At 45.4% G+C, this 121,896-nt stretch overlaps 7 protein-coding genes across 24 annotated transcripts; 4 read left to right on the top strand and 3 right to left on the bottom strand.

The window, feature by feature from the left end:
- The first annotated feature begins 10,969 nt into the window (after nt 1-10,969).
- On the top strand, nt 10,970-15,182 carry LOC125715225 (inactive serine protease 35-like). Its single transcript, XM_048986540.1, has 3 exons — nt 10,970-11,154; nt 11,277-11,466; nt 12,877-15,182. The coding sequence occupies exon 3, from the start codon at nt 12,896-12,898 to the stop codon at nt 14,117-14,119; it is 1,224 nt and encodes a 407-aa protein (XP_048842497.1). The 5' UTR covers nt 10,970-11,154; nt 11,277-11,466; nt 12,877-12,895; the 3' UTR covers nt 14,120-15,182.
- Nucleotides 15,183-15,780: 598 nt separating this feature from the next.
- LOC125714780 (clathrin coat assembly protein AP180-like) lies at nt 15,781-45,875 on the bottom strand. Of its 9 annotated transcripts, none has more exons than XM_048985732.1 (26): nt 44,934-45,875; nt 37,939-38,081; nt 37,009-37,084; nt 36,271-36,373; nt 35,572-35,665; nt 35,335-35,446; nt 34,321-34,427; nt 34,194-34,235; nt 30,869-30,930; nt 30,108-30,120; nt 29,825-29,910; nt 29,595-29,689; nt 28,554-28,568; nt 28,244-28,411; nt 27,492-27,584; nt 25,808-25,957; nt 24,298-24,381; nt 23,262-23,333; nt 22,401-22,529; nt 21,083-21,232; nt 20,553-20,577; nt 20,041-20,092; nt 18,882-18,968; nt 17,842-17,949; nt 17,619-17,712; nt 15,781-16,741 (listed from the first exon to the last, which is right to left on the bottom strand). In XM_048985732.1, the coding sequence occupies exons 1-25, from the start codon at nt 45,061-45,063 to the stop codon at nt 17,626-17,628; spliced, it is 2,283 nt and encodes a 760-aa protein (XP_048841689.1). In that variant the 5' UTR covers nt 45,064-45,875; the 3' UTR covers nt 15,781-16,741; nt 17,619-17,625. The 9 variants fall into 9 exon arrangements, with proteins under 9 accessions (XP_048841689.1, XP_048841690.1, XP_048841693.1 ...); XM_048985733.1 differs by lacking the exon at nt 25,808-25,957 and adding an exon at nt 25,057-25,125 and having other exon boundaries at nt 20,002-20,092; nt 44,934-45,874; XM_048985736.1 differs by lacking the exons at nt 24,298-24,381; nt 25,808-25,957 and adding an exon at nt 25,057-25,125 and having other exon boundaries at nt 15,782-16,741; nt 20,002-20,092; nt 44,934-45,874.
- Nucleotides 45,876-46,478: 603 nt separating this feature from the next.
- Nucleotides 46,479-52,949, top strand: pgm3 (phosphoglucomutase 3). 9 transcript variants are annotated; one of them, XR_007383845.1, is made up of 14 exons: nt 46,479-46,565; nt 46,978-47,186; nt 47,388-47,572; nt 47,719-47,786; nt 47,883-48,016; nt 48,446-48,641; nt 49,634-49,791; nt 49,905-49,988; nt 50,653-50,751; nt 51,099-51,218; nt 51,362-51,484; nt 51,563-51,840; nt 51,945-52,184; nt 52,353-52,528. XR_007383845.1 is itself a non-coding variant. In XM_048985743.1 (13 exons), the coding sequence occupies exons 2-13, from the start codon at nt 46,980-46,982 to the stop codon at nt 52,655-52,657; spliced, it is 1,638 nt and encodes a 545-aa protein (XP_048841700.1). In that variant the 5' UTR covers nt 46,479-46,565; nt 46,978-46,979; the 3' UTR covers nt 52,658-52,949. The 9 variants fall into 9 exon arrangements, 2 of the variants coding, with proteins under 2 accessions (XP_048841700.1, XP_048841701.1); XR_007383844.1 differs by having other exon boundaries at nt 52,311-52,528; XR_007383843.1 differs by having other exon boundaries at nt 52,269-52,528.
- Nucleotides 52,950-53,200: 251 nt separating this feature from the next.
- Nucleotides 53,201-58,116, bottom strand: ngs (notochord granular surface). 2 transcript variants are annotated; one of them, XM_048985745.1, is made up of 11 exons: nt 57,848-58,116; nt 56,765-56,921; nt 56,204-56,353; nt 55,736-55,855; nt 55,545-55,640; nt 55,312-55,446; nt 55,095-55,205; nt 54,762-54,872; nt 54,206-54,330; nt 53,918-54,088; nt 53,201-53,790 (listed from the first exon to the last, which is right to left on the bottom strand). In XM_048985745.1, exons 1-11 carry the CDS (start codon nt 58,036-58,038, stop codon nt 53,697-53,699), a joined length of 1,461 nt encoding a protein of 486 aa, XP_048841702.1. In that variant the 5' UTR covers nt 58,039-58,116; the 3' UTR covers nt 53,201-53,696. The 2 variants fall into 2 exon arrangements, with proteins under 2 accessions (XP_048841702.1, XP_048841703.1); XM_048985746.1 differs by having other exon boundaries at nt 53,201-53,785.
- A 1,494-nt stretch (nt 58,117-59,610) lies between these two features.
- ccnc (cyclin C) lies at nt 59,611-65,663 on the top strand. The gene is made up of 12 exons (XM_048986001.1): nt 59,611-59,773; nt 60,569-60,675; nt 60,777-60,861; nt 60,948-61,017; nt 61,117-61,168; nt 62,105-62,160; nt 62,606-62,641; nt 63,040-63,131; nt 63,206-63,273; nt 63,396-63,475; nt 63,557-63,675; nt 63,968-65,663. The coding sequence occupies exons 1-12, from the start codon at nt 59,742-59,744 to the stop codon at nt 64,020-64,022; spliced, it is 852 nt and encodes a 283-aa protein (XP_048841958.1). The 5' UTR covers nt 59,611-59,741; the 3' UTR covers nt 64,023-65,663.
- A 1,161-nt stretch (nt 65,664-66,824) lies between these two features.
- On the top strand, nt 66,825-76,409 carry faxca (failed axon connections homolog, metaxin like GST domain containing a). Its single transcript, XM_048986535.1, has 6 exons — nt 66,825-67,341; nt 69,434-69,569; nt 70,232-70,428; nt 72,326-72,543; nt 73,491-73,607; nt 74,392-76,409. The coding sequence occupies exons 1-6, from the start codon at nt 67,082-67,084 to the stop codon at nt 74,679-74,681; spliced, it is 1,218 nt and encodes a 405-aa protein (XP_048842492.1). The 5' UTR covers nt 66,825-67,081; the 3' UTR covers nt 74,682-76,409.
- Nucleotides 76,410-86,921: 10,512 nt separating this feature from the next.
- Nucleotides 86,922-88,376, bottom strand: pou3f2a (POU class 3 homeobox 2a). The gene has a single exon (XM_048985668.1). The coding sequence runs from the start codon at nt 88,303-88,305 to the stop codon at nt 87,184-87,186; it is 1,122 nt and encodes a 373-aa protein (XP_048841625.1). The 5' UTR covers nt 88,306-88,376; the 3' UTR covers nt 86,922-87,183.
- Between the last annotated feature and the right edge of the window lie 33,520 nt (nt 88,377-121,896).

The following is a 121,896-nucleotide window of genomic DNA, read 5'->3' as shown; positions in this document are numbered from 1 at the left end:
CATTAGTAACAATAATACATGGATCCCCCCCTACCCTTGTCTCCTAAGTGGGTGGAGTATAAATGGTCATTATATGCAGGTTTCCTGAACCCCTACAATGGGGGTAAAAATGCAGCATTAACAGATCTGACAGACTACAAGCAAAGCATTTATTAATCAAAAAATTAGTGAGCAGAAGTTCAGAGAAGAAGAAAAATGTGAAGTGCAGCGCAGTCTGGAAATATCCAGTGTGGTGGAGAGTAAGGGAGCCTTTTTAGAATCCTATTAATTATGGGACACGTAATATAAAGTTAGACATGGGAATTACTGCCTTTGCGTGCTTTTGGAAAGAAAATATACAGCATCAGCAATGTATCTGAAACCACCCATAGCAGGGCTGTCTGTGATTTCTGAAAAGAACTTTTAACATCTGAAAATGGGTCCTTTGGTGAAGAGAGACTAAGACAACCTGATCTACTTCATCTTTAATTCTTCTAACAAGAATAAGGTCTGTTCTCAAAATTCCCAGGTTTATGCTACAAAACAATTCAGACATTTCAAAGAGATAATGTATCTTCAGTTTAGGAATGATTTCTGCTTCCCCCTCTACCCCCACTCGCTTCCCCCTCTGCATTCCCCAACCACCCCTCTCCCTGCTCACCCCACCTGCCTTCCCTACCCACTTTTCCCCTCTGCTTCCTCTGCCCGCTTCCCTGACCTGTTGGTCTTCCTTGGCCTTCCAGCTCCATGTCCCCCTCCCGGCTGCACACACTTCACTGTCATGTGAAGATATAGGACTCCGACTCTTTACGCCAGCTGCAGACAGAGGCTGCTCCCTAACTTAAAAGAATGTTGGTATTCATGCTGTGTGGAGACTGGGCTGCTTCTGAAAGCCACAGGACTTCAGAAGCAAAATACTATCAATTGATTTGATGAAGTGACTATGATGAGTCATTCAATCCAGCCTTAACAGCAACACCTCTATCTGCCTCTTTCACTTTCTGCTGTATTCCGCTCTCTTTGGACTTGTCAGTTTCCCGAAACATCACCATGTCACTCTTGATTTGTTGCAGTACTTATATATAGAAGGTAGTAGAAAAATACTAAGATTTTGACAGATTTATGACACTGCCTTGAAGTAATGAGAGAAATTTTCAGTTGTCTCTCAGCACTTAAAATTCTTGTCATATCTAAAAAGGTGTGCCGTTGGTAAAGTAATTAAGCAGCTGTTCACTGTGACCAGCCTCTGTGAGATTCCTCTGTGACCAGCTTCTATGGGCATTCTCTGTGACCAGCCTCAGCAAGCTTCCTTTCTGAGCTTCTTCCATGACCAGCCTCTGTGAGCATCCTCTGTGGCCAGCTTCTGTGAGCTTCCTCTGTGAGCTTCGTCCAAGGCCAGCCTCTGTGAGCTTCCCCTGTGATCTTCCCCTCTGACCAACCTCTGAGCTTCTTCTGTGAGCTTCCTCTTTGAACACTGAAGGTGTCCCTGCCTGTTCTTCCAAAAACTAGTTATAAACATGAGCACAGGGTGTTCCTGCTTTTATCATGGATATCGCACATTGCATGATATTCATAATTCATAATCATATTGGATGCACTGTGTATATCTGCACAACTAGAATTTTGGAGAATCAACAGAAAAAAGATCCTGCCAATGTGCCTCTATCACATTTCCAGCTACAGGAGACTCAGGGTGGAAGAGGGTGGGAATATGCTGGTTCTAAGGTCAAATCCAGAACAAGTGGAGTAAAAGCTCTGCATAAAAATGTATAAGACAGTCGGATGTAACACATCACACAGCAGCTAATGCTAAATATAACCCAGTAACCCCATTAGCTCAAGTCAGCGTAATTTCTTCAAAGTGAAATAAGTGCATTTTCCTGAAATTACTCAGGATGGGGTGCCAACTCCATCCTGAGTAATTTACATGGAGCTGGGATGGAGACTAGTATCCTGGTCTCCAAAAGGGTGAAGCACCCATGCTAGACACTGCACCATCCCTGTGAGCATTATTTGACCTATATTCCTTTTCTCACACAGAAACCAATCACAAACAAATAAACTTCCCAGTCAACATCTTTATTTAGAAGACACGGACAGAGAAAAGACTGAAAATATTGAGTTTTTATTCAGTTTCATTTGTACTACAAGCTAACTGTTATTTAGGCACAGATTAATTTGCTCTTCGGGCTGGAGCATGCATAGTCTTCTTCAAACGTCCCACCACCTCTCAGTATCAGTGTACCTAACCTACCAAACTGAAAAGATTCTTTTCTCATTAATTTTTATTTTTAATATTTGCATGGCAGCTTCTCAGCCAGGAAAAATAAGACCTTCACAAGCACGTGTGTCTTTTGAAAAGGGAAATATTTGGTTAAGGATGTTGGGCAGCAGTGCTGACTTATACCTCCACGGTGGGGGGTTTGCATGCAGTTCCCAGACGTTGTGTGTGGATTTTGTATGCTCTCCCTGTGTTTCTTCTGGGTCCTCCTGCAACCCAAAGACATGCAGGTAGGTGAATCGGTGTCTCTACATTGCCAAACTTGTGAGCCAGTTTGTGCAGCCTGGAATGGACTGGCATCCCATCCAGGGTGTTCCCCTGCCTGGTGCCCTACGCTGTCTGGGATCGGATCCAGACTGCCTACAACCCTGGACTGGATAAGCAGTTGGAAGGTGGATTCATGGAATATTTGATTAATGGAAAGTATTTTGATGAAGTGGGGGGGTTGTGTCCTTTCGGGGTCAGGCGGCACGGTGATGTGACATTCCCACCGCATTTTTTTACACGGAGGGTAAAGGTCAGTACGGGCACATAGTGAGGCAGGGTACTGTGTAGCGAGAATAAGATGGGCTCATATATGACACATGCTTCATGGAACATACCAGAACTTTGGGAGATCAAACAGCTGCTTCTGCAGCATTCTGTGTTTGGTTGCCTGTCTGACAATGCTGGTATCTTCTGGGTGTCAGGAAGCCCACGAAGATGCTCTGCAGGCCAAACAGGATGGGATTCCACACGATGCTGGAATTTTTTTTTCTCCTTACTTGGGAGTTTTTGGTTAAACTCCTCCATCGTCCTCCAGCATTCTTTCATTCTATTTCGTTCCGTTTTTTGTGGTTCTCATACCTTCTTGTACAAATGATGTAGAAAACGAAAACACTTCTGTCAAGTGCCTGGGGGCAACAGTATCGTGGAAGGTGTTGTACAAAAACCGAATTAAACTGAGCCTTGAGACATCATGAAGCTCCGGACGCCCTTGGAGTGGTTGGTGCCATTTCCTTGCACTTGACGTCTGATTGACGATGACCCTGAAAGTAGTGAATGCACTTCTGTCCAAACGGCCGTACTCCACCTCTGTTTGGCGAAATGCGGCCGCAGATGGAGTGTGAAGAGCATTTCTTCAATGGGGAGGAACAGCCACTTCATTAATGAGCGACAGTGGCTGGAGACAGAGGGGGCCTGTGAGCCAGTAGCTGCCCCATTTCCTCCGCCACTGCGGCTCTCTTCCATTCCACACTGGCTCCATTATCCACTCACCAATCGTATCCTGCTCACCACAGCTTCCGGGGGGAGACTGGAGGCTTGAACACAAAGCGAGTGGGAATTGAACCAGCTGCATCATACAGCTCAATCATCTTACGGCCATCTTGAAGGCCAAGGACCTACCTTCAGAGGCCATCAGGTCCTGTGAGCTCAGAATGCAGTAGTGATACTCTGTTGATCCCTATATATACAAGTGAGAGCAAGCTTGGAGGTCACAGCACAGGGAGAGCCAGTGTGCAGTGCCCCTGGAACTGGGGGTTAAGTGCCTTGTTCAAGGGCTCAACGGAACCATCAGTCTGCTGACCACAGGATTTGAACCGTAAATCTACCGATCACAGGCACAGAACCACTCAACATCATTCCCTTTCCCTGCATCTGTTGTTCTACAAAGTTTTACCTCAATCTCTGATGTGTGCATAAAATAAAAGCTTCTTTTTAAAATCTACTTTCAAACACTTCTGTATAATACTAAGACTTCCTTAGAAATACGAGCCATTTAGACCCTAGGCAAATGCACAGATCCCATGGTCTTAACAATGGTTTAAACCACAAGCTGTTTAAAACGGTCTCATCACATCAAAGGCAGTTTCACCAGAGCCGTTTCCCCGCATCCTGATTCCTTTGTCTTTCTTGGAAATGCTCCATCACTCTTTGCCTTAGAAATGCTTCCAGTTTCTTTGGGTCGAGATATTTGTAAATTATCAGGAGAAACTCTATGGCTGCATTGTGCTTCAAAATGAATGCAATTTTCATTTTTCTTACATCGCTAAATCCAGGTCATTATACAAACAAAGAACATTTATTTGGGATCATTACTATTGGTCAATCTAAACTGTACAGACAAAGAAACCTGCAACCCCCTGCCAGATAAGCAAATAATCATCAGCTCTGGATATTACACTATAACCCTTCTCTAGGGGAAGTAAACCTGACTTTTTAAATAATTACTTTGGGGAACGGATCACTTAAGTCATTGAAGAACTGCCGGTATACATTTTTGCCCACGGCCTTGACCAGGATAAGTGGTTGAACTATGGATGGAAAGATGGATGGAAATTTATATAACGGTCATGAATTTTGATATCTTGGCCTTTTTTGATGATTAAATATGACTGACATTGGTTTCCCAGAAATAGTCAGCTATTCCAGCTTCAACAACACCTACAGATACATACAGGCGGTATTTTTCTTGGGCAGACTTATGGCCTAGAGAGTTTTTTTGTCATCATAACTACCAAAGTAGTTTTTCTTTTCTCTTTCTCTTTCAATAATGATGGCACATTAGTAATTCTATGTTTTTCAGGACCTTACTGTTACTTATACTGAAATCATTTTTGAATGTAATTCTGCATATTCTAAGTCATACATCAATGGCTGTGCTACAATTAGTGGCTCATTGGGTAATCAGTCAGGATTGTGCTCATCTGCGTGCCTGCAGTTTGCATGTTCTCCTCATGCTGTGGGGGTGTTATCCCACGCTCCGAAAACATGTAAATAGGCCAGACTGTGTTTCTAAATCATTCAGTGTGAATATATTCCCTGCCAAGTACGGGGAGCTCAGCCAGGGCGTGTGCAGCCTTGTGTGCTGTGCAGCATTTTTTGCTGTGCAGCATTTTTTGCTGTGCTGCCTTGTGTGCTGTGTAGCCTTGTGTGCTGTGCAGCCTTCTGTGCTGTGCTACCTTGTGTGCTGTGCAGCCTTGTGTGCTGTGCAGTATTTTGTGCTGTGCAGCCTTGTGTGCTGTGCAGCCTTGTTCAGACCCCAGCTCAGCATGACAATGGCATATTCAGTCTTATTTGTATCTTCCTTCCTTCTTCTAACAAATAAAAGCCATCAGACATCAGGAATTCTTCATGTTGAGACTGAAGTGACTGGACACCCCGAAAACACTGGCTTGGGCAGCATCACAGAGATGCATCGACCTGTCCGATGAACAGGCAGCTTTCATTGCACCACAGTGCTGAAGGCGTTCTCCACACGTTCCCTGAAGCACTAATCACTGATTCTCTCCCTGTGTTATAGTGAACTTCATCTGAGACTTAATATTCGCATATTTGTCTGATGTGTGTCACTGCAAAAAAGTATTTATGGCATAAAACAGAGCATAATAATAAGCCATTCAGCAGCCATATCAGCTGCAGTTCAGGCCAGACAATCTGCCTGCAGTTACGCAGCTTTGGGCCTGGCCAGCACTAGGAAAGCTAAGTTGCTGCTGGAAGAGGTGTTGGTGTGGCCAACAAGTTAGCCGCTCTTGTGGTCTGTGTGGATCCCAGTGCAGTGATGGGGACACTGTGCTGTAAAAATGGTGCCGTCCTTTGGATGAGATGTAAAACTCAGGTCCTGACTCTCTGAGGTCATATAAGACCCCTGGGCATCTTTCAGAAGAGCAGGGGTGGTACCTTGTCATGGCTAAAACTACCCACTGTGGCCCTTTTAAATCTGACCTTTAATCATCCCCTATTTCTAAATACTGAATTCTCTCCAACCCCTTCACCACCTTACCTACTGTGTGGTGAACATACTGGTGCAGAATGTCTGCCGCCGCATCATCCAGGTGGGGGCAACACAATGGTGGTGGTTGAATTGGCTCCCATTGGTCCTGTAATGTGTTGGATACATGTAACATTTATTCAGATGACATCAGTATGGAGAATGATGCACATTTTTTCAGGGTGAGATTTCATTAGGTTATATTAGGTCCTGGTCCCTGTGACTGTTACCAGGTTATTAGAAGGTGGGCAGATGCAAGTATTGCTGCGGAATGGCAACACTGGAAAACTGCAGTTGCTACAGGCTGTAATTTTAAAGGATAAAAATGCATTTAGAGGATTAGGTAGATCCTGTGCCTGCGGATGTAGGAGACGCGGGATGTGAATCAGCCAGACTGTTATGCAGAATTCCAGCCTCACTCCCACCGCACACCTCGCAGAAGGTTGAGCTCGCCATCCGGGGAAAGCTAGACACCAATTCTGTTATTCCAAACACTGATAATCAGAGACATCTTTATTGGCCAAGTATGTGAAACATAACAAGAATGTGTGACAGTCCCAGTATAACATGTAACACACAGCACATTCAAGACAATGTACAAGTACAACAATGTACAACACTACAGTCAGAATAAGCATGGGATGGAGTAAAAGGGTGATGATAGACAGATAGATTGGAATTTGCATGTTCTCATGATATTTACATGGAACTTTTCCAAGCACTCTGGAGATGCACAGAATAACTCCAAAAACAACTGGCAACCCGTCCAGGCCACCCTTTGGCAGATAAGTTGTGTTTACACCAGGGGCGTGGGAATTGGGGGGGAGGGGGGTTGTACCCGCCAAAATTTAATTTAACTTCATGGACACCCAATAAACAGAACACTGCAATTAAATCATGTAGTTGTAGCCTCCCAATATCAAACCATATTCAAGGCATGTTTCTGTACTGTTCGCCATACTTTCATGGTATAAACATGACATGGGAGCCAATCCACATCTAAATGTGGCTCTGAACTGGTGTAAGTAACACGTTACACAAATGTTACCATTCAGACACTCTATAGCAAAAAACACATATACCAAAAGTATACAAGCAATGTGTATCAAAGAACACATCAAAAATAAGACAGAGTGTAAATTTACTTACAGGCATACTTCACTGTAGTGCGTTAGCATTTCCACAAACTCTGTGTATGTCAGATATGTTTTGCGTAAGGCTGGATTTACGCACGTCAGTTTTACGTGCCTGTAATTAAAGCGGGATTCTTTAATAGCTAAGGCCACGGCCGCCAGGTGCTCACAGCACCTTTCACATCCAGCTCGTGGCTCAGTCATCTCATTTCACCGTTTTATGTGGGCACTCTTCAGCTGTCAGATGGTGATATGAGATACCCCCGTCCCCCTAGACACCGTAATGAACGGCAGCGGTCACCTCGCCGGACAGGCGAGCGCGGGGCTCCTCTGAAACAATCACCTCAATGTTCTCCATGGTGACCTCTGTCACGAAGCTGAATCCTGCGCGCTTCGCTCACAATGGCGCCTTTCACAGGCCGGGCATGTAATTACCGTCAGTTTGCAGATGGGGGTTTCGCTGCACGCAAATGTGAAAAACAAATACAGTTTGGTGCGAAGAAACCTCTCAATAGTGTGCTTTGTTCTTTTATTGAACGGCTAAGAAAAAAAAATCAGAGAGTCTCACTGGAGGAAACAGAGCTTCAATCATACTGGAGAGGCTCATTCACAGCCGGACACGTTACTGCAGCCGGAAACAGCAGCTGATCGCACGCAGTCACACGCTATCAGGGGGCCAAATAGCGTTTCACTGCGATGCAACAGGGAACTGGGAATCAGTCCCACTACGGAACCAAATACCTGTGCACTAAGCATATATGTATCTTTCATCACAACAATCTTGTTTTTGCAGACATCAGACACTGTCAATGAAATGCCATGTGTCTGTTTTTAGGAATGCCTGATCTGCAGGCATGCATGAGGAATATGGAAATATCTCCCAGATTCCCACGGAAAGTAGCTGGAGCTCTTTGTTGCATCTTTTAAATGTAAAATTAGTGCTTTTCTAAGTTCTCCTACCCAGTATGATTCTTACCACAGAAGAGCTAATAAAGTCAAAAACCCACTTTTGGGGGCCCTTAATCCAGTTTTATGTATGCTAGTATTTTATTACTAGTTGGCCCACTCATATAATTGCAGTGCAGTGAGCACTGTACTAGGACCGTCACTGCGGACAGAGATTACCCATCCATCCGGCATCCAAAAGCTCAGCGGTTTTCACTGCATAGTCCTTCTGTAGTGTGGTTTGACTGAATCGTCTAACAGACGAGTCATTTGGACAGCATGTACTTTTAAAAACCATCTCTGGTGTGATTCTGATCGACTGGTAAGTATATACAGATGGATGACACATCATCACTGAACAGATCGAATATCAGTCCAACTATGAGTAATGAACTTTATAATGAGCATAAGTAATCTTGCAATAAAATGTCCAGTACTTTGCATCTAAATTGAGTCATGAACAGAATACTTTACGCCATCTCAGCTTGAATGAATTCCCATGTCTTAAAAAGATTTGGCCCATTTAATGCAATAACCCTGGATTCACAGCTATATCAGCACCTGTGTACATGTGTGTATATCAGACATATTTGTAGATTTCACTGTGTTGCTACATGTGTGTCAGTGTCTGATTGTGTTACTACCACACAGGGGAATTAGCTGAAACGGCAGAGTATTCACTTATCGTGCAAAAGGTAGTGGGATTGAGGCCCACGTTCTTCATGTCGTCCATGGACATGTGGGGGGGGGGGGGGGGGGGGGCGATCTTTGTCATCTGATTAGAATGTCACCAGTTCAAGGTCCTTAAGCCCCCCCCTTGAAATGCCCTACGGGTGCTGGATAAATGGCTGACCCTATTCCCAAGTTTAACTTTCGCGAGTATATAGTGTGACTCAAAGGAGCACGAGATGGAATATGTGGAAGGAACAAATACAGAATTCCAGTGTAGCCGTACTCGTGCAAATCGCAAATAAGGGACCGTTTCATAACCTGCATCTGCCCCCAGGTCAGTGACCTGCCTCTTTAGTCTAGATTTGCACTCTGTGCCTACAGACACAGGTGTCCTTTGACAGTATTCTTTGGAGACATGCTACGTAATGAACGTTTCAGAGATCACGTTAGCCTCACCGTATCAGGGCGGACAGAGGAGATGCTTTAGCTCCCGGCATCGACTCAGAGTCCTGTCAGCCGGGTCTGGCTATGTTTATTTTGGCTTCTTGCTAAAGCTGATTCTTCAAAGATTCAGTCTGCTACCATAACACATACACTCAGTCACAGAATATAAATATTTACAGTTCAGGGGTTGATTTGAGTGCAAAGAGCCAAACGGACCTCTCTCTGCATCATGCTGAGTGCATTTTGTGTGCAATGTAAGGGGCTGAGTAACATGCAACACCAAGCTATGTTATCTGAAGGCTGTTAGCTCCTCCAATTAGGTACTGAGACTGTTAGCTCCTAGGTTACGTTCTACTAGGCACAGTCCTTAGACTGTGAGTTCCTGCTGCTAGGTCCGAAGAATGTTAGCTCCTAGGTTAGGTTCTTAGGAAATTAGCATTTGTATTCAGGCCCTTAGACTGTTAACTCCTACAGCAGGGCTCGTCAAATCTGGACCTCGATTCCAAATCTGGGCCGTGTTTTCAATTCTTCCAAGTAGTTTGTTTAATAATGACTGATTCTGATTGGCCAGAGGCTTCACACCTCACAGGTAAAGGAAGGCTGGGAAATCAGCAGTGCTCAGACCTTGAGGACCATGATGTGAGCAGCCCTGTCCTACAGAATGATTCTTGGGCTGTTAGCACCAGAGGTTTGGTTGTCAGGCTATTAGGTACTGTGTTCAGGTTCTTGTTAGCTCCTGGGTTTAGATTTTAAGGTTGCTTTTCCACTGCACCAAGTACTTTCGATACTTCTCCTTTTCCATTGACTTCCAGTGGAGTACCAACACTGCAAGTACCAGTACATAACCACGGCTGTTATGTTTCAGGCAGTCAGTTACTGTGTTAAGATCCTTTGGTTTCACGTCTCAGCTTTAGGTTTTTGGGGTATGTGCCACCGTGTTTAGGGCCTTAGAGTGTTAGGTACTGTGGATGCCTAAAACGATGCAGAGAGAATTAATCTTCTTCACATGCTATCCAAACATAAATCAGACACAAGAAACTGCAGAAACACAGAGACCAGCACAAAGCGGAGCAACACTTTCATGAGGGCATGATATGGGATGCTGCAGTTCTTTGACTTTTTCAGCTGTGGGTTCCAAACACTACACTACACTGCACCAAGACAGTCACTGCACTAAAGCTGCAGCATACCAGTTATAAACTAACAGAATCCATTAACAAACACCACACTGTAGTAACACTGTAACGTGTCAATAATACAATAATTTTTCCATTCTTATGCAATAAACATTGATAGTGTAATAACATATGAATAATATAACATTTCTGAACCAAAAGTCGTAACTTTTTGTGAATAATGTAATATGCCAATTATGTAATAACTACCATTAAAAGTATTAAAAGTATTAAGTTATTGACAGTTACGTTATTGGCTGTTACATGCCAGTTATAAACACTGCATTCCACTAAAACTGCAACATGTGAGTTATAAAGGCCGCTCTGCACTAACACTGCAACATGCCAGTTACAAACACCGCACTAAAACCACAACATGCCAGTTACAAAAACAGCACTGCACTAACACTGAAACAGACCAGTAACAAACAATGTACTGCACTAGTACTGTAACGTGCCATTTATAAACACTGCATTAAAACTACATGTCAGTTACAAGCACTGCATTGCACTAACACTGCAACGTGCCAGTTAGAAACACTGCACTAACTGCAACATACTGTTACTAACACTTTACTGCAGCGCTTCTTCTAATCCACATGGATAGACAGTAGTACATAATTGTTTTGTGCAGACTGTTATATAGACTGCAGTAGCTATATATGTTTTCCGAGAAATTATCGGCCAGTTTGCTTGTTTGGGCTGATTTTATGGGATCACTCGCATTTAAACGTTATAACAGGTGCACATGAAGGTCCACGCCGCGCGATGCAGGTAGGCGCCTCACTGCTCCCCGCAGCCGGCAGAGAGCTTCCACCGGCTCCTGGTCCCTCCCTTACGCCAGTCACCGTCTGCACAATGAACAGCCTTTTCTTCCAGCTTTTTTTTCCCCACAGGCATCAAGTCGAGTCCATTCGGAGGGGTTCAGGTCCTGCTTCTTTGGTACAAAAGCTATGAAGAAAAGTGCACTATTCCCCGTACACAGGACCGCTCTTCGGTAAAGGAGCCCCCTTTTCAAAGAGGACCATAAGCATATATTCAAGCTCATTTACGGATCTGTATTACTTTCTAATCGAATGCTTACAGGTATGGTTTGAGTCATTATTCCAAGTTAACTTTATTTGATTGATAGCAGAGGGCGGTCTGTGGTTGTTAATGCCTTTATAAAAATATCAGTACATATTACATACACTGGGTTTGTATAAAAAGAATACCTTCGAGTCAGTATTAAATTTAGTTAATAAAGGTAAACCAAAACTATAATTGCGGTTATGTAATCCATATGCTAACCCTATAATTATTTGTTTTAACTTTATGTATATGAAATCAACTGTTTCACAGATACTGGCAAGTTGTAGTCAGTCTGATTTTAAATGACGCATGCGTTCAGAATTAATTTAGTGCTTACTGCACATTTGAACTTGCTGTGGCATTCTAAAACTAATTAAATATTTAGTTTGCGATTAATTTCTATGACGAACCAGAATGTGTGTGTTTTGTTTTTAATAATTAATGGTACCGTATAACTTATTTAGCAGTGTGCTTTGTAACATTATGAAAGGTATTTGGAGGTTACTTTATTGGGTTAAAAGTTACCTTTAATGTTAATTTAAAAAGAAATAACTAAATTACCTATTTGAATTCTTGGTCGCACTTTAATCACTGGCGCCACCTGATGGTTAAAGATCCAAATAACTTTATCCTTGAAATCTGGCGCTGCTCCACTAAAAACCCGCAACGAGTTATGAAAACCATTCACATATACAGTAATAATCCTAACTCTGACGTAAATTATTTCTTATAAAAGATATTCCATAGAAATACATCATCCCTGAATTAATCTGCCCAAACCATTTGTCAAACATTTAAAACACATGTGAGAGAAATATTTAGAGAAGTAAAAATGAATCCTAATAACGGAATTGAATTCTTATCGATACGAACTTTATTTTACATTGTGCTTATTATCAGAATACAAGCTAGCGATATTTCTCCAGTTCATCGCGTTCACAGTGCTCTTTGGTAATATGTGTGCCTTCATACCCTGCAAGCTGGTGCTCACTTGCCCAATCCCTCCCTTTTCCAAACTCTTATGAAGTACAGGTTATAGGGACACAAGGAACAAGAAATCCCTGGACGAGATGGTAAGCCCATCACAGGGTTACACGCTCACTTACGCTACGGGTTATACGAACTGTCACATTCAGTGAAGTGCGTGTCTTGTCGGAGTTGTGGGTTTGGGCGCCATCTGCTGACTTGGAAGAACATGCAGACTCCTCATGCAGGAAGGCAGGGCAGGCGATCTAACCCCAAACCTAAAGCTGTGACGTCACTGTATTACCCACAGAGCCATTGTGACTTTTGGAAATGCGTTGATGACCAATAAATTGACAGTGAACCACCACAGCCCAGGCAGGTTTACTTAAATAATGTCAGTACAACAATGTTTTTAATCATATGCCTGAAATTTCAGTCAGTCTTTTCTTCTCTTCCCAGACTCAGGACCAGCTGCACAATGGGCCCTGGACCCCTGATATTGTCAGTATTGATGCTGGGTGTGGCTGTGGGCATGGCCAAGTGTGAGGATGATGATGATGAGTACACCTGGCCACGGAACGCCATGCCAGTGCTGCGGGACAAGCAGACGGTGGTCCTGGCACGGCCCACGTTCACGGCGGAGGCCGGGAGAGACCCACGCAGCATGTGTGGGATCGAGTGCCAGAGTCGGATCCCTGAGCCTAGCATGGTGGATCTGGAGGAGCTGCTGTCCTACGAGACCGTGAATGAGAGTGGTGCCCGTACGCTAACCGAGGTGTCCCTGCAGGGCCTGGCAGGGGTACGTGCCAACCACGGCTACAACGCCTCCACCCCCGCTCCTCGCAGGAAGCGGCAGGTGTATGGCACCGACAGCCGCTTTGTGATCGCCGACAAGCAGTTCACCACCAACTACCCCTTCTCCACCACCGTCAAGGTCTCCACCGGCTGCTCCGGCATCCTGCTCTCCCCGAGGCACGTGCTCACGGCCGCCCACTGCATCCACGACGGCCGGGACTACCTGAAAGGGGCCCAGAGGCTGCGCGTGGGAATGCTCAAGCTGAGATCGAGGCGCGGGGCGGGCAGGCGAGGGGGGCGAGGGAGAGGAGGGAAGAGGAAGGGAGGAGACGGGGAAGATGGGGGAGGCGAGAGGCCGAGGGGGAAGAAGAGGCGCGGTCGGCGCAGCGCCGAAGCCATGCAGCCCTCGTTCCGATGGACGCGGGTGAAGCAGATGCGGATTCCCAAAGGCTGGTTCGGGAACGTATCCCAGGAGTTGGCCGTGGATTACGACTATGCCCTGCTGGATCTGAAGCGCCCACAGAAGCAGAAGTTCATGGATCTGGGCATCATCCCGTCCGTGAAGAACCTGCCCGCCAGACGCATCCATTTCTCCGGCTTCGACGACGACCGACCGGAGCAGCTGGTGTACCGGTTCTGCACGGTGTCGGACGAGTCCAGTGACCTGCTGTACCAGTACTGCGACGCCCGGCCCGGCTCTGCTGGCTCGGGAGTCTACGTCCGCCTGAAGGAGCCAGGAAAGAAGAAGTGGAAGAGGAAGATCATCGCGGTGTTCTCGGGTCACAAGTGGGTGGACGTGAAAGGAGAACAGCGGGATTACAATGTGGCAGTGAGGATCACGCCGGCAAAATACGCCCAGGTCTGCCACTGGATTCACGGTGACTCCAGCCTGTGCCGTGAGCTCTGATGAAGCCTCAGGCCCAAGCAGCTGCAGCCATACTGCGCGTTACCCCCCACGTTTGGCTTTAAAATGATGTTCAACAGTGTTTTTCAAACCCAGTCCTCAGGGGCCCCCAGACAGTTCATATTTTTGCTCCCTCCCAACTCCCACCCAACATACCTGAACCAAGCAATCAAGTTCACCAAATACCTAGTACAAGTGTGTTGAGAACTGGGAGGAAGCGAAAATGTGGACTGTCTGGGGGCCCCTGAGGACTGGGTTTGAAAAACACTGATGCAAAAAGATCATTTTCCCTTAACATTCATTGCACACAAGTGCTTTGGGAGATTTCTGTTGATTTAAAAATTGTACAAACGATATCAGAAGACTTTAAAATGCGTATATATGGTCAGCGTTTTAATTTATTTAAGTAAATGCAAATATATAATTAGAATAAATTTCTCAAAAGGCAATAGTCGGTGCTGATTGTAAACATTAGGATGGATTTAAAGATGTGTGAAATTAGCTAAATAGGAGACGTCACTGGAAGCTCCCCACTGCTTCAGAGGACAGTGATGTCCATGCATTTCCATAGAACTTATTTTATCTAGTTTTATTTACTACCAGAAAGTATTTAACTGGGTGTAACAGTAGGTAGATGCTTTCGTAAATGATTTTAAACCTTTATTTCAAATTGCCATAAAATTACGAACAACTGACAATCATCCTAAGAACAGTTAAGAACAGTTTGATTCATTTTGATGAGACTGAATGGATATTTTTTTCTCCATTAATGTTGCTTATGATCCATTTATATTTGAATGAAATGTCTTCTTTTCATTAAAGCCTACAGTTTGTTTTTGATACGTATATTCTTCATTTTACATTTAAACATAAAACGTTGTTCTACCTTTGGTCCGTACCTAGTGTTTCAGCTGCTGTATTAAGTGGCCATTTTGGTGCTAAATTTATTTGAAGTTCTAGGTGTTTTGTTTGTCTCTGTATTGAATGCTAATGTTGTTTTCCAGGATTTATATTATTTAATATACATCAAAAGTAGCTGCATTAAAAATAACTGTGTACTAAAGACTGTGGATTTCCTGTCATGACATTTCTAAGGCATCTAAGTGCATGAATGCAGCTTTACTGAGCTTCTCTTCAAGATACCCGCTGAAGTGTTCAGTCCCTAAGAACCACAACACACCCGTGAGAATGAGGCATTAAGAACCACAACACACCCATGAGAATAAGGCATTAAGAACCACAACACACAATGTTTGGCTAATCAATACCTCATAAAGTTTATTAACTGATTAAGTTGATTCGTTACGTAGCTGGTGGTGAAGTTTAACAAATACACGGAATGGCTGCCTGAGGATCGATTTGGGAATCAGCGTTTTCCTGGCCATCCAACAAGACATCGGTAACTATAAGAAATTCCTCTCCATTTCAATTGCATTACCATTGATTAGTATATATTGTAATATTCATGTTTTTTCCCCTTCTGAGCAAATATACACTTATTATCAAAGACTTCTGCACAGTATTGTATGTATATATACACACACACACACATACATACACACACACAAACATCACACACACATGTATATTCACACAATACACATATATATGTATGTATGTGTATATAAATATGTATTTTATATATATATATATATATATATATATATATATATATATATATATATATATAGACCTTAAAGATACACGTGTATGTGTATCCAGAAGGGGCTGAAATTATATTTGCATATGTGCAATAGAAGGAGAGTTACTTAGAGTTTAATAACCAGTTTAACAACAAAAGTACAGTGCTGGTAACCAGTTTGCTATGACAGCCGGAAGGCTGCAGGGCAGACGGGAACGTAAACGTGCTTTATTCCTTCTCAAAGACAGGCGCCTGTCTGTTTCTTGCTGTGCCTGGGCTTAGCTCACATGGCAGAACACCATCCCACTCAAATGAAGCGCATTTCATATTTGAAAATAGTTAAATTACAATCCATTTTAGAAGATACAGAGGATATGGTACAATTTGTCAGAATACCCGCTACTGACGATCAATGAAACAGATACGAGCAACCAGGTTAATTATACAAGACAGCTAAGGTGAAGCACACGGCACTACCAGAAAAGGGCAAAACACCCAACCCAGAGCATTTCAGAAGTGAGAAAATACTGATGCCACATCCAACACTATGGCTACAAATATGTTTAGGGTCATGTGACTATTTTTGCTTCACATCGATACGTTTTCGAAGAGGAACAGGAAAGCTACTGGTATCGGCGCATGGGAGCTGTGCACACAAACATTAACAGTTCACAACAGGAAGCTCACACTAGCGTCATCTTGGGGGCAGCGGGTCATGGAAACAGATCAACACACATCCCTTATGATAGCTACTTATCAACATGGTAAACATCAAAAGTACACCGCATTGCCAGTTACTGTGTTTAGGTAAAGGATAATGTCCAAAGGAGCGGAAATTTCCCCACAACTGATTTTCACAGTGCCTTGCAACATCGGGCCGAACTGCAAATGCTGTATTTGGACCAGACGGGAGACTGTGGAGTGCCAGCGCTGCATTGGGTACAGCCCGGACAGCTTGATGGGTCCCGTCACTCAGACAGCCACTAGGGGGAGGCAGAGGGGTTAAAGTGAGAGTCAGACAATGATCTTGGAAACGTACAGGATCATCAACAACCACTTTATATCTACCAAGGGCTATAAAAGCCTATCTTCAGCTGTAACACATCTAAAAGAAAGACATTAAACTGCTGGTATGATGGTTCCAATAGCAGGGATTTCCAGCTTCTCTTATATCAGGGAGCCTCTAAGCTATAAACTGATGACTAATTGAAAACTAAGGACCACCAAGGGGCAGATTCTCATGTTTCTTGCTCCTTATACTAACATTTAGTCAAATTGTCGATGTATCTACAAACCCCCTGCAGCTGCTCCCATAAAGATCCCCTGGGGGGGGGGGGGGGGGGTCACGGCCCACAGGTTGAAATTACTTGTTTTGCAGAACACATTTACAGATGCTTAATACATTTACCGCCTGATACCATTAAGCAATGAAGTTTTAGGTCCACAGTCTTCTCCAAGTACATGCAGTTCCTAACTGATGCAAGCAAGCTGTTCCCAAAACCCTTACGTAAGTCAGATTTTACATCAGTCAGATTAACCTTCCCATACCATTCAGGACACCTTATAGCAAAAAGCAAAAAGCCAAAAATATATTAGTAATACATACTATGGAATACATGATAAATAAATGAAAATAAATAAATAAAAAAATGTATCATAAATTTACTTGTGTTCCCATAGACTCTGTACTTTGGACATTTTCTGTATAAGTCTGGATTTACTTAAGTTGATTTTATGTAAGATGACAGCTGTGTATAGCTGATATTCTAGCCACTATTACAGTCCACTTTTACTCAATATTACTCGACATGTTAGGGAGTGACCCAGTGAATGATAACCAGAGACCATAGCTATACCTACCCAGCTTTTACATGAAATCTTTAAGGTCTAGGTCTGCCAAGGGGTCCTTGGGAGGGGGTGGCTTTCTGGGGCTCTGGGGAATCCCAGGGGACATCTGGGGGGGCAGGAAACAGCATGTGTGGTAGGATGGATATGTCTAATAGCACAGAGTAAATACAATGTGCGTATGACATTTATCCCAGTGTCCATGTGGGTCTGTGTGTTTGTGTGGTGAAGGATTTACCGCTGCTCCAGCTGGACCCATTCCAGGGGCACCCGGCCCAGCAAATGGTGGTCTCATCATTGGCTGCTGCTGGGGGAACATCTGAGGCATCATGGGTCCTGAAGGAGCCTGTGGGTTTAGGGAGGAGATACTGAGAACATCACACAACTTTGGGACAGGGTGCTCTGGAGCACAATCGGTTTAGAGACAGGACCATCTGAAGGAGCGATGTATTAACAGAACTTTCAGATGGGGCCATCTGGAGCAGAGTTGGATCAGCAGAACTCTGATACAGGGCCATCTGGAGCAGAGATGGATCAGCAGAACTTTCAGATGGGGCCATCAAAAGCAGAGATGGATCAGCAGAACTTTGAGATAGGGCATCAAAAGCAGAGATGGATCAGCAGAACTTTGAGATAGGGCATCAAAAGCAGAGATGGATCAGCAGAACTTTGAGATAGGACCATCTGGGGCAGAGATGGTTTAGCAGAACTTTGAGACAGGACCATTTGGAGCAGAGATGGCTTAGCAGAACTTTGAGATAGTACCATCTGGGGCAGAGATGGTTTAGCAGAACTTTGAGACAGGACCATTTGGAGCAGAGATGCTTTGGCAGAAATTTGAGACAGGGCCATCTAGAGCAGTGATGGATTTTGCAGAACTTTCAGAAAGAGCCATCTGGAATAGAGATGATTTAGCGGAACTTTAAGACATGGTTATCTGGAGCAGAGATGGTTTAGCAGAATTCTGAGACCAGTCCATCTGGAGCAGAGATGGCTTAGCAGAATTTTAAGACGGGGCCATCTGGGGCAGGGATGACTTCGGCAGAGGACCATTGGAAGAAGAGATGGTTTAGCAGAACTTTGATACAGGGTCTTCTGGGGCAAAGGTGGTTTAGTAGAACTTTGAGACAGGGCCAATGGAAGCAGAGATGATTTAGCAGAACTTGGAAACAGGGCCATCCAGGGCAAGGATGGTTTTTGCAGTTCTTGGAGGCAGGCCTATCCGCAGCAGTGAGTCCATACAACAAAAAGGTAAGGCTAGCTGAAGAAGGTTCTTACCATTCCAAATCCAGGCTGTACCCCCATGGGTGTGCCCATCATTCCCATTGGTGGAATGCCCCCTTGAACCCCGGGGGAGGGGCCAGGCTGGGAGGAGCCACAGGAAGCGTACAGGAACATTACTATCCTACATCTACAGGAACACTGGACTAACACTAGTCACAGATATTCTGAGCAGTGCACAGCAGGGAATCAGCATTGATACATCCAAGCTACCTATGGATGGCAGGGTAACACACGAATTACACTCATGCATAGCGTGTCTATAAACTCACATGTCACCACAGCACACTGGTCAACAGCGGGAAAAACTGCACAATGCTGTACACGATTGTCTCCAAGGTGACTTTGTATCAAGTAAGATATTTGTTTTGCTCTAGTTATTTTACTTATGGTTACTTGTTAAATATAGACAGACCAAATTGCTGCAGTTCTGCCTGGTTTAACACAGTATATTGGTGCATCTTTGTGACGAGACTGCTCCATTAAAACTCCCTTTCTGAGGGAGGAGGTGGCAGTGTGCAGTTCTCTGCTGCCCCAGAAGCACACACCCACATCTCCCCATCCACAAGCCCCCAAACCTGCCTCTCCTGACCTGCCCACCCCCATACCTGCCTCTCCTATCCTGCCCACCCCCAAACCTGCCTCTCCTGACCTGCCCACCCCCAAACCTGCCTCTCCCAACCTACCCACCCCAAACCTGCCTCTCCCAACCTACCAACCCCAAACCTGCCTCTCCTGACCTGCCCACCCCAAACCTGCCTCTCTCGACCTGCCCACCCCAAACCTGCCTCTCCTGACCTGCCCACCCCCAAACCTGCCTCTCCTGACCTGCCCACCCCAAACCTGCCACTCTCGACCTGCCCACCCCAAACTGGCCTCTCCCGACCTGCCCACCCCCAAACCTGCCTCTCCCGACCTGCCCACCCCCATACCTGCCTCTCCCGACCTGCCCACCCCCATACCTGCCTCTCCTGACCTGCTCACCCCCATACCTGCCCACCTCTATACCTCACTCTCCTAACCTGCCCACCCCCATTCCTGCCTCTCCCGACCTGCCCACCCCTATACGTACCTCTCCCGGCCTGCTCACACCCACAGCACTCCACACAACATTTACCATTGAGGGGCCTGGAGCAGCCCAGCCAGTGGGAGCTACCTGAGGTTGCCAGGCTGCCCCTCCTGTCATCTTCTTCTCATTCCACTGCATGCTGCACGGAGGAGAACAATCAGGTATTACTCTGAATGCAACATCAGGCAATATCATTCTGCATGCTGATCAATCATGTGTTCCATGCCAGCTAATTTGATTTTGCACACTGAACAGTCACATAAACAATGCAAGCCAGTGTCATTCCGCATGCTGACCAATCACTTGAGCAATGCACGCCAGTGTCAATCTGCATGCTGATCAATCACTTGAGCAATGCACGCCAGTGTCAATCTGCATGCTGATCAATCACTTGAGCAATGTCAGTCAAGCCCTAAGTTAACAGCACATATTGTCCTGTTTCTGTTGTTTAGTATTGTGAGTGGCCACAAGATCAAACAGGCTGAATTTAACAAACACAACATTGCTTTATGAAAAATCGACAAATGAACATTTGCATAAACTTCCACAGAGGTGAAAACATTTATTCATGTTCAAGTATATCTAAGTCTTGTTCTTACTTAGATTGAGACGTCATCCCCAGATCTGTAAGAGGAGAAACAGCATGGTTTACCCTGATAGTCTAGGCAGGTTTTCCAGTATCCCACTGAACAGGCTTCCCATTTTGACACTGGCATGGGAAAACTGGTACAGCGGGGTCATGTGATAGGGGTGTTTATCAGAGCAAGAATGTCAAAATATCAGAAACAACTAGAGTCTTAATGACTCATTTGGTGTGGAAGAAAATATAGAGATAAAGAACAGATATGAACAGTGTGTCAATACACCATTTCCTTACAAATGATTATAATACCTCCTCCCCAGAATAAAAGAAAATACAATTATGTATGTCTAAGGTGACTATTGGTTAAGTGGGACAAAGGGTTGGCTGGGACACTTTTTTGTTTAACACTCTATATCTTTATGCATCTGTAGTCTATTAAGCTTCTGTTCTTGGGCTTTCAATAATACTTTTTTATTTAATTTCGAATCACTCAATAATTTGGATATTATTCATATGTTAGTTAATTGCTAAATAATTAATACATACTGCCCACTAGGTTTGCCAAGGAAGAGTCCAGGTCACCACTGATGGGTTTTGCAGAAGTCGCAGCTGCCATCCCTCCTCCAGCCACTAGGGGAGCCCCGGAGCCCTGAGGGGTCAAGGCGGGAGCGAGCATGTTCCCTAATCCATCAAAGACTTCGGGAAGAAGTAGGAGAGATACAGAGGATTGAGGAAAGAACAACAAACAGAAGTTATATTCATAACCCTCAAAATCTTTTTTCACTGTGGTAACAATGAGGAGGATCACCATGACAACCATACGGTGTTACGACAGCCTGGACTATAACTGGACTGACTAACCTGTGGTGTCCCTTTATACGGGGGGCCCGAACTACCATAAAAACAGGTTTTTAAGGTTAAAAGGGCTGTAACCTTTGTAACACTAACCCTAGCTTCAGTTAGCTAACCATAATTTGGGGCATTAGGGCGACACAACAGCGTGTCAGAAAGTATGAAATATGCCATCAAATCAAGCTAAACTGTGGTTTCCCGTTGAAAGTGCAATTGGAGAGAAACAATTGGAGAAATCAGGGCCAGATGGTTCCCACAGAACTTGGATCAGCAACCTACTGATCACAAGCATAGCCTCCGAACCCATGGAGTCATACACCACCCCCATTAATCTCCTTAAGTTACCCTATCTTGCCCATGCTTGCCTGATACAGACATCTAGGGTAATAAGACAGATATCAAGTAGAACAAAATATTCACTGCATCTTGCAAATTCTGACACCAGCACAGCCCATACTACAGAGTACCATACTACAGAGTACCATACTACAGAGTACGGCGCTCAGAAAAGCTGGCACCAAAAGCCAGAACTCACCATCATGCAGTGGAAGCAAGCATGGCACACAGACAGGGGTTCGAGAGGAAAGGAGCCGGAATAAGGACAGAGGGACAGAGAGAGCAGTATGCATATTACAGGAGGAACATCACGGTGAAGACAGTAGAGTTAACAACAGCCACTAATATAAGGGAGATACTGGCTCATGCAGAGTCGCCAACCATAGTGCTCCTGGGGTCTGTGTGTCCATATCCTACTGTAGTGATAACAGATAGGGGCACAGAGGAGTCAACAGGGCTTAGAGTATCACTTATCCTGGAGGAAGAGTCATCTGGCCAAGCAATTAGAATGATTATATGGAATCATTCCAGCCATACATATTATTATTATTGTTGTTATACATAGGAAGACTACAGTTCCAACAAAACATTACAATATATCAGTTACATCATCATACAATGAATATGACACCGACAGTTTTCCTTGTTGTAAAATCCGTCCTTATAAATATCCAACCTGAGGCATCCAGGCCACCGGAGGGCGCTCCTGCGGCTGGAGCAGATCCAAAGCCCATGTTCAAAGCAGGTTGCGTGTTGGTTATTGCTGCTGTCACTGCAGCCGTAGCTGGGCTAGCGCTCATGAAACCTGCAGGATACAAATAATCACTAAATATCATCTTTTCACTGAGCGCACAAGTCAGTCAGCACCAATGTTTAGAGGGAATACAGGGATGTCCACCTGTGGATAAATAACCAAACACAGATCTTACTGAGATTTCATTAACTAGTCATCACACAGTGAGGATGATTTGAGACAGAATACACTAAATGCACATGAAAAGCCTTTTGTGTGTAGCTGGGTGTGGCTTGAGATGCCATGGGTGTGGTTTAAGATGCTGTGGCTGTAGTTTGAGGTTTGAGTGTTGTGTGTGTGGTGTGTGTGTGTGTGGTGTGTTGTGTGTGTGTGTGTGGTGTGTTGTGTGTGTGGTGTGTGTGTTGTGTGTGGTGTGTGTGGTGTGTTGTGTGTGTGGTGTGTTGTGCGTGTGGTGTGTTGTGCGTGTGTGTGTTGTGCGTGTGGTGTGTTGTGCGTGTGTGTGTTGTGCGTGTGGTGTGTTGTGCGTGTGGTGTGGTGTATTGTGCGTGTGGTGTGTTGTGCGTGTGGTGTGTTGTGCGTGTGTGTGTTGTGCGTGTGGTGTGTTGTGCGTGTGGTGTGGTGTATTGTGCGTGTGGTGTGGTGTGTTGTGTGTGGTGTGGTGTGTTGTGCGTGTGGTGTGTTGTGCGTGTGGTTTGGTGTGTTGTGCGTGTGGTGTGGTGTGTTGTGCGTGTGGTGTGTTGTGCGTTTGGTTCTGGACAATGTGTGTCAGACATGGACAGGTACCAGCCAGAAGGTCACTGCCAGCCGCAGGAGCAGCAGCTTGTTGGGACTCAGTGGTGGATCCACCAAAGGGATCTGAAGTTAGAGAATGATATGATGATCTGGACACAAAGAGCCATTTACTGAAAAAACATCACACACACACACCCACACACGCTCACACACACACACACGCACACACGCTCACACACACACACACACACACACGCTCACACACACACGCACACACACACACACACGCTCACACGCACACACGCTCACACACGCACACACACACGCTCACACACGCATACACACACGCTCACACACGCACACACACACACACGCTCACACACACACACACGCACACACACACACGCTCACACACGCACACACATGCTCACACACACACACACGCGTTCACACATGTCGGGTAAACATATCATTATGGGGACCGCTCATTCATTTCTATGGGAAAAATGCTAATGCTAACTATGACTAAACTATGAGTTTTTGCATTTTTTGTTTTTCCATTGCAATCATGGATTTTTACAAAACGGAGTTTTCCCATAAGGTAAAGAAAGACAGGTATTCATCACGTTATGGAGACATTTTGTCCCCACAAGGTAAGGTATATCTGGATCACACAAATGCTCACACACACTCAGGATCCCCATGTGCTATGACCTGCTACTCTAAATGACTACCGAAGAGGGTTCTACAGGTAAGAGGGTGCGTTACTTCAACTCTGATACTTACAGGAAGTGTACGATAATCAAAAAACAGAATACACACAATCTGCAAGAACTCCGGAAAGCAGACAGCAGATTTCAAAATGTTCTAGAAAAAGTCCTCAAAAGGGTCTGACTCTGTCAGGCATCCGGTGAGCACAGTTAGATCTACGACATGCTGATTCCTCACTGCAAATGACCAAAGCGAAGTTCCAGAAAAAGGTGTGGCATGAAGGTTAATCGGGTCAGAAAGATAAAGTCGGGAATGCTGAAAGGCTAAAGTGTCAAATCCAGGATCAAAGTAGCCAGGAAAAGGTGGAGGTACACACCACCAAACAGGTCTAAGATGGATTCTGCCTCAGTTTTGGCTGGAGTCACTGCAGCAGCTGCAGGTGCAGAGGCGGAGAAGGCATCTGCAGAGTGTAACACATGAAGACATGGAAACACACTCACAGACATGAAAACACACGCTAATACATGCAGGCATGCAAACACAGACACACTCAATGAAAGAGGCAGACATGAAAACACACGCTAATACATGCAGGCATGCAAACACAGACACACTCATGGACACAGGCAGACATGAAAACATGTACACATTTCAACATACATGCAAACACACAAACATACGTAAAAACACACAGATATGCAAACACATCTAGCCACATGCATACTTACAAAGACATACAGACACAGTCACACAAAGACATGCAAACACACGCACACACACACACACACACACACACACACACACACACACACAAACACACACATTACTTGATTCCTAAATCTGAATTATTAAAATGTTAAAAATTAATTCGCCTCTATATCGTGTCACATTTTCCAGTGAGTTAGTGATGGCTGGATGAAAGGATATATCATGCATGATATAACCGGCGTATGACCCGTCATGACTTATAGACTATTCTGATGTCCCAAAAACCACCATATAATTTCATCTTTTATTAATTCGTTGACACTCTTTCCACAGGAAGTATGAGCACATCCACAAAGGAGAGAAGGGAAGAATAAGACCTACAGCCCAGGAAGAGCATGACCAGTGAGAAAGGGAGAGTGACACTCACCCGACAAGAGACCAGCGGCCAGGTTGCCCTCTGGGAGAGGAGAAGCTCCCCGAGAGGAGGCGTGGGGGCCTTCCAAGCAAGGAAGAAGGACAGTGAGGGCAGACAGGAGGAGGGAGGCAGCCGTACTAAATCTGGATGAGCAAAGCAGCCTCCAAAAGGAGCACGCCGACACCAGCAGAACATTCGGGGTTGTGAATAAATGCAAATGCGTCAAAGGGAGAGGAAGTGCATTATGGGGAAATTTAAAAAAAGCGAAATGAAAGGTGTAGCTGCAGAAGACATTTTTTTATCTGCGAGAAATATCAGAGTAGGAGCTGGAGGTGTTGGAGGTAGAGCTTCAGCGAACAAAGACAAAAGAATCACACAGATAAAAGAACCATCTGTAAGCACCTGGTTTTCTTTAAAGTTACCACTGAAGAGAGGACAGGAAAAGCTCAGGTTTTCAGATACCTGATGATTAGGCAAGGAAAACTCATACATTTTCTGCGATTGGTGAAGCTGCTATCTGCCAGACTCCACTGGATCTGGGAGCTGAATTGAAGCCTGATACGAGATCTGAGCCCAGCCATTATAGATGATTCATCCAAGGTTCTCCCACGTCATTCAACCAGCTCTTGGCCTAACCTGATCAGCATTGCTGCTCCTTTAATCCAGCCTTTGACTGGTTCATTCAACCCGGCCTTTTGACTTAGCAAAAAGCCAACGGAACCAAGAGGAGCGGAGAAGGCATGTAGTGAGGCTGAAGATTTACCACCAAAGAGGTCAAGCCCAGGGGCTGCAGAGGCGGCTGCAGGGGCAGCAGGGGGTGCTACTGAAGTGGGGGCGGTCTCTGCGGGCTTCATAGCAAAGAGATCCACCTCAGGGGCAGCTTCTGCACTAACCATGGATGCTGCAAAGGGGTCTTCAAAGGAGATGAGGCGGTTACTCAACAGACACCGACAGAAGCCAGACAGGAAGCTCAGAATCATTATTCATGAAAAATAAAGGAAATGTTGTGAACTGGGCTGTTAATGCAGAACCTCTATTGCAAGGGGGAGGGGCCGTCTTCTACTAGTGCTCTCTCAGGATGAAGCCGCCGTGCCCCAACCAGGGCTCCCCTGAGGTTCTCCTGAACAAAATCCATTCATACATGCCCTAAATGTATTCCCTCAACAGTCAGAAGTGTAGATTTCATTCAAGTACTTTGACAGCTGAGTGAGATGTAGCCATTTCAAGTTTTAGCCGGGCAACAGAACCTGTAGGTCGGACTGCACCCCCTAGTGGCTAGCCAGATGTGGCCCATTGCAGTTGAAGTTGACTGTAAAAAATGTGGATTTGAAGTTGAAGTTGACTGTAAAAAATATGGATTTAAGCGATTTTCTACTCAAAAATAATAAGGGAGGGCTGGAAGGAAAAGAGGATGGATGGATATGGAGGGAAAGGAGAAGAGTATATGGGTGAGGGACAGAAGGACCCAGGACACAGTCTGATGGGTAATGGAATAAGCATCCCCACGACACCATCAGCTACGGTGAGCTACAGTCACAGCAGGAGATCCACCGTCCATAGCATACAATGCACATACAGACTCAGGAGCACGCACAGGAGTACACACACTCAAAAGATATACATGGAGAACATACACTGAACACACACTCAAAGGATATACATGGAGAACATACACTGAACACACACTCAAAAGATATACATGGAGAACATACACTGAACACACACTCAAAGGATATACATGGAGAACATACACTGAACACATGCCCACAGAATATACATGGAGAACATACACTGAACACACACTCAAAAGATATACATGGAGAACATACACTGAACACACACTCAAAGGATATACATGGAGAACATACACTGAACACACACTCAAAGTATATACATGGAGAACATACACTGAACACACACTCAAAGGATATACATGGAGAACATACACTGAACACATGCCCACAGAATATACATGGAGAACATACACTGAACACATGCCCACAGAATATACATGGAGAACATACACTGAACACACACTCAAAGGATATACATGGAGAACATACACTGAACACACACTCAAAGGATATACATGGAGAACATACACTGAACACATGCCCACAGAATATACATGGAGAACATACACTGAACACACACTCAAAGGATATACATGGAGAACATACACTGAACACATGCCCACAGTATATGGAGAACATACACTGAACACACACTCAAAGGATATACATAGAGAGCATACACTGAACATATGCCAAAAAAATATACAGAGAACATACACACACATTCAAATAAGTGTGTATAAATGAATATACACTGAACAGAGAAAATGTTCACATACACTGAAAAACACACAGAACATACATGGAACGCATACAATCTTTGAAAGGACAGACGGAGACCTTGCACACTGAACACACAGTCTCGCCACCCACCAGATCCAGCAGCCGCGTCAGCTGCCGGCGTGGGCGGGGCTATCCCTGCCTCGCCAGCCACCACACCACCACCAGATGGGGCTGCAAATGCATCTACGACGTTGGGATATTCAGGCGGACACGGGTGCATGCAAGGGAGGAATAAAGGTAAATAGGACCAAGAATACAAAAAGAACATAAAGTGGAAAAGAGAAAAAAGATGGCCAATCAGAGGACAGAGAATAATGACTTATCATAGAACAAAGACAAAGAAATAACAGCCAAAAGAGGAGGGGCTAGGACAGCCTGAACTGATAGTCACAGCCATCTCACAGCCAGAGATGAAAATAGAATTTGATACCACAACACAAACATTTTATACAACAGGAATTGTACGTAAATGGTAATGACACATAGCTGATGATGACATTTTGAAAGAGAACTTTTCAGTATCTTCTGTGTTTATGCACCATTGTATGGCATTTAAACTCACAATAGAACCTGATATTTCTAACTATTTTACACACGAAAATATATGGAGCTATAAAACACAGGCCGGTGTCTAGGAAGAGGCTTTTCCTTTTTCTAGACTGGGGACTTCCGGGAGATATTCTGAAATACTAATTTGTCTCCAGCACATATAGGCAAATGATCCCAAACCAATAATTTTCTTTTCGGGAATCTTTTCCCAGCATCTGCGACACTTCTCAAGCACGCTTCCCAGCCTCTCCCTAAACTGTGAGTCTCAAAATGGCACAAGGAGATTTACTGACCTCCGAAGAGGTCCATTTCAGTGGAACCGGAGGCCGCAGCTCCAGGAGGGGGAGGGGCAGCGTCACCCGCCGTGGCCGTGGGGGTCGCCTCGGCAGCGGTGGGGGCAGAGTCTACGGTGGCAGAGGGTTCGGCAGAGCTAACGGCAACAGCTGGCGCAACTAAGCACTCTGCCGCACACCCCAAACATGGCAGCAAGGAGAGAGAAATAAAATGCAAAGCAAGAAAAAAGATGCAGGAGATGCTGTAAGACAGGAAAGAGGCATGAAGAAGAAAAAAGCATCTGTGTGGAAGGAGCTGCTCAGTACTCACCCTCCGCGAGCAGATCTGGGGCAGCAGTGCAGGGAATGAGGCAGAGGGGAGAGATAATAAGCAGGGGGAGAATGGATCAGAACCACAGACAAGGCATAAGGTCACATTTACATGTATAACAGATGCAATTGAGAAAAGTTTTGTGGGCTCAGAGAGTATAGTCAGCCTAGAGGATAAGTGAGATGCTCAAGGGCTCAATAGTGATATGATTACATTGCTAGCACAGGATTTGAACCCATAATGTTCTGGCTACTGGCACAGATCTACCAACCACACATTGCCAGGGCTGCCAACTTTGCTCAGCTGGCTAGAGTGAGATTTCCAATTTGAAACACGTCTGAACACATATTTACATATATTTACGAATTTTATTTCCTTGTAAATAGTCTGTAGGGCTTGCAAATGGCCCCAAAACTTTTCATGTTAGCTAATTTTAGGTTTATAATGGAATAATATAGATATACCATAAGACTTCTTGCCTGAGTGTGAGAGTCTGAAAGCGCATCACGCCAGATGTGGGAGAGTTACCAACCCTGCACACCCACAGACACGTGAGCAGGTCCTCACATGGTTATTCGGGCTAAGGAGGCTTCCTCATTATGGCTTATCCACTACGGTTAACAGGGCTTCCTCATTATGGCAAATGGACCTTACTCACTTTGGTTAATCGGGCTTCCTCGCTATGTCCAATGGGGCTTCCTTGCTATGGCTAACAGGACTTCCTTGTTATAGCTGATGGGGCTTACTTGCTATAGCTACTGGGGCGTCCTCGCTTTGACAAATGGGGCTTACTTGCTATGTCTAACAGGGCTTCCTTGTCTGGCTAACTGGGCTTACTTGCTATGGCTAATGGTGCTTCCTCGCAATTACTAAGGGGCCTTACTCGTTGTACCTAATGAGGCTTCCTCGATTTGACAAATGGGCTTACCTGCTATGGCTAACAGGGCACCCAGATAAATGTACAAAGCCAGGCGGACGAGTAGTGAAGGTAAAATGATAAAGGGGGGATACAGCCATTGTACAGGAGCACTGGCAGGTTACCTCCCCAGGATGATGCAGCTGTTGCAGATGCCGGAGCTGCCTCTGGTGGCTGGGAGGGCTCAGCGAGCAGGTCCAGACCTAGCAGGTCATTGGAACTACAGAGGGAGAAAGCTGCAGTGACCTTACCCTCCACAAAGGACATGACCCTAAACCTCCACCACTATCCCAACACAAACAGAGAGACGTCACCTACTAGGGCCATTTAAAGGAAGCGATGGTAGGAGACTCACCTTGCAGCAGGTTGGCTGGTGGCTGTATCGTCAGCAGCGGCGCTGTCGGCAGCTGAGGCTGGATGTCCATTGTTGGTAGGGGAATCCTGGAAGACGAACAAGGTTAAAGCAGGCAAATGGCGTGAAACAGTGCAGGAGACATTAACTCATGGTGTCATCAATTCCTAATGTGATACAACAATGAACAAACTCCTCTCCTGTCATAAATATGTAATGTAAGCCCGCAAAACAACAATATAATGAGGCACTGAGACAAAAGAAAGAGGTAATATATTATACTCACCTTGGTAGGTGATCTAAAAGAGAAATAGAAAAAAACTTGTAATCATGGTAATACAATAATAAATGGGTCATCAGCAATTAGAAACAGCTCCTCATTATGGTGTTTGAGAAATCAATGCTTCCACACATCTCACTACCAGGTGATATTGCTTCTGAGAATAACAGTGCGCTCTGAGAATGAGGGATGTGTGATAACACTCTGAATACTGCAAAATCCCCAGCCCAGTGAACACTCACCCATCACTGCAAAGTCCATGCAGACAAAAATAAAGGGGAAAGCTCAGATAAGTATGTGTAGAAAGAGCCTGTCTAGTGTGTTATTATTAAGGAAGTAACAGGAAGATTAGCACAGAGTCACTGCAATGAGTGTGAGATGCCTGTTATTATATCTTTACGGTATTACTATTTCAAATTTAAGCAAAAAAGTTGATTTAGCCAATGAAAACATGGATATAAGATGTTGTATCCCTTTAAGAAAGCACCAACTTCAACTACAATATCCACCTTTAATCAGTGTTACACTCAGTGCTGGGTATTTCAGGTCCAGAAGCTACAAATTCAGACCAATATTTTGTTTCTACCAACCAGCTGAGCATAAAGAGTCACAGTCACAGAGGACTCATCTGGTTGGTAGAAACAAAATCTTGGTCTGGATTTGAAATACCCAACACTGCCACGTACAGGAAGTAACAGCTGCAGCTAACCTTCAGATCCGTAAACAGAGCTACACTGCCACCTACAGGAACCAACAGCTGCACCTACCCTTTCTTTGCCTCCAGCGCATTCAGATGTGCCTCTAAGGACTCCAGGACGCTGCTGGGAGCCTGTGGGTGGTAAATGTGGGAGCCAAAACACACAAGGCTTAAGGTGAGCAGAACAGCTCAAAATAAGGGACAGTGATAATGTCAGTCACAGGGGTCAGAGGGCGGGATACCCAGGTATAGTATATATAGGAGTAAAAAGGAAAATTGAATGGAACTGGGCAGAACGCAATATAGAATAATTCCAAAAAAGACCTTTTTTTTCACAAACTCAGCCCATTGCACTGTAACAGTGAATGAATAGCGCAAGCTCGTGCCAATGGACATCCAGCCCCACAAAGCCCAGAATGCACTGCAGCATGCTAACCCATGCAGAACACAGCAGAGCAAGAAGCTCAAAGTACCAAGGTGGAAAGGGTTCAAAGGCTGCATTAGTCCAGCTTTAATTAGTCATGTCAAACTCACAAAAAGTTGCATTTGTTATGCAAGAAAGGCAAAACCAACAGGTCCACATTAGAAATCTTGGAGAGGAGGCACCACATCCATAGGCAAGACCTCATCCATAGGAGAAACTACACCCAAAGTAGACGTCACAACCATAGGAGACACCACACCCAAAAGAGATACCACATCCATAGAAGAGACCAAACCTGTGGCGACACCATATACTTAAGGGGCACCACATCCAGTGCAGACACCACATCCATAAGAGAGACCATCCTCAGGGGAGACACCACACCCAGAGGAGACACCACAGCCAGAGGAGACACCACATCCATAAGAGAGACCATCCTCAGGGGAGACACCACATCCATAAGAGAGACCATCCTCAGGGGAGACACCACAGCCAGAGGAGACACCACAGCCAGAGGAGACACCACATCCATAAGAGAGACCATCCTCAGGGGAGACACCACATCCATAAGAGAGACCATCCTCAGAGGAGACACCACAGCCAGAGGAGACACCACAGCCAGAGGAGACACCGCACCCAGAGGTAACACTATATCCATGAGAGAGACCACACTTAGACGACACACTGCAACCATAGGACAGACTACACCCAGAGGAGGCACCAAACCTAAAGGAGACACCACATTCACAGGAGATACCACAGACAGAGGAAACACCACACTCAGAGTAGAAACCATACCAAGAGGAGACACCACATTTATAGGCGATACCACATCTAAAGGAGACACCACATCCACAGGAGATACCATACAAGACATCAAACCCAGTGGGGACATCACGCGCAGGATTGAAAGCACCGTCCCAGACTTGGCTTCTTATAATGGAATTGCGTCAAGTTCATTTAGAAAAGCAGAGATACAAGAGAGGGGTAAAACCACACTTCACATTCCCCAGCAGGGCATTTCTGGGGTGGAGGTTACCGGCTCTTCCTGTCCACGCAGCTTAAAGGGACAGTCCTCATCGTCAGAGTCATGCAGGTCCACCACCACACCAGGGTGCAGGCACTGCGGGGAGGTACGCTCATGAAGAGTAATGCACCAGGGCGTGACCAGGAAACCTGTCTGTAAGCGACCTGAACCAAGAGGTTCTACTGGAACAACCTGGCTTTCAGTGTTTCCGCTGTAACAGGCCAAAAGAAACATACTACGCTGTAATTGGGGAACACCAATCAGGCTACTGCGCCTGAAACGCCAATTAAATAGAGCGTTAAAATGATAGATGTGGGCGAGAGCTAAACTGATATCCTTGGAGAATTAAACTGACCAAGAAGTGAAACTTGTCCCTGATCTTCCGTCACCTGAAGTTGTGACATAAATCATTCATCATTCTCTCTGTTATTCATTTTGTTTTAAGATCCCGCTTTTTATCTCTTGTTTAAACAGTGCAGCAAACCTGTACATAAAACCAGGAATCCAAATGGTAAAATCACCCTTTCTAAATATCGGAATACACTTCTCACACTTCTAAAATGCAGTTATAATCTCAAAAACGAAGAATAAACAAAGAACAAAATCAAACCACTACAAAACAACACTCCCCAATACGCCTACGTTCATCCGTCACTATATCTCTCAGAGATCATACCTGGGCATTCAATTAGAGTCACCTCTCTCCACATTCCCATTCATCCATCACTGGATCTCTCAGAGATCATACCTGGGAATTCAACTAGAGTCACCTCTCTCCACATTCCCATTCATCCATCACTGGATCTCTCTGAAATAATCTTGAAATAATCCTTTAATCTGAGACTGTTCAATCTGCCAAGACAGGGACAAATGGCCATCCACAGGTGGTCCCCAATGATCCCCCAGTCTAGTCCTTCCACAGTATGTATGGACAGCTCTGTACACACATCATACACATAACAGACAGGCAGAACAGGAGAGCATCGGGCACACACTTGATCTCTTTCCAGTGAATCCTCAGGCAGTGTGTAGGTGCAGTGTACGTATATGACCGCTTTGTGATCTCTAAAGCCAAATGCACTGGTCACTACTCACACTGCCAGCCTCCAAGATCAAGCTGCACCTCTAGAAGGTTACAAAGCAGAGGCAAAATGTCATACAAGTGAGAGACGTGGTTGACCAGCATGTGTATCAGTTTGTAGAATGGTAGAGATGATTGGTCAGAAGGCCTGTCAGTCACAAAAACGTTATTAGCCAGAGTGCCTGTCAGTGACAAAAGTAATACAGATTGTTTGGCAGGGTATATATCAGTTTATAGAATGCTAGAGATGACTGGCCAGAGTGCAGTGACAGATGTTATTGGCCAGAGTGCCTGTCATTGACAGAAGTAATAGAGATCGTTTACCAGAGTGTGTCAATTTATAGAAGGGTAGAAATGATTGGCCATAGCGCCTGTCGGTCAACAGAGTGACAGAATTTATTGGCCACAGTGCGTGTCAGTGACAAAAGTAATAGAGATGATTGGCCAGAATGTGTATCAGTTTACAGAGTGGTAGCGATGATTGCTCAAAGTGCCTGTCAGTCACCAGAGTGACAGATGTTATTGGCTAGAGTACCTGTCAGTGACAAAAGTAATCAAGATGGTTAGCTAGAGTGCATATCTGTGCTAAAGACAGATCGCCAGAGTGGATACTGATACTGGATAGTAAAAAATGGAAGAGGAGAAACCATGTTTAACTTTTGTGCTACTAAGTAGGAAGACAAGGAGGTAACTATGACGCTATAATCTGTAATATAATGATCCATAATTCATGCACGCTAGTCACCAATGAATGCTGACATTAGCGGAAGAAGACTTTCAGCAGAGCTTGGCTTGTGTATCATGTTATGTTGTAAAGAAAATAAAATGATTGAAATAGGAGCCTGTGATTATGGGGGACTTACATAACTGAGGTCAGGAACGTCGTTTTGGTCGACCCCAACTTGCTGTGTAAGGAAGAACAGAAAGGGACATTCTCAACATGAGAACATACAACGTGGATCTGATGCAACGCGAGACTGGGCTCTTTACCTCAGCCAGCTTGAAGAACTCTGAGATCCGGGTCATTCGGGTTAAGAACCTCTTGTATATTTCCAGTCCGTCCTTGCATTCTGCCTTCTTCATTTTAAAATATTTCTCTGCACAAATACAAATTAAATAGATACATGAATATGCGGACATGGCAGGGAGGCCCAGTGGGCGGCATGGCTGCCTCATACCTCCAGGGGGTGTAGTTTGAGTTCTGGTCCTCCCCAATATATGTGGAGTTCCCCATTTTGTGTTCATTTTCTCAGGGTACTTTGGTTTCCTCCAGCAACCCAAAGAAAGGTCCAGGGTGTGTGATCATGTGATCATGAGTGCGACATGGTCTAGCGTCCTGTCCAGGGTGTGTGATCATGTGATCATGAGTGCGACATGGTCTAGCATCCTGTCCAGGGTGTGTGATCATATGATCATGAGTGTGACATGGTCTAGCATCCTGTCCAGGGTGTGTGATCATGTGATCATGAGTGCGACATGGTCTAGCATCCTGTCCAGGGTGTGTGATCATGTGATCATGAGTGCGACATGGTCTAGCATCCTGTCCAGGGTGTGTGATCATGTGATCATGAGTGCGACATGGTCTAGCATCCTGTCCAGGGTGTACTGCTGACTTGTGCCCTGTGCTATCTAACATAGGGTCCAGCTTCCCCCCCAAAATCCGATACTGAATAAGGCGTTAAAATATGGATATATTTATTTTTAATTTTTTTAGATAGACTTTATTTGTCCCCATTGGGAAATTAGTTTGTGGTGTAATCGCAAGGCATTTCATCATAGCAGCACAAATTCACCAATTAGACATACTTATATATACAGCGTTACACCAATAGGCATACTCATACTCATACACATAACAGCAGCAGAGGCACCAACAGGCATACTTAAACACATGTACCGACATGACAACATCTGAGTGAATATGAATACACACATTAGCAATAACATTACACGTATTAAGCAGGATTACTGCCTTACAGCACTGAGCCAACATAAAACACTTACCCAATAAATTAATGATTCCATCATTGTAGCAAGCAAATAACTTAACCAGGTCCTTGAAGAGGAGGAGAAAGGCTGCTTTGATGACCCCATTAGACAGCTCTTTAGGGTGAACCTGCAGGAGGAGGAAGCCAGAGGCAGGAGTGAGAGAAGAATCATGAGGCAGGTATCACCGTATTGTAAATGTGTCGTGGATGTACAGCAACTTCTGGCAGATGCACATCGGCTGGCTCAACTCACGTCAAACTCCAGTAGAATATCGATCTGGCCCTGCAGGATCGGCATCCCTTTCAAGAGCTTGTCAGTAGCCAGTGTCCTCATCACGCCGTCCGTACTGAGATAAACACAAGAAGCAAAATGAAGCATAAGAGGCAGGATGTACGTAGTGTGTGTGTGCTCATGGCATGAATTTATCGTTGTACGTTTTGTTATCAAACGGGCCACAAATGCACTTGATCATACCGTGAAACGTGCATGTAAATAAGCAGTGAAACAAGCAGCCAGCCATACAGCTTCTTTTCTGATCAAGCTGGTCGGGTCAGAACTAACGAAGCAGGTGCAGTAAGACAGAGAGATGAATCACCACGGTAACACTGTATGTTACCACCCTCCTGCTCAAACTCTCTTTGGCCGTTCGATAAAACCTCGGCACCAGGGGCATATGCAGGGGCAGGGTCACAGGGACAGTGACCCCAGCTGAAAGCTGATTGGCCCCCAGGGCATCCCCCCTCCCCTGTCACCCACCGATTCAAAATATATTACTGGCTAATAATAACGTTGGCATTAAATGAAATAGGGCCTGCTTATGCCCCCCACCCCCGCACACCTTAAAAAAATCCTATAATCGCCCCAAGCTTAGCATAGACCACTCCTGTCATAGCTACTGATGTCGCTTGTGAATCGAGTGCTGTAGCCGTAGCAAGGGAGCCGTTGTCTCACCCCTTTTTCACTCTGGAAAAGTCGAAGGCCATCTGACGATATGCAAAGGCCTTCTCATTCAGGTATCTGCCGTAGCGTCTGATGAACGTGGACATATCATAACCTGGGGGGGTGCAGAGTAATCAGAGTGATCATCACAGACTAACAGGAGACTACTGATATTAAACCACACACACACACACACACACACACACACACACACACACACACATATATAAACAAAATGGAAAACAAGAAATTAGCAGATATAAACTACAGTCAGCTTGCTAATAACATAAGTGATCCTTTCCACGAACTCTTACATAAGTTACATTTTATGGTTTTAACTTCCCACACGGGGGACACCTTACAGCAGAAAGCACATGAGCCAAAAATAGAGGAAGACGTATTAATTCAATGAGAAGATAAAACTTAAATTTACTTATAGCCATTTATCACCTTTTTGCTTTAGCACTTTTGTAAACTCTGTGTATTTTAAATATTTTTTATGTCGTTTTTTACGTAAGGTGAAAGTTTATAATGAACTTATTCGTTTTTCAGTCAAAAAAATCAGCTGCTGTTTGCATAAGCAGATTACTGCATCCCTGGCCTGTTGCTGTTATTGTGTGGTGTTGTGTCCACTGGATTTAAAATAGATCACAGATTTTAAAATATAACATTTCTCGGTTCTGCCTCTTAGGGTGTGTTGCCTCAGATCCTCCAGATACTCTGAAGTTACTCTTTTTCAGGTACTCTTACCCTGAGCGCCTGTTTTATCAACAAAATTACTGACGTTGAAGAGAGCCCCTCTTGATGCCAGGTACTGGATGAACCTCTGTGGAGAAAGTAAAAGCCGACAAAAACAAGTCTTAATTTTGGAAGATGGAACCAAAAAACAAGTCAAAGAGCACAAGTTAGTGGGTAAAAACAGACTTTCTACTCAAAAGTAAGCAAAGTAAAATCCCTTAGTTGAAACAGAGAAACCTGGTCGCACATTCAGGGACGGGGTTTCCTGTGTGACCCTACGACCTTTATACAGTGCGTCTAACACCACTTATTCCGGCAACTCTTGATCTTCGCTGCTGGTTGATCTTTATACCAGGATGGTCCTCATATTTTAAAACCCAAGTCTGTTTTAACTAGCGGCTTCATAAAATGGTATCATTTAATTGATTGTTGAGGCACCATGACAGTAGATAGTGGTGAACCAATATGGAAATGTCTCTTGATAACTGATCAATTTTTGCGTAATATTGTTTAACCAATAACCAGCTAACCTCTGAGCTTCATAGCTCTGTAATCCATGACATTACTTCTTAAGATCTTGTTGTGAATTTGTGTAAAAATCTCATCATATTATCAAGGTAGCGAAACACCAACAAAGCAGCATCGAATTGGCAGACTGTAGCAGGTTATGCTAAATGGGGAATGAGCCAAAAGAATCCTACATCCCCTACTATAGCTGATCGTCCAATGCAATTATCTCCATTATTTTAGTAATTATGTCTTTTACATATTGATTAAACTCTAGAAATCAGCCAGTAACATCGACCAAGATTGACACAATGGACCAATATCGATGCCGTGATTTTTAGAGACCACCAGCCAATACTGATGGTTGTGCATTTCAAACAGTTTCAGTAGCCCTTCATGCGCTAGCGATCCAGTCAGCTCCCGGATCCTACCCACCTCATTGCCGTTCAGCATTATGTGATGCGTCGTAACTAGGGCCTTGAACACCACCACCCAGCTGGCGTTGCAGGCCCGCTCGAACAGTGTCTCTGCCATCTGGGGGATGTTGACGTTTGTCTCGTTGGTGGCATGGATCAGATCTGGATGGGGCAGCATTAACACCGTCAGTGTGAATATGGGCCCATTTTAGGGCCATTAGCAGTTTCAAGTTTTATTGTCACGTGTTCTGAGGAACACAGTGAAATTCTTATGCCATGGTTGCAAGGTAGGTGACGGGGCGGGGGGGGGGGGGGGGGGGGGGGATTGGACAGACAATAGTGCAACACAAGACAAAACAATATGAAAATAAGTAACAGTTATAAATATGTGCAATTGGGATAAGGAAGCAAGTAGGCCACAATACAGCAAGATAAATATTTATGAAGTGGAATATTAACAATGTGCAATACAATGCAATGGGGAACAGGGGCAGGTCACCAGTTGCTCAGCGACCTGACGGCTTGGGGAACTGAACCGTCTCTGAAACGGCCCCAGACACTGCTCTCAAACAGCACCACCCACGGCATAAGGAACACAACCAGCAGTGTCCAGTTAATCTGCCCATTCGGGTCACGCATTAGAAAGGCCACCGAGAGCTTCCAAGCGCTGGAGCAGCAGAAAGTAAGAAAGACTCGCAGGAGGACAGGAGGAGACAGACACAGGGTGGCACCACACATGGAAACCTCGCGAGTATGCCAAAAAACATTCATCTACAGTTACCTTTGCATCCAATTATAAAATGAACTTAAAATATTTCAGTACTGAAAGTACTTTAGGAATTGAAAATATTTATATGATAAAATATTTAAGTATTTGTATTTTAATTCTTCGAATGACACTATACCGCACAGTATAGACTGCGGTACACGCAGTTCTTGAGTGACGTAAGTAATCTGATCCACAAACCTTTACGCAAGTCAAATTTTATGTATGTCGGATTTACCTTCCCAAGCCGTTTAAGACACCTCACAACAAAAAAACACCAAGTCAAAAATGTACTAATAATAAATACCAAAGAACACATATTAAATAAATGAAAAAACAAAGTGTAAATTTACTTACAGCCGTAAGCACTTCCGCAAACTCTATGCATCTCGGTTTCTTTTGCGTAACTCTGGATTTACGCGAGTCAGATTAATGTCGCCTGTGTTGCTGTTTATTCCACTTTTGACAAATGTGACAGTTTGTATTTAAGGGTCTCGGGACACAGGACATTTAGCATAAGCTCTTCAATACATGGGTGGGCTTGATTTCCAGCCTCTCTTAGGCTCCTAGTGAATTGCACTAAATCTCAATAGGACTTCATACCTGCAGGCACCGCAGATGATTACTCCAAAATTGACTAAATTATATGTTAATTTATCAATAATCATTCATAATTAGGACTGCCATTATCAATTATATGAATAATCGAGAAATCTACTGATTAATTAGACAAATCACCAAGCAATCATCCATAATATAATATATTACAAAATAATATGATGTAATATAATATAATATATACGTTGCACTATGCACACCCCGTCACACATTCGACCAATTTAAGCACTTCAATTCACTTTTTTGTTGCATGTTTTTGGGCAGTGAAAGGAAGCCAAAGGATCCGCTGAAAGCCCAGGCACACACACAAATGCAAGCTCTCCACACACAAAGCAACAATATGTGGTTACAGCACTGCCCAGTGTCACTGCCCCACTCTCAATAACAGACGTGCACGATGTGTGACGTTAATAATGACATTGCATTTCATGCACATGCAATTGTCACATCGCAAAGACCGCAATAGTCTGCTGGGCTGAAAGGATCGATGAACTGCACTAAAACATTTTTACTGTGTCACAGGAAACAACGTTTAGCAAGCCTGGCAATCTTAAAGATGGTTTTATTTCAACATTATCTCGTATATGTTTAAAAAAAATCAGCTCACAGCCACTGCTTGTGCTCCCACACAAACCGCGTTCTCACTCTTTACTCGGCTTCTCTTCCTCTATGCGCTGCCGTGCTCCTGCAGTATTGCCGAGTGACTGAGAAGGAAAATTTTAATTCATGCTTTTTAACAATTGCATAATCGTGACTAAGTCTATTCATCCATACATTTCCTGTAACTGCTTGTCCTATTCAGGGTCCTGGGGGGGGACCAAGAGGCTATCCTGCAGGCTAGGGGCACAAGGCAGGGAACGACCTAGGACGGGGGGGCCTGCCCACTGTAATGAACACTGACAAACCATACACACCTACGGCCAATTTGGTAGCTCCAATTCACCTCAGCATGTTTTTGGACCATGGGAGGAAACCAGAGAACCCAGAGGAAACCCCACAATGGAACTGGGACAACATTAAAACTCCACACCAACATTCAAACTCCACACACATGGAGGGATGGTAGAGACTCAAACCCAGATCCTAGAGATGTGAAGCGACAGTGCTAACCACTGCAGCACCATGCCACCCAAGGCAATGTATAATAATTGCATTAAATTAAGCTAAATTTTTTACATTGTTATTTTACAAGCAGAGAACTCAGCTAAGAAGCAAAAAGAGACGTTTCTGTGGAAATACCACTCGTGCATTTTAAACAGAACATTCTCAATGGTACCTTCTTCCCTCATTTACTCATTTTTTTTATCCTTCCCTTCCCATCTCTCCCCCATTTCCCAGGATGCACTTGCTCCTCTAATCCCTAATTTAAGTGCTAATGGTCGCTCACCAGGGCTCAATTGCTAATCAGGATCAGCATCTTCTAAATAAAGAGCGTAATCCCAAGAGGGAGAGGTGTGTTTCTCAGCAGGATACGCGGGGGGCACTATGTAGACGAGCCCAGACCAGATCAGGTTAGCCGAGCCACGATGCAGCTCTGATGCCCACCACGGGCACTGTGGGCTGCTCAACTTCAGAAATGGCAGTGTTGAGGGGCTCCGCCTTCAAAAACCCCTCTGCTTTTACTTCTGAACACACCACCAAAACTGAACATCTCCCTGTAGTGAAAGATATTGTATGAGCCTCACAAAATGTTATTGGTCCAGATGACCTGGGATCAGAACCCAGCTCAGTTCACCAGAAAGTCCTTTCCAACACAGACCAGCCCAGAAGCCCAGTGCACTTCATGCTGGAATTATCAGCTGCCTGATTCCCAAATGACAAACATTTGGGTGTTTGCGCAGAAAGTCGCTGTTTCGAGGTCTAACAATCACAGTAACTCAACAAGTAAACAATTATGTGTCATATCATTATGGTAAGTACTAGCGAAGAGGCCGAAACCATGCATCGTAAGCTATTTTTGTCTGGATTGAACCATTTTTTGTTTCTGCAGCGCACAACCGTCCATTAAGCACACTGACACAGTACTCTGCCCCCAACAGTGGCGCTCTGCCTATGTACTACTAAGTCTGTAGTGTCATGTTGTCACACGAAGGACCCCCAGAGTGACCACAGTATGAACACGCTAAGCTGGGGCCACAAAACGCCAGATGGAGAGGGAGAAGGCACAGAGGACCCCCTCGACACTATGCACGAACGCCGATGCTTACCACCATTCAAGACACATATTTGTGTGTAGTGGCATACAATCGCTACACTAAATATTAAATAAACACATTTTTTATTTAGAAGATGCTGAAGCAGCATGTTGTGATAGCGAACTAACTAGCTACGATTCTCTGACTTTATTCCCCGACTATTTACTTCGTTTTTGAAACTTCTGGCGGAGGCAAAGCAATGATTTTCAGTGGCACCCCAGAAATAACAAACCTGCCCACATATACGTGTCACCCAAGGAGATCCGATAGCAGCCACAGAGAAGCCGGCTTCCACTGGGAATCTGTCGAGATGCCTGGGCATAGTGGGAACACAAAGAGCACCATCTGCGTGGATGCAACCCTGGAGTGCTGTGACAAGGCTGCATCACAGGCGTGCATGCATGCATCACGGCAGCACGTCATGCAGTTTAAACACCGAGCTACAGCAGCACTGATCCGCTTCCGCGCGGCTCCGTTCTGACCACACGAGGCGGCGCTGAGTCTCACTGTAACCACACACACTGTGGGGCCGAGTTACACTGTAAACACATCCACACCATATATGAGGACAAGCCACACTAAGCCTGAATGACCGATTTACTGCAGCTACTCAAATACAGCTTGGCACAGCACGGTCACACCCGGCAGTCCACCTTCACAAAACCGCTGCATGAAAGCCAAACATTACACTTTACATCTCATTTATTTACCAGATGCTTTTATCTCAAGTGATGTACAATTGAAGAAGCAGGGTCAGCCATTTGTGGTTAAGGGCCTTTGTGTGATTCAAACCAACAACCTCCAGATCACACACACTGCATCCTAACCCACTGAACCACAGCTGTTGCCACGACTAGTAAATTACTAAGTCAGAGTAGTGGTCTCACGCTGATGTTTGTTGGGTCTGACCCTAAACTGGGACGAAACACTCTGCTTTAAAATGACATTAAAACACAACCAAGCTCCCGCATGAAAAACACTCTCAACACTGTGTAAACCCATCCAACCATAAGGCAGCGGCAGAAACCCGTCAAGGACACGCCGGTGCCGGGAGAATGGAGTCCGTCTCAGCGCACACAGCAGCGCCTGCCGTGGATTAGTACTGGAGCCGTCCAGATGCAGGTGAACGGAAAAACAGGCTAAGCTTTTATGACCGTGACCGGTGCCTGACGAAAGACGGCACTCGTGTCACTGCGAGGCTGCCACATTCGTGATAGTGACACCATCTGTGCATGAATGAGACACAACATGAGAAAAACAGCCTAAATATTTCAAGTGCAATAGTACAGCTTTATCAGAAAGAACCCCCCCCCCCAGAAATGATTAAAACAGCAGTGTTATTATCCTCATTCCCAGCATACTGGGGAAACCACAAAGCTCTCCAACACCTCAGAATCCCTCAGCTGTGGTTCAATGAAGTTATCAAACATACTGACTGACATTCTGAGCCGCCTCAGCTGAACCCAGGCCAGACCGACTCCCCTAAGTCAGGACAGGCTCCAGCCTCTGTCCAGCCTATTCTTGCAGCAGCAACACCACCTTTGACCCTGTAAATTATGCAGAGGATGTTTTGGCTGAGAAATTCATTATTGATGTGGGGTGAACCTGAGAAGGGGAATGCTAGCAGGGGAAGGGTGGCTGGAATCGCTGGTGGCTCCTTAATCCGCTGTACGTTTCTGCTCACTTATTACAGCTAAATGACACTAATTTGTATTATCAGAGATGTGTACGGTCATGTGATCCAGTAAAAGTGTTTACTGAACTAGCGAAAGCCTGAAGGAATATTTAGATACGGTAAATAATGTGAGCACAGACTGACAGATACAATGGTCTAATCTACCCATAACATTCCTCATGGTTCTGTTGATTAGCTCTGTGTGTGTACACCCCCCCTCCCATTTCTGTTATCATTTTGTCTCAGAACAATATCCACCCATCATTCACCAATGAATAACCATACCATAGTGTTCAAAACTGACCCACCATACAGTAGAGCTCACGACTGATTAATCATACCATAGAATTCATCACTGATCCACCATACAGTACAGCTCACCACTGGCCAATTATATCATACAATTCACCACTGACCCAGCTGTCAGTACAGGTCACCACTGACCATCGGTACAACACAATGTACCACTGCCCCACCTGACAGTACAGCTCCCCAATGACCACCTTTACAGTACAGTTCACCACTGACTATGTTCAGTTTCCCACTAAACCAGATCACAGCATAGTCCACCACTGACCAACCAGATCGTACACCACTGGGAAACCTTACAGAACCAATCATCATTAACCCATCTTACAGTATAACTCACCACTGACCATTCATACCATCCAGTTCACCACTGACCTATCTAAAAGCACAGATCACTACTAACCAGTCATGCAATACAGTTCACCACTGACCCAGATCACAGTACAGCTCACCACTGGCCAACCACACTGTAGAGTTCACACTGGCCAACCTTAGAGAACCACTCATCACTAGCCCATCTTAAAGTACAATTCGCTACTGACTAAACATACCACAGAACCGCGATTTTCAACACATGGGTTACGACCTGATCAGATTTCCCAGCCTCAGTCCTAGAATTAACCTATATAAATGGGTCTTGGGTCTGCAAATGCCTAGCGCAAAACTAGTGAAAACTCAACCAATCCACAAATCGAAACCACAGACGCTTAATTAAAAATCCATTGGCACATCCAATCAGTTTTTGGCGATAGGCATTGATGGGCGTAAACTGCAAATTGCACTGTGTGCTTGATCATATCCTTGATATAGGGTCGCGACTGAGCTAGCATGGTAAAGATTGGGTTGCAGTGCAAAAAAGGTTGAGAACCACTGGCATAGAGTTCACCACTGGCCCACCTAAAAGTACAGATCACTACAGACCAATCATGAAATGCAATTAATTTCGATTCATGTAACAGCACAGTTCACCACTTACCAACCTTACCATACAGCTCAATACTGACTCACCATATAGCAAAGCTCATTACTGACCAACCACACAGCACAGCTCAGTACTGGCCCACCTTACAGTGCAGCTCACCACTGACAAACAATGCCTAACAGCTTAGAACTGACTCATCTTACAGTCCAGTTAACCACTGTTCCACCATACAACAGTTCAATGCTGACCCACATTAAAGCATCTTACTGCTGACTCTCCACCCATTTTCAGTCATATATTTTGCGACTGGGAATAACCTACTACTGTTGTGAGATTTGAGACGTGAGCAGAGTCCTGCCTTCTTCCCATGTCCATATTGCTCTGAATGCTTTTCCTAAACTTCCACCGTATAAGCAGGAAAAGCAAATGTCCGTGTCCAGATGTGACCTGTCACCTGAGCTTCTCGCTTGCTGCTTTTTCGATACCAAGGCATCTAGCCCTATTTGCCCTCTAAATGGGCATCACTTACATTCCAGGTGCTTCTTCTTGGGTCCCATCACTTCATGCGTGGTGGCCTTGCAGACAGCCCGGGCCACCTCCGATCCGGTCAGGCTGTACTGCGCTGCGGCGATGCGGTCGGTCAGCGTCTGCCCCGACATCTTTCTTCGGTAAAGCCAACCTCAAGAAATAAATCTCACCGAAATTTAAAAAAATAATAATGTGAAGCAGCGCAAAGTGTTATATCCAAACTGTCCTCCCAAAATAATCCAAGGGTACGACCTTAGAAGCGGCGACGGGCTGCGCTGGAGCCGCTATATGCTCGGTTGTGGCCGGTTGCGCAGAGCCTCTGCATGGGCTGGGATCAGGGAGGCTGCGCTCTTCTTATGTCGATCACCCCGGCGCCGGGCTCAGCGTGTGCCCTCTTATGTAACCGCTCAGGCTTGGTTAAAAAAAACAATAAATTATTAAAATAATAATTCTCTTTTAACAAATAAACGGAAGATGTAAATTGACGCGCCTTCTGATGTCAGACGTTTTGCTGCAGCAAAGTCTGTCATTTAAAAAAAACCCATATTCATTCATCTCCCATCTGTATTGTGATATCTGGGAAAAAAACAAGATATTTATCCGATGTATGCAGCCCAGGATGTTAAGAGCGTATATTTATGACTGCGGTCCAAAAAGGCGGCGTGAGATGAATCTTATTTCAAAGGCTGAATATTTTCCCTGGCGATGACAGGCGCTTTCCCCTCCTGTACGGAGAGGCCGGTGTTGCTGAATAGACAGAAGGCGGCTGCGTTTCTCTGCATGCGTTTCCCTTATTCACTCCCCCTCCCTCGGCACCTTTAGGGCGGTCAGGTGACAGGTCGCTCACGTCCCCAGTCCCCATCGGCGGCTGCTCAAAGGACACTGTCACGCTTCTGTCACACGGACATTTCAATGACCTTCTTTAATGTGGCCATAATGTGGGCACATCTCCATAAAGAAATGCACACAGGACACTTGGAGGTCACTGGACCTTTAATTGTCTTGCCGTCGTGTGGATTTATATCCCTTTAAATTAGGTGACAGTCTTGGTTACTAGTGACTGCTGTTGTCGCTGAATGCTAAGCACTGAGAGTGAATTACAGTGTTATTCTGCTAATGTAATACACAAACAAATAAATTCAAAATATATAAAAACTGAGTAAAAAAATATCATTTTACATACAGTGTTTTAATAACGATACCAACATCTGAGAATTCAAATATAATTAATTAAATTAATCTCCATGACTGAATGTGTCTCTACGTGCAATTTTGTCCTTTGTGGATGCGTATTTTAATATGATCTACAAATCCATAGACAATAATGTTTTTATTACACGGATGTTTGTCATATTTCTGAAATTTTCCAAGCAGGACACAACAATAGGGATTACGCACTTGTATATTTATTATCATATTGAAAAAGATTAAACTTCTCTTTTTTTTCGGACGGGTGACATGTGGCATTACGGTTGCTACGGTCTGCGTCGCGATGCTGGCCAGCGTCTCCTCAGGCTCATTTCAATGCGCTCATTTTATAAGAAATACGGTGATGGAAGCAAACCCGGAACTGCTGCCACGTCGAGGTGCAGTCTGTTTCTGAGTTTTTGATCACTTCATAAACCGGTCTGTGGTATGTAACACGCACTCTTCAAACTTTATTCGGTTATATGCGTGCGTCAAAACCAACATAATATCCTCTTTTACGTAGTTAAACCAGCTTAAGGCCGTGTTACTGTGATTGTTTAAATCATCCGTCTGTTGAAATGGGTTTGGAATGAATGAATGAATGAAACACTGTCAGATTTAAGCATGGCAACGATTTTTAGTGAACGCCGTTTTTGAAGGTTTTAGGGATGCATGTGTCTGTTTTCAGTGACAGATCGTGCTGCGTGTCCTACAGACAGCCTGACCAAATCTACGATATGAACTGATCCATCGAAAGTTAGCAAAGTGAACTTAAGAATTTATACAATACATTCTACAAACACTGCTGCCTTTAGGACAGGCTTGCAGCCATGCCTTGTTTCTTCCATTTTCCTCAGGAATGGCTCTATTTGAGGAGGTCTCCAAAAAATCCGCGCTTCACCCAAAGCCTGCCGGGCTGCTGCTGAACTATGGCACTTCCGGGTTTCGGACTGTCGCCGAGCAGCTGGATCACGTCATGTTTCGGATGGGCTTGCTAGCAGTTTTAAGGTCCAAGAAGACTAAAGCCACCATTGGTGTGATGGTTACGGCGTCTCACAACCCTGAGGTATCTATTTTTTTCTGCTTTCAAGACGTCTGCTGGGTGCTCCTTAATTTAAAAAGTAATTTTAAAGGGCCACTTTATAAGCCTTGAGCTTTCCTATGTTCCCCCCACCCCCCAAACATGTTCCCATTGCTGTCTCAGTGGTGACAGTCTCCAGTAACACAGTCTTCCCTGGGTGTTAACTTCAGCTCTTCTCTCCTGCAGGAAGACAACGGCATCAAGCTCGTGGATCCCATGGGTGAGATGGTGACCCCAACCTGGGAGGAGTATGCCATGCAGGTAGCTAATGCTGAACAGGAGGCCCTCCTCACAGTGCTTGGAGACATCATGAAGAGGGAGGCTATCGACATCAATCAGGGGGCTGCTGTCTTTATTGGCAGAGACACCAGGTACTGTGAGTGGAGGGCTCGGCTCAGTGCTTTACCGTGTTGTTGGGATTGCAGTGTGATGGGCTCTTGGTATGTTCCCAGCCTTCAGCCCTGTTGCTTTCAGGATGTTTCAGTCGCAGATCGTGCCTGTTTGTCTTCCCCGTCAGGCCCAGCAGTGAGAGTTTAAGCCAGGCAGTGCTGGATGGCATCCTCTCCTTCGCCGGTCACGCACATGGTCTGTTCAAACACCACACGCCTCTGCGTTCTGCTCACAGCCAGCTTTTCTTCCCCAGAACTTTCCACTCCTTCACACTCTGTCTTCTCTCTTAAGACTATGGTGTGCTGACGACCCCCCAGCTGCACTTCATGGTTCGCTGTGAGAATACGCAGAGTCGCTATGGCAACCCCACCACTGAGGGCTACTACCAGAAACTGTCGCAGGCTTTCGTCCAGCTCGTCAAGCATGTGAGAGCAGCCAGCCTGGCCCACGTTTGCACTCCACCCACCTCACACGAATGACGGCTTCTTTCAGATGAGAACTTACAGGATCTGAAGGGGTGGATTTGTTCATCTGGGAGGGGGCTGAGGATAGGGGATGCCCAAGCGGGATCCGAAAGAGAAATTAGAAAGAATTAATAATCAGCTATGTCACTTTTGCTGCAGCCTAGAATAGCATTTGTATTCATTTCCCCCTGGGGATCTGCAAATATCATTTGTTACATGAGAATATAATATGCTCTGCATTTGAAGTTTGTGTAGTCTGTTGGATTTTAACTTTTATTATGTGGCATGGTATAAATGCACTAGGTATAAATGCACTAGGTATAACTACAATAGGTATAAGTGGACTGAGTATATCTGGACCAGGTTTGACTGCACCTTGCCTTCTTACAGGCCCCAAACCGCACTGACGACCAGAAGCATCTTCTTGTGGATGGAGCCAATGGTGTTGGTGCCCTGAAGCTGAGGGATATGGAGCCCTTTCTGCAGAAGGAGCTGCAGATCTCGCTGTTCAACAAGGGCACTGGGGGCAAACTGAACTTCCAGTGTGGTGCTGACTATGTCAAAGTCCAGCAGGGCCCTCCTCTGGGTGAGGCTACCTTCAGCGGATGGCTTCCTGCTGATTGGAAAGAACTTTGACAGTTGATGATTGAGTTTATGCGTACATAATTGCACACACTCCCAGACTATGTGTCATTTTAATCCATGGATGAGCCAGGCTCAGTTTTAATGAATGAAAACATTGAGGGCATTCCATTGCTTAAGGGAAGAATAAGACATGAGGCCAGACACATGGATGCATGGATAAAAAATGCACTCTGCCTCTCTCTCTGCCTCTCTCTCTGCCTCTCTCTCTGCCTCTGTCTCTCTCTCTCTGCCTCTCTGTCTCTCTCTCTGCCTCTGCCTCTCTCTCTGCCTCTCTCTCTCTCTCTCTCTGCCTCTCTGTCTCTCTCTCTGCCTCTCTCTCTGCCTCTCTCTCTGCCTCTCTCTCTGCCTCTGTCTCTCTCTCTCTGCCTCTCTGTCTCTCTCTCTGCCTCTGCCTCTCTCTCTGCCTCTCTCTCTGCCTCTCTCTCTCTCTCTCTCTGCCTCTCTGTCTCTCTCTCTGCCTCTGCCTCTCTCTCTGCCTCTCTCTCTCTCTCTCTGCCTCTCTGTCTCTGCCTCTCTGTCTCTCTCTGCCTCTCTCTGTCTCTCTCTCTCTGCCACTCTGTCTCTCTCTCTGCCACTCTGCCTCTCTCTCTGCCTCTCTCTCTCTCTCTCTCTGCCTCTCTGTCTCTGCCTCTCTGTCTCTCTCTCTGCCTCTGCCTCTCTCTCTGCCTCTCTCTCTCTCTCTGCCTCTCTGCCTCTGCCTCTCTCTCTGCCTCTCTCTCTCTCTCTCTGCCTCTCTGTCTCTGCCTCTCTGTCTCTCTCTGCCTCTCTCTGCCTCTCTGTCTCTGCCTCTCTGTCTCTCTCTCTCTGCCACTCTGTCTCTCTCTCTCCCTCTCTGTCTCTCTCTCTGCCTCTGCCTCTCTCTCTGCCTCTGTCTGCCTGTCTGTCTCTCACTCTGTCTCTCACTCTGTCTGTCTCTCTGTCCCTCCCTCTCAGGAGTTGAGATGCTCGTGGGTCAGCGCTGCTGTTCCTTTGATGGTGATGCAGATCGGATTGTTTACTACTACAGTGACTCTGAGGGCCGTTTTCACTTGCTGGATGGTGACAAGATCGCTACACTTATCAGCACCTTTCTGAAAAAGCTGGTCACACAGGTGAGCCTGAACCAAGCTCAACCATAATTGCAGCATATTGCTTGGAGGTTAAGGGCTTGGGCTGGTTAACCCGTTTTTTTTTTTTTTTTTTAACTGTGTGTTTTTGTTCCCAGGCTGGTCTGGACTTGCAGATCGGTGTAGTGCAGACAGCATATGCTAATGGGAGCTCCACGCGCTACTTGGAGAACAACATGAAGGTAATACCGGTCAGATACCTGTCAGTGTGGATTATACCTGTCAGATACCTGTCAGTGTGGATTATACCTGTCAGATACCTGTCAGTGTGGATTATACCTGTCAGATACCTGTCAGTGTGGATTATACCTGTCAGATACCTGTCAGTGTGGATTATACCTGTCAGATACCTGTCAGTGTGGATTATACCTGTCAATGTCACTGTAGGTTCTATCTGTCAGATACCTGTCAGTGTGGATTATACCTGTCAGATACCTGTCAGTGTGGATTATACCTGTCAGATACCTGTCAGTGTGGATTATACCTGTCAGATACCTGTCAGTGTGGATTATACCTGTCAGATACCTGTCAGTGTGGATTATACCTGTCAGTGTCGCTGTAGGTTATACTTGCCAGATACATGTCAGTGTTATTGAAGGTTATACCTGTCAGATACCAGTCAGTGTCACTGTAGGTTCTACCACTACATGTAATACCTGTTCATCCATTGATTTCAATCAGTTGTTGCAGTTAGTATTGGTTTTCAGTTTTTTTTACCATAGCACCTGCATCACATTATGAAATAGTAATTCTGTTATCTTAATCTGCTGGTCGCTTACCATGTGCAGTGTTTAGACTTGCTGCTATTTGGATTCTTGGACTCTGACCTCTGGCCTCTCACCTCAGGTAACGGTACGCTGCGTAGAGACAGGCGTAAAGCACCTGCATCATGCTGCCCAGGAATTTGACATTGGTGTGTACTTTGAGGCCAACGGTCATGGTACGGTAAGTAGCAGCGGAATGCCTTGGGCAAATTGATACCTGTTCTCAGTACATCTAAATCCTACAACAGGATGCTTAGTAAAAATTTCCTAATGATAACAACCCACTGTTTAGGGGTTTAATCTGGTTCTCTGTGTGGCCCAGGAGGCTGGGATTTTGTACCCAGGAAATCCCAGGATTGGCGGAGTGCTTTCACAATTAGCCCCTTGAGCAAGACCCTTAACCCCAGTTAGTCCAAGGACTGTCTGACCATGCTTTCTCGATAAAATCATCTTATAAAGTAATCAAATGCGATGAAAAAGCGTAACGTAATGTTCTCCACTGGGACTTGTTCGGCGATTCTCTCCCAGGTTCTTTTCAGTGAGTCTGCAGTAGTGAAGATCCAGCAACTAGCCATGGACTCCAGCACCAGCGATGAGAAGAAGAGTGCCGCTCAAATACTGGAGAACACGGTCAACGTCACCAACCAGGTGATGTGGTCTGCAGTGTGTCGTCAGGGTAGAAATAGTCCATGCATCACCATGCGTCATCATGCATCACCATGCATAACCATGCATCACCATGCATAACCATGCGTCACCATGCATCACCGTCCACTCATCGTTCTCCGCAGGCGGTGGGCGACGCCATCTCCGACATGCTGCTTGTGGAGGCTGTGCTGGCGGTGCAGGGCCTGTCCCTGCAGCAGTGGGACGCCATGTACGTGGACCTGCCCAACAGACAGCGTAAAGTGAAGGTGTGCCGCATGCTCTTCCCCTGTGCGAGATGCCGTGTGAGGACGTGAGCCGCTGCAGCATGACGCTGTGTCCATCAGGTGGCAGACAAAAGCGTGATCACGACTACAGATGCCGAGAGGAGGGCGCTCAGTCCGGCCGGCTTGCAGGACGCTGTGGACGCACTGGTGAAGCAGTACCCCCTGTCTCGAGCATTCGTCCGTCCTTCTGGCACCGAGGATACAATTCGAGTGTATGCTGAAGCAGACACACAGGTAAGGACACAGCTGCAGACACGCAAGTAAGGACACAGCTACAGACGCGCAGGTAAGGACACAGCTACAGACACACAGGTAAGGACACAGCTACAGACGCGCAGGTAAGGACACAGCTACAGACGTACATGTAAGGACACAGCTACAGACGCACTGGTAAGGACACAGCTACAGACGCACTGGTAAGGACACAGCTACAGACGCACAGGTAAGGACACAGCTACAGACACACAGGTAAGGACACAGCTACAGACACACAGGTAAGGACACAGCTACAGACGCACATGTAAGGACACAGCTACAGACGCACATGTAAGGACACAGCTACAGACGCACTGGTGAGGACACAGCAACAAATGGACGGGTGAGCTTGCAGATACACAGGTAAAGAGCTACAGACACATAGGTGAGCATGCAGATACACAGGTAAAGAGCTACAGACACATAGGTGAGCATGCAGATACACAGGTAAAGAGCTACAGACACATAGGTGAGCATGCAGGTGCACAGGTAAAGAGCTACAGACACATAGGTGAGCATGCAGGTGCACAGGTAAAGAGCTACAGACACATAGGTGAGCATGCAGGTGCACAGGTAAAGAGCTACAGACACATAGGTGAGCATGCAGGTGCACAGGTAAAGAGCTACAGACACATAGGTGAGCATGCAGGTGCACAAGGAAAGGCAGCGACAGCATCTGTCTGTGCAGATTGATTAATGACGTATGTGGGTGTGTGTGTGGACCATGATTACATTGTGTGTGTGTGTGTGTGTGTGTGTGTGTGTGATTACATTGTGTTTAGTGACATGTATGCTCTGTTTCTGTTTCAGGAAAACACGGATTCACTTGCCCATGGAGTTTGCATGGCTGTTTACCGTCTGGCTGGGGGGGTCGGAGAGGAGCCACAGCCTCTGTGTTAGTGCTGTCTGTCACACTAAAACACGGACAGTCACGCGCAGGCAGGCAGGTGTAGCTCTGGGCCAGCCGTCTTCATACTGTAATCTAGCAGTACCTTCATCCTGTACTGTGGAATTACATTAAGGTGACCATCTCTACGAACTGCCTGATGTCACATGCCTAAAAAATCTTTTCCTCTGGAATTTTTTATATAAGGAAAAAGATAATCACCAAAATCATTTATTGAGAAGGCTGCAAATTTTGTATTTCAGTAGAAAATAAAAGTTTACCGCTCAGAAAACATTAATGCCTAAATGTGAGAGTGTGTGTGTGTGTTTATCAAACAGACACCACTGTTTGTCGTGGTGATAATTGTCGGAAAGACTTGCATTTACCATACCAAAAATAGGTAGGTACCCAGGTTAGTAGCGTTGCCATTTTTTGTCCTTATTTCGCGTCATACACTACATGAAGACAGTCGCGCTGTGTTAACTGTCACGCAGTTAATGATGGCAGAATATTCCGGTACTATGTTTTACAAAGAGATGTGGCAAGAAAAGACAATATTTTGCTGAGAATTTTATTTGACAGTTTCTTAAGCAAAAGCTGGATTAAGCAAAAAGAATTTTTTTTTAATTCCTTATTATGCCCCATTGTACAGAGTACCAGTGTAATCCCTCTGTGACTCTATGTAATGTTATATTGTGGAGAAGGAGCTGGATGTCAGTTTGGACTCTGGGGTCCTTCAAACGGGGTAAAATTTCCATGGATGTTGATTCTGGGGCCTTAGAAGAAAGATTGGACATAGACATGAGTCCTTTGGTCCTTCTAAGGGGAATAGAAAGATTGGCATGGACGTCGACTCTGGGGTACTTCAAAAAGACGGTTACAGGAATGACTGTCCATGGTTGTGGACTCTGGTGTCCTTAAAAGAGGGTTACAGGAAACCTTGCCCATGGACGTCGACTCTGGGGTACTTCAAAAAGACGGTTACAGGAATGACTGTCCATGGTTGTGGACTCTGAGGCACTTCAAAGGGGATTAGAAAGTAGCTTTGCTTTTCTATTCTTCATCAGAATCATCTGCCGCACCTGAAATGCTAAAGGTTCGCTCTTGAATGTCGCTCTGTATGACTTCATCTTCTGCCTTAACTGTTCTGAGATGAAGCAAAGATACCAATTAAAACTTATTTGCTCATTCATTCTTAGGAATTATGTAAGAAAATACGTATAGTTCTCATGAGGTTCAAGGTTTAAATGACCACGAGATCGCGATACTTTTACCTGATCAGCAATGTCTTCCTCTCGGTCACCTCCACTGCCTGTTCCTTGGAATAGCTCTCGATGGCGCTGGTGTGACCTGTCATGCCCCAGCTGGTATCGGTGCTGCCTCTCATCAGAGACGTCCCTCTCACCATGCCCGTCAGGCGTGTGTCCTCACCTTCTATGAGCTTCCTGTTGAAAGCATGCAGAACATCACCTTTCATTAATGAGTCAAAGACCAAATGGCTGTTTCTGATTTTGTTTCTCCCAGGGAAACCTATGGCTCCTTCACTTTGCGGCCATTTTTACCTGTAGGTGATTATTTCTATCTCTAGAGCCATCTTTACATTCAGCAGATCCTGATATTCTCGCATGTGAAGAGCAATTTTCTCCTTGATGGACTTCAGCTCGAGTTTAAGGCTGTCGATCTTCCCCTGTGTGAACAAAGGAAGGGCAGAGATGAACCTCGTGATGTAATCAAACGGTACATGGCATGATTTGCCATCGCTATCAGAAAGGACGGGGAAAAAGACAATGAGAGTCATTTCCTGAGCTGACTGCCATGGTATTTACCTCTCACCAAGCCTCAACAGTTCACAGTCTGCTGTGGGATCGCCCCATTGGGAGGTGGTTTGCTTGGCACTATTGATATTCTTTGCTTTTGTGCGTATGGTATCGTACTTCTGATAGGAGTATTTTCCCTACAACTATCTTGCACTTGTTACTGACCAATCACAGAAAGTACAGCTTAGCAGCACTTGTAACAGTTGGTTCCTTGATGGCTGTATGCCACCTGCCTTGCTGACACATCAATATTTAAATATGTAAGGGCATGCAGACTGTGGGCTGTCATTTGCAGAATAACCTGTAGTTCCTCCAGTTCTTTCTTGTGCCTCTCTTGAGTCTCTCGGATTTTCACTTTCAGAGCCTCGTTCCTGGTCTTCAGAGCATCCAACTCACGCTCCTTACTCTGAATCTGTGCAAAGCAGCATGTTCGAGCTGTAAGTTCCACCACCAAATTACAGCTGAATTCATCATAGACGTTGTCCTCATTTTGGATATGTATACATACACGATATAATGAGTTTAAAATTATTTTTTCATTTATGTTTTAATTTCACCATAAACACCATAAGCCTACTGACCGTAAATGATGGGACCACATAGTCTCATTGCTTTGGAAAGCAGAGGTACTTACATCTTTCTTCATTTCTGAAATCTCTCCTCTTACGTTTCGGACTTTTTCCACATGTTTACTAGAGGCGTTATTTAGGTCTTCAAATTTCGCTTTATACCAAGCATCCATCTCCTGGAAACACAAAAAACTAGATCAGGTGAGTCATTGTGTCGCCTTTCAGACCTCCCGCGTGCATCCACAGAGTCCAAAATCGAGATTGCTCATTTCTGCAGGTTACCTGTAAATTCTTTGCGGCAATGTTGTCATACTGAGACTGGATTTTTTTAAGGGCAGAAGCTAAGTCTGGGAGAGAGAATGCCACCTCGACTTTGGCAACTGCGCTGAAAATCTGTTGCATTAATTCCTCGATTTCCTGGTAGGGAAAAAGCATGAATAATTGAGTGGGTTACGTTTGATGCTAAAATAGCCAGCGAAGGTGTACGTCAATCTGCATCAAAAAACCCAACATACCTCTTTATGCACCCTGTTCAGAAATTCAACTTCCGCCTGCAGGTTCTCGAGCTGTTTTTCCAGGCTGATACGAGCAGAGGTAGCTGCGTCCACATCCTGGATACCAAAGGTAACACCACAAACATGCGCAGGGGTCAGAGTGTTTCCATACGCTGTAGTGTTATTGCAGGGCAGTCGGTAAGACTCCTCACCGGCCGAAAGGCTTCGATCTCCAGCTCGGCCTTCTTCCGGGCTTCTACTGCTTCCTCATATTTGACTTTAAGCATCTCAAGCTGAGAGGCCATTGCGGATTTTGCAGAGTGAGCGAGGTCCTGTCAGGCCAGCCAGGGTAGAGAAATAAAGATATATTACAGATAGGGGTGGGGTCACAGGGGATTTTGGCCCCTCCAAATGCCTCCTCTCCTGTCCCTAACCTATTCAAAACATATCATTGGCTAATAATATGGTTGGCCCCTCTGTATGAATTATGGCAACCCCCCCCCCCCCCACCTTAAAAAGAATCCTAGAATTGCCTCGATTACAAACCAAAATTTAACCATTTAACACAGAGGCTTTTGCTGAGTGACTGCTCTCGATTACGGAAAATGGCCCCTAGCATTTAGGGTACAGTGTAGCATTGAGCTGTGATGCGAATATGGCTTTGGCTTGACGAGTCCCACCCGCTGTGCTTTCATCTGCTCGGCGACCCTCCGTAGCTCCCTCAGCTGCTCCTCGTAGAGACCCCGCAGCCCCGATGGCTTGACGAACCGCTTCTCCAGCTCGCTAATCTCCGTCTCCAGCAGCTTGTTGTCCTGCTCCAGAGTGCGAACCTTTCATACAACAGGAGCACGGGACATAAATGACCCCGTACCTCTTTCGAATCACAGGGTGTATGCACATATAGAAAAATGGGGAACGCTATGACTATGATCGGAAGGTAGCCAGTTCAAATCACAAGGTTGGTATGATTGTACAGTAGGACTTTTAAGAAGGACCCCCAGAGACCTCCAGAGACCCTGCTTTCTCAAAAATGTACATTGTTTTGGATAAAAGCATCTGTTAAATGAATAAAATGTGCAGGCAAAAAGTAGGAAGTGATATGTGTTTCCTTTGCTCTCTAGGCAATGCATGCATGCTTCTCTCTTGTTTAAGTGTTTCTGGGAACGTATACGTGGGTCCTGGCGATTGGTCCTATGCGGCAGCAAAATGTTTTAGCACAGATGCTAAAGAGGCAGTCGCACTTTTTCGATGTAGGCCGCCAGCCTGTCGTTCAGCACCACCATCTCCTGCCGCTCACTGCTCCGCGTGCTGAGGAACTGCTGGTTCTCCGCAGTGGCTGCCTCCAGGTCGAAGGCGCCGGCCATGCGGGCGCTGACACAGAGCGCGCTCGTGCTAATGCTGTAAAAACATATCTCCCTCAGCATATGACATCAGCGTGGGCTCAGACTGAACATCTTGCAACTTCATTATTGACAGAAAAGCCTGTTTTTGTAACATGAGATAATTGTTGAACAGAGTCAGCTGTTGAACGGATTTTAAAAATACTTTAGCAACTAATGTCAATCATATATCTATCCACTTCTGCTAGCTTAAGGCTCTTAGCAACAACTGTGAAACATGTCATACCGAACGTATTAATGAGTAAATAGAGGCCAGATTCAATTTAAGAATTATCCCGACGACTCTACACATGTAGTAAATTCAAGGTGTCCTGAGCTTGAACAGGTCAGCTGGACCCAGCCAGCCTCCAGAAGTGTTTATAAAATTAACCCATATTTTGGTTGGATACAGAGAATAGACTGTCTTCAGCATTGCCGCACTCTCAGTCTAATAGTTCGTCACCCCAAATGGTGTATTTATACAAATATAAAGCATGATTTGCATATTGACACCATATAGATCTATATCTAGAGCCGATCCAACCCTTTTTAGTGCCCTAAGCAAAATTTTATTAATCTATATTATTATTATTATTATTATTATTAACCCATATTGACTCATTCGTCATCTTCCTCCCCATCCTGTCAGCCTAAGATGGGGGGCCCCCTGCTGGCCACTGAGCCCTAAGCAGCTGCTTAGTTTACTTATGCCTTAGATCAGTCCAATCCATGGATATGTTTCCCAAACGCCCCCTTTCAGTAAAATGGTTCCAACTATGTAAGTTCCTAACTTTGCTAGCAACTATGCTTATGGGATATATAAGTATAAAATATATAAATATAAAGATGTATATAATATATTAATGTCTGAGCCCATGTTCAGCCTGGCTGGAGGAGAGAAGCAGGTCTTCCTCCACTCTGATTCTCATGGGCTCCATGTCCTACCTGGCCCTGAGGGGCGAGCGTGTGCTAGAGAACGCCCTCTTCCCCACGCTCTCCACACGCATGCTGGTCGCCATGGCACTGGCTGAGCGATGTCGGCGGGTCGGGGATGGGCTCGCGACACGCAGGAGGCTGGGTGAGCCGTCCTCAAAGTGCCGTCGGTAGGATGAGATCCTCTCTGGACTCTGGCTCATGGTTGGATGCCTGCAGCGGCTGTTCAGTGCTGACTGTGGAGATGGCGACTCGGAGATCTGCTCTGAGCTGAATGCGGACTGAGGTGCTCGGCTTGCTCTTATAGCACCACTCAGCCCTGCCCAAGGGATGCAGTGACCCTTTAGGAATGTGAAGCCTCCATACTACAGCCAGTCAAACCTTCCTCTCAGCTATCTGACAAAGTCTTATGAGGCGTTTACCATGGTAAAAATAACAGGGATTGTGCTTATGCGCTGGGATTCCACCAGGCATGGTGTTCCTGCAAAGATCTCAGGCTGTCAGACTCCCTTCACGCTAAGGTACCCTGCTCTGTAAGCGTCACATTTCAGGGGATGGCATTGTGGATGACCTGAGGTTTAGATTGATGTTCTTGACCACAGAAAGACAGGTGCATAACTGACATTGTTGAGCTCTGTGTCTAGAGACGAATGCATACCTTTCACCCATCCACTGGGACGGTACTAGGATTAAAGATCAGCATTTGGTCGCGGGATCTTTGGAGTCTCCCTCAATGACTTTTTTTGCTGGGTGGGGTGGATCCACCACAATAACATTTGCTGGGATAATGCCCAGAATGTCATATGGCCAGCCCAGGCCTCTCATCCACCCATTCCTACATCCTAACTAGCCATTTATCCATTACTGGGCCATGAGCAGGTCCAGAGTCTATTCCAAGCAACACAGGGCATAAGGCAGGGGTGCACCCAGAATTGGGTGCGAGTCCATTGCAGGACACATGCACTATATGCAATTAAAAGATTCCATCTCACCTAAGTGCATGTGCTTGCTGTGTGGGAGGAAATTGGGAAAGTCATGAGACAACTGTCTTATCCGATAATCCGACCTGTCACCGCATCCACACCTTCTGCTCTAATATGTAATATACGGGGCTGCCAATTCACACATTTGGTGTGGCACTCACGCTTACTGACTCACACTCACACAAGAAATGTTATGGCAAATTTATATTATTCCATTATGAAACTGAAATTATCTGCATCAAAAACAATGGGGTAGTTTGCAAAACCTACAGACTATAAGTTAATAAAACTCTTATATACACGTGAATGAGTGTGCAGACTTGAAGCTGAAAATCTCACACCAGCCAGCTGACAAGTTGGTGACACCAAATACACTATTAAAGTTACTGTATGATTTCAGGACACATATGTATAGTATGTAGTGAAGCAGAATTCAAAATCATATCATATGTAATGATATACCAGTGATACAGGGAGGGAAGGCTAATAGGTTCACAATTTGTTATGGAAATAAGGCGGTAAAGAGGAAGTTAAAAACAAGGACTTTGGCCCTTTGAACATACATATATAACAGGTATATACACGGTTAGCTTCTCCTTGCCACATAGATAATTCACAAGAAGTAGGATTTCTCCTGTATATTTGTCCAGTGTTGTGTAGATTAATTTATATACATATGACGATAATAGATATATCTATTTTAGCGTATATTTAATCTATGTTTATTTGAACGTATATTTGACTTTAAAGCGTCGGGAATGCAGTAAAGCGGAACTTTTTTCATAGGGGCGCGTTGCGCACCTCCGTCGGAAACTGTTTATTGCTGCACAGCGCGTCAGCCGCTTACAGAGTCACCACGGTTACTGTGATATCTACCGAAATAAACCATATTTATCTACATTTACTACCTCAGACCTGCGGTCATGGCGGGGAACTTCTGGCAAAGCTCGCATTAGTAAGTAATTAAGCAAAAGGCTTTTGAGGGCTGCTTTCTTCGCTGAGTAATTTCTTCGTAATGGGGCCTGGCTGTATGTGGATAAAGGAAACTCCTCGGCTAGAGGACTGAGAAAATTATATAAACGATAAAAATGCGTCTTCATCATTTCGGACACGATAAGTGTCGTTAAGCGACGCACCTGGGACCTGATTATCAAGAAATACCTAGTAATATGAGTAGACCTCGTTTTCTAGCCGAATATTTATATGTGTTTGTATATTAGATTTACGAAACTTATATTTGCAGTAATAGTTTTAAGAAACTAAACGTCTGACTAAATAGGGATAACTCGTTTAATGAATTGAGGTCGAGACGCAATCACTTTGTTTATTGTCATGTATTGTCTGTGTACTTTGTTAGACATTATTTGTAGTTCATTTCTGCGGGATCATGTCGCAGCTCCGTGACAAAAACAGATGTTCCATATTAGTAGACAGGCGCTTTGTCTGTTTCTATGTGGAGCCTTGAATCAGTGAAATATAGCAGTTATGAAATGTATTTAGTCATTATTGAGGTTGGTGCACTTATGGGTCGATACTTATTTAATTTTCCCTGGCGTATTTCAAACTACACAAGTCTCCTTTTGGGGAGAAGAAAAACAGGCACCAGCTTCCTATCAAGGACTCTCAGCACAGCGAAAATTATGTTAAGGTGTCCTCTGCAGAATAATGGGAATGCATCTGGTCTGGGACTCAATTAGTTTGCCAGGTGCCACATTTCACAGCTTTGACTCTCACGGTCTCCTGCTGCCAGTCTTCAGTGGGTCCTAGACAAGCAAGACCTGATGAAGGAACGACAGAAGGACCTGAAGTTTCTGACAGAGGAAGAGTACTGGAAACTGCAGATTTTCTTCGCTAATGGTAGGGGAATGAGCCATTGCTATGTGTGTGGGCTGTGCTCAGTGCTTTGGGTATGAGTCTGACCCATCTGATGCACTGTGTGATCTGTCATCTCTGAACAGTAATCCAGGCCCTTGGCGAACACCTGAAGCTCAGGCAGCAGGTCATTGCGACAGCGACTGTGTACTTCAAGCGCTTCTACGCCAGGTAAGCAGCAGGACCCTGTCACAAAATGCAGGCAGTACAGCTGTTTGTTAGTCCATGGAAGTAAGCCCTTGTCCCTGTAACTTCAGGTACTCTCTGAAGAGTATCGATCCTGTTCTCATGGCACCTACCTGTGTGTTCTTGGCCTCTAAAGTGGAGGTGAGTGAACAGCAGCTTATTCTCCCCTGCAATGTCACCTGTGTCTCGGCTGGGATGTAAAACTGAAACCTACAGCCTGCTTTTCTCTCTGGCCTCCAGGAATTTGGTGTTGTTTCAAACACCCGGCTGATCTCTGCAGCTACGTCCGTGTGTAAGTGACAGCCATTATTGAAGCTGGTCTAGAATGTTCTGGAATAGGTCACAGAGAGAAATCCAGTGTGATGTCACATTGCAGACCATAGTCATTAGAGTACTTGCAGTGGCCCTCTTGCACAGGTGCTTATTTGCAGTGTTTGTGGGGCTCAACCACCATATCAGTTGGCAAAAAAATTCAACCAATATGAATACCACTGAGAAACTATGCTTCCTGTATTAGAATTTAACACGACCAACCCGGGGTTATTTGTAAAGGTAACAACTCAGACTAGGCTAGAGCTGTGGCAGAATGAATGCCACTAAAGCAACAACAAACCAATCTATCCAAACATATGGACTCTCGACCTTTTCTGCACCGAACAACAGAATGGGGCGTGGGCACGATATAGTACAACTAACTGATCCAAAAAACGGCAGCACAAAAGTGAGAAACAAAAGGCATCCGTGTTTCACCACCCGAAAAAGGGGGATTAACACAACCAATGAGCAGTGCAAACGGAAATGCAATAGCAAAGCGACCCGAATCCAGATCAGCTAGCCAAACGCACAGTCTGCACTCAGACTCATCTCTGTGCGAGAAAGCTGCCTGTTTAAGTAGAACATTGTACTTCAAATGTCCTCGTTTGACAGTTTAGTACTGAGAGATCATTATTTACTAGTTATAAGGTGAAGAGCAAGCTTATAAAGTGGCATTTTATGACAGTTCAGATTGAGTCAAATTGGTCAGTAAAGCATTATTTCATTAAAGCTGCTGCTGTGTAATTTTTGACCATGTAAAATGTTGCCAATGTAATCGGAATTTTTAGCTCTATGAATGTCTGTGTTGATGAAGAAAAATGTAATATTTTCCAGCTCCTGGTAGTTAGTATTGCTGAAAATATTCCCCATCAGATATGGAAATAAATTTCTCCGTATTTTTGTTTTTCCCCAGTGAAAACTAGGTTTTCCTATGCCTTCCCGAAAGAGTTCCCCTACCGCATGAACCATGTGAGTGTCATAGTGCCCTGCAGTGGATGAGGAATGCCTTCTCCCCTCTGTGAGATCAGCTGACGTAGACCTGTTGGCATGGCATGTGAGATCCACTCAGATGCTCTGCTCCTCAGCCGATGTTCACGCTGCTGTGGGAAGTTCTCAGAGCCATGGGAGGTCATTTTTTAGGCAGCTTAGCAGCTCACACTGGCTCTCTTTTCATATTTGAGGCTATTTGCTAAGAGGTTTTTGATGGCAGTGTTGGCAGATAAAGGCAGAGGTCACTTTTAAAATAGAGATGTTGGTCGATACTGTTAGGAGGCCCAGGAGGGCTGGGCTAATGCTAAATGCGCTAATGTTTAGCAATATGGAGTTTGCTGGTAAAACCAGCCATTCAGCTACAAATTCGTTCTTTTAAAGACATGCCTAAGTGCCTAAGTGTCTGTTTGCCTTTTCTCCGTAGATACTGGAGTGTGAATTCTACCTGCTGGAGCTCATGGTGAGTAGGCAGCAGTGCGATTGAGGAAACACCTGCGTACAGCTGTGATGTCAGCTTCCTCTCAGTCTGGCAGGGGATACAGGGATTGTGGGGCATGAGCTGGAATCATGGGGATTTCTGCTTTTGACAGTGCATGGTTAACCTGCCCTTTAGACTCAGGGGTGACGCATGGCTCAGTGGGTTTGGGTGCGGTGCCTATGGTCAGAAAGGTCGCCGATTCAAATTCCAGGCATGGCAGAGCGATTTCATCGCTAGGCTCTTGAGTAAGGCTTTTATCCCCTAATTGCTCAAAAGATAAAGGCGTCTGCTAAATAACGTTTGAGTTCCAGGTCGGGGACATGGTGTTTGGTCATTGAGGGGACATCTTCGATGGCTTCAGGTTCCTCTCTCCCTTTCAGGACTGCTGTCTGATCGTGTACCACCCCTACAGACCGCTGCTGCAGTATGTCCAAGACATGGGTCAGGAGGACATGCTCTTGCCTCTGGCATGGTATGGTTTGCTGGTCTGTCTCCTCCTGGGTGGTGCTTTGATTCCTTGCTAATGTGGCTGTTCTTTCTCTCCAGGAGAATCGTGAATGACACCTACAGGACAGATCTCTGCCTGCTATATCCACCCTTTATGATCGCACTAGGTAACCTGGAAATGGTGGTGGCCACTTAGCTATAACTGTTGGTCTTCTCCCTCCTCCCGTTTGTATTGTACATATCTGATAAGCCCCCCCAGGAGGATCTTCTCGCTTTGTTCTCTCTCCAGCTTGCCTCCACGTAGCTTGTGTCGTACAGCAGAAAGACGCAAGGCAGTGGTTCGCAGAGCTCTCTGTGGACATGGAAAAGGTCAGGGGGTTAAGCTTGTATGTTCGTACTTAAAAAGTTGTAGCCACGTTTGCCAGGAGTAACCTTCACGCCCATAAACAGATCCTGGAAATTATCAGAGTCATCCTGAAGCTCTACGACCAGTGGAAGAACTTCGATGACAGGAAGGAGATGGCCGCCGTCCTCAACAAGATGCCAAAACCGAAACCCCCGCCCAACAGGTGGGCCGAGAGTCTGCTGGTGTTTCCTCCCCGAAGTCTCTAAATTATTCATGTGCCCTGATACTACCTGCAATTCTAAGTGGTACATAATTTATGATCACGCTATTAATAAAGGGCAGGATCATAGCTGTTAGCAAACTTCATACATCCATGAGGAAATTTCAGGATGTCTGCTCTCTAATTCTTTGTCCTTGGGTCCTCTCCTGCATGGCAGAGAACTTGGTTTCCATTTTAGACCGATTAAAACTGCTCCATGTGTCTGCTTCTTATGGGTTTTTCTCCCCCCTCCCAGTGAGAACGACCAGGGATCCAATGGCAACCAGAACTCCTCGTACAGCCAATCATAAGTGACGTGCGAGTCAGTGGGCTGAGTCACCAGGGGCGGAGCCTGAGGACGCCCGACGGGACTCCCTGTCATTCCACGTACATGTTCAGTCACCCGTAGGGTCCGTAGGTGTTGTGTGTCACCTGCTCATGGCCTTTCTCTGGTAAAGAAGTTGTTTTGGCGTGTCGAAGACCCAAATTAAATGTTGTGATGTAGCCAGTTAGCTGGTTGGGGAATGGGGGGTAATATTAGATTAGGATGATCCTGGCATCCTTGAAATAGCCCTCTGGGTGGTTATACTGTGTGGTTGTGTGTGTGTATATGTGTGTGTGTGTGTGTGTGTGTGTGTGGGCCGTTTTCTGTGATTACACAGACCATGTCAGAGGGTCATACCTCAGGGACAGACAAAGGTTTTGTCCACAGTCTGTGATGACATCAGCTGACCAGTCCCTCTTCCTTTGGCAGATCGGCGTTGCCGCCCTCATGACTTCCTGGGGTACAAACTTCTTTCAGAGGTTTATTTACTGTTAGCATACCTAGTGTATTCCTCCGTCTCTATATGTCTTCATTAATCTTCAAGTCTATTGTGTTACCCTTAGTGTGCCCAGCGGTGTTGACTTGCCACACGAATCATGAAACCGATAATTACGTGCTGCATTCAAGCGCCGTTTACCGTCATGGTTTTCAGCGGTCTTGTAGTTTGCGAGAAATTTATTTTTAGATGAAAAAAATACTGTAATAGAAACTCAATGAGACTTGTAGATAATCATGTTTACTAGTCAGGGAACAGGGGTAACGATCAGAGGAACAAGACGTCGGATCGTGATCTCAGAGAGCCCTGGTCCACTCCACCTCCTCCACCTTGGACCAGCTGGGCGATCTGCTGTTTGGAAAGGGGATGCCTGCACTCACTGCTGGCTCTGATTCAGGAAACCTAAGTGAATCCCGTCTGGATTAACTCTGGGTCCAGAGAGATCCTCTGCAGCAATGTGAGAATGCAGAGCGTTGTCCAGTTTGATAGGTTTCTCGCTGGTAAGGGGGGGGGCGTTGTGGTGTGATTCCAAAGCATAATGTCCTTCTCTACACACACCTGAAGGCCAAAGGTCCAGCCAAGAACTGCTCCTTTCTGCCTGTGTTGAACCGTCACTGTTGTATATTTTTGTGAGATAAATGTGAACGTTGATTGACTCAATTGAAGCTTCTTTAGGTTTTGTGATGTTCAATGGTGCTTGACTGCCTTAAGGATATCGAGATGCTGACTCTTAAATGCAAAAAAAAAAAAACAAACAAAAAAAAACACTTGATAACAGATGACCTGTGACCCTGCCAGTTGCGGGTTAGTTTGTGGCGAAGGTGGCTGGCTTGACTTGCTGGCAGTAAACTTGAAAGAAGTAAACAAGAATGGTGGCATAGAAAATCCCTTCAGTGTATTGGGACTATTTTATACTTATCACTTTGTCATGCCAGCCTTTGCAGGGTTTTTTAAAAGTTTGTTTTAGTCTTTAGTTCCTGCTTTTAACAATGAATGTGCTTGGATATTTGACCACTCTTTCCCACACTTTTAATTTAACTTGTGCCCTTGTACCAAGTGCCAATTACAACATTAACCATTATGAGTCCCCTCCCATTTATGGTAATAAAATAAATATTGTCATTATAAGAAGTTTCATGTATTAGTGTGCAGTTTCTTAGTCTTTTTCATTAATGCATCCATATGTCTGCCTTGCAATAGTTTTGTCTCCGCTTACATTCAGGTTAAGTTCCCGGGCATAGGAGAGTATTTAGTATTAGGGGGAACGCAATTTATATTTAAAGGTCTAATTTTTTTTTGGTGGTGGTGGGGGGTGGGGCAAGGCAAATTCAGTATTGGGAGTATAAGGCCCCACCCTTGGGTGTACCATGGTAAAGGTGCAATTTTGGGACACTAGTGAAGCAGAACTCCACATATATTCCTATGGGGTGGTGGGCAGCTGGGGGGTTTGGTATCTGGCCAGAATGTTTTGGCTTTGAGTCCCATGGTCAGCAGTTATGATTTGACCATAGCGCCCTTGAGAAAGGATTTGGACTGATTCTGCCCTCTATATGTCAGTGCTGTGTTGATTCCTTCAGTTCTGTGCTGGTTCCTTTAGGTATATAATGGGCTCCCAAGGGTTTTAGCCCAGGACCACCAAGATAATAATGCTGGCGTCAGGGGTATCTCGCTGTAGATCAAGGGTTTGCGATTACAGTTACAAATTATTTAAAGTTTACAAACACACTCTGGAAATCATCGCATGGCCCCCATTTTGGAAACCCCAGAGGTCAATCAGTGAGTCAGTGGATGTTTCAGAATATGCGTACCTGGCCATACTTGTGTTTTACATCATCTTCCATTGCTGAAGACCAGTTCCAATACTCAAGAACAGGAGTACAGAGGACGGTAAAAAAAAAAAAAACCCAGATGTCCTTCTTTTCCCGCTGCAAATATCAAGAATACGGCACCCCCCAATGTTGGATATGTTGAGTTTTTATGGGCGTAATAAATGTATTTTATTATAATAATGATTAATAAAGCTTCCAGTTAAACTTAAATGATATTCAAACCGAATGGAAAACAATATACTCGTTATATTACGTTATTCGTAATATATTATTATATTTGCAGATTTGTGCAACTCCATCCTCTAAACGACAGTTTTCCCTCAGCCCCTGAAGTCGTGCTCTCAAGGGCGGGGGGTGTGGGGGCGTGGGTCTCCTGCGCAGCCGCAACGTCGTGATCTCAGATGCGGGGATGGGGTGGTGGGGGGCGGCTCGCCTGCGCAGACATTGATGTCGTACAGTATTCTCAAGGGCGCCGGGGGGGGCAGCTCGCCTGCGCAGACACTGACGTCGGGCTCTCGGGAGCGGGGGGCGTAGCTCGCCTGCACAGACCCTGACGTCGTGCTTACACGGGAGGGGCGCAGCTGCAGCTAGCGGCCGCAGAGGGGTGCGAGCGGACCCCGCGGCGGGTCCAGCATCGGGCGGGTTCCGCGGCAGCCTGACCGATACCCCAGCGCTGGGCGAAGCCGCAGGCCGGCGCATGGGATCGGCTGCTGAAGGACAATGCACTGGGGTGTTGGTCTCGCCGCCTCCAGGTCGTGTGTAGTTGATCTGGGCCGGAATCAGAGCTTCTCCTTGGGATTCGGTGGAGCCGATGAGCAGTACACGTTTTATGGGTGCATCATCGCCTTCCCTCTGCAGGAACACGGCGGGATGATGGCGGGGCTGGGCTCCGACTCCTGGTGGAGGAAGACGCTGTATGTGACCGGCGGCGCCTTGCTCGCCGCGGCCGCGTACCTGCTGCATGAGTTACTGGCGATCCGGTAGGATCCCTTCCGCCCCGTCTGCATCACGCACTGATATATGTACATGTGCATTTTCCTGCGGGGCTCCATCCCTCTGCGTCAGCCTCCTTGTTGTTTTGCTTTTCCGTAGTTGGGTGGGGTGCAGGGATGCTGAACGCTTGAAAACATGGAGTCGGTGCTTTGTGATGTAACTGCCCTTTCAGAGAGGCCAATCTGCATCGGTGCAGATGTGAATCAAAGTGCATCATTCAGGCTGCAGGGTCGCGCAGTGCCCCCATCCTCAAGGACGTGGGGTCCGCTCGGCCCCGGGTTTCAGCGCCTGGGTACCCATAGGTGCCCTTTAATGACCTCTAAATTAATACATGCAAATGAACCGGTTCGTCTGATGAACCTACCTTGTTAACGTTTTTAAGGCGAACCCTATCTTGACGATCTGATGGTTAATTGACGGGTGAATAACTGGTGCACACCACCGGAAGCTTTGTATGAACCTAATGACTGTGCTGTATTGTGCCGGCTGGGAAACACACCATGTTTTTCCTGAAAAGTCATACTTAGCGTTTGGTAGATAACAAAGCTTTTAAAAGACTTTTAACGGATTAAGAATTTGCATATTTAATTGGATTCTTTTGGCTAAATAATGTCGTCATTATTATTATTATTATTATTATTGTTGCTGCTGTTGTTGTTGTTGTTGTTGTGTTATTATTATTATTATATAGCGATTGCAAAAGTAGACCTGCTTTATAAAAAACTGTGGACTGTGTATCACACTGGCTCTGTCACACTTCAGCACCACAAACCCTGGACAGTGGCAGAGTGAAACATTGTTTTATATGGCTAGGTGTGTGTAAGCTCGGGGGGGAGGGGGGTGTTTTTCAGGACCAGTGCACATTACATGCTTTTATATGTGATCCTATCCATGCAGTTCATGGCTTGGCATTTAAGATTAACTTGTCAATGATATTTAAAATATATTTTCAAGTTGATTTAGGAATTCAGATTTATTCTTTTTGATATTCACCTGGGTGCTGAAGAGGCAGTGTGTTTGCTCCTCCTGTACTCTGGGAGGCGCTGTGTCACTGTACAGGGGTTATTGCGCTCTTGACAACAGGCAAAGTGCAGGTGCTTGACAGCTCTGAAGGGAGAAATTATGCAATCATAATGTTGCTCCAAGTAACCATCCTAATCAATTAGGCTAAACTGGAGTATAAACTGACCAGTGCAGTTATTTTTTTATGTTTAGGATTTCAAAAGATACTTCATTTATATATTTTTTTACTGATTATTACTCCATCAATTTACCACATATCCAGTTAAGAGTCTCAGGTCTAGGGCTTAATTGGTCCAGACCAGCTCAATTTACACAAAAATATGTTCTTACAGTGGGAGCTGAGGTCCTGAGCCAGTTTGACGCTTTGCTTTTTGCCCAGTACAGGACTGTGTGAGCTCAGTTTTCCCAGAATGCTTTGTCTTCCACACACCAGGTTCCCTCACACAATCCAAACACAAATATTTGTGTTCAGACAGCAATTCCTCTGCAGCACAGTGCCGGGGTTGGGGCTTCAGCACATTAGTTATCAGCTTCCGTTCCATTTGATGTATTTTTTTATATAGCGCCTTTCACATCACAGTCGCCTCGAGGCATTTGACATAAGTGTGTGGCGATACTTACTACCTTCATTTCTACAAAATGGTGCAAGAAACGGGAAAAAGAGGGAAAGAAAGAAAGATGGAAAACAGCAAAGAAGAGGGACCAAAAACTCCTGCGTAAGGAGAATAAAAACGTCTGGGGGTGGGCAGGCTGTCCCTCCTCCACAGGCAGCCAGACATTATAGACTAGCAAGCAAATCAGCCTGGGTCCTAACAGCCTGGACTGTTCAGAGACACCAGTTCTGGTGCAGGCATGTGAAATTTCACTATTAATACTGAGAGCACTTTCGTTTAATTGCATGATCATAATGTAGAGGCTCAGATCAGTTGTATGTTTATATACGCGTAACTGTAGATGCTATGATTCCAGACAGCTGTTTGAATTAAGTAGACTGGGTAATGCAGCCTGCTGACACGTGGCTGCACATGTGTGAATACTGCCTTTCATCATTTCTAGGAAGGAGCAGGAGTTGGATTCCAAAGATGCCATCATCTTGCACCAATTCTCCAGGCCAAAAAGTGGAGCCCCTAGTCTTTCACCTTTCTGTCTGAAGATGGAAACCTACCTGCGTATGGTGGACCTGCCTTATCAGGTATGTCGCCTACTCAGCTCTCCTCTCCCAGCAGTGAGTTTCTAACACGTGTGGAGAGAGGTGGTAGATTCAGGTCCAGAAAGTAAAAGTCCAGACCATGATTTAATTTGAACCAACCAGTTGAGCATAAAGAGTCACAGTCACATAGTACTCATCTGGTTGGTTGAAACAAAACCTTGGTCTGGATTTGTACTTTCTGGACCTTTGATTTCCAGCTCTGCGTGTGGAACATGTGGCAAGTTTGTGTTCATGTAGGACATTTGTTGAACATGCACGGTTCCTAAGGAATCGTATGATAGGGCAAGTGTGGAAAGACGTTAAGGTATTTTTCGTGTTTCGGTGGCGCAAGTGTTAAGTAAGGAGAGTTGTTAAATGTGTTCAGCAGTGGATGTTTCTTTAACACAGCAGGTGAAGCAGAACTCCACCGAAAAACATTCATATCATATAGTCAAATAATATCATTTTAAAGCCAATGTACAATCACAATGACCATACCCACGTCAAAGCAAATTTGACATTGCTTAATCTGCAGATGCTCTCCTCTGTCGGGGCTCTTCTGAGAGCATGTTGGTGACTGTGAGGAGCTTCAGAAGGAGCAGTGTCGTGTGATGCTCTCTGCACTCCTGGTCGCTGTACCCACGAGGCTGCTCATGTCCCTGCAGAATTACTTTGATGGGAAGCTGTCCCCTCAAGGCCAGATGCCTTGGATTGAGTACAACCATGAACAGGTGTCAGGAACGGAGTTCATCATCGACTTCCTGGAGGAGAAGCTGGGCGTGGACCTTAACAAGAGCTTGAACCCCCAGGAGAGGGCCGTGTCCCGTGCCATCTCCAAGATGGTGGAGGAGCACTTCTACTGGTGAGTTGGGTGGGGGGGCTGGGAGAGCAAAGCTTTTATATTATTTTTATTTCTTTATTCTTTGTGGAATATGCTGATGTCTTGAACTATATTCATTTTACATCATCTCACTAGCAATAAGGGCCATCATGGACCCCCCCCCCCTACAATCACAGGCAGGGTGGAAAGGTCCAGCTGCTGCTCGATTAAGCATTAGAGACCCACCCCTAAACACAGGCAGGGTGGAAAGGTCCAGCTGCTGCCCGATTAAGCATTAGGGACCCACCCCTAAACACAGGCAGGGTGGAAAGGTCCAGCTGCTGCCCGATTAAGCATTAGAGACCCACCCCTAAACACAGGCAGTGTGGAAAGGTCCAGCTGCTGCCCGATTAAGCATTAGAGACCCACCCCTAAACACAGGCAGGGTGGAAAGGTCCAGCTGCTGCTCGATTAAGCATTAGAGACCCACCCCTAAACACAGGCAGGGTGGAAAGGTCCAGCTGCTGCTCGATTAAGCATTAGGGACCCACCCCTAAACACAGGCAGGGTGGAAAGGTCCAACTGCTGCTCGATTAAGCATTAGAGTGCCGTCATCTAAGCTTGATGTGATTGTTGGTGGTTTCAGGATCTCAGGAGTCTCATGTGTGTCTGGAGTTCACAAATCATGGTGCAATAAACCAAAATTCAGTGGCTGTTCCGTTGTTCAAAACACCTTGTTAATGAGAGTCGGAGAGGAGTGGCCAGACTCATTACAGCTAACAGGAGTGGCCCAAGTACAGAAATAACAGCTCAGTAAATCAGTGGTGTGCATAAAGGGTTTTCTAATGGAGCAACTGGTCAATCCTAGGAGCAGGTGGGTAAGAGCAGAATAACATTATACTCGTCTCACCTAAGAACAAATAGACAAGGCTACATTGGGCATGTGATCACCAAAAATGCACTGCGTGTATGTAGGTAGGAAAATCGTAGTAGCCCTCAAAAATATAGAACCGATGAAGATTAGAAGGATACTTTGTGAAATAAGATTCAGGCCGGAACCCAAATCCCCACATGGGTTAATAACCAATCAACGTTTCCCTTGACTGTTGGTTTGAAAAGCCCATGCATACTGCAGAATATGGTCATTTCATCATCTACGTATTGGAAGAGCATTTGTGTCAGTCCTCTGAGGTTCTGAATGAAAGGTTCAATCAAATCAAGAATTTCCATTCTCAGGCGGGGAAGATGAGAGCAGAAACTTTAATTATACAGCAGTCTTTTTAATTAAATGTTTAATAAAAATTACGTGTAATACATTTTCCCTTCTGCAGAAATGCTACTTTTTATCCACATAGTTTGCTTATTATCTAGCAAATTTGTAAAGAGATGTTGCTCCAGTGATTGTATTAACAGGAAGCACCAACATAATTAAGTGGTGTTTTTGTTTTTCAGTACCAATGAATATTATGTGGCTTGTAGGACAGGTTTTAATAAAAATAATTCTTGAGTATATTTGTTATATATCTATGTCTGAAGATCAGTGTATAGATTCAATGATAATTGAAGTTTCCAGGAGTGTGTATGTGTGATGGAGTGAGAATCTCTTTTGACTTGATTATGTTTGTGGGATGGAGTAATAATCGGTTTCGAGATGTTTATATGTGTGACGTGGAGTGAAAATTGGTTTCCACATATTTATGTGGATGTAAGGTAGTGAAAATCTGAATTAACATATTTATGTGTGAGATGGAGTGAAAATCGCCATTGGTGTGTTTGTGTGTGTGATGGAGTGAAAATCGATATTGTCATATTAATGTGAGTGTGAGATGGAGTGAATATAGATACTGACATCAATGTGTGTGAGATGGAGTGAAAATCAGTATTTTTGTGTGTAAAATCAGCCTGGTGGATGCATAGTGTTTTGTATGTCTGGACGTAGGACCATCGCATACTGCCAGTGGGTGGACAACCTGGAAGAGACTCAGAAAATGCTGGCAGTTACTGGGCCGCTAAGTGACCTCCTGAAGTGGATCTTGAGTCACCTGACTGGTGGCATCGTGAGGCGGGAGATGTATGGCCATGGTATTGGACGCTTCTCTAAGGAGGAGGTCTACACCCTGATGGAGAAGGACATGCGGACGCTGGCCACACTTCTGGGTGGGTGAGGGGTGCGGTATGACTGTGGGGCTCATGTGTAGCAGCCTAGGTACGAGTGTGAGCATGAGTATTCAGGCAGGGTTTGAGTGTGGGGGCGGGGCATGAATGTATGCAGGAGGGGGGTGAGTGTGGGGGCGGGGCATGAATGTATGTAGGAGGGGTTTGAGTGTGAGGGCGGGGCATGAATGTATGTAGGAGGGGTTTGAGTGTGAGGGCGGGGCATGAATGTATGTAGGAGGGGTTTGAGTGTGAGGGCGGGGCATGAATGTATGTAGGAGGGGTTTGAGTGTGAGGGCGGGGCATGAATGTATGTAGGAGGGGTTTGAGTGTGAGGGCGGGGCATGGATGTATGTAGGAGGGGTTTGAGTGTGAGGGCGGGGCATGGATGTATGTAGGAGGGGTTTGAGTGTGAGGGCGGGGCATGGATGTATGTAGGAGGGGTTTGAGTGTGAGGGCGGGGCATGAATGTATGTAGGAGGGGTTTGAGTGTGAGGGCGGGGCATGGATGTATGTAGGAGGGGTTTGAGTGTGAGGGCGGGGCATGGATGTATGTAGGAGGGGTTTGAGTGTGAGGGCGGGGCATGAATGTATGTAGGAGGGGTTTGAGTGTGAGGGCGGGGCATGAATGTATGTAGGAGGGGTTTGAGTGTGAGGGCGGGGCATGAATGTATGTAGGAGGGGTTTGAGTGTGAGGGCGGGGCATGGATGTATGTAGGAGGGGTTTGAGTGTGAGGGCGGGGCATGGATGTATGTAGGAGGGGTTCGAGTGTGAGGGCGGGGCATGAATGTATGTAGGAGGGGTTTGAGTGTGAGGGCGGGGCATGAATGTATGTAGGAGGGGTTTGAGTGTGCATTATTGTGTGGACAGGGTAATAGTTGTTTGGTGGTGGTTTCTGGGGACACATTCAGGCCATCACTGAAAATTGCTGTTTTTACCCATTTTCCAGGAGATAAAAAGTACATCATGGGACCAAAACTGTCAACGCTAGACGCCACTGTGTTCGGCCACCTCGCTCAGGCCATGTGGACACTTCCCGGCACACGGCCAGAACAGCTCATTAAAGGTGACGTAGCCGATCGCTACCTTCTGTCACTCTCTTGCAAAAAAAGCCAGGCAGCACTTACACTAAAAGTGCGGTAGTACAGAAAAGTACAGCACCTGTGCAGGAATGGCATGCAAATTTGTGAAGTGTTCGGTATTTGGGGGTGGTGTGTAGTTCTTGCAGGTTAGCATCACTGTGTCTGGAAGCAGAAGGTTAGTGTTTCAAATCTGGGTTGGCAGAGAGATCTCACTGTTGGACACTTAAGTAAGGCCCTTAACCCCCAATTACCCCAATGACTGTCTCACCCTGCTTTCTCAATTCATGCTGCTTTGGATAAAATGTCCGCTGAATATCTAAAAATGCACAATTTAAAATGCATTATTGATCACTATGAAATCTGTCCTAACCAGTCCGTCCATCCTAAGCAGACATCCTGGGTGTGATTGTGAATCATGATGTAAATGCACAGAGATAATAAAAATGCCCGCAGACATTGGAAGCATGTCACTCACAATGTGACAGTGCATCTGTGAAGTCAGGTGAGCTCCACTAGGTGGCACTGTCGTACAGTACAGTGAAGGCGGTATGAAGGCAGTATGTAGATATCACAGATGGTATTGGCAGTAAAAAAAAAAAGACATTAGTGTAGGATGGTATTGAGAATTTATAAACAAGTGTGTGAGTCTCCCGGATCTTTAAATGCACAGATGTGGTTGAAGCGCATTGTTAGCTTGCCGCGTCGGTATTGCGGAGTGTGGCTTCTGCTCTCATGCCAGACGGTAGGTAACCTGTCCCCTCTCCGCAGGCGAGCTTATTAACCTGGCCATGTACTGCGAGCGGATCCGTCGGAAGTTCTGGCCCGAGTGGTACGTGGACATTGACGACTTCTATTACGACGGCTCGAGCGAATCCAGCCCCTCACCGTCCAGACTGCTGGATTTTAGCCTGTACTCCCGGACCGAGACCTTCGGGGAGGAAGTGTCCGGGAACAGCTTACTCGACTCGCACTCACCCGACACGGACGGCACCGGCCACTCGCTCTTCGACTCTGAGCTGGACTCAGAGGTTTCTGACCACGAGGCGCTGAAATGTTAACCCTGGGCTGGGACTAGACGGGCCACTGGCCTCTTGAAGCCTGAAGTTCTCTCCAAAGCCCGGATGGTGTTGGTGACGGTGCTGACTCGCCGTCCCCTGGGTGGACCCAGCGCATGGACAGCTTCAGCCGCGTGGAGGCGCGTCCTCACAGCACGTCCCAGACGCTGCATGCCTACCCCGCCAGGTTTTAGATCGCTGCTAATGGGAAAGTGTACATACATGTAGCGTGGACCTCATAGAAGAAGAAGAGCTGAAACGTCACAAACAGAGGAAGGGAGGTCCAGAGATCCCGCCGTGGCTGACCCTACGGGCGAATTGTGGGAGTTTTACAAAAACGTTCTGAGGGCAGAAGGAAAAATGATTGGTTCAGAGAGACAGATAATAGAGGAGGTGTGCCCAAGACATCTGATTGGTTGGTCCTGCCTCTTCTAGTTGCTTGGACCCACCTCCTCTACACTCTGACTGGTTATTTCTCTGAACCAGTCATTTTTCCATCAAGTGAAACTCCCAGGAGCTCCAAGGTCCCCCCTCCCCCCACGGAACTGTGTTCCTCAGTAACCCTGCTCATCATTGCATCGTTACGCATGCTCAGATTTCACATTTGTGTGATACGTAGATTTCCTTTAAACTCTACTCGCCCTACTAGGGTTTCTAGAGCTTTCTATAGTGTCGGCACACTGTCAGAATGATCTGATGCTTTGGTTCGGGCGTTGGGTCAGACATACCTCACTGGTGCAGGGCCCAGTCAAATCTGGACCCGCTGGCACAGCTGCCTTCCTGAACCACGCAGTCGGCATTCTGCCAGAACCAGCGGCATCGTGGGTGGGCCGGGAGCGTTGCTGTATGTCTGTCACGTTTGCTGTTCCCAGTGCGTGATGTGGCCCCTCCCCTGGCTGCTCTGCGTGTGCGTGTCTGTCTGTATCTGCGTGTGCGTGCACACCCCCTCTTTGCATGTCTTCACACAACCCTGTACGTCTTCAGAAATCCTGAATCTCCTACTAAGATACAGCAAACTAATGATTTATTCATTATTTCATTGTATTTTCACACCTTATTTGATCTCTGGGAAAAAAAAAAAATAAGAACGTGAGCTTATGATTTTTACACCAAATAACTTGCATTTCTGCTGAAAATGTGCCCGGCGGAGTAAGAACATTTACGAGTCTCTCAGGTAGATGGGAAAATGCTGGTCAGTTAGGATGCTATGTTTATAAACACATGGCAAACCTTTAACGGGGACAAACCCAGCAGCGCCCCCTGGGGGCAGTGCTCACACCTGCTCCTCAAGGGTGAAGACTGAAGTGTATCTCTCTCTTTCTGTGCAAGAAATCACATTCCTCCTGTAACTGGATTTTATTTTAAACCACAGAGTGGTGTTTTTCTTCTGACAGACTCTGTCGATTCCCATGCCACTTGAGTACATCATCATGTCCATCATTGACCCTTGGCTGTTTCTCCTGTAAATTTAGCGTGATCTGTGTAAGATGTTATAGCATTGTGACGATATTCATTGTAAACCTGACTACCTGCCCCAACCACAATGCTCTCGCGATGAAAACTGAAGGATTCTGAGTAAAGATATCTGACTGTGTCATCTGTACAGTTACCATGTGTGGGCGGCAGAGTACCGATCTCGAATCTCAAAGAGCCTGTGGTCTGGGCAGCAGGTGGTGTTTTGGTTGGGGGTTTCGACTGGAATTCAGGGACACCCCCTCCCCCCCCCCCCCCCCCCCCCCTTGGTCTGCTGCATGTTCCACCCATACCGCCATCCCTGAATGTGGAAACACGATGGAAAAGCATCAGCGAGCTGCAGCGCTCAGGGGTCAGAGGTCATCTGGACTCGTGCTGTGTCATCTCCTTGTACATATCAGTACTGTTTTTTAAGCCATATTACAGAATTAATGTTGTGTACATTGATTGCCCGTGGACTGAGAGTTATGCTGTAATGCACAGACGTGCAGAGCTGTACATGAAGTGAACCCCGTTAAAGATGATGTACTGGCGACGCCCTATGAATGTACCCTGACCACAGGCAAGTGACTTTCCTCTTAGTAATTATTTAATTAAATATAGCTGTGACAATTTTACCCAGAATGCAGTGTTTTGCTAATGTCTTGCCATCCAAATCACCCATTCCCACTGATTAACACTGATTAACCAAGATTTTCTGGTCACTCTAGTGCACATATAACTCATAAGGGGATTATAATGATTTCTCTATTCATTTTAATCTGCTGGGATGTGGTTATTGACTGAGTATATAGTTATTTATATCTAGAGGTCTGCTAGGGCTTTGGTCAAGTGTCCTAGTTCATACTTCAGGAAACACTACCTAACCTGCCCCAATACAATCTGTTAATTTGTGGGTCACACTACATGATGTGACAGTCTGTGTCATTCTGTGGGTCACTCTACATGATGTGACAGTCTGTGTCATTCTGTGGGTCACCCTACATGATGTGACAGTCTGTGTCATTCTGTGGGTCACTCTACATGATGTGACAGTCTGTGTCATTCTGTGGGTCACCCTACATGATGTGACAGTCTGTGTCATTCTGTGGGTCACTCTACATGATGTGACAGTCTGTGTCATTCTGTGGGTCACCCTACATGATGTGACAGTCTGTGTCATTCTGTGGGTCACCCTACATGATGTGACAGTCTGTGTCATTCTGTGGGTCACTCTACATGATGTGACAGTCTGTGTCATTCTGTGGGTCACCCTACATGATGTGACAGTCTGTGTCATTCTGTGGGTCACCCTACAAGGACACACAGCAAGCCAGTAGCTGTACACAGACCTGCGTGAGCGCTGTGATGATGTCATCAGTAAGTCTCTGTGTTACGCTGCATTATTTTAAATCATTACTTTGACCATATCAGGCACACAGTGAGTGACATAGTCAGTGATTGTGAGCAATGCAGCGAGTGACGACCGGAGGTGCCGTGCTTCATGGTCACACATTCATCAGGCTCCTTTCCCTACCCACTAGTTCCTCAGACAGTCCACCGATTCTCTCCTCCGGCAGTAATCGGTGATGCCCGGCAGACTTACTGGCTTGAACAGAGTGCCACAATTCCCCCTCACTCCTACCCTCGTTGTGAACGGGATGTTGGCAGAATCACCTGAAACTGTATATCAGTGCGCTGGATTCCAGGTCCTGATCCAGCCCGTCATCGGCACACGCAGGGTAAACAGATCATGTCGTACTTGGCTGCCTTTAGAAACAGGAGAAGCTGAGAGGGGCCAGCCAGGCCGTAGGCAGAGACGGAGAACGTGGGTCTGTTATGGGGGAGGCACGTGCTGGGGACAGAGGGCCGGTTCGGGTTCTGGATGCCAACAATGGCGTGGGGGGGGGGGGGTTTGTTGGCAGGGGCATGTCGGCACTACAGATAGCTAAACCGGGCAGCCCAGGTCCATTTCAGCTGGGGATAACTGGGGATTTAAATCAGCCTCTATTATCCCCCCCCCCCTCCCCCTGAGGGCTGGCCAGCGCAGCGACGCGTGTCGGGGGTGAGCCTTATGGCCAGTGAACGTGTAATAAAGGAAGCGATTATCACAGCGGGCCCACCGCTGAGGACCCGGCTTCAAACGAGCATTTCCCTCCGTATGGCGGTCAGCCCGCCTTAGCCTCCTTCAGATGTATTACAATAGACCTTCATTATAATGTTACACCACACAGCCAGTGGTATCCATGTACCCTATTGGATGAGGCACAGTCTCCACAGGGTGTGGTGGATTTCCATGGCAACCACTTCCATCGCTACCTGGGACTGCTGTCGTTAATGTCTCTGCGTGCCATTGCTGACCGACACTGCTCCATATAAGGGTGAAGTATGGCTCAGTGGGATTGGACCTGGAAGCAGAAGGCTACTGGTTCAGATCCCATGGTCAGGAGAGTGACTGCACCATTGGACCCTTGAGCAAGGCCCGTAACCCCACTGGCTATTGGTTTGTGTAAAATCACCTGTAAAGTAAATAAGCAGGAATTTCGTATTATTTCATTTAAGCTTAATGCACACATTTGGACTAATACAATACAGGCACACAAACTGCCGTCTCTCACCTTCACAGAAATAACCCAATACATGCAGGACCTTCATTTCAATGTTTCTTGTAATTGCTTTCATGCACAATCATTACCTGAAGTGCTGGCTGTTTCAGAAGGGTGAATGTTAAATGGCATCATGGAAATGTGGTGGGGGGGGCGGGGGAGATGGGGGGGGGGCCTGTCCATGACCCCAACCCTGCATGGAGATGGACGCTGGAACACGGAACTCACTGGCGCAACCAAATCTGTAATCTGACGGGAAGCTCAACAGTTTCAGGGCTCAAAGTCCTAGATACTTACGATTATGCTGAACCTAAAACAAGCAGATATTTCACAAACACCAGCTGTGGTAACTTACTGGCTCTGCTCTGCTCTGGTGCGGGCAACTTGAAATATGTAATAAGAGGAATGGCACTGAGGGTTACTGTGTTACTTAGTTTGTTCTGATTCGATCTTTGTCAGTATGAGTAAAGTCAGACAACTGATGGTGTCAGTCATTCAGAATATAAATAAGTGCCAAGCCAGCCCGTGAATTAATATTCATGAAAAACAGCAGGACTGTCCAGACCTGTCCTATAAAGAGTAAGACCATGTAACTGTGCGAGACATCCCGTGGATGTACGGACCCATGTGACAGTTTGTCAGGAATACTTCACAGCTCCCAGTGATATATATGCGCAGTGTGTCAGGAATACGTCACTTTACAGTCACACACAGTGTAGGGGAGGCTAGTTGTCCAGCTGGTGTTTTGGTGGGGGTCATTTCAGGGCATTGAGGGAGAAAACAGGATAACCGGAGACAGGCGAGGAGTTACAGTGGGGTGAGTGTAAAGATCACTGGCGGAGGACTGTCAGCTGCATGCTGGGAATCTGGGACAAACACTCATATACACACACTCACACATATACATTTTCACCCACATACACACTCTCACATACACACACTCTCACCCGCGTACACACAGACACACACACGCACACACACACTCACTCACACATACACACACACAAGCATGGTTTGTGTTTCAGGCCCTGGCTCATGCCCTGAGGCCTGGAAAGCCACTTGTAAACAGCACCTGCTAAATGAATAAATGCAAAGAGGCATCAGCAGCCTGTCTGGCACAATCCAAAGGCAGGAGGCGCCATAACTGGCAGCAGAGCTGAGGGATGGTGAAACCCCCCCCGCAGTGGTCTGCATTCCTCACAGGATGGATCACCCTCACTGCCACTAACACACACACGCGCACACACACGCACACACACGCACACACACATATGCACACACGCGTACATGTGAGAGCACTTGCTGGATCCCTGCTCACGTGATTGTGCATTAGGCTAGGGCATCCAAACATTTTGATGTCCATGGAGATAGTAAGACCTCTCAAAGATGGTTGGGGGGGGTGGGGGGGCAGAGGGGTACTGGAAGCAGATCAATCAGTGGGGCAGATTAAATAAATGTAACTGTTTCTGTTATTTTCCATGATCAGAATGCATGCATAGAAAAGCGACATGAAAAATATACGTGGCCTTAGAATACATACTTCTGTGATTTGACTGTCCTGCTCTACGCTCAGATCTGTGAGCGAGCCCATTCGGGGGTGGGGGGGGTGCTGTTAATTTCTAAAGAAAAATATATTTCTTTCATTTTCGGATGAATTCTGTCTATTTCTGTCCATTTACCAGAGCCGGTTTTACTCCCTGTGTAATCCTGTGTTTGCAGGGTAACTGCAGTAGAGGTCATAAACAGCATCACATGAAGTGCCTTTCACTCCTTCCTGGGACTCACCCTCCGCGCTACATAGCTGTTCAGGCACAGGCCTGCCAGAGCCCTGTAAAATATTTCTTTTTGTGAACATTTTACTTTGCTCTGCGATTTGCGGTTCTCTCCCCGGTGTCGATTTTCTGTGGTCCGGCATTGCAGGGATGGTTCAGACACCACAGAGGCAGCTCAGTGTCTGCATTGTTACTGAGCCACTGGGCCATGATTAGAACACATCTGCTCATTAAAGGAAGCTCCTGGAAGCAGACAGAAACACACATCATACTCAGAGGCATCGAGTGTCGTGGCCCAGAGAAGCTCCTGCTTTAAACGCCAGCCTGATTTCAACAAGACAATGGCGGTATTCTGCTTTCTAGCCTGGGTAAGAGGTTACTGACATCTCTAAAATAACTACGAGAGATGTGATGTCTGTTAAAAATTGTGGATATTAGGGTCACCTACAAGAGTATTACAGGAGTATTTTTACAGTGCCGTCAATGTGTCTAATTACCATGCTCGGCTCCATCTTTAGAGCTTTCTGTCTGTTCTCCCTGTTTCACGTTTATCCCACAAACATACATTGTCTGCGGGGGATTCCTGGTCTGCAGCACCATACTGCCACCCTGTATTGCGCACGTGGCTGAAAAATCGAGTAGACAGGTGGTCAGTTTTGCAACTTACCCTGCATTTTATGACCTTAGCTACTGCGCCACCTGCTGTTCTCATGAACGCAGAACAGTCAAGCAGCAAACTTTAGCCATAAAGGCAACATGACCAGCATTCTGAAGAGAATTAGCTGTAGTTTTTCAGTAACGTCTAACTAATCAAAAGAGTAAATTCATCCCAAGCTGAAATCTGTGACTTCATGTCAATCAGTCACAGCACTGGCCCCCTTCTTATAATGTTGATTAGTGCTGCGTGCTTGGATGAGTCAAACGCTTAATCACTGATTCCCATTTAAAGATGGTCGGCACAGCACGAGGCGGTAAGACGCATCAGGTACCCGCCGGTCAGTGTGATACAAGCTGTCTGAGTTTCAGCATGATTGTGGCAAACAAACAGTGTATCAGACTGAGAGAAGAGCAGACACTGGGCATCTCTGGGAGCTCGGCTCAAAGTGTGTTCTGAGTTTTCCTAATAAACTTAAAAGTAAGAGCAAACCTGTCATCTGGTCACTATAATGGATTTAGTGCAAACTGATTAACTTTAAATTGAAAAGTGACTTTCTGTAAACCGAAACACTTCATATATATGGTGGCGTACTCCCTGGTGCTTTTCAAGTAAATTAACTCTGGGACTGAGATCACTAACCCAGCCCATAATATCATAATCGGGAAGTGCATAGGATAAAATGGATGGATGGATGGATGGATGGATGGATGGATGGATGGATGGATGGATGGATGGATGGATGGACTGCAGGTTATCCTGGCAGATTCGGGGGGGGACGGACCCATGTTTCCTGAAAGAGGCAGCCCAACCCAGAGGCCCAAGGTGACAATTTATCAAGGGGCCTAAAATTTCTAGCTACGCCCCTGGTCATGATACTAAAAAATGTACTAACTGAAAATCCCATATTATTGTACCACTTGTGTCGGGAGCATAAGGTAATAAAGTTCACATAGTATTTTGGAATTATAATTATCCATCCATCCATCCATCCCTCCATTCATCCATACATCCATCCATTTTATCCTATGCAGGCTGGGGGGTCCGCAGCATATCCCAGAAGCTACGCTGCACAAAGGACCTGCCTCTTTCCATTCTGAGCACCTGAAAATTTCTGAAAATCTGCTGGACACGTTTCTTTCTTTGGTCCCATTGTTTTCAAAGGCGCCAACGATAGTATTTACGTTTACAGCTACCTCAGACACATGCTAATGACTAACAGATGTCTGTGGAAAACATGGAGAGACTGTAAAACCTCCCATCGAAAACAAGACGGGTGATACCGCAGTAGCGTCTGAGTAGAGAAATGACTTTCATAAAGTTGCTCGCTAGATGGCGCCAAATGAGCGCTTTATTTAATAAGCTTGCGACTTTGAAATGTAATCGGAGATTTACGCCAAAAACGAATAAAACATTCCTAAATAATACTAAAACAGCACTCTGCTATTTATGGCGAATTATAAGGATCCTATTTTTGCTCATTTGTGTTCACTAGAAAACATACAGCTACCATCAAGGTTCGTCAGTACCTCGTAGGAGCCCCCATTAGTTGCGTTTATGGTTCTTCATGCACAGCGTGAAAGGGGAAGATAGTGACTGTGGACATTAAGAGATTTGCCTAGAAAATAACAGATCATTATCAACAACAGCTACATATCCATCAAAGAACAGGTAGCAGTGAGCTGGATCACAAATTCTAAACAGCAGCTTATTTATGCAGCAAAATGGATTACATAGAGGTTATATGCACATCTTTTACAGTGAACCCAAAACGCCCCATATAAAAATTCCCTCTATATAGCAATTGCTTATGATCATAATATGTGGGGACCCCACTTCAGCTTCTTTCCCTCTGAAGCCTAACGTACTGCAGCCGCCAAGTAGATATTACAGTTAATAAAGCAGTATGTACTATTACTGCAGTGGGTACTCATACTAAGCCAGTGTATGTTGATACTTCAGTATGTACTGATATCGAAGCAGTGTGTACTGATATTTAGGCAGTATGCAGTGATACTGAAGTACGTACTGATATTTAGCCGACATGTACTGATATTAAAGCTAGACTCACTTCGTGATATCGAAGCATGTATTGATATTAAGGCAGTGTTCTGATCCTGCAGCATATACAGATGTTATGTGCTTACCATTTCTAAGACGCTGTGCATTCCAGAAAGCAGTGCTTTAAGTGGAGAAAAGCAGGTGCTGGCCCTCCCGTTGTTATTCAGTACTAAGAGGTGCCAACACTCTGAATAGAAAAACGAAGAGGTTCTGGTACTACCTGTAGTAGCGGCCCACTGCACAACCACTGCGGGTACGGACCATGAGCGCGAATCCTGCAAGTAGTAGCTCTCCCATACGGTAGTACCCGAAACATTCCACTTCGCGTGTAGTTTGTATAATGTAATCTCTCAGATCATGCATAAGTAGCGACTCGATACCCTCTTAGACAGTGTGGTGCGTGAACGAACCCACTCCAAGTCAAAGATTAATTAATGAGCGAGAATATTTAAATCTTTACTTTGCTATTGCGTGCATAGCGAGTTTCCACTAGCATCAACCCTGAAAGCCTTTATACCGCTTTTCTGTGCACTGGGTGAGGGTTCCGCTTTTTCATTATATACCGCTGCACAAAAATAACTACTGGACTCTATTTCCAGAATTAATTTCAACAGCATTAAATTTATGGCTCTTAAGGAGTATGAACTGTCGAGACGAGCAGAGGGTTTTAAGTATTCTATATACTGTATAAGAGTTGTCTACGCATGGCACATTACAGCCTGTTTGAGATTATGAGAATATTACAAACAGAAATGTAATATCCAAATAATTATACCAAATACACAGGCCTTTCAGGTGATTTTACATAGCCATTAATCTGTCATGAGATGTAGTATAAACTCATTTAACATTTTATGCCACGTTACGTTGTTATACTGTCTACTCTTAATTATATTACACATTTCTCTGTTATACTCAGAACTGGAAACACTTTTGCAAAGATTTACCTATAATACTTTGTCGCCCAACCAATTTTAAAGTGAAACGTGTTTGTTCTAAACACGAAAGTTTAGTTATTTTTCCCCCGCCGGTAAAGTATATAGGCTTGCGTAAACAATGACTTGTAGGTGACATTTTAAAATAATGATATTTTTAACAATTGCGACGCGATTCATTGAGTTACATCGATATAATTTGCCTCGTCGTAGGAATACTATTATAACAGTGCGGAATATTTGTTACGGAACATTTTGGAGGAGTTCATATTATTTCGGAGTTTATATTATATCGCCTGGGCCGTGACGTGGCCTCCCACGGACCTTAAACACAGACCCCGCGCCAATCCCACGCGCCTTGCTCCCCCTACTCGCCACTGAGCCTTGGGGTGTTGGGTGCTGTCGCTAAAGCACAGATTAAATTGTCACCCAGACGGCTGTTGAGCTAAAGAAGAAACAAGTTCATGGATCATTCGTGACATGATGCACCTTCATTGGCACAATTGAGGTACACTCTTTTAATTTCAGATGTGCCCGATTTAGCAACAATATTCCTTATTACCCATCGGAAATTATAACACCCACATCAAAGCTATCTTCTGCTATATACATCATTGGTAGTTTTAGAGTGAGCTGCTGTAAAATATGAAAATATCACATGACTCGTGAACATATGAATGACAGTGGTTTCCTTTTAACACGATAAGCAAATTCCACTCAGAAAAATCAAAATTTACTCCGTAAAATATATACGAAAATCATATTAATTCTGTCTCTTATTATGCAGCGATACAAAATGTGGCAATACAATAATATTGCTATTTGCATCATTATAAAAGTGCTAGAGCCAGCTTGAATGATATTGCATTTAAAACAACAAATTACTGTTACAAGGCAACGGGGCACATTCGTATGAAATTTAGCCATCGACCAAACTCAGAATGGTTTTCCACACCTAGGTTCAGCAATGCAAACATCACATCACCACAACTCAAATAAATAAATAAAAACATACGTTTGATCTCGGAGGTTAAAGAAAAGAAATGTGTTTTAATTACTGGAGTGTTTTTTTTTTTGTTTTAATTGTGCAGCTCTTATATTGTGTAGGCAATAATGATGGTAACCGAATCCTTATAATGTAGATATACTGAACAAAGACAGAACCTCCATCCATCTATAAGAAATGAAATCGTTCAGATATTTAAGATGTAATTAAATAATAAATGGTTAATTCATTCAGTTAACTACAAAGAAATAACTGGTATCACAGTGATAAAAGTTTACAGCATTGGGTAGTGTGTGTATATTATATATATATATATATATATATATATATATATATATATATATATATGACACATACATATATAAAATAAAGTAGAATTACTTAAGTGGCATGCCACCCAATAGTAATAAAACGAACTGCAAATGATTTGTAAGCCTTCGCCCATAAGCTTAGCCTTGATAGTGACTTTCAGCGTCAGTACATCCCAGTAGTATTTTAAATACATGACATTCCCGTTCTTATAAAAGTAATGCTGGTCATGTTTGCCCCGCTATAGAATCAATGACATTTTGGGTCTCTAAATATTGACAACAGTAATTGCACCAACAACACCAACAACAATGTAATAATAATAATAATAATAATAATAATAATAATAATAATAATAATAAGCCAAAAGCACAGGCAAAGAAATATATTGCTTTCAACTATTAACTGATCAAATAAAATGTATTTCAATGTCAATTTTCCTTTATTAAAGGAATTATACGAAAATGTACACATATACAAATTCCAAAAATCTGCAGTGGTACAGCGCCCTTGTATGAGACCTGATAAAGGCTCGTTTCTGTTTACCGACCTTTTACGTCCGTGCTGCCGTTTCTCATTGCAAACTTTCATTCTAAACATTTTTTTCGCATCTGGCGTGGTTCCTCGTCGCCGGAATTCATGTCCTCGGAACATGGAAATTTAATGTCAACATTGTACGCGTTCAAGCCAAAATATGTTTCGCATCTAACGAAAACTGTAGGCTAAAACAAAACAACAGTGGCGATACATTTTGATGCGTACAGCAAGCATAACATTGCGTAAAAGTCGCTGTAAATAAAAACACAATGTATTAAAACCTAATATAAAATTATGTTAAACAATTTAGGTAAAAAAATAATTGCAGTCAATTAAATATGTTTTACAGTATTGTAAAAAAATCTCTTCAAGAGAAAGAGCCTCAATGAGACGAAAACAACGCCATGGATTTGCTGAAAATATACAATATTTACAAACGCGGCTCCAAATCTCAACAGACTGCGCCAGCGCGCGCCTGCTCTCGCGGACCGGCCGGGCGCTGGCGCGTGGCTGCGAGCTTCTCTTTGGGACTCTTTGTTTCACTGCGTGCGCCACTGGCCTCGAGGACACGTCTGAGCAATTACGGCCAATTAAGGGACGTGACTCGTCAGATAAAGTCTTATGGTTACATGTCAACTTAATAATTATAATACTACTAATAATAATAATACGTCTGAAAAGATCAATGGGATCATGACTGTCAGGTGAGATCATTCCAAGCGCCCGGACCAGGCAATGCTCAACCCCAGCCGCTTTTCCTGAAAGCGTAAAGATGGCGTTTACGTGGTAAATGCCGCTGTTGTTGCATCCCGCACAACACGGGATAAGAGCTCGGCAAGTAAAACGAGCTGCCATGAGCTTCTGTGCGCATAATGCAAAAGAACACGGAGCTGAACTGAGGAAACGCACAGCGAAGCACAAAGGTCAGGTTTATTTCGCATACGCCAGTAACAACAGGGCCATAGTGTCACAGTGTTGGGAATCTTCACAGGACATTTTCTCTCTTAGTTCTTGAAGCAAAGTCTTCCTCTCCGCGGCTGATATTCTAGAGATTTCTTACTGCGAGGCATAGTGATGATCAGACATAACCGAATCATCTTCTGCAGTCCACATCTTGGATCAGTACAGGGACAAAACAGCATAATACAAATGTATCAATTGTTGATATTTGTTCATTGCACCGGCGTTTGGACTCCGTGGTGGGGCGGCGTGTCCCCATAAACATCCTCGCTAGCTCCCAGCGGTCCTCCGGGAGGCGTCATCCGTTTTTCTTTCTGGCGTCTGTTACAAAACCAAACCCTTACAACCTCCTTTTCCAGCTGTAGGCTGTCCGCCAGTGAAGTAATCTCCGACGCCCCGGGCTTTGGGCACTTAAGGAAATGGCTCTCTAGAGCCCCCTTCACGCTTACCTCTATAGAGGTCCGCTTTTTCCTCTTCCTCCCCTGTGCGGCTATCTTGTCCAAGCTAGTCGGACTCCCTGACGTGGAATCCGCCTCTTCCAACCACTTGTTCAACAAAGGTTTGAGTTTGCACATGTTTTTAAAGCTAAGCTGCAGAGCCTCGAACCTGCAGATCGTAGTCTGAGAAAAGACATTTCCATACAGGGTTCCCAGGGCCAGTCCGACGTCGGCTTGCGTGAATCCCAGCTTGATTCGACGTTGTTTAAATTGCTTAGCAAACTGCTCCAAGTCATCCGAGGTCGGTGTGTCCTCGTCTGAGTGATCGTGATGGCTCTGGTGCTGGGACGGCTGGCGGCCGGGATCGCTGAGGTGGGGGCTGTGGTGGTCTTCCTGGGCATCTCTCAGTGCGTGATGGTGCATACCCTGTCCGCCGCTCGGAATAAGACCGTTCACGGTGAAACCAGGCTGGGAATAGACAAGGGTCTGCGCGTTCGTCGTTGCCATGCTCGGTGTGTGCGCGGCTGTGCTTGTTCTCCATGCCCTTGCGTCATGATGGTTCCCATGCGGCTGGTGCACCGTGTGAGACAGTCGCGGCTGATGCTGCAGACTGCTTGAACTGTGCAGTTCCTCTCTGCCACCCTGCACCGAGGGCTTTATGTCTTGCTCGCTGAGTGGGCTGGAGGACCACGGGGTCCCGTCCCCGTGTGAGAGCGCACTTATCCACTGGTGTGCGTGGCTTAGCGGATGACTACTGCTATGCGCTGTATAGTCATTTTGCAACAGGCTCTGCGCGTCTCTGTACGCGGTTGCCTGCTGCATGCTCCCGGGCTCCGAGTGCACGATGGACGAGCTGGATGTGAGAATATTGTAATGACTGGACGCTGTAGTCGCCATGACTCCCGGAGCTGGACTGATTGCTCTTATTAAATGAGCCGCGCATTTGACAGTTACTTTCTGCCACAGGCGTTTACCAGGCTCTTCGCCAGGAGGACGCAGCGGCGCGCACCTGAGTTCCGCCTTGCTCGGGATTTTATTGGTCAGAAACGGTTGATATATGCAGTAACCCATAACAGCAACCATCTCATTGGTCACACCGGATTTCTTACAAGCCTCCCCCATTCTCTCCAAGAATACGGTGACTTCTGCAGCATTCCTGTCAACAAGGCAGACCGGAAAGTGTCCGAGATGCGCAGGCGAAGACCTGCAAGGAACAGTCATCGAAACGTGCAGAAATGCAAGTCTTACCAGAAAAGTGTTTCTTAGGCATGGACCCGCAAATCGAATTCATATTATTTGAAGGTGATCCCCCACCCGCCAAAAAAAATGTCATGGAAAGCATACAATATTACTTTTAAAATCAGTTAGACACTACTGGAATACGGGCATTAAAACGCACACGCACACACATTTCATTATAATGCCATTCGACAGACTGAAACTAATGGTATGTTTTCACTGGCCCCGGGCCAGAACGAAGATGATGTCATTGTACAATATGTGATATTCAGCGGATGTTTTGCCTTGTGTTTTCGTTATTCTACTGCAGTATCCTGGAATTCTTCATTATAAATTGCTGCAAAATCTTCTTTCATTATAAATGTCTTGAAAATCATAAAAGTTTTTGCTATTTAAAAGGAGCACACTTAGATACCGTAGAGGTAAATCCCACATAGGGAAAATAGTACAGTAAGGTACCATAGATGTAAAGACCACGTGGGGAAAGGAGTATAGTCACATCCCATAGATGTAAAGACCACGCGGGGAAAGGAGTATAGTCATATCCCATAGATGTAAAGACCACGTGGGGAAAGGAGTATAGTCAGATCCCATAGATGTAAAGACCACGCGGGGAAAGGAGTATAGTCAGACAACACAGTGGTGAAGGTAATTCCCAAAAATGGTGATTACCCTTTGGTAATCCTTAACGACGTTCAGAACAATCAGTCGTCAGTGCACAAAATACACACACTGATGAAATAACCAATGAATGGTGAAGGTGGTGGATGGCAGTGATTAGCGGGGTTTGGCGGCCTGTCTTTAAAGCATTTTTTTTTATTTTACGTTTGTAGTAGACACAACTGATCACCTGAAAGTCAAAAGGCGTCTCATGCATGCACCTTTTACGTTTTGTAGTGCAGAATTTCTGTATCATCTGTGCCTACTCGAGAAATGATATTTTAATGAAGAAATACACTTGGTACCTACATTGTATTGTTGCTTCGAGTAAAACGTTAGTTCGAATGCACATCTCACCTATAGCCAATGTCTAACGTTGGGCAAAGGGGATGCCACAATAAAGGTTTTCACACCCGGAAATCTGACCATAATGTTCTTAAGGTTTTTGTAGATTTGTTCCGGTTCGGTTAGCCACCTACATGCTTTAACTATACCCCAAAGCCTTTATGCACACTACCATAACACCTAAACATGTCCTATTATAAACCACTTGTTGTTCATTTTATATGAATCCCGTTTCCATGTATATAAGTATTATAAGAATTCCTTCGCCCTCAAGTACTTTAAGTAAATGTTTCTCTGTCAAATCTAAAAAAAAGGATAATAAAATCGATATATTCCTAATCTCACACTGACTTTTATTTATATGTAATCGATAGGTTGAATACTTGTAAAAACCTAATATTTTCCAGGCAATAATTATAAATTCTTATGTACACAAATTCATTTATTGCAGCAGAGAAAGGTTAGAGTCCGTGGGATGTGTCCGTCATAGACGCCACAGCTGCTGGTGTCTCTCTGGCTCTTAGGGATGCGACATTATTCAAAGAGGGACATTTTTGCCGGGTCGCTGCCGGTTGCTATAGAGAGGAGAAAATGAAACAACAGAAGGCGCGTCACAGCAGCTTTCGTTTCTTCTTTATTTTAAAAGGTCCATTTATAATAGACTCTGGAGGACACAAAGCCTCCGTCGGAGTGCATTATGGGACAGACATTTTTCCTCCAGCGACCGCTTAAAGTCACTATTGGAGAAAATAAAGTTAATGCTGAGCTGCAGGTTTCTAAAACGATTCTGTGCTTAGATGCCGTCGTTCAATAAAGACAGTAAAATAAAATTCGCTCTATAAAGGTGACCATGCAATTAGCACGTGCAGACATATCGATGATCTGTTTACGTAACGCATACCTGTTGTGAGTAATATAAATGTCTTTAGCGCGTGTCCTGAAAAACCTTGAGAAAATTTTAAATAATTAGAACCCAATTACAAGTAAATCCTTATGAAATAAGATCATTCATAGTCTTAAACATTAGATTTTAAAACGAAACTATTTAAGGATATTTTAAGAAATGGTGACGGGCGCGATTACGTTGCTTCGCGGAATCTCCCCAATCAAAAGAACATTTGTGACAATTAGCTTATAATTTGCGGAATTACCGAAACTCCGCAGAGGGTCGGGCGGCCGTGTAGGAATAGAAGCAGGGCGCATTATCTTAACAGTGTAATATGCAAACTCTGGGTCGTTTAATTACATGGCTTAATAATGCATAAATGATGTGAGTCTTGTTGTTTGGACAGCAAGGTCTGTGGTAATTCATTCTGGAGGCCAGTCGCCATCACGTACAGTCAGTTACTCTCCAGCTCTGGAGCCTCTGCCAAACTACATTTAAAAGAATAGAAATTAATGACGGAGAATCTAAGCGTTAAATTAACAGCAATTATATGACCCGCATGATTTAACGATTCAATTTCTTATGGTCTAATTAGGTAACTGTCGCCCCAAACATCAGCCAGCCTCCCCTCTGTGAATTTTCATACAAAACACGGTTGTGTTCAAACACGAAAAAAAATAATAATTGCACATTATGAAGACCCGACACGGTTTAAATCATGTATAATCAAAACAGCACCGAGTGGTCTGAAAATGTAACTTTTTCTTAACAGTTTTCTTAACACCTCATATATCCATATGTACCTACTGTATTATACCGAGTTAGAAATCATAAGTCAGCCCATTTTACAAAATTACTTAGATTTTAAATTGATGTGGTCATAAATTTACGTTTCCAGTCTTATGTTTACAACAGGCTGCGTTTGCGTTTTAAAACGTCCGAATGAATAAACGCTTTCCCTTTAAAGCTTTCATGCCAACCTGCAGAGACCGTCTCTGTGCTTGCCTGGAAATCAGATGCAGTAAGACCACCCTGTGCCTTATTTTTAACGCTAATATTTTCCTGGGAACAGGATTGGAATACTAACGCAGCCTCACAGGGTCCTGAGATTTTATGTAGGGGTGGTCTGTGCACGTGCTAGGGAGGGAGGGAAAGTGTGGCACTTTCACTGCAGTGATACTAGGGATGTCCCATGCATAATACCTGTATGTGCTGCTCTGCGTGGCTGTGCCACATTAGTACTGACATTAAGGAGCCCCCCCCCATTATGCCTGTGTGCTTGTGTATGTGTGTGTGTGTGTGTGTGTGTGTGTGTGCGCGCGCGCATGTGTGCATGTTTCTGTGTGTGCGTATGTGTGTGTGTGTGGATTATGTTTATATTACATTGTGCAGACCAAATGTCACCCGCAATATAATAAAGACCAGTTATTTTCCCATTGTGGGGGCTGTTTTTCAGGTCCCCACAAAGATCCGCAGTCAAAAACTTAAAATATCTTGTGTTTCATTTGATTACTTATGGTTAAGGTGAGGGCTGGGTGGGGGTTAAGGTCGTCATGTTGGCATTAGAGTTTTCCCCATAGAAATGAATGCAGAGTCCCCACAATGATATAATTACAAACCATGTGTGCGTATATGTGGCTCTGTTACTGTGACATCAGCGCCACTCCCTGTACAATCAGCCCCGTCCCCAGGTCAGTCAGGGTAGGGCTCTAGGTCCTGCATTCTAATGCAATTAGGCAGCACAAAGGCCTTGTTAAATCCGTAATCCTTGGAAAGCTCTCCTTAGATTGTTTACACCGGCGATGGTGAAATGTGCATTATCTTCCTCTTTACAAGAGCAATGAAAAGGGCGTGTGATTCCCACAGAGGAAAGATTCATCAGAATCTCTCTGAAATGCTCATGTGTCTTTTAAAGGATTTAATTACAAAGCCCAGTGCAGCGGATAAACTCTGGATCAAGAGACTGACTGTGCTTCACAACACAATGATTACAAAGAGATTCTGGCTTCTGAAGACTCTGGGAGCTGCGGCTGCTTCACGTAGCTTGATGTTGGTGGAAACATCTGCATTGGCTGCTAGAGGAGTGCTTGTAAACACTATGACATCTGGAGTCAAATATGGCAGCTTAACGAGCGGTTAAACATATGCATTAACACGTTTGGGGCAAAACATATGGAGCGCTGTGAAAAGCCATCAAGCGATTAACACGGGAGTGGAAGTGACACCTCTGACTGTACGTTTGATGCCCAGCGTCAGACTCTGCCTGTAGCGCTGCCTGTCCGTGTGCCTTCACATGTCCATTTTAAAACATATTCTGCTGCAGGAACATGTCGGCCCCCAGGTGAGTCGTCAAAGGTGATTCCCAGCACTGGTACCAACAGGACCAGCACTTTCCCTGGTTTACAAAGTGATGCGGTCCAAAATAGCCTTTCAACGATTAAATTAATTTGCAGACGTTTTGAGTCAAAGTCATATACTCTTGAGAAAGCAGGCAAGGCTCAGTCCCTGTAGCGATTGTGGGTTAAGGGTGCGATGGTGAAATCGCTCAAGATTTGAACCAATGACTTTCAGGTCATGGGGCAGCGCTGTGGTGCAGTTGTCAGCAATGTTGCTTCACACTTCTGGGACCAGGGTTTGAGTCCCTGTCCTGGTTCCATATGTGTGGGGTTTGCATGTACACCCTGTGTTGTCATGCGGTTTCCTCCACAGTCCAAAAACATAGCCTGTTGGTGTGTGATGTGCGTGCCCGGTGATGGGTTGGTGCCCCAACCCGGGTTGTTCCCTGCCTTGTGCCTGTAGCCTCGATGATAGACTCTGGGTTCCCATGAATGGGATAAGTGGTTACAGAAAATGGATGGATGGGCTTTCTGATCACAGAATCCAGATCCACACATCTAGTGTAACTTTGACGGCTATCGTGTTTAAATGTGCATCCAAGATGTGAGGGGATGCTGAACCTGAGGAGGGTCCCTGAGAGTCCTGGAGCAACCTATGGGGCCAGACATGCATGTACAGGCAACTGGAATTGGAGCAGCTTGAACTGCGAGCAAAACACAGCGAGACGTGAGGAGAGACACACTGCGAAACAGCCGTCACGTCCGCTCCTTATATAACTCCTGCTAATAATGTGGTGGATAAGGCTTTATACTATGCAGTGACTTCATGAGAATTTCACAGCTTGGGCGAAAGCAGATGGGAGAAGCTGCAAGTGATGAAAGGGAACCGGATTCGCTTTTGTGACTCTGTGAAAAGTGCAAACGTTCCCAGCAAAACAGCTCGCATGTTTCACAGAGCGCAAACGGCCAGCCGTGCGGAGGGTTAGTATCACGGTCCAAAACTGCCGTTTCCATTCCCCACACAGTCTTATAAGTGGCTGTGAGCAGTGCTGGAAAGCTGGGCGCCCGATCGGGGTGCAGTGCCGTGTGGGTCTGTGTGCGTGTGCCTCTGTGTTCCCATGCATGCAAATGGGAGAGAGGACCAGAGCACAACCAGAGGAAGAACTCTGCGTTTTGTGCCGCATTTGTTGGATTGTGGGTAATTAGGAAACCACGTTTTTGACGAGCTTCGCCGCCACAAAAGTGTTTATGTGAAAAGGTAACAAGCAATTTTACAGAGATGATGTTGTCTTCTGACACAATGACTCGCCATTATGCGTGTGGAATGGGAGGTGCCTGCACTCCTGTAATCACTCAGCCGAATTGCATTGAGAATTGATTTTAAGCTCTGTACTGTCTTACAGGCTGTAATCAAGCCCCATTATTCACTCCTAAATAAAGCAATCTGTGGAGCTAAACAGAATGTGTGACTCCTGTTAAACAGCGCAGTTCCTGGGAGCAGCGTATCCTAATAAAACTGGGCACACTGGTTTAATGCCTGAACAGTGGTGTGTGCGTGAAGCTGGCGGCCCCACGATCTGACTGCTTTGTGTCCCTAAATGGCTGGTCCTGGCCACACACCACTAACTCTCCCCAATAAATCCCACTGTGTGCAGTTTTACAGCCCACATAAAATGGACTGTACAGACAACTATAGGATATTTTGCACCTTGGGGTAATCAATTATATTTTAGTGCCGTGTTTTTATGATGCAGCTGTTGCCATGACTTGCATCGTTTGTATCTTGTGGGGACACCTGACAGTGGTGCAGAATTATGCTCGGTGTTCCCCTTGTAATAAAGCTGTAAACATTTCTCTGACCCTAGACCTTGTCACCTTTGTCCTGCTTCCAAAGATATATTCCTCTGACATCCTTTCCAGAAACCCAGCGGAGTGCAGCTATTAGATCCGAGAGCCCACACAGATCGATAAAGAGGCACCACAATGGGTTAAAACGCTCATAAATCCCCACACAAACAGCGGGGCAAGAACACAGCAACCGGCAACTGTGTGCAGGTGTTCAGCCCCAATGCATAACCTCTGAATAACATGAATGTGAATATTAACATACCAGTGATGCTCTCCTATTATAAAACCAAAAAAATACCTAGTATTGAGGTGTGCAAACGGACAAGATTACATTTTTTGTTGCATATATTTTTATTGAGCTTTTATTGACACTTTCGTAAAAAGCAACATACAAGTGAGGCAACTAGCACGTTACAAACATCCGTGCTGTTTGGGAGGCAACTCGGCACCCTAAGCTGAGCTTCCGGTGAAGGCCCAGGTGTGAGTGCAAGCAGTGCAGGTGGAAGAACTAAATAAGATCACTATTCAATGATCAGAAAGTGTACCGCTAGTATTATTCAGAGAGCGTGGAGAAGTATCAGGCTGGTACAGGTATTCCTGGAACAGATGTGATTGATTTCAGTGAAAAGTCCTGCATCGTTAATGTCCGAGTGTGAAGAATGATGAGTGTGCCGCTGGAAAATGCGATAGAAAGTGCCTCTTCGCTTTTCCAGAAACGTGTCATCGAGGTCTGCCAGCTCCTCAGCCTGCGGCTCATCGCTCTCTAGCAGCGCAAAGTACCTTCCCACGCAGCCTGTCTTCACCCAGCTTTCTGGGTCTCCATTCAGGCGAGGCTGGCCAATCGGTGTGCTCACTGCGCAGGCCCCTCCCCCTTCCTTTGGGAGCCTTTCTTGTAACTGTCTGCCGGCCCTTTCACTTCTTGTCCCTTGGTGACCCCGTGACCTTCCAGGGACCACATTCCGTGCTGTTATTCACACCATCTGGTTTTCACTGGAGGCGGGGGTCGTCTAACACTCTCCAGCATCCCGTCGGATGGATCCAGAGCCAGAATCGACGCTGGTGCAGATATCGGGGCCGACTCTGCATGCGGATGTCAGGTCTGCTTCGGGGTGGATTCTCCCAGCTGCTGGCCCTGTTTATGTGTGAGAGAGACATTTCTAAAGATCTCCTCAAGTCACTCAAAGCAGCTGTGAGCTGGGAAAATTCCCCAGGAGCTCCCCTTCAGGAAAAGTGGGCGATGGCATGAGCACAAAAAGGACACCATCTGTCCCCGAATGAAAAGGTTGGTGACACCTTCTGTGGAAGCGACATTCCAGCACTGCAGCAGAAAGGCACGTGTAGAGGGTGTGCGCGCTGATTCCAGGCTCACGCTTCTTAGATATGTGATGCGTTTCACCACTCGCCACACCCTTCAGGGCAGTGGCTGATGCTGGCAAGGGCAAGATGGCCAACTGGTCAGGGTGGCATCTTTTGAGTGGGCACCAACTTAGCAAACCAGCGGCGTTCAGTTGCGTACCACATGGGCTTCGACCCCCACTGGTCATGGGAGAAGCTCCGCTAAATTTTACCTTGAAAGCGTGGTCTTCATTTTACACTCATCTGTCTGTATAAACAAGACGTAATTATGCTCCTGGGCACTGAACAAATGTATGGAGGAGCAGAGGAAAGTGTATCTCTCTGACCTCGATGTCAGCTTAGGTCATGTGGTCCTGACGTTTGACATTAACAGCAGATCTCCTGTGGTCATATGTATTTCAGACACTGGCCTTTCAAGATTGGCAGCAGCAGTTTTATTCTGTTAAAAAGCTTTCAACAATGTTTTCACATTTTCTATAAGTTATTGTAAGTTTGTATTAACTTCAATAGAAAAAAAACTGAGCTTTATTTATGGATTTCTTGGATTTTTATCCCCCAAGCAAAACATCCAAATTGCTATTTTGCATAAATTATTTATTAGTGGGGGTTGAGAACATGGTGTTCTCTCCCCGAGGACCTCCAGGCTAGGAAAGCTTCAGTCAGTCGTCCGTCTCTGTGCCTGCTGTAAAAACATTGTGTTCCACATCGCATTCGTGTCTCCCAGCAGGACATAGGCTGTCCCACTTCCTCTTTGCCTGCTCACTGAATGTCCCGGTTATCTACCATGCGCACGCTTGCGATCAGAGGAGCAGTGCCATTTTAATAACCGATTCAATACAGGGTCTGATTATTCCAGAGGCTCGCAGTAACAGTCCAGTGGTTCGGAAAGCAGCAGATGTTGTGACGTCTTCTCCCCTTAGCGATAAATAAACATTACTCTGTCTCACCCCCTTATCTGCTAAATGTAAAATAAAGAAAGTAAAGCCTTGTTCTCTCCCTGGACAGGTTCAGGGTCCGGGTGGGCAAGGCCCCATGAATGAAGTGGTCCGTCCATGTTTGTCCAGAAGATGGCACCCTAGTTGGCCGCCTATGTCACCTAATGGGTTGACCAGCCGTGTTGAATCGATTATGAATTCAGCGTGTGCTCTAGGGTATAAGCCCTACCCATTTGATAGCTGCTGTGTTGCTCTCTTGCCACCGAAAGAATCCATGATGCATCTGACATCACTGAAAAGTTTTTCCTCATGCACGTTGCACGGGTGGAGTGGTGGCTCTGAGGCTAGGGATCTGTGCCGGCAATTGGAAGGTTGTTGGTTCAAATCCCATAAATACCTAGAGTGCTGAAACTGTCTGTTCATTGGCATCTGAACAATTAACTTTCTACATTGCATTCTGGCATTTTTTCCTTCCCTGTTTCAGGTGGCAGTGTACAGTTCTCTGGGTTAGGACTCTGGGCCTGTGATCAAAAATCACTGGGTTTGAATCCCAGGGCAAGCAAATTGGTGCTGCCATTGGACCCTTGAGCAAGGCCCTTAAGCCCCAGCTCCAGGGGCACTGACCCTGCACTGTAACCCCCACTCTTGCTCTCACCTGTATGTGTGTTTCATGGACAATACAGTGACAGTTGTGAAAGGCGCTATATTCAGTTAAATTGAATCGAACTGAACTTCAAATTTTTAGCATAAAAGACGCATTGAATTTCATTGAATTGCTCTCTTTCTCTCTCTCTCTCTCTCTCTCTCTCTCACACACACACACACACACACACTAACATGGTTACAGTCACAGCACCCAAACATGCTTTCCCAAAACCCACATTATGTCACATTCATTCTATTTTCCATTTTCACAGACTTGATTAGGTGTTTAACATGAATCAGATGTTTAATTAGTCAAATTCACAGTGACTGTATGCACCACAGAGACCTAACGTAATTGTAATTGCAAGTGTTTAATGAATTTCTCTGTCATTGTGATTAACAAAGTTACCCTATAACTCCCGCAGCGACCTACTATATTGTTATATATAACATTTTCTGGGAAATCCAAGTACTGCCAGAAAGGTGAGTTAGGACGACTTTTTAACCATATCGAAATGTTCCACGTCCATATGATCCCAATACTACCATTTGCACTGTGGAAGGTTTAGCACAGAAATGCTTAGCTACGTCTAGACTGGACCCGTCGTGGTGCCCTGGTTCAGAATGAATATTTTTGGAGTGTGAGCAGACACAGCCTGAATCGCATTAGGGGTTTCGTCTAGCTTTGCCCTGCATGTCTCCTGCTCTGCCATGAGAGAAATGATCCCCGCAGTCGCAGAAGCAGTAAACCCACTTTGCTCTTCAGACAACGGAGCTTGAGCATTATAATGTCCTGCTCCTATTTCTAGACCTTTATTGGCTGTGTTTTATGCTGCACTTGGTTTGTTTCTGATTATATCCTGTCTTCGTTTTAAGCTTCTACCACTGTTCTAGATTCAGTTCTGCCTCAGTTTTGGGCTTTTCGCCTGCATTTTGGCTATGGATCATGCTGCATTCCGCCTCTATTTTAGGTTCCATTCTGTTTTTGTTACCGGCTGCATTTTGGCTATGGTTCAAGCTCCATTCTGCCATTCTGGTTCTATGCTACCTCTGATTCAGGCTCCATTCTGGCTCTGCTTCAGGCCCCATTCTGCCTCCTTTTCAGGTTCTGCTTCTGCCTTGGGGCTGCTGAAACTTGTCCAAAGGAAGCAGTGTGAATCCTGGTTATTTTCCAGTTCAGATTCTAATTAAAGCACCACAGCCTCTAATGAAACTGTGAGTTGGGTGAAAAAAAATGACCACTGGCAAATTCACAGTGGGATCTACACTATTTAATGGAGCTTGACCAAAAACAGGTATAAAACAATCATGTAATTGATATTGCCAGCTGTGTTTATGCTAAAACTGATTCTCATGCTTACAATTCAATTTTTATTGCAGGATTTGGCTATTTAACTGCTTATTCCTGACTTATATCTAAATGGCACATATCCCCAGCTGAAATCAGTATGTTTTTTTCATCTTCATTCTTCAGGAATGGTACAGCCCAACTTCTCGAAATTTAGGAAGTCATTCTAGGAATGAACTTTGCAAGATTTCTAAGCTTGGAAAGCAGGTGAGCTCCATCCCGCGCATGCCATACCAGGAAGTTGACACTAAATCTTTCAGACTGGAAGAGGCACAGATGTTGTGAACATCGAAAGATGTATTTAAAGGTCCTTGTGTCAAACAGTCCATGGTGCTGCTGTTACTTAGCTCATTGTGTTTCTGTTCAGTGTGGGAATAAGAGAGGGGGACGCCGGTGTTTACTGGGATGAAGAACAGGATGAAAGAGAGAGAAAAGGGAAGAGGATGTAGTGAAGGTGCCCTTTTGTGTTTCTATTGGGTATTTCGGAGGCATGAGGAATACTAGACCTTCACATATCCAGAAGTTTCTTAGGAGTGACATGAGGGAGATAGAGCAGAACTCATGAGCTTACGGTGAAGTAGATACAGTTAAAGGTCTTTTTCCCGCACACGTGAATAACGTGAGAGACATCTGAACAAAGATATAATTTTCTAAAAAAGACATAAATATGAATAATTCCTTACAAAAGAAAAGAGTGTCCTCACACATACTGGGGTATTTAACGTGTAAGAAGCAAATATAACAACTTACTTTATTCACTTTCTGAACGCAGTATGCATTTTAATGACATTTAGAATTATTCATTACAATTTCAGCAGGATTTTATCACACTGGGCTAGATACTGTGAAGGATCAGGTCTCAATGATGGCAGGTGGACGAAAGGAAAATGGCCAGGCTCTGAGGAATTCACTCAGAACAGAAACATTCAAAGACAGTAGAGCAAAATAAGACTAGAGGTTATGCGCGATCTATCAGCTCACTGAGGACGGTCCTTTCATCTGACCTTACATTATCTGGCTCTGCAATATCTATATGGACAGATGTGATTGGCTAGTATCGCTGACTCATCCGTCCATTAGTGGTTAGATGGTTTTCCTTTCAGTAAAATCAGAGTATCCTGGGTAAAGCCTGGTTTGCATAAACCAAACACAATTAAATTTGCTTTGCTAAATCAAAATTTGTAAGGGGTTCATCGTCTCTCTTGGGGACAAATTACTTCCAACAGGCCCTGTGTATTGTAAGAGATTGGGGGGAACATGGGCCAGTGAGGTCCTCTCCACAAGCTCAACACTGGAATTAATTATTCAGGTTCTTTCATTTGCCTCACATCTGTTTTTTTAATGTTTTCATTCTTGAAACAAATTCTTTACTGATTTTATCTACTGTACTTTGAAAAAGAACATATTTGGGATTGTTTATGACAGATTAGACACACAGCAGCCAGAACCCACACAAACACCTGCATCTTCATTAGACACACAGCAGCTAGACCCCACATTAATACCTGCATCTTCATTAGACACACGGCAGCTAGACCCCACACAATCACCTGCATATTCGTTAGACACACGGCAGCTAGACCCCACACAATCACCTGCATATTCGTTAGACACACGGCAGCTAGACCCCACACAATCACCTGCATATTCGTTAGACACACAGCGGCTAGACCCCACACAATCACCTGCATATTCGTTAGACAGACAGCGGCTAGACCCCACATAAATACCTGCATCTTCATTAGGCACACAGCGGCTAGACCCCACATAAATACCTGTATCTTCATTAGGCACACAGCGGCTAGACCCCACATAAATACCTGCATCTTCATTAGGCACACAGCGGCTAGACCCCACATAAATACCTGCATCTTCATTAGGCACACAGCGGCTAGACCCCACACAAATGTCTACATCTTCATTAGACACACAGCAGCTAGACCCCACACAAATGTCTACATGTTCATTAGACACACGGCAGCTAGAACCAACACAAACATCTGCATCTATTAGATATGCAGTAGGTTGTTTTCTGTATTTTATTTTTGTAATTTGCAGTTGGTAACCAAATTATTTATGCATGCATTGTCCAGTGCACACAGAGCTGTACTCATGTCTTTGTGGGGACCTTCCGTTCATTTCTATGAGTAAAAACCTAATCCCAGCAACAACAACCTTAACCCCTCAACCTTAACCATAAGCAATGTAAGACACTCGCTGGCATTTTCCGTTTTTTGATTAAAGTTACAGATTTTTATGAAATTTAATTTCCCCTTGAGGGGACTGAAAAAAATGATCCCACAATGTCAAAATAACAGGTATTTATTATATTGTGGGGACATTTGGTCCCCACAGTGTAATGTACACCTGGACCAGAGACACAGTGAGCTTGGAGCCCAGCTCAGGAAGTGCATAAAGGAAAGCAGGGGACACATTGGAGAGGATACCTATCTACTGGAGGGTACAAACTTCATCACCTGTATTTTGACTACAGGAGAAATCTGTAGTACCTGGAAGAATCCTGTGCAAACACAGAGCACAAATGCAAACTCCGGAACTGTATGCGTGCTTCATTTTTAACCTCATTTGAAACAGTACAGAAAACAGCTCACTGATACCTGGTGTGATGTCATCATGCAGATAATAATCAGCACCGTGTTGCTGGACAGCAACTGCAAGATCCTCACCAATGGCTTCACAGCCAATAGGACATGGCCAGCGGCAGCTAATGTATTTAAAGGAGAAGGGGGCGTGTTCGCCATCCCTGGCACAGCTCAAAATCCGCAGAGTGACTGGGTGACCATTTGCATTTTTAGTTATTTGGTGGATACCTTTTTATCTAAAGTGACACACATTTGAGAAGGCAGGGTCACCTAGACCCAGGAGCAATCTGTTTTAATGGCCATGCTAAAGGGCCCAATGGTGAAGTCACTTTACCGACGAGATTTAAACCAGCGACCTTCTTACCACAGGTACGGCGTCTTAACCTGCCGAGTCATGCACTGCCGCCATTATGCCCTGCTTAAGCTTTTCTTACTCTCTCCCTGACCATAAACCGCTCGGAGGATGACTGCCTGGAAGGGACTGCCGCCTTCCATCTGTTTGGCTAGCAACTAAAGAGCAGGTGGCAGCCGCACATGTAGCTCCCCCCCCCCCCAAGTGACCTTAACCTGCCCATCACCTGCCCTTAGTGTCCCCAACTATTTTCCTTAAATAAACAATACCCCAGTCAGGGGTTCCCTCTGCAACTCCATCTCTTGTGCTTGAGGTTGCCATAGACCAGTCTCTCACCAGTTTATCTGCCAGATGCGTATAACTGATTGGGTGCTGGCTTCCCTCACCTTGCTGCAGGAAGGAGGAGGTCAACCTCACCACCATGCTGCCCACCAGCAAGTCCCTCAAAACCAGCAGCCCTCACCCTGACATAGCCTTGAGGTTCCCTTCAGGGAAAAGTTCCATGGAATGCTGCACTTCCTGCCTACCAGGGATAAGCATGTCCTCATTGATCTTGGGTTATGTTTGGGCTCCAAGATTTGGTTATTAAGTTGTGGTATCCACCAGGTTTACCCAGTCTGGTACCTCACTAGGGCATGCTGGTGGTGCACTTCATAGCTGGATATCGGGGAGCCCAGAATGCAGGAGAGCACATCTGAAATGGTCTCCTTCAGAAATGAGAACTGTCATCAAAAACATCTGTCAACAAAGCCTTTATTGCCACTGCCCAGCTCCTGATGCTATTCCCCATCACTGAGGTGCCCTTCCAGTCCATTTGTGGATCTCTGTACACCACCTCCAATGAAGGGGGTCATGTTGTTCATTAGAGAGTCAAAAAAGTACAACAGCAGGCGTCCCATTGGTCAACTCAGTCCTAAAAGCTCCACCCTGGCGAACAGCTCCTTGATCTTGCCCTGAGAAGGTGGATACCGTGAACCACCAGATCCGGCAACCCAGCCATCACTCCACCAAGCAGACCTGCCACATCAAACAGCTGAATCAACAGATCAAGCCATGACGTTTTCCTGTTGGCATGGTTCTTTTCTTTGGCTTTCATGGCGTGTCCCCCATCTTCCAGAGTTTGATGGACATTGTGTTTCACCCTCACCAGAAGTATGCAGTGGTATTGGTAGGTGACATCCTCACCCAGGTCAGGAGCTGGATGAAGCGCCGTATTTGCCTCTACACTGTACCAGATAAGATAACAATAAGACAGAACTTTATCGATTCCTATGGGGGGAATTTCTTGGGACAGTAGCACAGAAAAAATGATAATGTTAAAACATAATAGACAATAAGACTATGTAAAGGAAAGTGCTAAAATAAGCATGAAAATAAATATAACCTGACAGCTGGGGCTCAGGAATTACTGACTCACTAGCTGAGATTCTTGATTGGGATTCCTCTCTATCTACCAAAAGTGATTGTTGTAAGACCACACAGGAAGCATAGCTTCCTCCACAAAATTGCCTAAGGAATTAAATTAGACAATGTATCAGTGTAAAGTCATTTTAATTTGTGATGAAAAGTGTTATCTATCTTACTAATTGAGCCACAGTGCCAATCGTTTCATGGGAGTTGTTTTCAGCAACATCCACATTAATTTTCCCTCTGAAACCAGGATAAATTCAGCCCATAGATACTCACTGACGCCGTGCTTCACTGGAAATTTATGGACACTTCATGTAAGCTTTGTCTAAATGTAAAATAGACAAAAACCTTTTGGTCAATATGCCTTGATGACGTATTTTTGGAGCCGGCCTGGACGCCGCGCTTCACTGGGAATGTATGTGAGCTTCATACATTCAGGTTTTGCTTAGTCACCGTTGATTGGACAGATAGATGTGCAGTCAGATGTTTTAGACCCGCCTGGAAGCCAGGATTCTCTGTATGGTGATTGGGAGACGTCTTGACAAGACAGAACAAACTACCAATAACATTAATACTGACAACTGACACATGCTGTTGCCGGCGTTGGCTTGCAGTATTCATTCATTCTGTCACATGCAGAGGCACAGAAGTGTTTGGTTGCAACCTAGAGTGACAATTAATCATTTTGAATGTTATCTTACGCCTGTGGCATTTGTAAATATTGCACATACACTTGTTATCATTGAGTTTTCAAGTTCGACCCCTTGTTTAATTTTCATGGAACATTCAACAGTGTGTAGTAGAGTAGTTTTGTAATTGGCTTGCTAACGAAGCTGTCTGTATGTTCAAAATGGTCAAATCGCTTGAAAAGGAGCCATGCTGGTATAACAGGATAATAGATCATTTCTTACAAAAAAGAAAGGAGAGCAGAAATTACATACAAGTAGCTGGAAAGTAGCTTGTATTGTAGCTTTGGTTATACTGCTAACAGTCGACACTATGCTACCACCTGCCATTGCTACCCCCCTTCCTGCCCCCCCATCTTTTGCAACTTAATGGGAAAGACCAACCTGATGCCATCTGGTGGGCTGAAGACACAGAAACTGATTTACAGCAAGCAAAGGAGGTCCTGTCCACTGAGCTGATCCTCCGCTGCCTCAACCTCCAGAGGCTCCTCCTACATGAACATCATGGAAACTCAGCCCAGATGAGTCGCAGTATGCCGCCATTGACTGGGAGGCCCCAGCTATCATGTGGGGCGTCCATGAGTTGAAGTATTACTTCTTCAAGAGGCCCTTCACCCTCAGCACAGACTAAGATCCCTTGCAGTGGATCAAGGCCCAAGCATAGCAGCATTCAAGTGACCCACTGGTTCCTTTGCCTCCAGGATTTTTCCTTTACAGTATAACACTGAACCAGAAGTGGCCATGGAAATGCAGAGTGTTTATCGCAATCCGGTGCCTGTAGTATGCCCAGTCAGGTGTCCCCATACCCCCCCCCCCCCCCCCGTTCCCTTGGGGGCAGGGGCCAATGCACGCCACTTTTTGAGCATGTGTGACACCACAGAGCCACTAACCCTCCCCAGTGCAGATGAAGATTGGCACCACACCACTGGACAACAATCGCAAGATCCACCCCCATAGCCACAGAGAGAAGAGAAATGATGCTGAAACACACTGTTGATGCACTCAGATTCCTCAGAAAGAGAGCATGCACAGTCTGCTTGGCCAGAAGCCACTCCCCTCCACCTCAGACAAGGCAACCCATCTACATAATTACTATAATTATTGAAAGATTAGCCAAATGAGGTAAATTTACTTAACCATCCCAAGTTTTACTGTACAATCCATTACAATCTGACGAATTACAATACAAAGTAACTGTCTAATTCATTAAGGAAACACATATATATACAGGCAGTTCCCGACCGACATAAGTAATGCATCCCACAAACCCTTTTTGCGTTAGCAGTTCCATGAGCTCTATGCAACTTTCCCCAAGTCCAGAGTTACGTGACTCATATTTACGCAAGTCAAGAAGTGACAGCACACTTGTGCCCACAGGGGCTCCTTATAGTGTTCGACGTGAATTCGGAGCTACAAAAGGGAACTTGTCAGCAGGTACTGGTGGGAATGACAGCTAGACATGTGCATGTGAGGCATATTCTGAGGGCTCCTATTGGCAACAAGGACCAGAAGTGATTAGAGATTGTTGGATTTTGCTGAAACGACCACTGAAAATGAGCCATCTCTGGACACATCCTGCAGTGCAGTCATTTTTGATGTACAATTCATAAAACAATAGACATATGAAACTAAAGAAAGTAAAATGATTAGAGCACTCGTGGATCTGTGAAAAGTGTATAAGACCACTTCACTTTTTCAGCCTGAGTCGGGCCCTCCACAAAGATATGGGATTCTTAGATTCTGGAGTCCAGGGCACATCGCAGTGCTTTTACAGATGACTAGACCTAAACACCTGATGGTGCTAGATGGAAAACAACCATATCAACAAAAAAAAATCATTCCATATCAAAGGTCACAGGTGTAGTAAGGTATTCAGGCAAGTTGCAAAACGTATAAAAAATGAAATATCCATCCATCCATCCATTTTCCAAACCGCTTATCCTACTGGGTCGCGGGGGGTCCGGAGCCTATCCCGGACGCAATGGGCACGAGGCAGGGAACAACCCAGGATGGGGGGCCAGCCCATTGCAGGGCACACTCACCCACCATTCACTCTCATATGCATTCCTACGGGCAATTTAGCAAGTCCAATTAGCCTCAGCATGTTTTTGGACTGTGGGGGGAAACTGGAGTACCCGGAGGAAACCCCACGACGACATGGGGAGAACATGCAAACTCCACATACATGTGAAAACGAAATATTGATAATAATATTATTAGAAACACATGATTTACCACAAGATTCAGGTAGTATCTCACTCAGAGGAAGCTCGACATCATCAAACTCATTTGTATTGCCATCGCCTGACCTAGGGGATGGTGTCTGGCTCTGTGTATTAGGCTGCTCTATCTATGATCTGAAGGTTAGTGGTTCAAATCCTGTGGTTGACAGAGTGGTTTCGCCGGTGGGTCCATGAGTAGGGCCCTCGTCTTCGCTCCAGTGATCAACTTGCCTTGCTTTCCCCAGTGTACTTTGCTTTGCATAAAAGTGTCAAAATAAGCATTTCAGAAATGGGGAGGGGGGTGACAGGAGGACTTACATTCTTGAGCTGAAGAAGAGGCATGGACTTGGAGAAGATTTCTTATAAACCAAAACTAGAAGAAGGCTTCATTACAGATATGAACCATGAAGTTTAATCACCCTGAAGCAAAGAGGTTATGGGATGATCTCATGTGCAAACCTTAAGATGGATACTAATCTTTTCTGAAATCCAATATTTCAGCTGAGATACATGTATCAACTGTCTATTTCATTTGCAGTGTCTGTGTTGCAAGGAGAAGCGATAGCATCGATGGCTGGCTGGACACAGTTCCATTAGCTCTTGGAGTCTCTCTCTGCTGTTTTCCCATCCTCCGCTCCTTCTTTGGTTTGACAAAGCCGTCATTTTAAATTAGTAGACATTCCTCTCCCGAATCCAGAACTTTCTTCTGCACCTTGCTGTTGTCCGGATGCCAGGGACAGTGTTAGTGATGATACTGTCTGCTTCAGATGCAGTACCTTGCAAAATGATTGAACCCTCCCTGAAAATGATCACAAATGATATAATGTCCATATCGTCCTGTCATTGTTTTTATGGCAAACTCGTAGTCTGACTCAGTAAATTTTCTAAGTCATAATCAATTATTTGTCAGCAAATCTTTTGAAGAAACCGAAAAATTGGAAAAATTATGCTTGCATTCATAATCAACCCCTAGATATTAGTACTTGCTAGAGCCACATTTCGCTGCAATAACAGGTAATCATATATTGGGTTGAGTAGATTCCAGTTTTTAACACTGTTTAGAGGTAATTTGCCTATTCTAGCAGCCTTAGGGTCCGTCGAGTTGGTCGTGTGTTGCTTGTTGACTGCAGCTTCCATAGAAACCCACACGTCCTCTGTGGGATTTAGATCTGCACTTGGCCAGTGTAGAACATTCACCTTTTTGCTTTTTAATTACCCCTGAATTGCCTCTGGCCACATTTGATTTTATTGTGTCTCATTCTTCTCATTACTTTCCCAGACTCTTTTAACGTTTTCCATGCAGAGATTAAAAAAAAAAAAACATTGATTGATCTGGCATGTTGACTCCTCAATGCTTCCAGTCATCAACTGCTTAAAATGCGGCAGGAGCAAAATACAGCAGCCACTGTAAGAAACCCCCGGCATGACACCATGTGACCGGCAGAGATGCAAACGATTGGCCAGAAGGGGCGTCAATCATGAAGCAGCCTTTAAGGCAGACAGTTTGAGCAAATAGCAAAAACTTAAAAATGGTAGAATAAAAAGTTTACAAATTAAAATTTTAGGGAAAAAGTCGGACAAGTCGAGCAGGAAATGTCTGATTTCAGATCAGTTGATTGGTCAGTTTTGAGACCAGCAGACAGTCACCAGCATTCAGTCACACGCATTAATTTCTGCTGATTGATGGCGTCTTTAAATGAAACTACAAGCGTGTGGTTATTGGACAGGGTGTAATTTATAAAATCATTAGTAACACTTGTGTAGATGGCAGTCAGGGAAATCAGCCATCCACAAACACCGTCAGCGGTCTGTCCTCTAAACTGAAAAGCAGGTAGAGAAGAAATGAGGGAAGATAATTCTGGCGGTTATCTTTCAATCAGATATGTCACTCTCGGTAGATTAGTCAGAATAGAACAGGTAGGGAAGAGCGAGGAGGGAGATGCGCCTTTCAGAGGGACTCCGTGCTGCCACTCTGACGCATGCGAGACTCTAAATGTCAGGAGAGGAATTCGCCATCCCTGGGCGTTTAATTGTTCTAACATTTACCTCAATCTGAACCTGTTTTAAATCCATCTTGAAACAGAGACAATGCTGGGAAAATCACTCCTTTAATGGCCTTTCGTATAATGAAGTAACGACAGTGAACAAATAAATAAAAAGAGAGTCTAAAAAAGAAAAGGCACTCAGGCTGGTCAGTCGGCACGGTGCCATAAAAGGTTACTCACCAGCGGGTGAAGGTACCGTAGTAAAAGCAACACAGGCGAAAAACATGGCAAACGCCTCCTTGTATTTGCAAGTAATTGTGAGATTTACGTTTTTTGTTAGGTTATACAGCAAATGCTTTAATCCAAGGTGACATAGACTTGAGACAGCAGAGTCAGACAGTCCCTGGACCACCTGGGCGTTAAGGGCTGTGCTTTAAGACTCGATGGTAACATCACTCCGTCAACTACCAGCATCTCTTCAAAATGTTAGTGCCTCGGGTTTAGGACTGAACACGCGCTGGTGGGGGACGAGCTGCACATCTTATTATCGGCCACATATTAACGGGAAACTTTAAAGACTAAAATTATAATAGCCACTGTTAAACGGTGCCTTTGACTGAGATGGGGAGCTAATGTTTTAAATGCAAAATTATTTTTTTTGGCTCGGAGTTAGATGTGTGTTATTTTGTCCCTCATGACAGGGATTTTAATTAATATCTGCACTGTTAATGATTAATGGCACTGTTTACAAAGGATAGTGTACTAGTGAGAGATTTGGACTCATTTTCATTTATTATGCTATATATGATTTTAAAGGATCCAAATGTTTGAAACAGTATTTTATATATACAATGTAAAATACTATATATATATATATATATATAGTTTTAGTTGGAGGACTGAATGAACGAGAGCTTGTTATGCTCCATCAGAGGCAGGGTGCACATGTGTTGTAAAGCTCGCTGACAGGTTAATAGGTACCAGGCAGAGGTTCTACCTGGACCCACTGAGACGCATGTGATAGAGGATGAGCGCAGCGAGGGGATCGATGACCCGGATCAATGGGCACTGAGCACACGGGGCCTGGGGGGGGCAAGGAGGGAGGCGGTGTGCACTAATGAAGGCTCAGCGGAGGCCCTGACCTTCAGCGGGACCCTGGGGCAGAGCAGGGCGATGCCTTCACAGCCTCCAGATGTAGCACTTTACCGCTGTTACGGCTGCAGCCGCCATCCTGCAGGCGCCGGAAGCGCCGCTGTGGTCTGCTTGGGCGAGCATATGGCCCTGGGTTCTGGCTCTGTCACGGCAAAACGCCACTCCCTGGACCAGGCACACTTTCTATTGTGATATTTTTATTGGATCTCGGCTTGTGTAAAAATGGCTTAAGTAAATCCAGATTTACGCAAAACATATCCGAGATATGTAGAGTTCGTATTCTACAGCAGTATCGCTCACCAGCTCTATCTATCTATCTATCTATCTATCTATCTATCTATCTATCTATCTATCTATCTATCTATCTATCTATCTATCTATCTATCTATCTATCTATCTATCTATCTATCTATCTATCTATCTATCTATCTATCTATCTATCTATCTATCTATCTAATTCTTTATTCCTCCCCCATATGCTTAGTGTTAAAAGTATGTGCCTTTACTTGTAAATTGTCCTGAAATTGTCTTGCATGTTATAAGTTATACTGCAGTGTACCCACTAGGATAAAATTGTCTGCAGACTTCCTGGTCAGTGATACGTATGCACAAATAGGTATACGGCGTGGCCCCCACTGGCTTCACGCTCCGCTGTGTCCTACATATGGTGGGCGTCTTCAGAGAAAAGGCAAGGCACGCTGACCGTTCAGCGCATGTCAGACCCGCGCAGCGGGGTGGCACTGTCTGCTTATCCCACACGGCGCGGGCCGGCCAGTCGCGTTCACGGCACACAGCCGGGCGCGGGGCGTGACTTCCTGCCCCCGTCTCCTGCTAATTAATCAGCCTGGTGCTCAGGAGCTCCTGAGCCTGTATGGGGGGGGAGCAGGCTGGGCGAGCAGAGCGGCATAAAGGGGGCATTAGTATTCCAGGCCTCTCTCGGACTCTCTGCACCGCGGGGGGGAGGGTAGAGGCTCATCGGGTGGGACCGCGGGTCCCTCTCAAGGCGACACGTGAGAGCCGCATCATGGAGACCACAGCGGACGTCTGTCTGCCGAACACGCGCCACGGTCAGGCTCACACCGCAGCGTGTTGTGGCCGCTGCGGTCAAGATGGTTGGCGAGGATCATGGCCGTCGCCATCTGAAATGACAGGAGTAATTAGCAACATCCCTTCAAAATGACACAAGATAAAATAACTGCTTTGGAGTTGGTCGGAGCTCTCAGCGGTGCGGTGCGCTGCCTTTCTGCGGTGTGTTTACTGCATGTGAGTCTCATATGGGCTCTGCTGCTCATTATCACGTTTTTAAGCTGCGATTTGGTGACAGAGACTCTCAGATGACCTGCTAGCTGTTAATTAATGCCATCATTAAGGCTTCGGTTAAATGCTGAGGAGAGTGAGAGTGGCCAAGTGGAGATGGGAGCAGGGAGATGCACACACTCAGAGTCACTCTGACTCAGAGTCACTTATACACTCAGAGTCACTCTCACTCAGAATCCCAGACACTCAGAGCCATTCTCACTCAGAGTCACTTATACACTCAGAGTCACTCTCACTCAGAATCACACACACACTCAAAGTCACACTCGCAGACATACAGAGTCCGACATTCAGAGTCACTTACATGCATAAACACATATGCATGCATACATGTGTACACACACCTAGCAGACACACACTCAGACTCACATGGCCATGCACACCTCACAAGCACATGCACACATGCACGGACACACACTGCATAAATACCCACACGCACTCACCATGGCTGCAATTGATGATAAATAACTCGAGGTATCAGGGCAGGGCAGGGGTAGTTAAGCTTCCAGGATATAGCTAAATAAGGTGCAGCTAGCTCTCTCATCTAACTCAGTCCAGCTCAACATGTCAGCAGAAAGGATGACAGTCAGGTCCACATCCATCAAAGAACACAAAATGAATTCACACTTAGTCCACGTGTGCCAGATATCAGTTACTTACCCCAAAGGTTTCTGCCTCATTGAGGCTGGAGTGCTTTCCAAGCTGCGCTTCTTCATAATTAATTAGTCTGTAAAGTAAACAAGGTGAAGTAACACACGATTCAGTAAGAATTACTCACATGGCACATTTATTGGTCAGACCGGAGCACAATCGATTTTCCATCGTTAATTCGAGCCGCAGGCCCTGTCTGACGCCTCCCTGGCTCTGCGGCAGTGATATAGTGCCACGCGCTGACCAGGATGCCGTTACCTTCTGCAAGACGAATGGTCGCGTTTTCCTGTTAATGGCCTGAATCATACCTTGAGTACGCCGACGTGCCGGCCACCATAGTCGTATGTAATGATGCACTGGGCAGATTCTGACGGATTACATAAATCCCACACAGCACATGTTTAGGAAACATCCCTTCATTGTGCATAAACATCCACTGTCTGTCTCGGATGGGGGTTTCCGAGGCCTCAGTGAGCGGGGAATTCGTCGGCCCACCCTAAGGCCGTCTGATGCAGGGACAAACGGCCGAATGCAGCCCCCATCTCACCGGCTCGATTTCTGTAAGCCCGTTATCCCAGATTGGTGCCAAGAAGTGAGAGATACTGCCATGCCAGTAGGGCTGGTCACACCCGTAGGCCACATGGGTGACTGCTTAGGGCGCCATCTTCAGGAGACATTGACTGCCGGCGCCACGCCCCCCCCCCCACCTGTGGTGAAACTTGCCTAGAGCACAACACGGGTTTGGGCTGGCCCCTGCACACCGACATGTGTCACCAGAGCCTGTGAACTCGTGAGATGCTGGAGACACACGTGGTCCAAAACACCACATGGAAAACGAAACGTGGGACAGAACAGATTAAATGAACGGCCGCCTCAGTGACACGGGGATGCCAAGGCAGCTGTGGAGGAGTGGAGCAGATCTTTGGTGGCGTCTAAGAGCACGTCTTCTTCATCCTACATCTAAAGGACAGAATAAGCAGCACAGCCATCCACCCATCCTTCCATCCAACTCTTTATCCTGGTTAGGAGCACAGCAGAGGAACCCTGGCATGAATGTTTACAGCCCTGCAGGACACGTAACCTGGCATCTTAATTATTCAGAGGGGAGACCATCTTGCTGGCGGCTGAGGAACAGTTGGCCAGCTCCGCCACCTGTTGTTGGGTTCACAGGTTAATGACAGACCCCAGCTACCCCCGTAGCCCCCAAAACTGCAACACGGAGAACGGGAGCCGACTCTGCACCCCTGACATCAGCCTCCAGTTAACCTGCAAGGCCCCACCACAGGATCGCATTACTGTGCAGAAGACTGGACGCACTGACCAGTAATTAAGTAATCAACACAGATAAACGGTAGAGTAGGTGGGTGGCATTAATTACCTACCAATTAATAAAAAAGCAACACTGTGTTGGTACTACTACTCTCAGCACCATGCTGGAACATCTCTGACATTTGCTTTTCAAGCAGACGTTGTTATTCTGAAGCAACTTCTTTTTCTGGAGAACACAGTGTCAGACGGTCCCTGAGGCAGCTGAGGATTAAGGCCCATGCTTAGGGGCCCAGTGGTAAAATCAATCAGCCAATCAAGGACCTTCTGAGTAGAGGCATAGCGCCGAACCCACTGAGCCACACAATTATGTTAATTAATAACTCATTGTGGGGACACATTTCACAATGCTTGGTTTCTAGAAGAATCTGGAAGACGTGTAACTTCCATCTGTTTAAAGGTTTTGCTGTGTATGGATTACAGTCATGTAAGAGGTAAATGGGCTATGTCAGGATCAGCGTCCCTAACCACTTTACTAACAGAGTACCTCGTAGGTGCAGGTCTTCATATGACACAGGATCAGCCAGGGAGACAGAAGAATCCCCCCCGCAGAGACGCAGTGCATTGTGGGAAGCACGTCACCACTGGGGCTGTCAGTACACGCCGGCTTTGACATGCTCCGGGATGTGAATAAAAGGCAGATTTTCCAATGCCGTCCGCGTGCGGTGATTCATCTTTGCTAACACAGTGTGTGTGATGTTTCATCTTCCCAAACACAGCATGTGTGTGATGTTTCATCTTTGCCAGCACAGCATGTGTGTCATATTTCTCCTGCACTATCTCAGCATCCGGGGTGATATTTCCTCTGGACTGTGTGTGTGTGTGTGTGTGTGTGTGTGTGTGTGTGTGTGTGTGTGTGTGCGTGCTTGCATGTGTGTGCACATGCGTGTGTGCATGCGTGTGTGTGTGTGTGTGCGTGCATGCATGTGTGCGTGTATGTGTACATGCATTTGTGTGTCTGTGTGTGCATGTGTACATGCATTTGTGTGTGAGTGCGTGCGCGTGCGTGTGTGTGTGTGTGTTGTTGTGTGTGTATACATGTGAAACTTCGGTCTAGGTCTATGTGTCTATGTACCTCATGTGTGATACACTTATTGTTTGCTCTTGTTACTAATATCTCCTCATACATGCCATGAACTAGGATAGATATCTGCCTGAACCAGGGTAGATATCTGCTGCCTCTTGCCACAGGTGATGCTCTCTACATGTCGGTAGAGGACGTCCCTTTTGTACCTCACCCCACAAATGCTCTCAAGTGAGAAACATATGCTGCAGTCTCTGAAAAGGTCCTATTCCTGTCAAGACAAGCCAAGTAAGGCTTTATTGTCATCTTAGTCATGTACAATACACAGAGAAATGACACTATGTTCCTCCTAAACCCACAGCACAACTTTCTTGACAGGATAGACATCGCATACAATGCAAAACATAGTTATGGAATCATTTACTGTACATAGTGCAAAAAATTATTTCTAAACCATTATTGGTAATACTTGACAGGGCACCAATTATATAGTATTAATGTATTAAGTATGTATTAATTATCCACGAACTAGGTCTTAGTTACAAATTGATCTCATGATCATTTATTATTAATGAAATGTGGTGCATGTTTATCTGAAGCAGTTGCTATATTTGTTACTATGTCAGTTAATTCTATAAACCTTTCTGTAAAGCTTTGTGAACTACTGAAGCAGCTACCGAAGGAACAAGTCATGATTAACACAAGCGAAATACTGATCTCATCTTTAATGAATAATGATATATCTTTCATCCGAAGTAGTTACTATATTTATTACTATATCTGTTAATTCTATAAACCATTGCAAAATACTGAAGGAACAAAAAATGATTAACGCAAGTGAAATACCATTGTCATGTTTGTTCATCATTACCTAACTATCAAATCCTATCCGATTACCACCTATCCCATTAATCAGCTGAATGGTCCGTTTGAACAAAACTTTACTGAGCACCATGTACCCAAGATAAAAGTCACAGCATTAGAACACATGCACATCTATAGACTGAGAATACTCTGCAAGCAGGGTGTGAGTAGGACTGAGTACTACAGGCAGCTCTCCGCTGTGGTAAGTAATCCATTCCAGAGACCCCAATGCAAGTCACATTTTACTCGATTTACCTTCCCAAACAATTCAGACATTTTATGACAAAAACACATAAGCCAAAAAATATTAGCAATATGTAGCTAAAAAACATATATTAAATAAATGAAAAGATTAAGTATAAATTTACAATTTTAGCATTAGTGTTTCTGCAAAACTCAATGTAATTTTTGTGTATTTTTTTTTTTTTTAAATTAAGTCATTTTTATGTAAATCAAGTGCTGTCTGTACAAAGTAAGACTGGACACAAGTGAATTATGATGTCATCACCTCATTCTTAAAACTGAACATTTTACAAAAATACAACCAGAATAAAGTGAGACATTTCTTTTTATGCCTGCAGGTTTGGTTGCATGTAATTTCAGAATTTTCCTCTGAGTGACAGTGAGCTGAGACCAAGAAGTCGCTTCTTGCTGAATCATGTTAAGTTTATAGCCGTCTGAAGGACACACCAGGCGCAGAAAACTGATTCATGCACAGGCCAAATCACTCAGCGGCTTTTTGGCCCGTTATTTGTCTGAGGGCTTCAGGGACGCCCACATGCCTCTTTTTATTGATTGTTTGAAAATACACCTCACCAAGCTTTCATTTTCTGGTGACTTATTGTTTCATTTTGATGCCAAAGAGCAAAGAACAAGCCGATAAAGTTGCACAGAGCATCGCAGGAGATTTACTCCCCATACAAGCCATTCTGCAAAAGTCATCAATGGAATCATCACAAGGAAATTAAGCAGCAGATACACTATATGCAGAGTTGGGTAATTCAGGTCCAGAGATTAAAAGTCCAGACCTGGATTTTGTTTCAACCAGCCAGTTGAGTCCTCTGTGACTGTGACTCTTTATGCTCAACTGGTAGGTTGAAACAAAATCTTGGTCTGGACTTTTAGCTGAATTACCCAACTCTGAGCTTAATTACTGAGCTTAATTACTCTGACTATATGGAAAAAAAGTATTGGGAAACACCTCATTAATTAAGGTGTTTCATTCAGATATATTGCCACAAGTGTTTAAAATCAAGCACCTAGCCAGGTAGTCAGGTTTATAAACATTTGTAAAAGAATGGGTTGTTCTGAAGAGCTCAGTAAATTCAAGTGTGATACTGTCATCAGATGCCAGTCTTGCAATAAGTCTTCCCTGCTAGATATTACACAACTGTAAGTGGTATTATTGCAAAGTGGAAGCATTTAACAACATAAACATGAAGTGGCAGACCATGTAAAGTAACAGATTGGGGTCGCTGAGTGCTGAGCTTCATGGAATGGGCTTCCATGGCCAAGCAACTGCAGGCAAGTCTCACATCACCAAGCACAATGTCAAGCATCGGATGGGGGGAGTGTAAAGCACGTCGCCACTGGACTCTGGAGCAGTGGACACATGTTCTGTGGCATAATGAATCATGCTTCTCTATCTAGCAGTCTGATGGATGAGTCTGGGATTGGCAGATGCCAGGAGAACGTTTCCTGCCTGATGGCATTGTGCCAGCTGTAAAGTTTGGTGGAGGAGGGATAATGGTATGGGATTGTTTTTCTGGGTTGAGCTGTGCCCCTTAGTTATAATGAAGGGAACTCTTAATGCTTCAGCATATCATTCTACGATCCCGCAAACAGGCCAACTGCCATTGCGAGAGAATGCGTGAGAAGCATTAGAGCACAGCAGCATCTTTTTCCTGATGGTCCTGATGCTCAGGAGTAGTACAGTACAGCTCATTTCCTAAGGAACGGTCAGATTATAAACACATGCAGTATATGCAGTGTCATGCCCGGCTCATCCGCTCCTCGTGTGTGCCACACCCCCTGATTATCCACGTGTGTGCCACGCCCCCTGATTATCCCCGTGTGTGCCACGCCCCCTGATTATCCACGTGTGTGCCACGCCCCCTGATTATCCACGTGTGTGCCACGCCCCCTGACTATCCATGTGTGTGCCACGCCCCCTGATTATCCCCGTGTGTGCCACGCCCCCTGATTATCCACGTGTGTGCCACGCCCCCTGATTATCCACGTGTGTGCCACGCCCCCTGACTATCCACGTGTGTGCCACGCCCCCTGATTATCCACGTGTGTGCCACGCCCCCTGATTATCCCCGTGTGTGCCACGCCCCCTGATTATCCCCGTGTGTGCCACGCCCCCTGATTATCCACGTGTGTGCCACGCCCCCTGACTATCCACGTGTGTGCCACGCCCCCTGATTATCCCCGTGTGTGCCACGCCCCCTGATTATCCACGTGTGTGCCACACCCCCTGACTATCCACGTGTGTGCCACGCCCCCTGATTATCCACGTGTGTGCCACACCCCCTGATTATCCACGGGTGCTTCCCCAATTATGCCCAGCTGTGTCTTGTTATTTCACCCTGTCTTTTCCTATATCAGTCCACGTCTTGCCCTGTCCGATGTCCGTTATTGATGTTGGTAATGTTAGATAAAGTTAGCGATGTCCTGTTCTTCCCGCAACCATCTCCCCGCTAATAAACCCCCAGTTTTCCCCGTATTCTGCCTGCCTGTCTTGTCCTTCCCTGCCTCCTGCCCACCTACCTGCCCATCCTCACCCGCGAACCCTGACATCCAGGATGTACAGTATATACCAGGCGGTGCCTGAGCCACAAGCTGTTCACACTGCTACCATTGGGCAGGTGGCGCAGTATCAGGGCCCAAACCGGCAGGCTTTGGGATGGTTTCTGCAACCAGGCCGTCAGAAATGCTGAACTCTGCAGCCCATCCTGTTATCCATATCCACCACATCCATGCTGCATGTTATCATTTTTCTCTACTTCCGATTTGCGCTATTTGCTTTATTGTTGCTGTCCTGCGACTCTGCACACAAGTTTTCCATTCACCTGTACTTTACCAAGTGTGAAGTGAGGAGACAAATGAAGCGATTTGATTTGATTGCGTCAGAATTGCAATTGAAATGATAAAGCTCTTGTCAGCACTAACACATTCTAGCCTGACTGGTTTTCCATTCCAGTCCTGTCTGGCAGGGGTGTATACAGGGGTGGGGCAAAAGGGGTATGAGTCCTAGCTGAAAGCTGATTGGCTCCTGGAGTTCCCCCTGCTCTATTACTTACCAATCCAAAACAAATCACTGGCTAATGATAAGATTGGCTCTTCTGTACGAATTATGGCCCCTCTTATGTCCCAGACCTTAAAACGCAGAATCGCCCCTGGTCACAGGTCACAAGCCTCCTTCGATGGGTTTACAATCCATGTGGAGCTGGCTTGAAATATGTCAGTACAGGTGCACACTCCCGAGAGCCCCTTCCTGCCTGGATCATCGCTCTCAGGACGGACCACATGCCCTGAGACTCAGTGTACTGCTCCCTCGAGTCAACTTGATGGGATTTCCGGGCCCGTGAGAAGCAGAACCACGCGGCCGGATTGATGTGCCAGCAAGCGTAAAATGCAGCTATAAAGGTGAATGATTATCATTCCGACCCGTTCGTCGCTCCCCTAAAAATACCCATCATTGCTTTTCGGAGTAACATTTCACAGTAACAGTTTTGGGGACCGTGAGAAGGGGATCTGCATGCATGTATTCCTCGCGTTGTTCCTGGCTGAGCACGTTGCTGAGGGACACTCAGTGCATACTCCCTGCCTCTCATAAAAAATGGTCAAATGAAAGCAGTCATATTCATCACGGTAATAGTGGAGCGGCTTTCGCTGGGCTGCGGCCGCGATGAAGGATTGAGCTGCTCGCCGTGGCAGTGAGGCCATGAATCACGGCTACTTCAGGGCCTTTTCCGCCGTAAAACAAAAGATGGAGATGAAAAATGCTGCAATTAACTGATTTGAATCCCCCCCCCCCTTCCCTTAGACACACGCACACACACCCAGCCTCTCCTCAAAGGAACCTCCCTGCAGAGATTGATGGCAAGATGAATCTCTATGATCTCTGACAGGGAGTGTAACGGAGAAGGGAAGTTTAAGAAAGCAGATGATCGCTAATTAGAATCACTGAACCAAGAACACAGGCAGGGGGAAAAAATATCAAGGAAAGAGATGGAATAAACTGGGAAGCAGACAGGAATCATGCAGATTAAATCGAAATGAAGTACAGACGTAACTTGTTGCACAAAACGATTTTCTTATCCCGATACTCTTTTCTTTAAAGGTGAAGAGAGTATTAAAATGTACCCCTAGGGTAAGACCTCATATGTGATTTTAATAGATTGCAGCTTTTCGTTTCTGTGTTCAGTCCAGCCAAGGCTCTGTGGTAAGAGTACAGACACCCTGAAATTAACAAAGAACAGTTAATTCTCTCATCCACATCCACCCAAATGCCCTTAATCTATAACCACATGAAATCCATTTTCTAACAGACATATTTGTCCATAAACACTGAAAATCTGTTGATCCCCAAACCCAATAATCCTGTCCATCATCTCTTGACCACTAAACATGTTCATTAAGTGATTCTTAATCACGCGGTTGTTCACGATTACCATGTATTTAAACCTGCACACATTAACATTTACATGAATCACGCAATGTTAAGGTGCTTTAACTTCAGTCACCATGTATTCACCACTGAACACATTCACTGATAAATCCCTTATTCATGCAACGTTAAGGAAATTTAACTTAAAAAAAAATAATAAATTCAATTAAATGTAATTTAAATTTAAATGTAACATAATTACCATCTCTTCACCATTGGAGACTTTTGTGGCATAAAAACATGTTGAATAATATTTGCTATGAATGAAATTATAAACAAATATTCTACACCTCTTCATTATCGGCCCATTTATCGTGCCAAAAATCTATTTGCCCACTAATCCCGATAAATACCCAGAATCCATTTGCCATCAGACTGGCAAATCTGGCCAAATGCCCTGGCTCCGTTCGTCATGGGAACATGCCAGCGCCTGGCCAACAAACACCTCTGAGCACGGAACAGATAAGAAGGGGGCTGGGGGCCCGCGATGCTTTCCCCCCACGAGGCCCCTCCCGTTCTGCCATGGCGGGCAGCTGACATATTGAAAGGCTAAGCTTGCGGATGTGTGGATATAGACAGCTTCACCGGGCACCCACATCCGAGCATGTTTCACGCCACATCATAATGACGCCTTTATTCATTCGGTGCATGTGCAGCAAGCTGCGTGCCCTCCATCCTAAAGAGCGGGGGGGTGGGGGGGGGGGCATGGAGAATGACCTTCCACTGACCTCGTGACGACCTTTTCTGTCAGGGTGTGTAATCTCAGCACGAGCGAGAGGAAGGACCCGTTGCTGGATTAAGCTGCTGCGTGTTTTTTCCGTCAAAAAAGCCTGTGAACCGGGCTGCTGCAGCTCTACCACTGGGCGGGAGAGGAGAGAGGCGTGCAGTGACCCCCCTCCCCGGGCACCGGCGCCGCGTGAAGCCCGTCTCCGCGCCCCTGACTCGTATCTGCCGCACAGCATGCCGATCCGTCTCCGATGCAAAGAGCATGCGGAAAACATGGTGTTTATTACATCCATTTCCTGCTTGTCAGGCGGGATCATGTCGGCTGTTCATTAAAGGAGCCATGCAGGTGAGAGAGATGCATCTCCGCACCTTGATAGATTGTCCGCTCTCCCGTGGTGACAGGCGCTGGATGGATTGAACAGCGGGGAGATGAAAGGAAAAAGCGCTGACTCTCCGTCGCCTGGGTTTCTTACATTGCCGGCTATCTTTGCTAAACAAACATCACTTTCGAATAATGCATTTGCCCTTAAGGTTTGACCGCGCCCCCACAAGCTCCAAGCGCTTTCTGCATGTAACGGTGAGGATGTGACTGGTATGGAGGATCAGTTTAATCACCCTTTATTATCATGTTAGTGGAAACACAAGGACCATGATCACCCCAAAGACAGTAAAAGGGGAGCATTTCAGCAACAGTGCCAGTTAATGTTGCTGGTGCATGGAAGGAATTTGCATTTTGAGCTGGACTTTCATATCAAGGCATGTCATTCATTACACAGATGTTAGCAGCTCCGTAAAGCTTGGGTCAGTCTGCAAATAAACTAAAGTCATCATCCACTTGTTTAGTCTCCAGAGAAACGAGATGTTATCATATCGCACATCTGAAGCAGTGGTGCGACCTCACACCTCCAGGGCTGTCGATTTGGGTCTGTCTCCTGTCCTGCACCGGGCCTGTGCGCTTCGGATGCCTCAATGGGCTGGGATGCTGTGCCTATAATTGAAAGGTCACAGGTTTAAATCTCAGGGTTCTGATTGATTTCGCCATCAGACCCCTGTGCAAGGACCTTAAGTCTAATTGCTCTAGAGACTGTCTCACCCGACTTTTGCAAAAAAAAAAATATATATACGTCACTTTGGATAAAGCATTTGCTAAATACATGTCAGTGTTTGATTTGCGCTGTACAGTTTCTTCCTATAACCCAAAAGCACCCAGACACTGGTGAATCTACAGGGTATGTAAGAAAATTTACATGAATCATACCACCTACTCTGCATGTTCATGGAGAATATTGTTCTGTGGTGGTTTGGGAAAGTCACTTGGACTGCCGTGAGAGGCTAGGCTGCTTTGGGTATGACGTGCTGTGGAGTCCCGCTTTAGGCTTTCATCTGGCACCATTCTCCCAGCAGGAAATCCTCCAGTTCAACTGAAAGCGTCCAGACGAAGCCAGGAAATGCGGCGGTAGGCATCGCTCCAGACAAGCGCTTTACGGGATTGAGATGTAATAGCTGGGAAGACCTTAAGAGATGAACGTCTTTGTCCTTGTGCTCTTCAAACCGCTCGACAACACACCCCGCGGATCTCTCCGCGGTTGGGAGACACCCCATCCCAGCAGGGAACAGATGCCTGTATGCGGGACGCCGATGTGTGCCAGCACTCCGGTGCAGAACAGAAGCCCCAGAATCCTTTGCTGCTGCGGACTGGCACACGTGCTGTACAGCTCTTTGGCCGTTCACTTGGAACGTGCACCATGCAGTTCCTCTGTTTGCAGCGTTTAAACTGCGCACTCCATCTGAGGTTCACCCCGCGCACTTCCAGCGCCGCTTGACCTGCCAGGGGAAGCCAGGTGCTACAGAGCGAGCAGATTACGCACAGCGGCGGTGCTGTGGCTTCCCGCTCTGT

This window comes from Brienomyrus brachyistius, chromosome 19, assembly GCF_023856365.1.
Source record: "Brienomyrus brachyistius isolate T26 chromosome 19, BBRACH_0.4, whole genome shotgun sequence".
Lineage (NCBI taxonomy): Eukaryota > Metazoa > Chordata > Actinopteri > Osteoglossiformes > Mormyridae > Brienomyrus > Brienomyrus brachyistius.
Note: the sequence above shows the minus strand (reverse complement) of the source record. Positions and strands in the feature narration are given on the sequence as shown.

Coding starts and splice junctions, on each gene's coding strand:
- LOC125715225 (XM_048986540.1), top strand. CDS start 12,896: ATGGGCCCTGGACCCCTGATATTGTCAGTATTGATGCTGGGTGTGGCT.
- LOC125714780 (XM_048985732.1), bottom strand. CDS start 45,063: ATGTCGGGGCAGACGCTGACCGACCGCATCGCCGCAGCGCAGTACAGC. Junction 38,082..44,933: donor CAAGAAGAAGCACCTGGAAT/GTAAGTGATGCC, acceptor TGCCCCATCCAG/ATCTGATCCATGCCACCAAC. Junction 23,334..24,297: donor CATCTTAGACCTGTTTGGTG/GTGTGTACCTCC, acceptor CTCTAACTTCAG/ATCCCTTTGGTGGATCCACC.
- pgm3 (XM_048985743.1), top strand. CDS start 46,980: ATGGCTCTATTTGAGGAGGTCTCCAAAAAATCCGCGCTTCACCCAAAG. Junction 49,792..49,904: donor TGAAAAAGCTGGTCACACAG/GTGAGCCTGAAC, acceptor TTTTGTTCCCAG/GCTGGTCTGGACTTGCAGAT. Junction 51,737..52,567: donor ATGCTGAAGCAGACACACAG/GTAAGGACACAG, acceptor TTTCTGTTTCAG/GAAAACACGGATTCACTTGC.
- ngs (XM_048985745.1), bottom strand. CDS start 58,038: ATGAGCCAGAGTCCAGAGAGGATCTCATCCTACCGACGGCACTTTGAG. Junction 55,641..55,735: donor AGATCGAAGCCTTTCGGCCG/GTGAGGAGTCTT, acceptor TTTGGTATCCAG/GATGTGGACGCAGCTACCTC. Junction 55,447..55,544: donor TGAACAGGGTGCATAAAGAG/GTATGTTGGGTT, acceptor TTTCCCTACCAG/GAAATCGAGGAATTAATGCA.
- ccnc (XM_048986001.1), top strand. CDS start 59,742: ATGGCGGGGAACTTCTGGCAAAGCTCGCATTA. Junction 63,274..63,395: donor ACCCTTTATGATCGCACTAG/GTAACCTGGAAA, acceptor TTCTCTCTCCAG/CTTGCCTCCACGTAGCTTGT. Junction 63,676..63,967: donor CCGAAACCCCCGCCCAACAG/GTGGGCCGAGAG, acceptor CCCCCCTCCCAG/TGAGAACGACCAGGGATCCA.
- faxca (XM_048986535.1), top strand. CDS start 67,082: ATGCACTGGGGTGTTGGTCTCGCCGCCTCCAGGTCGTGTGTAGTTGAT. Junction 67,342..69,433: donor CATGAGTTACTGGCGATCCG/GTAGGATCCCTT, acceptor CATCATTTCTAG/GAAGGAGCAGGAGTTGGATT. Junction 70,429..72,325: donor GTGGAGGAGCACTTCTACTG/GTGAGTTGGGTG, acceptor GTCTGGACGTAG/GACCATCGCATACTGCCAGT.
- pou3f2a (XM_048985668.1), bottom strand. CDS start 88,305: ATGGCGACTACAGCGTCCAGTCATTACAATATTCTCACATCCAGCTCG.